We start from the raw sequence: 114,867 nt of genomic DNA, 5'->3' as shown, positions 1-114,867 counted from the left end.
AATTCAGAAATACAGTTGACTCAGCTCTGCCACCTAGTGGGCAGTTTAATATACTGTCAAAATTCTTAGTCCAAGAATTGTCTCAAACAAGTAAAAGCTTTTCTGAGAGCGGAAGCAGCCCAGATCACTCCCCTGAGTGACAAACATGATTCTTGATCATGAGAAGGAACAGATGATGGAAATGTGGTGTTCATGACTGAGGGAAAGAAATTATACATTAAAACAAGTTTCTATTTTTTTATCCAGACTGACAATTAACAATACTTTCTTTTCTAAGAAAAAATTTGTTTTTTTTTTTTTTTGTTTTTTTTTTGAGGCAGAGTCTCGCTCTGTCGCCCAGGCTGGAGTGCAGTGACGCAATCTCGGCTCACTGCAAGCTCCGCCTCCCGGTTCACGCCATTCTCCTGCCTCAGCCTCCCGAGTAGCTGGGACTACAGGCGCCCGCCACCTCGCCCGGCTAGTTTTTTTGTATTTTTTTAGTAGAGATGGGGTTTCACAGTGTTCGCCAGGATGGTCTCGATCTCCTGACCTCGTGATCCGCCCGTCTCGGCCTCCCAAAGTGCTGGGATTACAGGCTTGAGCCACCGCGCCCGGCCTATTATTTCTTATTACTGTTAGACTTGACACCTCAACTTCAATTTCTTATGCTAAACTGTATCATATTTGTCCCTCCTCAAAGCCTATGGCACAAGTATGTATCAGAGCAGGGACGGTAAGGAGGCGAGAGGTGATGGTTTGTTTTTCTGTGAGAAGAAAATTGGACTGCGTTGGTGTTTATAAGTATGAGGGAGACGGGACATTGTGTGCTCAACCCAACTTCCCCTTTTCTGAGAAATTATTTCTTACACAATTCAGAAATACAGTTGACTCAGCTCTGCCACCTAGTGGGCAGTTTAATATACTGTCAAAATTCTTAGTCCAAGAATTGTCTCAAACAAGTAAAAGCTTTTCTGAGAGCGGAAGCAGCCCAGATCACTCCCCTGAGTGACAAACATGATTCTTGATCATGAGAAGGAACAGATGATGGAAATGTGGTGTTCATGACTGAGGGAAAGAAATTATACATTAAAACAAGTTTCTATTTTTTTATCCAGACTGACAATTAACAATACTTTCTTTTCTAAGAAAAAATTTGTTTTTTTTTTTTTTTGTTTTTTTTTTGAGGCAGAGTCTCGCTCTGTCGCCCAGGCTGGAGTGCAGTGACGCAATCTCGGCTCACTGCAAGCTCCGCCTCCCGGGTTCACGCCATTCTCCTGCCTCAGCCTCCTGAGTAGCTGGGACTACAGGCGCCCGCCACCTCGCCCGGCTAATTTTTTGTATTTTTAATAGAGATGGGGTTTCACCGTGGTCTCGATCTCCTGACCTTGTGATTCGCCCGCCTCGGCCTCCCAAAGTGCTGGGATTACAGGCGTGAGCCACTGCGCCCGGCCAAGAAAAAATTTTAAAACATTTATTTATTTTTCTAGATCCATCAATGCCTTTTGAAAAAATAAATTAATTTTTTTAAGAGATGGGCCTCTCTCTGTTACACAGGCTGGAGTGCTGTCGTGCTATCAGCTCACTGTAGTCTCCGACTCTTGGGCTCAAGCAACCCCTGGCCTCAGCCTCCTGAGGAACTGGGACTAGCACCATGCCTAGTTAATTGTAAGTTTTTTGTAGAGATAGGGGTCTTGCTATGTTGCCCAGTCTGGTCTCCAACTCTTGGGCTCTAGTGATCCTCCCACCTCGACCTTCCAAAATGTTGGGATTATGGGCATGAGCCACTGTGCCAGGTCAGTACTTTTTTTTTTTTTGAGACAGAGTTTCACTCTTGTCACCCAGGCTGGAGTGCAATGGGGCGATCTCGGCTCACCGCAACCTCCACCTCCCAGGTTCAAGCGATTCTTCTGCCTCAGCCTCCCTAGTAGCTGGGATTACAGACATGTGCCACCATGCCTGGCTTATTTTGTATTTTTAGTAGAGATAGGATTTCTCTATGTTGGTCAGTCTGGTCTTGAACTCCTGACCTCAGGTGATCCACCCGCTTTGGCCTCTCAAAATGCTTCGATTACAAGCGTGAGCCACTGTGCCCGGTCAGTACTTTCTTTGTTAATTATATTTTGTCATCTATAGATCTATATCTATATCTATGCATTATAACACAGTTGCACAAACTTTTTTTTTTTTTTTTTTTTTTTGAGATGGAGTCTCGCTCTGTTGCCCGGGCTGGAGTGCAGTGGCTGGATCTCAGCTCACTGCAAGCTCCGCCTCCCGGGTTCACGCCATTCTCCTGCCTCAGCCTCCCGAGTAGCTGGGACTACAGGCGCCCGCTACCTCGCCCAGCTAGTTTTTTGTATTTTTTTTTAGTAGAGACGGGGTTTCACCGTGTTAGCCAGGATGGTCTTGATCTCCTGACCTCGTGATCCGCCCGTCTCGGCCTCTCACTAGGTAAGCAGAAAGACATTTTGCAGAAGAGAATATTGTGATTCAGAGAACTCAAATGACTCCTGTGATCACACAGCAAGGACAAAATTCCTGGTGAGTCCCTGAGCCTTAGAAAAAAATCATCTTGGCCAGGTGTGGTGGCTCACAGCACTTTGGGAGGCCGAGGCGGGCAGATAACCTGAGGTCAGGAGTTCAAGACCAACCTGGCCAACATGGTGAAACCTCATCTCAACTGAAAATACAAAAATTAGCCAGGCATGATGGTGGGCGCCTGTGATCCCAGCTACCTGGGAGGCTGAGGCAGGAGAATCACTTGAACCTGGGAGGTAGAGGTTGCAATGACCCAAGATTGCGCTACTGCACTCCAGCCTGGGTGACAGAGGAGACTCTGTCTCAAAAAAAAAAAAAAAGTTATCTCCTTTGTAAAGCTTTCTCTTGATTTCTACATTTATTTTTCATTTTTAATTAATTTGTTTTTAAATTTTTATCTATTTATTTTTTGAGACAAGATTTCACTCTGTCACCCAGGCTGGAGTGCAGTAGTGCAATCTCAGCTCACTGCAGCCTCGACCTCCTGGGTTCAAGCAGTCCTTCCAACTTAGCCTCCTGAGTAGCTGGGACCACAAGCACACACCACCACTCCCAGCTAATTTTTTTGTATTTTTTGTGGAGAAGGGGTTTTGCTATATTGCCCAGGCTGGTCTTGAACTCTTGAGCTGAAGCAATCCGCCCACCTCAGCCTCCCAAAGTACTGGGATTATACGTATGGGCCACGGCACCTGGCCTTTAATTTATTTTTAATTCTTTTATTGAGACAGGGTCTTGCTCTGTCACCCAGGCTGGAGTGCAGTAGTGGGATCATAGCTCACTGCAGCCCCAACCTCCTGGGCTCAAGTGATCCTCCCACCTCAGCCTCCCAAGTAGCTGGGACTACAGGCATGTGCCACCACAACCAGCTAATTTTTAATTTTTTTGTAGAGACGGGGGTCTCACCATGTTGCCCAGGCTGGTGTCAAACTCCCGGGCTCAAGCAGTCCTCCTACCTTGGCCTCCCAAAGTGCTGGGATTACAGGCATGAGACACTGCTCCCAGCCAGCCTACTTTTTTGAAAATTTGACTTAGTTTCTCAAAGGTAGAAGTGTTGTATCAAAGACTGACTATGTGAAACCCTTAATACTAAAAATATTGGTTCTGTGCCAGGTGTGGTGGCTCACACCTGTAATCCCTGCATTTTGGGAGGCCAAGGTAGGTGAATTGCTTGAGCCTAGGAGTTCGAGACTGGCCTGGGCAGCATGGCGAAACCCCATCTATACAAAAAATACAAAAACCAAAAAATTAGATGGGAGTGGTGGCTAGCACAGTAGTCTCAGCTACTTAGGGGGCTGAGGCAGGAGGATTGCTTGACCCTAGGAGGTCAAGGCTGCAGTGAGCTAAGATTGAGCCACTGTACTCCAGCCTGGGTGACAAAGTGAGAACCTGTCTCAAAAAAAAAAAAAAAAAAATGGTTCTTTGAACCAATAGCAAAGAATGATTCCAAAATAGCCCTGTATTGGAGGTAGAATATAGTTATCCTTCCTGGTGTTTCTTTTTCAGTTTCTCAAAGCCCACCCTCCATTTATATAACTTTTATCTCAGGAAACGTATATAACTTATTTCTTCTGTTAATTGTTGGAAAAATGATTAGTAATTTGGTTTGGGAGTATACAGAAAAATTAAGGAAGGCCTTTTATTTCCTAGTTTTATGTCTTCTTTCCTTTCCTTAGTGCTGTTATGGTTTCCTGGCACTGATTTTGAGAACTATAATTACTGGGCCATGGCTATTATCTCTGTTTCCTTGAGAAGAAATGTAGGAAGGAACTTGCCATGAAGTACATAGGGTGGAGTATAGTAGGGAGGGAGGTGTTTGGTTGATCTGAGAAGTGGTTGAGAAGGCCACAAAGTTAAGGGGAAAAAGCTCAGGCCAAGGTGGAAATGCTCCTTTTTTTCTTTTTTTTTGAGGGTGGGAGATGAAGTCTCACTGTTGTCCAGGCTGGAGTGCAGTGGCACGATCTTGGCTCACTACAACCTCCGCTTCCCCAGTTCAAGTGCTTCTCCTGCTTTAGTCTCTCAAGTAGCTGGGATTATAGGCGCCAGCCACCACGCCTGGCTAATTTTTGTGTTTTTAGTAGAGTCAGGGTTTCGCCATGTCCATGGCTGGTCTCAAACTCCAGACCTCAAGTGACCCACCCGCCTTGGCCTCCCAAAATGCTGGGATTACAGGCGTGAGCCACTGCACCTGCCCAGAAATACTCCTTTTTTTGGTTTTTGGGTTTTCTTTTGAGAGGGAGTCTCACTCTGTTGCCAGACTGGACTGCAGTGGCACAATCTCAGCTCATTGCAACCTCGGACTCCTGGGTTCAAGCAATTCTCCTGCCTCAGTCTCCCAAGTAGCTAGGATTACAGGCATGCACCACCATGATAATTTTTGTATTTTTTTTTTTTCTTTTTTTTGAGACAGAGTATTGCTCTCTTGCCCAGGCTGGAGTGCAGTGGCACGATGTCGGCTCACTGCAAGCTCTGCCTCCCAGGTTCACGCCATTCTCCTGCCTCAGCCTCCCGAGTAGCTGGGACTGCAGGCACCCGCCATCATGACCGGCTAATTTTTTATATTTTTAGTAGAGACGGGGTTTCACCATGTTAGCCAGGATGATCTCAATCTCCTGACCTCATGATCCACCCGCCTCGGCCTCCCAAAGTGCTGGGATTACAGGCGTGAGCCACTGCACCCAGACCCAATTTTTGTATTTTTAGTAGAGATAGAGTTTTACCATGTTGGCTGGGCAGATCTTAAACTCCTGACCTCAGGTGATCCTCCCACCTCAGCCTCCCAAAGTGCTAGGATTACAGGCATGAGCCACTGCGCTTAGCCAAATGCTCCTCTTTTTAATCAATGTAATGTAACATCATGTAGTTAGAAATCACATGATATTAAATGATTTTACAAAAAACAGCAGTCCTCAAGCCCAAGCCCCCTTTTCTTTTTCTTTCTTTTTTTTTTTTTTGAGACAGAATCTCACTCTGTCACCCAGGCTGGAGTGCAGTGGGGCAATCTCGGCCCCAGGCTGGAGAGCAGTGGTATGATCTTGGCTCACTGCAACCTCCACCTCCTAGCTTCAAGCAATTCTCCTACCTCAGCCACCTGAATAGCTGGGATTACAGGCCCACACCACCACGTCTGGCTGATTTTTGTATTTTTAGTACAGATGAGGTTTCACCATGTTGGCCAGCTGATCTTGAACTCCTGGCCCAAGTGATCTGCCCCCACTTGGCCTCTCAAAGTGCTGGGATTATAAGAATGAACCACCGCACCTGGCCCTCGCCCCTGCCTTTTTTTTTTTTTAAACAGGATCTCACTCTGTCACCCAGACCAGAGTGCAGTGGCATGATCATGGCTCACTGCAGCCTTGACTCTCTGAGCTCAGGTGATCCTCCTGCCTTAGCCTCCCAAGTATCTGGGACTGCAGGCACACACCACCATGCCCAGCTAATTTTTTTTTTTTTTTTTTTTGAGACGGAGTCTTGCTCTGTCACCCAGGCTGGAGTGCAGTGGCCGGATCTCAGCTCACTGCAAGCTCCGCCTCCCGGGTTCACGCCATTCTCCTGTCTCAGCCTCCCGAGTAGCTGGGACTACAGGCGCCAGCCTCATCGCCCGGGTAGTTTTTTGTATTTTTTAGTAGAGACGGGGTTTCACCGTGTTAGCCAGGATGGTCTCGATCTCCTGACCTCGTGATCCGCCCATCTCGGCCTCCCAAAGTGCTGGGATTACAGGCTTGGGCCACCGCGCCCGGCCGCCCAGCTAATTTTTATATATTTTGTAGAGACAGGGTTTTGCTATGTTGCCCAGGCTGGTCTCAAACTCCTGGGCTCAAGGGATCCACCTACCTAGGCCTCTTAAATCCATGCCTAGGATTACAGGCAGAAGCCACCGCACCCTGCCCCTCTTTCAGCTTTTTCGTCTAGTATGCACTTCATATTTCTTTTTCTTTTTTTTCTTTCCTTTTTTTTTTTTTTTTTTTTTTTTTTTTGAGAGAGAGTCTCGCTCTGTTACCCAGGCTGGAGTGGCAGTGGCGAAATCTCAGCTCACTGCAACCTCCACCTCCTGGGTTCAAGTGATTCTCCTGCCTCAGCCTCCCAAATAGCTGGGACTACAGGCCACACCACCATGCTGGGCTAATTTTTGTATTTTTAGTGGAGATGGGGTTTCCCACGTTGGCCAGGCTGGTCTCGAACTCCTGGCCTCAGGTGATCCGCCAGCCTTGGCCTCCCAAAGTGCTGGGATTATGGGCGTAAACCACTTACCTGGCCTAGCCTATTTTCCTTTTTAAAAACATTAACAAATCATGTGCCAGACTGGGTGTTGAAAATATAAAAATACACGTAGGCTTGGTGTGGTGGCTCATGCCTGTAGTCCCAACTACTTGGGAGGCTGAGGCATGAGAATTGCTTGAACCTGAAAGGTGGAGGATAGGGTGAACCGAGATTGGGCCACTGCACTCCAGTCTGGCGACAGAGTAAGAACAACAGAGCCTACTTCATGCCCCTTTGTAAGCCATTCCTCCTTCTCTCTGCCCATCCCTTAAGCAACCATTGATCTCCTTTTCTCACTATATATTTGCTAACATTATATATATATTTTGAGAGGCTGAGGTGGGTGGATCTCTTGAGGTCAGGAGTTTGAGACCAGCCTGACCAACATGGTGAAACCCATCTCTATCAAAAATATAAAAAGTAGACGGGTCTGGTGGTGCATGCCTGTAGTCACAGCTACTCGGGAGGCTGAGGCAGGAGAATTGCTTGAACCCGGAATGTGGAGGTTGCAGTGAGCTGAGATTGTGCCACTGCACTGCAGCCTGGGTAACAGTGAGAGACTCCGTCTCAAAAAAAAAAAAAAAAAGAAACAAAATAAATATTAGACATATCTACTCTCTTATGGTTATAGTAATTGAAATTTTAACTCTTACATCATGCTATATTCCCACCTTTCCTTTCCCCTTACCTCATCCTCCCAATAGAAAGTTATAGCATAATTCTGGTTGAATCAGTAGTCAGTGTTTACATTAGTATTACTATGTAAATGATACCCATCAAGGAGCCAAGTAGTATATATTGATGCATGTCTTGAACAACCCTTTGTTTATTGTTCAATTATAATTTATTTAAAATTTTACTTCGTTTACTATGTTCCTGTCTTCAATTTATTTCCTAAATGTCAATTCTGGCAAATGCCTATTAATATTTTCTCTCAAATGGTCAACATATCAGATAATCTTAGACGGTAATTTTTCTTTCCCTGGAAACTTGCCTCTTGTCTGTCAAGTCACTTTTTAGTCACTAGCACCACCTGCTGACTCTTGGTGAAGTGGAAAGACAGAATTATGATTCACAGGGTTGATTTTCTTAAATTGGAAAACCTCCTTTCTGTGGTCTCTGACTTTGAGAATGACATTCTGAAGGAAGGAATGTGGTCCCTGTCATAGGAGTAGCGGAGAATATAAAATCACTAAATATGCTCTTTCCTTTGTTCTGGCACCCTCTTCTTTTGTATGTTTCCTAGAAGAAGGAAAGTCTCTGTTGTAATCTTCCTTGTCATGCTATGGTCATTCTAAGCCTTTTTTTTTTTTTTTTGAGACGGAGTTTTGCTCTGTCACCCAAGCTGGAGTGCAGTGGCCGGATCTCAGCTCACTGCAAGCTCCTCCTCCCAGGTTTACGCCATTCTCCTGCCTCAGCCTCCCGAGTAGCTGGGACTACAGGCGCCCGCCACCTCACCCGGCTAGTTTTTTTGTATTTTTTAGTAGAGACGGGGTTTCACCGTGTTAGCCAGGATGGTCTCGATCTCCTGACCTCGTGATCCACCCGTCTCGGCCTCCCAAAGTGCTGGGATTACAGGCTTGAGCCACCGCGCCCGGCCTCATTCTAAGCCTTTTGTCTGATCCACCAAGAAAAGAGAGAAAGATGTGCTACCCATTAAAAAAGAAATCTACAGCTTTATTGAAGTATACTTGATGTATGATAAATTGTATATATTTAAGGTGTATCATTTCATCGGTTTTGACATATATACATATATATACATATGTATATATACACACACACACATATATATATCTCCATGAAACCGCTGCCACAAACAAAACAATGAACATGTCTATCATCCCCATGAGTTTCCTCATGCCCCTTTGGGTTGTTTTGAGACAGAGTCTTGCTCTGTTGCGTAGGCTGGAGCGCAATGGCGTGATCTCGGCTTTCTGCAACCTCCAGCTCCTGGGTTCAAGTGATTCTCGCTCCTCAGCCTCCTGAGTAACTGGGATTTCAGGCTTGTGCTACCACACTCAGTAGAGACAGGGCATTTTAGTGGAGACAGGGTTTTTGGTAGAGACAGGGCTTTTTATTAGAGACAGAGTTCTGCCATGTTGGCCAGGCTGGTCTCAAACCTCTGGCTTCAAGTTATTCACCCTCCTAAGCCTCCCAAAATGCTGGGATTACAAGTGTGAGCCACCATTCATGCCCCTTTGTAAGCCATCCCTCCTTCACTCTGCCCATTCCTTAAGCAACCATTGATCACCTTTTCTCACTATATGTTTGCTAACATTTTATATATATTTTTTTACAGTCTATGATCTGCTGAAAATTTTTAATAATTTGATATGAATGGAAGCAGATGGTATGTACTCTTTTTTTTGCAGGGCAACAGCTTTTTTCACTTGCATTATTACTTTGAGATTTATCCATGTTGTGTGTATCAGGAATTGATTTCATTTTATTGCTGTGTAGTATTCAATTCTGTGAATTTACTACAATTGGTGTATCGATTCACCATTTCAACACTGAGTTGTTTCCAGCTTTTGCTTATTGCAGATAAAACTGTTAGAAGCATTTGCATATACGTTTTTGTGCAGCACATGTTATCATTTCTCTTGGGTCAGTACCTAAGTTTGGAATGTCTAGTTTGTATGGTAAGTGTACACTTACCTTTTTTTTTTTTTGAGGCGGAGTCTTGCTCTGTGGCCCAGGCTGGAGTGCAGTGGCACGATCTTGGCTCACTGCAAGCTCCACCTCCCGGGTTCATGCCAGTCTCCTGCCTCAGCCTCCCAAGTAGCTGGGACTACAGGCGCCCGCCACTGCGCCCGGCTAATTTTTTGTATTTTTAGTAGAGACGGGGTTTCACCGTGTTAGCCAGGCTGGTCTCGATCTCCTGACCTCGTGATCCACCCATCTCTGCCTCCCAAAGTGCTGGGATTACAGGCGTGAGCCACCACACCCGGCCACACTTTTAACGAACTGCCAAACTGTTTTACAAAGTAGTTGTACCATTTTACATTCCCACCAACAGCACATGAAAGCTCCACATTTTCCCAACATTTTGTATTTCATTTAACAATCTTTTTCATTTTAACCATTCTAGTGGGTATGTAGTATTTTTTTCACTGTTGCTTTGATTTGATTTGTATTTCCTCAATGACTAATGATGTTGAGCATCTTTTCATATGCTTATTTTGAGCTACCTATTTAAAAATACTCCATTAATAATAGGGCTAGTTGGGCTGGGCGTGGTGGCTCATGCCTACAATCCTAGCACTTTGGGAGGCTGAGGCAGGCAGATCACTTGAGGCCAGGAGTTTGAGACCAGCCTGGCCAACATGGTGAAACCCCATCTCTACTGAAAATACAAAAATTAGCCAGGCATGGTGGCGGGCATCTGTAACCCCAGCTACTCGGGAAGCTGAGGCAGGAGAATCACTTGAATCCGGGAGGTAGAGACTGCAGTGAGCCGAGATCACGCCTCTGCACTCTAGCCTGGGTGAGAGAGTGAGACTTGCCTCAAAAAAAAAAAAAAGAAAAAACAGTAATAAGGCTAGCTCTAAGCCTGGGCGAAGGAAAGTATTACATGACAGTTGTCATCAAAGAATTTCACTTACCAGTTGGCTGTGAAATTCTTCTCAATTTACTTGGAATTCCCACACCTGAGGGATAAAGTTACTCTTTTAAGAGAACCAATACAAACAGTAGTTCTTCAAAAGGATGTTTTGAGTTAAAATACCTGTATTTTCTGTGACGTGAAGAGAGATCCCTGGATATGTCTCTTCCCCCAATTTTTTTTTTCATTATAACACATTATTTTCTCCATTAGCTAAAGGTTATTTTGGAAAGCATAGAGACAGTGCTTTGAGGGAATGGCATAATGGCTGTGGCCCTTAGAAGAGGTGGAGAGGAGGGACTAGAGGATAAAGAATTGCAGGAGAAATTTGAAATGGCAGACCAGATAGAACACCTTGTCTGGTAAGTACTGGCCAAAGTTGTCCCTTGATATACAAAGGGGATTGGTTCTAGGACCACCCAAACCCTGCAGAAACCAAAATCTGAGGATGCTTAAGTCCCTTCTATAAGATGGCATATAGTATTTGCGTATAACCTATGCACATTCTCCTGTATACTGGTTTTTTTTTTTTTTGGAGACAGAGTCTCACTCTGTCGCCCATGCTGAAATGGACTGGCTGACTCTCGGCTCACTGCAACCTCTGCCTCCTGGGTTCAAGTGATTCTCCTGCCTCAGCCTCCCAAGCAACTGGGACTACAGGCAAGCGCCACCACACCCAGATAACTTTTGTACTTTCAGTAGAGACAGGGTTTCCCCATGTTGGCTAGGCTGATCTCGAACTCCTGGCCTCAAGCGATCTGCCCACCTAGGCCTCCCAAAGTGCTGGGATTACAGGCATGAGACACTGCACCCAGCCCGGTATACTTTAAATATTCTCTAGATTGCTTGTAATGCCTAATACAATGTAAATACAATATAAAAAGTTGTTGGCGGGCACGGTGGCTCACGCCTGTAATCCCAGCACTTTGGGAGGCTGAGGCCGGTGGAGCACCTGAGGTCAGGAGTTCAAGACCAGCCTGGCTAACATGGTGAAATCCCGTTTCTACTAAAAATACAAAAAATTAGCCCAGCATGGTGGTGTGTGCCTGTAATCCCAGCTACTTGGGAGGCTGAGGCAGGAGAATCACTTGAACCTGGGAGGTGGAGACTGCAGTGAGCTGAGATCATGCCAATGCACTCCAGCTTGGGCAGCAAGAGCGAAACTCCATCTCAAAAAAAAAAAAAATTGTTACACTGTATTTTTATTTGTATTTTTTAATTATTGTGTTGTTATTTATTTTTTCCCCCAAACATTTTCTTTTCTTTTCTTTTCTTTTTTTTTTTGAGATGGAGTCTTCCTTTGTAGCCTAGGCTGGAGTGCAATGGCGTGATTTCGGCTCACTGCAACGTCCGCCTTCCAGTTTCAAGTGATTCTCCTGCCTCAGCCTCCCAAGTAGCTGGGATTACAGGTGCCTGCCACCATGCCCGACTAATTTTTGTATTTTTAGTAGAGACAGGGTGTCACCATGTTGGTCAGGCTGGTCTCAAACTCCTGACCTTGTGATCCGCCTGCCTCGGCCTCCCAAAGTGCTGGGATTACAAGTGTGAGCCACCGCGCCTGGCCACTTCCCAAGTATTTTCAGTGTGTGGTTGGTTGAATCTTTGGATGCAGAATTAGTAGATACAAAGGGCCCTACTATAATATTTGTTCAGGGGAGTATTGTCAGGTGTCAGGGACTGAGAGGAGAGGTGGAAGATAATGGTGAGTACTTGATTAGGGCAGGGAGGACAGGCCCTTGGCTATGGAGTACCTGAGTGGGGAGGATGAGACCAGAAACGGGGAAGATATTAAATGTAAAAGTTACTTCCTTCGTAATTTTGTTGAGAGCAGCATTGTTACTTTAGAGCACCCTCACCTAGAACAGCATCTCTTCTTAGTCTTTTTTCTACAAACTAGATTCCTTCAACTTTGGGCTTTCCCTCCTTTTCCAACTCTCTCTTTTTGGCTTTATGTGAGAAGAGAGTAGAAGAGAGTCGTCTTTTTTTTGTTGTTGTTTGTTTTTGACAGTCTCACTCTGTTGCCCAGGCTGGAGTGTAGTGGCGTGGTCTCAGCTCACTGTAACCTCCACCTCCTGGCCCCGGTTCAAGCAATTCTTGATTCTCATGCCTCTGCCTCTCGAGTAGCTGGGATTATAGGATTACAGACTTGGACTATCATGCCTGGCTAATTTCTTGTATTTTTAGTAGAGATGGGGTTTTGCGGTGTTGCCCAGGCTGGTCTCAAACTCCTGGCCCCAAAGTGCTGGGATTACAGGTGTCAGCCACTGCGCCCAGCCTCAGAGTCACTTTTGTGGTGACATCGACCACCATAGCTCACCTTTTAGAATCTTTACCAGCTCCACAACTAGAATGTTTAATGGCTCTCTGCTTCCTTGACAATATAGTATAGTGATTAAAAATTAAGTTTCTGGATCCAAACGGAATAGGTTCAGTTTCTGGCTCTGCCTTTGTTAACTGTGTGACTGGAGGCAAGTTCCATAATTTATTAGCTGTGTGACTGGAGACAAGTTTCCTTATATAAAAATAGAGATAAGAATACCACCTTCCTTAGAGAGCTATGAGAATTAAGTCGATATTTTAAAAGTGTTTAAAACATTGCCTGGCAGATTTTAAGCTTCAATAAGTGTAAACTCTTAATCAAATTTAAACCCCTTACCCCCTTTTTAAGGTGCTTCATAATCTGGCCTCTGCCTGTCTAACCTCCTGTCCCATTACTCCTTGTCTACTGCATTTGAGTTTTGTTCATTTCCTCACTGAATCATGAATCTATGCATAACTCCAGATGGTTTTCGTTGCCTGGAAGATCGTTAACAATTTGAATCTTACCCAGTCTTCAAAGCTCACTTCAAATCCTATCTTCTCTGTTACCTTTTATTATTCTTATTACTTTAGTTCAAATCTACCATCTTCCCATCTGAACGCACCGTACTGTAGGATTTAGTGAATAATTACACACTCATCACTCTTTCATGTGAATGGTGTTGTCTCGCCACAATAGCCTGTAAACTCCCTGAGATGGAAACAGTATCTGATACTTCCCAGCCCTCTTTCAGTGGAGTGAACACATTGCATTTATTCCATTTCAAGCATCTGTAAAGAGATTCAACATAGGCAACAGAGGATGGTGTGAAGAATTTGTAGCTTTAATAACAGATTAGTTAGGGGGTAGGGATGATACTTCTGTCCTACCTGTGCCGTTCTTCCAAAGCAGAGACTCCCTTCACCTAAGAGCTAGACAACGCCCGCTTCATTTTTGAACCAAGAAAGCAGAACATACCTTACACACACATATTCATCAAATAGACTTCTTTCCCTAATTATTTCTTCTTCCTTTGAGTTTCTTATGGCTAATGATCCTGTCTTCTGCTTTCAGCTCTTGCCTCTTAAAAATCTCAACCCTTAAATCTTTACTGATTGTTAAAATCTTCGTGACCTCTAAGCTTGTAGGCTGAAATCTGCAGTAAATGGATTAGAACAATTTTTTTACTGTAAATGGGGCCGGAAAATTTGGTGAAGAGGTCTGGAATGCAGAAACCTTGCCCAGAACCCTTACTCTGTGATAATTTCAACCCTGGACTGCAGCCTCATCTGACTCTGGATAATGTCATTGTTTCATGTGTCTTCTGGGCCCTGCTTCCTTTAATGATTCTTTATATTCTCCTATGCCAATCTCTATCCCCAAATCATTTCCAAACTAGTAATAGGACTAATGGCTTCCTTACTGAATGCAAAGCCACAGGACAAAGAGCCCAGGAAGGAGTGGGGCTAGGAGGGTTGCTGAGGAAAGAGAAACCCCAGCATCTGAGGGGAAGAGATGCAGCTTCTCTAAGTCTGGCAGGAAGGCTCGGGCATCCTCCAGTGCTGCCTGAGCTGCCACAGTAAAGTTGGGATCACCAGAAATTAAAACATCAAAGACACAGGAATGGAAGTAAGCATCTTCCACTGGAAGCCCTTCCTTGCACAGCCGTCTGGCAGTATCAATGGTTATAGCTCCCCGACGACTGCGCTCTGATCGAGAGAGTCGCTGACTTGGAGGGCACCCCCCAACACAGAGCTGCAGGTCCTGTTCAGCTGAGAAGGCCATGGCCACATCCTCTGCTACCTTGATGGAGAAGGAGAGCTGCCCAGCTGTCTGCCGAATGATTATAGTTGTGCCAATGTAGGCAGCTTGGATCTCCACATGGTTCCCAGGGTTAGCAGTTTGAATCGACAAACTGGATCCCCCAGGTCGGTCACCTCCATTGATAGAACCATCTTCAAAGGCTGCAGGAAGATTATCCACCTCAGCCTGATAGACCTTCTGATCAATGCATTCCTGCATGTTCTTAAATATGATGGTGAGCTGTGAGGGCAAGAGGGAAAACAGTTCATTTTGGGTTCAGTGCATCTTCCCCCCAATCAGACCTCATACATAGTTAGGGATCTGATCCAAGTAGAGATGCAGGACTATTATGGCCCTCAGTCCTTGATCGCTTCTCCTATTTACGTTCCAGTATCACCTCATCCCTACTTAACCCCTCTCTCTACTTAATCTTGGCAACTTCCTAGGAGAGGGAAAAGTTTCCCTTCTGAAACTCCTCAGGTCTGCTCTCTTCAATGTTTTCTGCATTTGAGTGAAATTCCCATTAAGGGGAAGTGGTTTACAGCTCCAAGTGTTTGGTAGAAGGGAGTGATTCAAGATGGGGGAGAGGTTGAGGAAGAAAAGGGAATTAGGGAGCACTGCTGTTGACTAGTGGGGATGGGGGGGAATGGTGCCCGTGGAAGAATCTGATGAGGTAGATCGGAAGGAAGATTGAGTGCCTGACCTTCCGGGTGGCCGTAGCGTTGGCCCCCAACGCCATGGGGGAGCTGGTGGCTTGGACAAAGAGGAAGTCATTATCCAGTAGAGGCCAAGCTCCTTGGACACGGCATGTGTGAAAATGGTGGTGGAAGCTGCGCACATGGGGGTCCCCGAAGGAAGCGCAATGCAAGAACCCCGGGGGACGACCATGCAGCCGGGAAAACCGGCCTTCATAGTCACAAGGGTCCGGGGCAGGGAGGCCGGAGCCGGCGCCTGGAAGGGCGGGGCCCCGGGGCGGGGGAGGGGCTGTAGGGCCCTGGCGCGAGCAGTTGTGCTGGATCATCAGGTCTTCGATGCCATGTACCGCCGAATGGAAGGCGAGGTCCCCACGGCAGGTGCGGGCGGTGCGCCGAGTGCAGAGCGCATAGGAGCGGAGGGCTCGACAGAGGCCGCCAGAGCCCACCCCTCCACCCCGGCCTCCTCCTCCTCCTCGAAGTGCTCCTGATGAACCGCCACCTCTAAGGTTCAGAGTGGATGATACATACTCAGCATTGCAGCGGAGGATCTTGCATTGAGAATGAGCTAAAGACAGAAGGGAGAGGATTGTGAGACGGTCGTCAGACCTCTGCTCTATCAGAGTGTAGTTTGCTCATAACTCTTCCAAATCTCATCAGGGGATTCCAGTCTTCCTAAAACCTAACTAAGGGCTTTCCCCAGCCCCCAACCCCCTTGTCCCTACTTCTCTCGGCTGTCTTACTAAAATGTGTAAGCCCGCCACATCACTTCTGCCTGTCGACCAAGGGCTTCCCCAGTGGCCTTCCCTAAACTGAACGGGCAATAAAATATTCCTATTTGAGAGCAGGGCGAGTGACCGGGACTCTCAGCGCACATCTCTCCTCACTCATTCAGGCTCACATGCCCACCCTTACATAGCAGCCTACCCTCTAGATTTCCCCAAACCCTTCCCTGGCCCTTCCTTACCATGTCCACAGAGGAGCAGCAGGAGAGTGAGAGTGCTTAGAGTTGGGGGACTGCCATGGGAGGACCTGGGACTAGGGGACTGGCCTGGCTCCCCCATACCTATCCAGCCAGGTTCCCCAGGCGCCGGTTCTTCCCAGCTGATGACCCTCCTACCTAGTGAATTTTGACCGGAAGCCCTGTAAGTGACTGAAAAAAGAAATTTGGCTGCACATGGAGAGAGAGAGAAGAGTTGAAGACTGGTCAGGATAATGTGAAGCAAATCTGGGGAGATCAAGAAAAGGATGAGCAGATTGGAATTTGGGGAGATTGGGGCTCCTCAAACTATAAGTGTGGCAGTGAAGCCTCTTTGCCCTGTTCCTGTGGCCACTTTTAGGGCCCTTGTGCAATACCCCTAGGTGGGGGTGGAGGGAAGGTTGAATGAACTCAAGGGGCCAGAGTCCACTGTATTGCTCCATCCTAAGCTACCAAACAGCAGATATGTCAAAGATGGAGGAATCATGGGGATAGATCAGATACCATTAATCCTAGTGAGTACCCTAATAAAATTAGGACCTGAAAATATTTCAGAAACATACTTCTTACTTGTTCCTCTCCATTAGGAGGAGATGCCTTCTAGGAGTCATACATTTCTTTGCCTTCTTTGTGTCAGAAGAACACAAGAAGGAGTAAGGGTGGCATACCCATCCTCTCTAGAACATCAGTATTCAAACGAAAAGGGAACCGATCTCTTTTCATCAGCTCTAGCGAGCTGCAATTTTAATCTCCCTCTCTCATGGAATAATGGGATGCAAACCAAACATGCAAATCAATATTTGTTTTTTCTAAGTCAACAGTTCTTGTATTTTCCCAAATTTCACTGAAGAACCACTCTTGCCATTAATCTCTCCTTTTCAAATTCTGAAGTTCTCAGTTTTTTTTATGAAGACAGGAGTTGGGGAGGGGCTAAATCCCTCCTGACTAACTCCCCTGTCTTATGGGTAAGGATATGATTGGGGAAGCATCCTGCAAGAGGGAGAATAGAATGGAGGGACTAGAGTTGTGGGGAGAAATAATTTAAAGGAGCAGCCCCCACCCTTGGAATCTCAATGTGAAGGGCATTGCTAAGTGGGGGCAGGATAGGAGGGTGTCAGTGAGGTCTGAGAGGTCATATTTGGCCTTGGTAAGAAAACTATGGAATAGAGGATGTAGGGAACTCTTTGTAAAACTTCATCAGAAGTCTTGAGGTAATAAGGTAAAGAGAGGGCTAAGACTGCCAGAGGAGAGACAGAGAATTAAACTTCAAATAACTAGAGGCCAGAGGCCAGAAAGAAGACAGAAAGAGAAATGGAGATTGGGGCACCTTGGTAGGGAGAGATCCCAGCATTTGGATGAGAGACATCCAAGTAGGTGTTTGTAATTTTATAAAAGTCTAACTTCAATATAAAAGCTTGTTAAAGGAATTGCAATTTCATTTTGACTTACTGTTTCCAGAGGTCAAACATTACTCTGCTATCCAATTCTCCAGCCATGATTCCCTACTCTGTGGGTCAGCTCCAGCCAGGGGGTCCTCCGTCTCTTTCTCCATGTCTCCCCCAGGTCCCCAGGCCGGCTGCTGTCTCACTGAGGTCAGGGAGCCAGAGAAGGTTTGGTGTAGGGGGAAGGGGGAATATATGGCTGGCCAGAGTACCGGACAGCTGAGCAGGGAGGGAGGTGGCTACTGAGTTGACGGTTTTAAAAATAGCTGAGTCCAAAATTCCAGGAACGTTGGTGGGGGTAGGGTGTGGGAGTTGGGGGAGTGGGGAGGGTTGGAGGATTAGAAAGAATATGGAGTATTGGGTGCCAAGACCCGGAGGGAGGAGAGAAATATGACAGACAAGTCGAATATCCAATTCCAGCTTGTGTGACTCTGTGGTCACTGCCTACTCCAGGCAGCCCTCCAGCATTTTTAGTAACGATGAGCTCCTGGCCTTTAAAAATTACAGTGGGCAGTTGGGCAGTTGGATACCTTTCATTTATCATCTTCATCCCTGCTATGCTGAATATTACATTTAGGTTCTACAGATAGTATCTAGGAGGTAGCTGACTTTAAATAAGATCCATAGCAGAAGTAGTTCACAGCCCCTCCCCTATCTTTGCAGAGTATTCCAGAAGGACGAAAAAAGCCAGCTGTCCAGAGAAGAAATCTGAGCTGTGAGTTGCTTAGGATGAGGGTTTGTTCAGTCTATCCAGCTCAGATCCTTGCAGCTGTCTATCCTCCTACCTACTCCATTTTCATTGCTTTATTTTGTACAGCAATTCCTCTTCCTCTCCCTCATCAATACACAAAAAATAAAGGCTCCTGAGTTGCTTGGAGAGAAGGTTAACAAAGGCAAAGAGGTGAAGAAAGAATGGAAATAGAATTTTTCGAAAGAAAGAAAGACTTGGAGAAATAGAAAAAGATTCAAAAAGATACTTTTTTTCTTCCTTCCTTCCTTCCTTCCTTCCTTCCTTCCTTCCTTTATCCATCCCTCCCCCCCTTCCTTCCCTCCCTCCCTCCCTCCTTCCCTCCCTCTTTCTTTTCTTTTCTCTTTCTTTCGATGAGGTCTTACTGTGTTGACCAGGCTGGTCTTGAATTCCTGGCCTCAATCAGTCCTTCCATCTCAGCCTGTCAGAGTACTGGGATTACAAGTATGAACCACCATGCCTAGCCTCAGACAGATACTTTTGTGGAATAACATAATATTGTGACCTTAAAATATTGCAAAATCTCAGCACTTTGGGAGCTGAGGCAGGAGGGTCACTTGAGCCCTGGAGTTTGAGGCTGAAGTGAGCTATGATAGCGCCATTGCATTCCAACCTGGGCAACAGAGTGAGACCCGCCCCCCACCCCCCTTAAAAAAGAAAAGAGATAGGCTGGGCGCGGTGGCTCATGCCTGTACTCCCAGCACTTTGGGAGGCCGAGACGGGCGGATCATGAGGTCAGGAGATCGAGACCATCCTGGCTAACATGGTGAAACCCCATCTCTACCAAAAATACAAAAAATTAGCTGGGCATGGTGGCGGATGCCTGTAGTCCCAGCTACTCAGGAGACTGAGGCAGGAGAATGGCATGAACCCTGGAGGTGGAGCTTGCAGTGAGCCGAGGTCGCGCCACTGCACTCCAGCCTGGGCGACGAGCGAGACTCCGTCTCAAAAAAAAAAAAAGAGATATTGCAACCAAGGGATTTAGCCATGTCATGTTTTTGCAGCCATAGGCCTATCTGAGATCATCATCTTTTAGTACTTGCCAAGTGAAATTAACACAAGGACCAATTCCAAATAGGGTCACTGTATTAGGGTTCTCTAGAGGGACAGAACTAATAGGATATATATCTATATCTATATCTATCTATATAGAGATCTGTATCTATATCCATATCTATCTAGCCATCTAGACTGGTCATCACCAGTCTCCTTTCTGTCTCTCTAGATTTATTAATATCTATATAGACATGGATATCTACATAGGTAGACATATATAAAGGGAAATTTATTAAGTATTAACTTACACGATCACAGGGTCCCACAATGGGCTGTCTGCAAGCTTGAGGAGCAAGGAGAGCCAGTCTCAGTCTCAAATTGAAGAACTTGGAGTCTGATGTTCGAGGGCAGGAAGCATCCAGCCTAGGAGAAAGATGTAGGCTGGAAGGCTAGGCCAGTCTCTCATATTTTTCTGCCTGCTTTTTATTCTAGCTGTGCTGGCAGTAGATTGTGCTCACCCAGATTAAGGGTAGATCTGCGTTTCCTAGCCCACTGACTCAAATGTTAATTTCTTTTGGCAACACCCTCACAGACACACCCAGGATCAATACTTTGTATCCTTCAATCCAATGAAATTAACACTCAGTATTAACCATCATAGTCACTAAGCCATCTTTACCAGTTGGCTCTATTTTAATACAGAATCTAGAGGCCCACATAGCACTCTTCTCAGAATGCTTCTAACCAAACTATTCAAGTGACTTTAAAACATAATAATTTGACTATGACAGCCCAAGTGAAATATACTATAATGCTGAAAAAGAAATGCAAAAATATTTTTCAATAGTCATATTATGGTGATAGTGTTGGTATTGTTATTCTGAGATTATTTTAGGTATATCATGAGATAAAACAAATGGTTAATAATGTTGGTGTCTCTGAGAACCAGAATTTTTGGTGTGGAATAAAGAGATACATATTTATGATTGATGAAGTTAAGAGAAAACTCTGTAATTCTGAATTTAAATTGCAAATATAACTCTGAGCTCATGGTGTATTTTATCCTTAAAATTTTCCCAGCTTTATCCTGAAAAGGCCTGGAAACAATGATCCAGTAAAAATAAACACCTCTAGTATTCAAATTGTGCTATGTAAATACCATTTCCTGTTAAAAGGAACCAACAAACAACTCCTTGGGTAAGTGGCTGATTTCAGGTTTGGGGCAGGTATTGTCCAAGATAGGCAAGGAAGCTTTCAAAGAGTGTTAGGATTGTAACAAAAGAACTTAGGAGCCAACTAGAGTAGTTCCCACTGGCCAAAGATGGGACAATTTAAGTATCAAAATGGATACTATCTGCAATGGATTGAAATTCATAAAATATGCTTAAATCCATGAATTCACAATGATACTTAAAAACACAATGATATGGCCGGGCGCGGTGGCTCAAGCCTGTAATCCCACCATTTTGGGAGGCCCAGACGGGCGGATCACGAGGTCAGGAGATCGAGACCATCCTGGCTAACACGGTGAAACTCCGTCTCTACTAAAAAATACAAAAAACTACCCGGGCGAGGGGGCGGGCGCCTGTAGTCCCAGCTACTCGGGAGGCTGAGGCAGGAGAATGGCGTGAACCCGGGAGACGGAGCTTGCAGTGAGCTGAGATCCGGCCACTGCACCCCAGCCTGGGCGACAGAACGAGACTCCATCTCAAAAAAACAAAACAAAACAAAACAAAACAAAAACACAATGATACTTAAAAATCATTGGTCGTTGTTGGAGAATGCTGGCAGATCAACTCATTATTTTAAAAACTGCTAGTAATTGGAAAGAATCAAGTGTTTATCCTGGTTTTCTTATGGGAACTGTATCTTAAGATGAGGGGGATATTTCTCTTTATAGAAGCATTCCAGTAAATAAATTAAGAAGGGATAGTATAATTAGAATATCAGCATCTTGTAACTCCAAGTGAATTAATATATCTAGGCAATGGTCAACAATGACTGTGGCAGGACACAGTGGTTCATACCTGTAATCCCAGCATTTTGGGAGGCTGAGGTGGGAGGATTGCTTAAGCCCAGGAGTCCAAAACCAGTCTGGACAACATAGTAAGAGCCCATCTCTATATAAACAAAAAAAACAATGGCTGTTATTCATCATAAAAACAGAGATAAACATGTTTTCCTGATCATAGAGTATATAACTCCACCTTGCATGAAGTAGCCATACCAAAAACAAACGAGCAAACTTCAGTCTGAATCTGATTAGAGCTAACTACTAATTTACAGGAAATATAGGAGACATTAAATGGTACCTCAAAGGTGCAAATTCAGACTTTGCGAATACCCTACAGGACAAATGACCTGGGTTCGTTCGTTCTTTTCTTTTTCTTTTTGTTTTTCTTTTGAGACAGGGTCTCCCTCTGTCACCCAGGCTGGAGTGCAGTGGTACAATCTCGGCTCACTGCAACCTCTGCCACCTGGGTTCAAGTGATTCTCATGCCTCAGCCACCTGGGTAGCTGGGATTACAGGCATGCGCCACCATGCTCAGCTAATTTTGTGTTTTTAGTAGGGATGGGGGTTTTGCCATGTTGGCCAGACTGGTCTCGAACTCATGACCTCAAGTGATCTGCCGCCTCAGACTTCCAAACTCTTGAGATCATAGGTGTGAGCCACTGCACTTGGCTGATGTCGTCAACTACTTTTTAGTCATTCTGATAGGTGTGTAATGATATCTAATTTTGGTTTTAATTTGTATTTCCCTCATGGCTAATGATGTAGAAAATATTTTTATGAGCTTACTTGCCATCTGTATATCGTCTTTGAGGAGATGTCCCTTCATGAATTTTTGCTTGTTTTAGCGTTTTCTCATTGGATTTTTTTGTTTTAACTGTTGACTTTTGAGAGTTCTTTTTTTTTTTTTTTTTTTTTTTTTTTTTTTTTGAGACGGAGTCTCGCTCTGTCGCCCGGGCTGGAGTGCAGTGGCCGGATCTCAGCTCACTGCACGCTCCGCCTCCCGGGTTTACGCCATTCTCCTGCCTCAGCCTCCCGAGTAGCTGGGACTACAGACGCCCGCCACCTCGCCCGGCTAGCTTTTTGTATTTTTTTTAGTAGAGACGGGGTTTCACCATGTTAGCCAGGATGGTCTCGATCTCCTGACCTCGTGATCCGCCCGTCTCGGCCTCCCAAAGTGCTGGGATTACAGGCTTGAGCCACCGCGCCCGGCCGAGAGTTCTTTATACATTCTAGATAATAGTCCTTTGTTGGGTATGTGGTTTGCAGATATTTTTCTTTTAGTTGGTAGCTTGTCTTTGTTTTTTTGTTTGTTTGTTTTGTTTGAGACGGAGTCTTGCTCTGTCGACCAGGCTGGAGTGCAGTGGCCGGATCTCAGCTCACTGCAAGCTCCGCCTGCCGGGTTCACGCCATTCTCCTGCCTCAGCCTCCCGAGTAGCTGGGACTACAGGCGCCCGCCACCTCGCCCGGCTAGTTTTTTTGTATTTTTCAGTAGAGACGGGGTTTCACCGTGTTAGCCAGGATGGTCTCGATCTCCTGACCTCGTGATCCGCCCGTCTCGGCCTCCCAAAGTGCTGGGATTACAGGCTTGAGCCACCGCGCCCGGCCGGTAGCTTGTCTTTTCATCCTTTTAACAGGGTCTTTTGCAGAGCTTAATTTTAATGAAATCTAAAATTTCAGTTTTTCCTTTTATAGAGTATGCTTTTGGTGTTAGGTCTTTGTATACCCTAGATCATGAAGATTTTCTCCTATGTTTTCTTCTAAAGATTTTACATTTCGCATTTAAGTTGGTGATCCATTTTGAGTTAGTTTTGGTATAAGATATTAAGGTATGAAACTTAGGTTGAGGTTTTGTTTTGTGTTTTTTTGGTTGGTTTTTTTCCCCATGGATGTCCAGTTTATTCAACAATATATGTTGGAAAAGCTCTTTCTGCCTTTGAATGCTTTTGTACCTTAAAAAAAAAAAAAAAGCAGTTGGAGGCCAGGTATAGTGGCTCATGTTTACAGTTCTAGCACTTTGTGAGGCCAAAGCGGGAGGATCAATTGAGGCAGGGAGACCAGACTGGGCAATATAGTGAGACCCCTGTCTCTATAAAATATTTAAAAATTTGCTGGGCTCAGTGGCTCACACCTGTAATCCCAGCACTTTGGGAGGCTGAGACGGTCGGATCATCTGAGATCAGGAGTTCGAGACCAGCCTGGCCAACATGGTGCAACCCAGTCCCTACTGAAAATACAACAATTAGCTGGGCCTGATGGCATGCGCCTGTAATCCCAGCTACTCAGGAGGTTGAGTCAGGAGAATTGCTTGAACCTGGGAGGCAGAGGTTACCATGAGCTGAGATCGCGCCATTGCACTCCAGCCTGGGCGACAAGAGCGAAACTCCGTTTCAGGAAAATAAATAAATAAATAAATTAGCCTGCTATGCTGAGACAGGAGGACTGCTTGATCCCAGGAGTTCGAGGCTGCGGTGAACTATGATTCCATGATTCCACCATTGCACTCCAGCAGAGTGAGCCCCTGTCTCAAAAAAAAAAAAGAAAAAAGAAAAGAAAAAAGAAAAATCAGTTGGGTATATTTGTGTGGGTCTACTACTGGGTTTTCTATATTGTTTCATTGATCTGTATATTTAGCCCTCTGCCAATACCACACAGTCTTTTAATTCATGTAATTCTTTTTCTCTTCTTTTTCTTTTCTTTTCTTTTCTTTTTTTTTTTGAGACAGTCTCGCTCTGTTGCCCAGGCTGGAGTGCAGTGGCATGAATGATCTCAACTCACTGCAACCTCTGTGCCTCCGGCTCAGGTGATTCTTCTGCCTCAGCCTGCCTAGTAGCTGGGATTACAGGCACACACCACCACGCCTGGCTAATTTTTGTATTTTTAGTAGAAACGAGGTTTCGCCATGTTGGCCAGGCTGGTCTCGAATTCCTGACCTCAACTGATCTGCCTGCCTCGGCCTCCCAAAGTGCTGGGATTATAGGTGTGAGCCACCACGCCCGGCCTCATTTAATTCTTTTTAAAAATTGTTTTAGCTATGTCCGCTTCTTTGCCTTTGATATAACTTTTAGAATAATCTGTTCTTTTTTTTTTTTTTTTTTTGAGACAGAGTCTTGCTCTGTTGCCCAGGCTGGAGTGCAGTGGTGCCATCTCGGCTCACTGCAAGCTCCACCTCCCGGGTTCACGCCATTCTCCTGCCACAGCCTCCCGAGTAGCTGGGACTATAGGCGCCCGCCACCATGCCCAGCTCATTTTTAGTATTTTTAGTAGAGACAGGGTTTCACAGTGTTAGCCAGGATGGTCTCGATTTCCTGACCTCATGATCCTCCCGCCTCCACCTCCCAAAGTGCTGGGATTACAGGCATGAGCCACTGCCCCCCGTCTCTTGTCTTAAAGTTACAGATTTTTAAAACAAGATGGTGGCTCATGCTGTAATCCCAGCACTTTGGGAGGCCAAGGTGGGTGGATCGCCTGAGCTCCGGAGTTCAAGACCAGCCTAGGCAACATGGTGAAATCTTGTCTCTACCAAAAATACAAAAAAATTAGCTGGGTGTGATGGCATGCACCTGTGGTCCCAGCTACTCTGGAGACTGAGGGGGGAGGATCGCTTGAGCCTGGGCGGTGGAGACTGTGGTGAGCTGAGATTTCGCCACTGCACTCCACCTGGGTGACAGAGTGAAACCTCGTCTCAAAGGAAATAATAATAATAATAATAATAATAATAATCTTGTCTGTATCTATAGAAAATCCTGCTAGGATTTTCCCTTCTTTTTTGTTTTGTGTAGACAGAGTTTAATTCACTCAGTGTTGCCCAGGCTAGAGCGCAGTAGCATGATCTCAGCTCACTGCAACCTCCACCTCCCAGCCGCCGGCCTCGGCCTCCCAAAGTGCTAGGATTACAGATATGAGCCACCGCACCTGGCCCCCTTCATTATTTTTTTATTGTGGTAAAATACACACAACATAAAGTTCACAATTTTAAGTATTTTAATGTGTACAATTCAGTGGCGCTTAGTACATTGAAAATTTTGTCTGCTGGGCGTGGTGGCTCATGGCTGTAATCCGAGCACGTTGGGAGGCTGAGGCAGTTGGATCCCCTGAGATCAGGAGTTCAAGACCAGCCTGGCCAACATAGCAAAACCTCATCTCTACTAAGAATATGAAAAATTAGCCGGGTGTGGTGGTGTGTGCCTGTAATTCCAGCTATTTGGGAGGCTGAGGCAGGAGAATCACTTGAACCCAGGAGGCCGAGGTTGCAGGAGGCAGAGTTTGCAGTGAGCCGAGATTGTGCCACTGCACTCCAGGCTGGGTGACAAGAGCGAGACTCTGTCTCAAAAAAAAAAAAAAAGAAAAAGAAAAGACAGAAAGAAACGAAAATGTTGTGCAACCCTCAAACCATCACCTCTCTCTAGTTCCATAACATTTTCATCACCCCGAAAGGAAATCCTGTACCCATTAGCCAGTCAGTCCTCAGCCTCTGGCCATCACCAGTCTGCTTTCTGTCTCTCTAGATTTATTAATACCTGTTCTGGACCTTCATATAAATGGAATTACACACTATATATTTTGTGTATAACTTTGACCTTTTGTGTCTGGCTTTTTTTTTTTTTTTGAGACGGAGTCTTGCTCTGTGGCCAGGCTGGAATGCAGTGGCACAATCTCGGCTCACTGCAACCTCTGCTTCCCGAGTTCAAGCGATTCTCCTGCCTCAGCCTCTAGAGTAGCTGGGACTACAGGCACGCGCCACTATGCCCAGCTAATTTTTTTTTTTTCGTATTTCTAGTAGAGATGGGGTTTCACCATGTTGGCCAGGATGGGCTTGATCTCCTGACCTCGTGATCCGCCTGCATCAGCCTCCCAAAGAGCTGGCATTACAGGTGTGAGCCACCACGCCCGGCGTGTCTGCCTTCTTGAGCATAATGTTTTGAGGCTTATACAAGTTGTAGAATGTATCAATACTTCCTTCCTTCTTATGTCTGAATAATATGCCATTGTATTTATATACCACAGTTTATTTAGCCATTCATCTATTAATGGAATTTGGATTGTTTCCACTTTTTGACTGTTATAAATAGTGCTGCTACCAACGTGCATGTACAAGTATTTTTTTAAGTGCTTGTTTTCAGTTCTTTGGGGTACATACCTAGGAGTGAAATTACTGAGTCATATTCTATATTTAGTTATGTTTAGCTTATTGAGGAACAGCCAAACTGTTTTTCACAGCAGGTATGTCATTTTACATTCCCACCAGCAATACAAGAGGATTTGAAGTTCTCCTTATCCTAACATTTGTTATTTTCCATTTTAAAAAATTATAGCCATCCTGGTGGTGAAGCGGTATCTTATTGTGATTTTATTTGCATTTCTCTAATGACTCTTTTTTTTTCTTTTTTCTTTTTTTTTTTTTTTTTTCTTTTTTTTTTTGAGGCTGAGTCTTACTCTGTCCCCCAAGCTGGAGTGCAGTGGCACAATTTCGGCTCATTGCAACTTCCGCCTCCCGCGTTCAAACAATTATCCTGCCTCAGTGTCCTGAGTAACTGGGACTACAGGTGTGTGCCACTACACCGGCTAATTTTTGTATTTTTATTATAGTTTCACCATGTTGGCCAGGCTGGTCTTGAACTCCTGACCTCAGGTGATCTGCCCATCTTGGCCTCCCCAAGTGCTGGGATTACAGCCGTGAGCCACTGCACCCAGCTGACATTGAGCATTTTTTCACATATTTATTTTTTCATTGGGTTATTTGTCTTTTTTTGTTGAATCATACCCCCTTCATTTTTAAAGGATGTTTTCACTGGATATAGCAATCTGAGTTGACAGTCTTTTCCCACAGCACTTGAACAATTTTGTGCCACTTCCCTCTGGCCTCCATGGCTTCTGATGAGAAACTGGCTTTCTAACTTGGTTGAACATGGGAGAAAACCCAACAAAACAACAAAATTAAAAAAGAAAAAGAGAAAGAAATCTGCTTTTATTCAAACTGCTTTCCCCTCACTGCATTCATATTTTTTTTTTTTTTTTTTTTTTTTGAGACGGAGTCTCGCGCTGTCACCCAGGCTGGAGTGCTGTGGCCGGATCTCAGCTCACTGCAAGCTCCGCCTCCCGGTTCACGCCATTCTCCTGTCTCAGCCTCCCGAGTAGCTGGGACTACAGGCGCCGCCACCTCGCCCGGCTAGTTTTTTGTAGTTTTTAGTAGAGACGGGGTTTCACCGTGTTAGTCAGGATGGTTTCGATCTCCTGACCTCGTGATCCGCCCGTCTCGGCCTCCCAAAGTGCTAGGATTACAGGCTTGAGCCACCGCGCCCGGCCGCATTCAATATTTTTTATTTGTCTTTAGCTTTCAGCAGTTTGACTATGATGTGTGTCTTAGTTCATTTAGTGTTACTATAAAGGGATACCTGAGGCTGGGTAATTTATAAAGAAAAATGGTTTATTTGGGTCATGATTCTGATGGCTGGAAAGTTCAAGATTGGGCACTATATTTGGTGAGGGCCTCAGATTTCTCCCAACCATAGTGGAAGGTGAAGAGAAGCTGGTTTGGGCAGAGATCAATGGCAAGAGAAGAGGAAAGAGAAGAGGTAGGTGACATGCTCTTTTTAACAACCAGTCCTTGGAGGAACTAAAAGTGAGAACTCATTTGTCCGTGAGGGAGGGCATTAATCTATTCATGAGGGATCCACCCTGATGACCCAAATACCTCCCATTTGGCCCCACCTCCAATATTGGGGATCAAATATCAACATAAGTTTTGGAGGGGACAAACATCCAAGCTATTGCAATGTGCCTTGGCCTGAAGTAGTTTGGATTTATCCCGTTAGGAGTTCATTCAGCTTCTTGAATTTGTAGATTTATCCCTGTACCAAATCCTTTGATACTTTTTTTTGTCATGTTCTCTTCCTCTTCTCCTTCCAGGAATTTGCTGATGCAAATGTTAAATCTTTTTTTTTTTTTTTTTTTGAGACTGAGTCTCGCTCTTTCACCAGGCTGGAGTGCAGTGGCACGATCTTGGCTCACTGCAACATCCGCCTCCCAGGTTCAAGTGATTCTCCTGCCTCAGCCTCCCCAGAAGCTGGGACTACGGGCACGTGCCACCATGCCCAGCTATTTTTTGTATTTTTAGTAGAGATGGGGTTTCACCATGTTGGCCAGGATTGTCTTGATCTCTTGACCTCGTGATCCCCCCCCCACCTTGGCCTCCCAAAGTGCTAGGATTACAGGCATGAGTTACCGTGCCCAACCTAAATCTTTTGTTATAATTTACAGGTCCCTGAGGCTCTCGGCTCATTTTTTCCCCCAGTCTATTTTGTTTGTTTTTCAGATTGAGTTTTGTTTTGTTTTGTTTTTGAAACAGGGTCTCACTGTGTTGCCCAGGCTGGGGTGCAATGGCACGATCTTCACTCACTACAACCTATGCCTCCCAGGTTCAAGCCTCAGCCTCCCAAGTAGCTGGGATTATACGTGTGTGCCACCATGCCCGGCTAATTTTTTTTGGATTTTTAGTAGAGATGGGGTTTTGCCATGTTGGCTAGCCTGGTCTTGAACTCCTGGCCTCAAGTGATCTGCCTGCTTCAGTGTCCCAAAGTGGTGGGATTACAGGCATGAGCTATTGTTCCTGGTCCAGATTGAGTAATTTCTACTGTTCTTTCAGCTCACTTATTCTTTCCTTGGGGGTAGCCTCATTACCACTCGCTGAGTTTGGGTGAAAATCCTGACTCTCTATTAAGTTTCTTCTGCTACCACCCCAACAGGAAAGGGAAGGGATGACTCCTAATATACTTGCTGGTGGTAGAAGTCTAGGCACCCCATTCAGTCTTTGCCGGAATAGGAGAGGACAAGCCACAGTTTGTTTTTGCATTTGACTGGAATAGAGCAATTATTCTGCATTTGGCTGGAATAGAGCAATTATTGTCTAAAAGTTTTCTGTTTTGCTAGACTGCCTCATTCCTAATCCTTTGGCTAGAGATAACAGACTTTTGTTAGGGATTTTTTAGGCTGCTCCTATTGAGATTTCCAGGTTGCTGATTCCTTCAGCTCCAAGTATGGGGTATATGAGGCAAAAAGAAAGTCCACAGAAATCAGCATTGTGTCCTGCCTTTGTTTCTGGGGCTCCTAACTGGTCTACCTCCTTCTCTCCACATTTCAGTCTTCTTAGGGTTGTTTTATATATAATGTCCAGGGAGGAGGACTAGGGAAGTTCACATCTACTCAATCCTCCCTGATCCATTCTCTTTTATTCACTTGTTCATATGTCCATCACCACGCCCAGCCTAGGTGTATTTTTATATTTTCAATACCTAGTCTGGCACATGATCTGTAAATGTTTTTAAAAAGGAAAACAGGCCAGGGACGGTGGCTCATGCCTGTAATCCCAGCACTTTGGGAGGCTGAGGCTGGCAGATCACCTGAGGTCAAGAGTTTGAGACCAGCCTGGCCAATATGGTGGAACCCCGTCTCTACTAAAAATACAAAAATTAGCTGGGCGTGGTGATGGGCATCTGTAGTCCCAGCTACTTGGGAGGCCGAGGCAGGAGAATCGCTTTAACCCAGGGGTGGAGGTTGCAGTGAGCCGAGATCACGCCACTGCACTTCAGCCTGGGCGACAGAGCAAGACTCTGTCTAAAAAAAAAAAAAAAAAAAAAAAGGAAAATAGAACTCAGAGTGAAGTGAATGAGTCACACTCCTTCCTCATCCACCATTAAGTATGCATTGCTGGCAAGAGGAGGATGCTTAATCCTGTCTTGGTGCTTTGACGAGATTCTTTCTGGTGCTTTCATATTTAGACAAGTGGTTAGCTCCCATAGCTCATAGTTTTCTTCCTCCGTCCTTTCTTAACAAAAAATTACCAGCAGGTGGCAGAATAATTGATGAAAAAGTACTGTTGACCAAAACAGGAGGCTGATTTCCTCTGCAACATAGAAAAATAAATTCTGCTACATTGTCCCCACCCTAGGTGAGATCCCAAGATGTTGTTTTGAAGGTTAGATGCTTTTTGTTTTTCAGCCTTTGTCCAGTGAAAACAGCTAGGGTAAAAGGAAGTGGGCTCTATTAGGCTCCTTGGTGACATGACAACAGTATTCTTGTTGTCTTTGTGAAAATAAATGTCTAGCATTTAGTTACTTGTCTTCCTAATTTATGGCATTTAAACCCATAGAAAGGTAGAGACTGGATGAGTGGAAGATTTAAACAATGTTTCTTATGGAGACTGGATGAGTGGAAGATTTAAACAATGTTTCTTAAACAACTTTTTTTTTTTTTTTTTTTTTTTTTTGAGGCGGAGTCTCGCTCTGTCGCCCAGGCTGGAGTGCAGTGGCCAGATCTCAGCTCACTGCAAGCTCCGCCTCCCAGGTTTACGCCATTCTCCTGCCTCAGCCTCCCGAGTAGCTGGGACTACAGGCGCCCGCCACGTCGCCCGGCTAGTTTTTGTATTTTTAGTAGAGACGGGGTTTCACCGTGTTAGCCAGGATGGTCTCGATCTCCTGACCTCGTGATCCGCCCGTCTCGGCCTCCCAAAGTGCTGGGATTACAGGCTTGAGCCACCGCGCCCGGCCTTAAACAACGTTTTAACATTGATATTTCAAAAGCAAAACAAGACCAGGCTTGGTGGTTTATGCCTGTAATCCCAGCACTTTGGGAGGCCGAGGTGGGAGGATCGCGTAAGCCTAGGAGTTCGAGACCAGCCTGGGCAATATGGTGAGGCCTAGTATCTCTGCTACCACACACACAAAATTAGCTGGGTGTGGTGGCCGGAACCTGTATGTAGTCCCAGCTACTCAGGAGGCGGAGGTAAGGAGCTCACCACTGCACTACAGTCTGGGCAACAAAGTGGGACCATGTCTCAAAACAACAACTACCAGAATCCCCCCAAACTCCATATCTCACCATCCATTTTTTTCTGTCGGGCCCTGCTGATATACACACGTCAGTGATGATTCAATCTTTCAATTTTTAAATTCATTATCAAAAGTATTTTCTGATGTAAGAGTGTGTTTGGGGAGTGGGGTGGCTTTTAAAAATTTCTGCTTGAATTCATGGGCACAGAATTCATCACTTGGGGTCATCTGACCAAAAAAGACCTGAAGGGGAGGCTTTTGATTGTTTCATTTTTTCCTTAACCTTTTATTTTTTAAAACTTCAAGCTTACAGAAAAGCTGAAAGTACAATATAGTGAACACAATTCACTAAGATTTTTTTCTTTCTTTTTTATTTATTATTATTATTATTGTATTTTTGGTACAGACAGGATTTCACCCTGTTTCCCAGACTGGTTTCAAACTCCTGAGCTCAAAGCAATCCACCCGCCTCAGCCTCCCAAAGTGCTGGGATTACAAGCTTGAGCCACCATATCCAGCCTGCGTTTGCTTTCTTTTCTCGCTCGTGAAGTTAATTTGCAACACATTAATGCATGCACCCCAGTTTTCTTTCTCTTCACTCCCTCTTTTTCTTCCTCGCAATTTTTGTGTTGCTCTTGTCGTCCAGGCTGGGTGCAATGGCGCCATCTCGGCTCACTGCAACCTCTGCCTCCCGGGTTAAAGCGATGCTCCTGCCTTAGCCTCCCGAGTAGCTGGGATTACAGGTGGGCACTACCATGCCTGGCTAATTTTGTATTTTTAGTGGAGACAGGATTTCACCTTGTTGGCCAGGTTGGTCTCGAACTTCTGACCTCAGGTGATCCGCCCGCCTCAGCCTCCCAAAGTTCTGGGATTACAGGTGTCTGAGCCACCGCGCCCGGCTTCCTCATAGTTTTTTTTTTTTTTTTTTTTTTTTTTTTTTTTTTGAGACGGAGTCTCGCGCTGTCACCCAGGCTGGAGTGCTGTGGCCGGATCTCAGCTCACTACAAGCTCCGCCTCCCGGGTTCACGCCATTCTCCTGCCTCAGCCTCCCGAGTAGCTGGGACTACAGGCGCCGCCACCTCGCCCGGCTAGTTTTTTGTAGTTTTTAGTAGAGACGGGGTTTCACCGTGTTAGTCAGGATGGTCTCGATCTCCTGACCTCGTGATCCGCCCGTCTCGGCCTCCCAAAGTGCTAGGATTACAGGCTTGAGCCACCGCGCCCGGCCCCTCATAGTTTTGTTTTGTTTTGTTTTTGAAACGAAGTTTCTTATTGCCCAGGCTGGAGTGCAATGGCACAATCTCTGCTCACTGCAACCTCCACCTCCCGGGTTCAAGTGATTCTCCTGCCTCAGCCTCCTGAGTAGCTGGGACTATAGGTGCCCGCCACCACGCCTGGCCACTTTTTGTATTTTTAGTAGAGACGGGGTTTCACCATGTTGGCCAGAATGATCTTGATCTCTTGACCTCGTGATCTGCTCGCCTCGGCCTCCCAAAGTGCTGGGATTATAGGCGTGAGCCACCGCGCCCGTGACCTCGTGAGTTTTAAAGGTTCAAGACCCTGAGCTTCTCTTAGTCTCCCACTAGTGAGTTGAGCTCAGATCCTGCTCAACCAAGTACCTGTTGGCCTAGTGATTTTCACTTGTCAGTAATATTTGTTTTAACAGTTTGGCCTACAATTAACACGACATGAAAAAAAGGTACAGTGAGCCCAGGATCTCCTAGTGTTACTCTCATGACGTCTTTTATATTCCTTAAGTAAAAGTTCCTGGTTGTTTCTGGCAAAGACGTAGCTGGGTCTCTACTTTTCTAATGATCACAATTCAGGAAATCACTGCAACTACAAGGAGGTGAGTTTCCTCTCTGTCTCATCCTCTTCTCTTCGGACGTTCATCTCTGGTCTTGGGGACTGTAATCACGCGTACGCGATGCTACATAGGCTCTGAGAGCCGGGCTGGAGAATTCTTTCACAATGTTTTCTACTCCAGGAAAGAAGTACCGGGAAGAAGCCCCAACATAGGAAAGGCCCAGTATGGAAGTATCTCAGAATCTAGGCAGCGAAAAATAATATGTAAAAGAATAAGTGTAAATAAACGTTTAGTTAGAATCATATAATTTTTTTTTTTTTTTTTTTTTTTAGGAAGGATCTAGCCCTGTCATCAAGCAGCAGTGCAGTGGCGCGATCATGGCTCACTGCAACCTCTGCCTACCGGACTCAAGCGATCGGGCCTCCCAAGTAGATGGGACTACAAGCAAGCGCCACCAAGCCCGGCTAATATTTTTGTGCTTTTGATAGAGCCCGGGTTTGCCAGTTTGCCCAGGCTGGTCTCGAACTCGTGAACTGAAGCAATCTGGCCACTTTGGCCTCAATATTTTAGGACTTAGGGGCATGAACCACAGCACTTAATAGAATCATATATTTGTAACAGTGATGCCTTAATAACTTCCCTGGTGGTCTAGTGGTTAGGATTCGGCGCTCTCACCGCCGCGGCCCGGGTTCGATTCCCGGTCAGGGAAGGAACGATTACCTTTTTCTTCCCCTCTGCTTTTCCCTCAGGATCTTTTAAATAAACGTTATCTGCTAGTCAATCTCCCCCATCCCACTAAAATCTGAAATACAGAAAATGTAAAAAAATACAAATAAATCGCTCACAATTCTATCTCCCAAAGACCACTTTTAATATCTAGATTTTGAAACAACGTGGATGTATGCTATACATACTATTTTATCGCCAGCTGTTTTTGTTGTTGTTGAGACGGAGTTTCGCTGTCTTTGCCCCAGGCTAGAGTGCAGTGGCGCGATCTCGGCTCACTGCAAGCTCCGCCTCCCGGATTCAAGCGATTCTCCGGCCTTAGCCTCCCAAGTAGGTGGGATTACAGGCCTGCGCTACCACGCCCGTCTAATTTTGTATTTGTGGTAGAGACGGGGTTCACCATATTGGTCAGGCCGGTCTCGCACTCCTGACCTCAGGTGATCCACCCTCCTCTGCTTTCCAAAGTGACGGGATTATAGGCATGAGCTACCATACTCGGCCAACATCAGCTATTTTTAAGGTTAACAATATATTTCTAACACTTTGCAGTGAAAATAAATATCCTTCAGTAACGTATTTTCTTTCAATTTAATTACTGAATTTTCGAAAAGGTCATATATTTACATGATTTAGGATTCAAATATGCAAAAGGACAGAACTGATAAACCTGACTTTAACCTCTACCATTTATTTTCTCTCTAATGATGTAACCGCTAAGTTTCTTTTTCTTTTTTTTTTTTTTTTGAGACGGAGTCTCGCTCTGTCAGCCAGGCTGGAGTGCAGTGGCGGGATCTCAGCTCACTGCAAGCTCCGCCTCCCGGGTTCACGCTATTCTCCTGCCTCAGCCTCCGGAGTAGCTGGGACTACAGGCGCCCGCCACCTCGCCCGGCTAGTTTTTTTGTATTTTTTAGTAGAGACGGGGTTTCACCGTGTTAGCCAGGATGGTCTCGATCTCCTGACCTCGTGATCCGCCCGTCTCGGCCTCCCAAAGTGCTGGGATTACAGGCTTGAGCCACCGCGCCCGGCTAAGTTTCTTAATTATAATGTTAGAGATGTTTTATGCAAATGCAAGTACATGCATATATACATACGTATATATATTTAAACATTCTCTCCCCCTTGTACAAATGGAAGTAATCGATACATACTTTCTGCACTTTGCCTTTTCCATTTAATAGTATATTTTAGAAGTACTTACAGATTAGACATGAAGAACTTCCTCATTCTTTCTTCTGGCATATAGCATTCTGTTGTATGGATTTTCCGTAATTAGTTTAGCCAGCTTCCTACTATAGACACTTAGGTTATTTCTAGCCCTTTGCTATTTGGGAAAAAAAAATGCTGTCATATATGGTCTTGTACATATGTAATTTTGCGAATGTGTGGAATAAATGCCCAGGAAACTAGAATTGACTTTTCTTAAAGCTGTGAAACAAGATACTACCACAGAATTTTCAATGGGAGAAATTCTAGAGAGCTTCCTTTTAATTTTCCTCTTGTAGGTTTTTCCTGCAGTCTAAATTTCTTAGTCTAGAAATAAACGGGAAACCCAAACCTGGTTATTTAGTTCTCATAAATAAAGGAAGCAGTCTCGTTTCACATGCGTTGGTGGTATAGTGGTGAGCATAGCTGCCTTCCAAGCAGTTGACCCGGGTTCGATTCCCGGCCAACGCAGCGTTGGTTCTTTTCCTCTCAGCTTTTTAGACTGAGTAGACCTGGAAACCGAGCAAAGCAGGGAACAGAGAAAAAGAGCTTTTGACAACTTTTGTGTCCTGCGTCTGCACCAGTATGGTCTGTCCCTCCCACAGCAAACATCTGCATTTTGGTAACTGCACGTGCGAGCCAAGCCCTTCTGATGGGTTCGGCCGCCGGCGTCGCCTGAGTTAACAATAACTCTCCTTCTAGGGGTCTAGGGAAGTGTCTGAAATAGAGGCTGGTTAGATTTGTTTTTCTGAATCTGCAGAGGTGGCTCTGATATACTGATGAGTCAAGATGAGGAAGTCAGCACAAGCTCCCACAATGCCAGTGAGAGAGTACGCAGCGGTTCTTGTGCCTGTGACGGAAGCAAGAAATAATTAAGACGGGGCTCTCATCCCCTCCCCAGCTCACTTAGCTCCGTTTTTCTTCCGCTTCCACCATTCTGGGAAGAGAAACCTCAATTCCATGGTACAGGCTGCAGATGTAATTTGTAAAATCCTTCGAGGCTGCCCCTCGCATCCCTGGGCTTGACTGATTCTTTGGAGGGGGAAGAGGGGAATGGAGGCAGAGAGGCGAGAGGCGACGTGGTCCCGGGTTGCAGCTGACGCTTTCTGCCTTCTAGTCAGGACCTGAGCCCGCCGCCGCCCGGCAGAGCGGGTGGTGCTACAGCTATCATCAAGGGATTTAGCGTCTAAGAAACTGATTCGGGTGTCGGGAGCTTCAAGGTTGCAGAATGGAAAAGTTTGGAATTGATTGATGTGGACCTCACGCACCTGCCAAATAAAAAGTAGCACGAAACAGCCATTCCTATTCCAAGAGGCATTGAATACAGCTGCTGTGCGCCGCCTTGCTGGTGGCTCGCCGTGATCGTATAGTGGTTAGTACTCTGCGTTGTGGCCGCAGCAACCTCGGTTCGAATCCGAGTCACGGCATGTTGGTCCTAACTTGCTCTGGTGGCTCTTCTTTTTCTTTTTTTTAAATTAGCACTTTTAAAAGAGTTACATGCTTGTAATTCTGCCTTTGCTTAAGGCATCCCCGCGGAACTGCAGTCCACAAATTCGGTGAATAACAATAGCTCCAGGCCGACGTGGTGGCTCCCTCCATTACGTAATCCCAGCAGCTTTGTGAAGTCTCGGAGGCGGGAGAATCCCTGGAGCCCAGAAGTTCGCGACCAGCTTGAGACGCCTCCACACACACTTAGAAAAAAAATTTTTTTAAGATGGTGGCGGGCGCTTTTGGTCCCAGCTACTTAGGGAGAGTGAGGTGGGAGCATCGCTTGAGCCCGGGAAGTAGAGGCTGCAATGAACTATGATCGCGCCACTGCACTCCAGCCTGGGCAACAGAGCGGGACTCTGTCTCAAACGGCAATAGTTCCAGTTGGCTCACACTGCGGCTCGCCCACCAAGGCGCTAGGCAGCCCAGGCGGGAAGCTTTAGAGCAGTATGGAGGCCCACGGAGCTGGGACCACGGTTGTTCTTTTGGCCTTCACTTGAGCAGAGGAGAGAACTCTTCCCTGGTGACTCTGGAACTCATTGCCTCTTCCAGGATGGAGAACTAAAATGCTTTGCAGAGAGGTCTTTGCACCTCTCATCTGAGTTTCCTCGGGCTCTTTCGCACCCTCCTCTGAAGTCGGTGAGGAGGTTCCATCAGTGGAAGGACAGGACTCGTGATTCCCGAGTCCTCCGCGAGGCTTCCTGGCTCTCTGCAGCCCCCATCGCTCTCTAAACCTCGGATTCCTCCGTGGCAAAAAGCTATTATGAAAAGGCTATTGCCGTGTCCACCAGTCCTAGGTCCTGAAACTTCTTTCACAGGAAATAATATACAATTAGATCATACAACCGCTACATCAGTGGAAAATGATTTCATATAGGAAGCACAAAGCAACGGCTGCCCGGCTAGCTCAGTCGGTAGAGCATGAGACTCTTAATCTCAGGGTCGTGGGTTCGAGCCCCACGTTGGGCGCTGTGATTTTATTTAACCCTCTTGGTTTGCTACCATAGAAACATTAACTTCTAAATCGCCAAAGCGGCTACTGTCCTTATATGGTAACTGACTCCAGAAATCGTCTCCATTCACCCCAAATTCATCAAGAAAAGAGGAATCTGGGACAGGCGCGGTGGCTCACGCCTGTAATCCCAGTACTTTGGGAAGCCAAGGCGGGCGGATAACCTGAGGTCAGGAGTTCGAGACCAGCCTCAACATGGAGAAACCTCGTCTCTACTAAAAACACAAAATTAGCCGGGCGTGGTGGTGCATTCCTGTAATCCCAGCTACTCCGGAGGCAGAGGCAGGAGAATTGCTTGAACCTGGGAGGCGGAGATTGCGGTAAGCCGAGATTGGGCCATTGCACTCTGTCTCAAAAAAAAAAAAAAAAAAAAAAAGAGAAAAGAAAAGAGGAATCTGGGGATTCTAGTGTCTGTAGTGACCACGTGCTTCCAATCCACGATGGGCTTCTCAACTGGGCAAAGGCAGACAAGCTGAGCAGCTCTGAGGAGAGTCCGAAACCACTCCGACAGTGCTCCACGGAGAACAGCCTTAGGACGGCTCCAGAGGGAAAAATACTGGTTCTCTTCTTGTTGGTGGGAAATTTGAATGGGGTTTTGAAAGGCCTTTGTAGTGAGTTAAAATATTCTCAGCTAGGTGCTGGGGAGCATCTGTTTGCTTTTTAGGTTTTCAAGCCTTGATCAGCCGCAAAGGGCTGTAAAATACAACCAGTTTAGGAAGGTCAGGAAAGAGAGGAGAGGGCTCTAGAAAGAAGTTGAGGAGGCGGAGGAGAGAAGCGGAAGAGCAAAGAAAAGGAGGAGCGAAGACAAACGGGTAGGGCAGCGAGTAGGGAGTTTACAGTTGCAGTCTTACTTGATGAGTATAGGCTGCCACTCCAGAGTGCTGGGCCCACTACTTTGAATTAGTTATTGATCCATTGGAGAACTTTTTTCTATTCCCGAAATCCTGGAGGTGTTTGCCTTGGAGTTGTTTGCCTTACATTTGTTCCTGCTAAATTATCTTTAACTGTTGCTTTGGCTGGAGTAGGTTAAGTTGGTTTGCCAGGTGGGTGGAAGCCAAGATTGGCACCATTCAAGAGACACTCCAATTTTTTTTTTTTTTCTTGGGACAAAGTCTCGTTCTGTCGCCCAGGCTGGAGTGCAGTGGTCGGATCTCAGCTCACTGCAACCTCCGCCTCCAGGGTTCAAGCAATTCTCCTGCCTCAGCCTCCTGAGTAGCTGGGATTACAGGCGCCCGCCATCACGCTCAGCTAATTTTTGTACTTTTAGTAGAGACAAGGGTTCACAATGTTGGCCAGGCTGGCCTCGAACTCCTGACCTCGGGTGATCTGCCTGCCTCAGCCTCCTAAAGTGCTGGGATTACTGGCATGACGCACCGCTCCCGGCCTGAACATTCATTTCTAACTCCTCCTACAGATCTTCCACCTCCTTTCCCTCAGGATCATTTACCAGTACTTTTTATTTTTTAAGAGTATAAATATGCTTTAGTCTCACTTACATATAGTCCACCAACCATCTCCAAAATGACGAGTTATTCTCCAAGTGTGGTCCCAGGACAAGCATCTTCAGTATCACCTGGAAACTTGAGACAAATGCAAACTGTTGAGTGCCACCTTAGACCTATTGAATCCGAAACCTATTGGAGGGTGGCTCCAATAATCTACGACTTAACAAGCTCTCTAGGTAATTTGGAATGTTCAAGTTTGGGAACCACTGCATTAGGGCAGCCTCCTTCCCTATTAACCGAGGTATATCATGTTCTTGGATAGGAGACTTGACATCGTAAAGACAGAGCCTCTCCTTTACTTGGTGTCTGAATTTAACATGGTTTTCATAAACTGTCCAAAGAAGAATTTTTTATTTTTTATTCAAACTATACAAATATGATTATAAAGTTCAAAAGTAAAATATCAAGCAGAAATATCCAAGGAATTCTATTTTTTTTGTTTGTTTGTTTTTGAGACAGCATCTCTCTCTGTTACTCAAGCTGGAATGCAGTGGCATGATCTTGGCTCACTACAACCTCCACCTCCCTCAGGCTCAGCCGATCCTCCCACCTTAGCCTCCCAAGTAGCTGGGACTACAGGCGCTTGCCATCATGCTTGGCTGATTTTTAAACTTTTTTTTTGTTTGTCTGTTTTTTGAGACGGAGTCTCGCTCTGTCGCCCAGGCTGGAGTGCAGTGGCGCGATCTCGGCTCACTGCAAGCTCCGCCTCCCGGGTTCACGCCATTCTCCTGCCTCAGCCTCCTGAGTAGCTGGGACTACAGGCGCCCGCCACCGCGCCCGGCTAATTTTTTTTTTTTTTGTATTTTTAGTAGAGACAGGGTTTCACTGTGGTCTCGATCTCCTGACCTTGTGATCCGCCCGCCTCGGCCTCCCAAAGTGGTGGGATTGCAGGCGTGAGCCACCGCGCCCGGCCTGATTTTTTTTAACTTTTTGTAGAGATGAGGACTCACTGTATTGCCTAGGGTGGTCTCGAACTCCTGAACTCGATATGCCCACTTCAGCCTCCCAAAGTGTTGGGATTACAGGCCTGAGCCACTGTGTCCCACCTAATAGTAAATTTTTCTAAAGTTTATGTTGGGGAGGTTTTTTTTTTTTTTTTTTTTTTTTTTTTGAGACAGAGTCTTGCACTTTCGCCCAGGCTGGAATGTAGTGGCTAGATCTTGGCTCACTGCAAGCAGCTCCGCCTCCAGAATTCACGCCATTCTCCTGCCTCAGCCTTCCGAGTAGCTGAGATTACAGGTGCTCGCCACCACACCCGGCTAATTTTTGTATTTTTAGTAGAGATGGGGTTTCACCGTGTTAGCCAGGATGGTCTCGATCTCCTGACCTCGTGATCCGCTCGCCTCAGCTTCCCAAAGTGCTGGGATTACAGGCGCGAGCCACCGTGCCCCGCGGAGAGGTTATTATACGTTGTGAATGACAGGATAAATTGGTACAAGTTCTACAGGGTGCCTTATGACTATAGCTATAAAATTAAAAAACATTTTTTCTTGGAGACTGAATCTCACTGTGTCGCCCAGACTGGAATGCAGTGGCACAATCTAGGCTGCCTACAACCTTCGCCTCCCGAGTTCAAGTGATTCTCCCACCTCAGTCTCCCGAGTAGTTGGGATCACATGTGCGCACCACCACCCCTGGCTATTTTTTTTTGTATTTTTAGTAGAGATGGGGTTTTACCATATTGGCCAGGCTGGTCTCAAACTCCTAATCTCAGGTGATCCACCCACTTTGGCCTCCCAAAATCCTGGGATTACAGGTGTGAACCACCACGCCTGACTAAAAAAAGATGTTTAAAAGTTATTCTTTTAAACTTGTGTCATGGCCGGGCGCGGTGGCTCCCGCCTGTAATCCCAACACTTTGTGAGGCCCAGGCGGGCGGATCAACTGAGGTCGGGAGTTTGAGACCAGCCTGATCAACGTGGAGAAACCCTGTCTCTACTAAAAATGCAAACTTAGCCGGGCGTTGTGGCACATGCCTTTTACCCCAGCTACTAGGGAGGCTGAGGCAGAATAGCTTGAACCTGGGAGGCAGAGGTTGCGGTGAACTGATATCACACCATTGCACTCCAGACTGGGCAATAAGAGCGAAACTCCGTCTCAAAAAAAAAACGAAAAACAAACACACAAACAAAAAACCCACCTTGTGTCATGTTTCCCACAAGCAGATTTTTTTTCTTTTTGACACCTTTGGTATAAATAAGCAATTTTTCTTCTTCTTCTTCTTTTTTTTTTTTTACCTCAGCAACCCACATTTAGAAATTTTTCCTACAGATCTACCTTACGTGTGCAAGGTTATTCATGGAGCATTTTTTTTTTTTTTTTTTTTTTGAGACGGAGTCTCGCTTAGTTGCCCAGGCTGGAGTGCTGTGGCACGATTTCGGCTCACTGCAAGCTCCGCCTCCCGGGTTCACGCCATTCTCCTGCCTCAGCCTCCCGAGTAGCTGGGACTACAGGCGCCCGCCGCCATGCCCGGCTAATTTTTTGCATTTTTAGTAGAGACGGGGTTTCACCGTGTTAGCCAGGATGGTCTCGATCTCCTGACCTCATGATCCACCCGCCTCGGCCTCCCAAAGTGCTAGGATTACAGGCGTGAGCCACCGCGCCCGGCCTTTTTTTTTTTTTTTTTTTATCATAGAAAAACATTGGAAACTCTAAATGTCCGTCAGTTTGGAGGTAATTAAATTAGTGACAGCAAAACCGTACAATTACATGCAGTTCAGCTAGCTGTAAAGAAAAATAAGAGGTCGGGCGCGGTGCCTCACGCCTGTAATCCCAGCACTTTGCGAGGCCGAGGCAAGCGGATCACCTGAGGTCGGGAGTTTGAGACCAGCCTGACCAACATGGAGAAACCCCGTCTCTACTAAAAATAAAAAAATTTTCTGTGTGTGGTGGGGCATGCCTGTAATCCCAGCTACTAGGGAGGCTGAGGCAGGAGAATAGCTGGAAATTGGGAGGCAGAGGTTGCGGTGAGCTGAGATCGCGCCATTGCACTCCAGACTGGGCAATAAGAGCGAAACTCCGTCTTAAAAAAAAAAAAAAAAGAAAGAAAGAAAAACGAGAGAGCTACTGATAGTCCAGAATGGTACACTGTGATAGATTGAAAAAAATGGCTGGGCGCGGTGGCTAATGCCTGTAATCCCAGCTCTTTGGGAGACCGGGGCGGGCAGATCACGAGGTCAGGATATCCAGACCATCCTGGCTAACACAGTGAAACACCGTCTCTACTAAAATACAAAAAAATTAGCCGGGCGTGGTGGCGGGTGCCTGAGGCTGAGGTAGGAGAATGTCGTGAACCTGCAGTGAGCCGAGATCGCGCCACTGCACTCCAAACTGGGGTACAGAGCGAGACTCCGTCTCAAACAAACAAATAAACAAAAAAAAAAAAAAAAGAAAGAAAGAAAGAAAAGAAAAAAAGATGGTGGTTATATTTTGCAGCTTCTCTCAAGAGAGTCTATTTCTCCTCTGTTTGAATCTGGGATTGGCTATGTGACTTGCTTTGGGCAAATGTTGGTGCCTTCGCAAACCTGGCAGAAGAGGCTTGCACATGGGGGGATTACCTGCTTTTTCCTTCACTTGAAATCCTGAGACCATGATCTGAAGATCCCCCCCCAAGGAAGCCTGCTGGAGAGATCACATGAATAAAAAGATCCATGCATCCCACTTGTTCCAACCTATCCAGCTATACCCCAGATGTGTGAGTGAGGCCATCCTAGACCATCCAGCCCCAAATGAATCAGCTTGGACGAGAAGAATTTCCAAGCCAACTCACAGAATCACTAAAAGTAATAAATTATTGTTATTCTAAGTCAATAAGCTTGGAAGGGTTTATTATGCAGCAAAAGTGTATCAAAAGGGTGATGGTGGCCGGGCGCGGTGGCTCAAGCCTGTAATCCCAGCACTTTGGGAGGCCGAGACGGGCGGATCACGAGGTCAGGAGATCAAGACCATCCTGGCTAACACAGTGAAACCCCGTCTCTACTAAAAATACAAAAACTAGCCAGGCGAGGTGGCGGGCGCCTGTAGTCCCAGCTACTCGGGAGGCTGAGGCAGGAGAATGGCGTAAACCCGGGAGGCGGAGCTTGCAGTGAGCTGAGATCCGGCCACTGCACTCCAGTCTGGGTGACAGAGCGAGACTCCCCCTCAAAAAAAAAAAGGGTGATGGTAGTTGCAGGAAATATATACCTTTAATTATATATGCATAAACATCTTTGGAATGATACCTCCAAAATATAAATTCCTATATTGAAACAGCACACTGAGTACCCAGCATAGTGGATGAAAATAGATCAGGAAGTTTCAAAATAGTAGGAACAGGTAGAAGATCCTATAAGCTTTTGGGAGGAGAGATGGGAGAACAGTTTAAGGCAAATAACAAAGAATCAGAATGGGCTGGGCGTGGTGGCTCATGCCTGTTATCCTAGCACTTTGGGAGGCCGAGATGGGTGGATTACCTGACGTCAGGAGTTCGAGACCAGCCTGGCCAATATGATGAAACCCCATCTCTACTAAACACACACACACACACACACCACACACACACACACACACATTAGCTGAGTGTGGTGGCGGGCGCCTGTAATCCCCGCTACTCGGGAGGCTGAGGCAGGAGAATCACTTGAACTCGGGAGGCAGAGGTTGCAGTGAGCCCAGACCGCCCCATTGCACTCCAGCCTGGGCAACAAGAACAAAATTCTGGGCCGGGCGCGCTGGCTCAAGCCTGTAATCCCAGCACTTTGGGAGGCCGAGACGGGTGGATCACGAGGTCAGGAGATCGAGACCATCCTGGCTAACACCATGAAACCCCGTCTCTACTAAAAATACAAAAACTAGCCAGGCGAGGTGGCGGGCGCCTGTAGTCCCAGCTACTCGGGAGGCTGAGGCAGGAGAATGGCGTAAACCCGGGAGGCGGAGCTTGCAGTGAGCTGAGATCCGGCCACTGCACTCCAGTCTGGGTGACAGAGCGAGACTCCCCCTCAAAAAAAAAAAGGGTGATGGTAGTTGCAGGAAATATATACCTTTAATTATATATGCATAAACATCTTTGGAATGATACCTCCAAAATATAAATTCCTATATTGAAACAGCACACTGAGTACCCAGCATAGTGGATGAAAATAGATCAGGAAGTTTCAAAATAGTAGGAACAGGTAGAAGATCCTATAAGCTTTTGGGAGGAGAGATGGGAGAACAGTTTAAGGCAAATAACAAAGAATCAGAATGGGCTGGGCGTGGTGGCTCATGCCTGTTATCCTAGCACTTTGGGAGGCCGAGATGGGTGGATTACCTGACGTCAGGAGTTCGAGACCAGCCTGGCCAATATGATGAAACCCCATCTCTACTAAACACACACACACACACACACACACACACACACACACACACACATTAGCTGAGTGTGGTGGCGGGCGCCTGTAATCCCCGCTACTCGGGAGGCTGAGGCAGGAGAATCACTTGAACTCGGGAGGCAGAGGTTGCAGTGAGCCCAGACCGCCCCATTGCACTCCAGCCTGGGCAACAAGAACAAAATTCTGGGCCGGGCGCGCTGGCTCAAGCCTGTAATCCCAGCACTTTGGGAGGCCGAGACGGGTGGATCACGAGGTCAGGAGATCGAGACCATCCTGGCTAACACCATGAAACCCCGTCTCTACTAAAAAATACAAAAAAAACTAGCCGGGCGAGGTGGCGGGCGCCTGTAGTCCCAGCTACTCAGGAGGCTGAGGCAGGAGAATGGCCTAAATCCGGGAGGCGGAGCTTGCAGTGAGCTGAGATCCGGCCACTGCACTCCAGCCTGGGCGGTAGAGCGAGACTCCATCTCAAAAAAAAAAAAAAAAAAAAAAAAATTTCTGTCTCAAAAAGAAAAAAAAAATCAGAATGGCATCCGTCTTCTCTACGATGTTGAGGCGCTCTAGTCTATAACCATCAGGAACAAACCTATAGTCAAACCTGAGTATATTGGCTCATTGCAACAGAGGAGACAGCAAACACTATGGGGAAACTGTGGGACAATTCTTCCTTTGGGAATCTCGATATTTTTATCTAGAAAGTGGGAGGAATGGTTGCAGGACTAAACACGTAATTGGTAAAGAATCAACAGTCAATACAAAAGTTAGCCGAGCATGGTTGGGCATGCCTGTAATCCCAGCTACTTAAGATGCTGAGGGAGGAGAATCGCTTGAACCCAGGAGGCGGAGGTTGCAGTGAGCTGTGATGACGCCCCTGCACTCCAGACTGGGCGACTGGGACTGTGTCTCAAAAAAAAAAAAAAAAAAAAGGCCGGGCGCAGTGGTTCACGCCTGTAATCCCAACACTTTGGGAGACCGAGGCGGGCGGTTCACAAGGTCAGGAGTTCGAGACCAGCCTGGCCAATATGGTGAAACCCCGTCTCTACTAAAAATACAAAAATTAGCTGGGTGTAGTGGTGGGTGCCTGTAGTCCCAGCTACTCGGGAGGTTGAGGCAGGAGAATCGCTTGAATCCAGGAGGTAGAGGTTGCAATGAGCCAAGATCACACCACTGCATTCCAGCCTGGCGACAGAGCAAGATTCCGTCTCAAAAAAATAAAAAATAAAGAATTAACAGTCACTATTAGTAGCTGGGAAAGTGGGATGTTTGATCATATTATGGTTTGAACAGTGCTCTGTTTGTGCTCAAATATGATTGTGAAATAGTCTTTCTTTCATCTTGGTGAGAGGGTAACTTTGATATTGGTGTTATGAAATTTTTAGTTTTAACCGGAGAACATCATGGCCTAGGTGTTTGTCAGACCAGCTTTAGCTGAGAGCAGGAAAGGGTTACTTTTTTCTTTCTCAGAAACGACTATGGAAAACAGTAAACAACAAGGGCCAGGCCGGGTGGCTCACGCCTGTAATCCCGGCACTTTGCAAAGCCAAGGGAGGCGGATCACTTGAGGTCAGGAGTTTGAAACTGTAGCAGGAGGAGCCCTAGACAAAATCCCTCGGACACCCATTGTGGAAGATAAGAGCTTTATTCAGCTGGGAGCGTCGGCCGACTCACGTCCTAGAAATCACGCCCTAGAAACCGAGCTCCCCGAATAAGTAATTCCTGTCCCTCTTAAGGGCTCACAATTCTAAAGGGGCTGTGTGTGTGTGTGTGTGTGTGTGCGCGGGGGAGGGGGTGGGTCATGATCGATTGAGCAAGCGAGGGGTACGTGACTGGGGGCTGCATGCACCGATAATCAGAACGAAACAGAACAGAAAAGGGAGTTTCATAATGCTTTTTTAATACAATGCCTGGAGTTTATAGATAGCGCAAGTGGTGAGGTCAGGGATTGAATTTTAGCAACCAGGACCGAAATGTGGCGCCCGGTTGTCTGACCATGATTTTCACTTCTACCCATTGTTTCAACCTCCACTTTTTCAGCAAACAAGAAATTAAGTATAAGACAATATGAGGAATGGTCTCCTCTCTCAAAACCAGCTTGGCCAACATGGCGAAACCCCATCTCTACTAACATTTAAAAAATTAGCCGGGCATGGTGGCGGGTGCCTGTAATTTCAGCTACTCTGGAGGCTGAGGCGGGAGAATCACTTGAACTCGGGAGGTAGAGGTTGCAAGGAGCCGAGATTCCGTGGCCACACTCCAGCCTGGGCAACACAGCGAGGCGAGACTCTGTCTCAAAAAAAAAAAAAAAAAAAAAAAAGCAGTGCCTTTAAAAATCTGGGAGAAAAATTATTTCAACCTATCTCTTTGTATCTCTATTTAGTAAAATATCAATTAAGTATATGGGTATAACAGACATTTTCAGACATGCAGTGTCTCAAAAAGTTTATTTCTAAGGTAACCCCTTTATAGGAGGTTTTGGAGGATATGCATCATCAAAAGGAAGAAGATAGTGAGGAACGAACCGCCTTGAGATCCATGAAGCAGGGGATCTAACAAAAGAGAGAGGCAATGGAAATCCCAAGATGGTGCAGTAAAGAGAGATATTATAATAACAGCTGTGAGATAAGCCTGAAGAGCAAGTCATCCAGAATGGAGCAGGTGGAAATGTGTCAGGAAAAATTTATTTCTCTTTCTTTCTTTCCTTCTTTCCTTTCCTTTTCTTTTCTTCTTTCTTTCTTTCCTTTCTTTCTTTTGCCCAGGCTGGAGTGCAATGGCGCGATCTCCGCTCACTGCAACCTCCGCCTCCCGGGTTCAAGCGATTCTCCCGCCTCAATTTCCCGAGTAGCCAGGATTACAGGCACCTGCCAGCCTCAGCTTCCCTAGTAGCTGGGAGTAGAGGCACCCGCCACCATGTCCGACTAATTTTTGTATTTTTAGTAAAGACAGGGTTTCACCACGCTGGCCAGGTTGGTCTCGAACTCCTGACTTCAGGTGATCCACCTTCCTGGGCCTCCCAAAGTGCTGGGATTACAGGCATGAGCCACCACGCCTGGCCAGGAAAAATTTCTTGAACAAACATACAAGCAAGCAAACCAACCAAAATGATTGTGTGTTTCTATGTATTGATGGGAGATTTACAGAAACGGGGAGAAATTGGCTAGTATTAAGTAATAAATACATGGAAAACTTACCAAATGGAAAAATAAGATGACTATTGCCAGGGTAAATACTGTACCAAAAACAAAAAAACAAAAAAAACACTATCTAGAAGCTAGGAAGAGGACTCTCACCAAGAACCAAACTTGCTGGCACCTTGATCTTGGACATCTCAGCCTCCAGAACTGTGAAAAATAAATGTTTAAGTCACCCAGTAGATGGTATTTTGTTACAGCAGCCTGAGATAACTAAGACATCCAAACCTCTGAAAGAATCAAAATAAGACTTGACTTTAGTGTAGCAGGACCAGCCCAGACAAAACTCCTCAGACACCGAGTAAAGGAAGAAGGGGTTTATTTGGCCGGGGGCATCGACAAGACTCCTGTCTCAGGAGCCGAGCTCCCAGAGTGAGCAATTCCTGTCCCTCTCAAGGGCTCACAACTCTAAGGGGGTGTGTGTGAGACGGTCGTGATTGACTGAGCATGCAGGGAGTACATGACTAGGGGCTGCATGCACCAGTAATTAGATCGGAGCAAAACAGGATAGGGATTTTCACAGTGCATTTCTATACAATGTCTGTAATCTATGGATACGTCAGGGGTTAATCTTCAACTACTGGGCCCAGGGTGCAGCACCCGGCTGCCTGCCTGTGGATTTCATTTCTGCCTTTCAGTTTTTACTTCTTCTTTCTTTGGAGGCAGAAATTGGGCATAAGATGATGAGGGGTGGTCTCCTCCCTTACTTGGTATATCTACTTGAGAATCCATCTTCTATTTCTATTTTCTTAGCTTTAAAGAAAACTTGAGGGGTGCTATGGCAATAGGTGTAGGGACCACTGCAACAGAATCTTGCAGTGCAGGAGAGAGATTGGACTCAACTCCTATTTCTGTTTGTTATGATGTTTTCTTTCTTTTTTTTTTTTTTTTTGAGACGGAGTCTCGCTCTGCCGCCCAGGCTGGAGTGCAGTGGCCGGATCTCAGCTCACTGCAAGCTCGGCCTCCTGGGTTTACGCCATTCTCCTGCCTCAGCCTCCCGAGTAGCTGGGACTACAGGCGCCCGCCACCTCGCCCGGCTAGTTTTTTGTATTTTTTAGTAGAGACGGGGTTTCACCATGTTAGCCAGGATGGTCTTGATCTCCTGACCTCGTGATCCGCCCGTCTCGGCCTCCCAAAGTGCTGGGATTACAGGCTTGAGCCACCGCGCCCGGCCTATGATGTTTTCTTTAGCTACTTGCCTATCCAGTTCACCAGACAGTGTTTCATAGCAAGTACCATGTACCAGCATAGACCAAACAACTCCATAAGAGCAGTAGAATAGCCAGTATTATTACATTCCAACAATAAAAACTCAAGAATGCAATCTCTCCTCTTGTTGCCACAATAAAATAAGAAAAAGATCTATTATATAAAGTCTCAATTAGATGAACATTTAAAATCTCCCCTTTTCAATTTTTATTTAGCTAAGGACCAACTCTGTGCCAAAGTAAAGGTCCCGCTCTGGAGGGTTAGGTCTGAGTTCTTCTTCAGCAGCTGAAGTCCGGGCTCTCTGTCACAGGAACAGTGGGAACACCCATTGTCAGCACTTTTACAGTCAGGTGAATCCAACCTCAAGTCTCTTGTGAACCACTTCCCCAGAATTCCCAGGGGTCAGGAGAACAAAGGAGAACAGCGTAGCACCAGCTCCTTACCTGTAAGATTCAGGGCTATGTGTGAGACCAGCAAGCAATAACATTCCCCAAACAAAAGTGAAGAGTTTGTGCTGCTATTAAATGTCAGATAGTGTGGCCAAGGAAGCAGCATTCTCTTAGGGTGTGGGAATATGACTAGGCCCAATTTCATTAGAGGTCAATTAACCATCAGTTAGAAAAATTGGAAAGGCACAAATACTCTGACCAAGCAAGTCCATTTCTAGAAGTGTGTTTTTTTTTTTTTTTTTTTTTTTGAGACGGAGTCTTGCTCTGCCACCCAGGCTGGAGTGCAGTGGCCGGATCTCAGCTCACTGCAAGCTCCGCCTCCCGGGTTTACGCCATTCTCCTGCCTCAGCCTCCCGAGTAGCTGGGACTACAGGCGCCCGCCTCGTCGCCCGGCTAGTTTTTTGTATTTTTAAGTAGAGACAGGGTTTCACCGTATTAGCCAGGATGGTCTCGATCTCCTGACCTCGTGATCCGCCCGTCTCGGCCTCCCAAAGTGCTGGGATTACAGGCTTGAGCCACCGCGCCCGGCCCCTCTAGAAGTGTGTTTTAAGAAATCCTTACCCAAATGATGAAATATATTTGTATAAGGATGTTCTCTGAATAATTTTTTATAAGAATAAGCATTAGACACAATTTTGTGTCCATTAACCAAGGGCCATTTAAATATATACTGATTCATCCATACCATAAAAAGATAAGCAGTTGTTTAAAAGGCTGAGGTAAAATATGAAAGTGGTGATGATGATGCCACTGAAAATAATTACAGCAACTAACACTTAATGAACATTTATTAGGTGCTTATATGCTTTATGTGTATTTCTCATCAAATGTGTAAACCAAAAGTAAAATTCTAAGGCCCCCCAGTCATCTGAATGGGCCCCTCCTCTAGGTCAAGGGCATTCCAAGGTTAACCTGAAAAACTAGTTCAGGCCATGATGGGAAGGAGAGGTTGGACATGCCTCTGTATACCCTCCTTCCTTTTGGAACTCAGGAAAAGCCAACCAGCATTAACATCAACACAGACCTTAAGTCTAATAAGAAACATTTACAATCTGTTCTCTCTGAAGACTGCTACCTGGAGGCTTCATCTGTATGATAAAACCTTGGTCTCCACAACCTCCCTATCTAACCCAGAAATTCCCTTCTGGAATAATGATAACTCTTTCAACCAATGGCTAATCAGAAAAATTTTAAATCTGCCTATGACCTGGAAGCCCACCACTGCTTGAGTTGTCCCGCCCTTCCAGATTGAAGCAGTGTAAATCTTACATGTATTAATCAATGTATTCTGTCTCCCTAAAATGTATAAAAGCAAGCTGTACCCAACCACCTTGGGCACATGTTGCCAGGACCTCCTGAAGCTGTCACTGGTGTCTCCTTAACCTTGCAAAGTAAACTTCCTAAATTTATTGAGACCTGTCTCACATACTTTTGGATTCACAAATGTTAGATTAATCCATGAGGGAAGCTTTATTTATTTATTAATTTATTATTTGAGATGGAGTCTGCTCTGTCTCCAGGCTGGAGTGCAGTGGTGCAATCTTGGCTCACTGCAACCTCTGCCTCCCGGGTTCTAGTGATTCTCCTGCCTCAGCCTCCCGAGTAGCTGGGATTACAGGCACCCGCCATCATCCCGGGCTCATTGTTGTAGTTTCAGTAAAGATGGGGTTTCACCATGTTGGTCAGGCTGGTCTCAAACCTCAGGTGATCTGCACACCTCATCCTCCCAAAGTGCTGCGTTTACAGGCGTGAGCCACCACGCCGGCCAAGGGAAGCACTTTTTTTTTTTTTTTTTGGTGCTGTTTTTTATAGACAAAGAAATTGAGGTGCAGAAAATTCAGTAATGTTTTAAAAGTCACGTCGTGAACGAACCAAGATTTCAACTCAGAAATTGAGGCTTCACCACAAGTGAAGACTGGGGTTTTCTTGAAAGTTTTCAATTATTGGGAGTTTTGGATTTCCAGGAATGTGCAATTGTAAAAACCCAGCTTCAGGAAGTGATGAAATAGGTGCAGTGGCTATGGGGTAAACTCTGAAGCCCCAGGCTCAGGCTCTATTGAAAAATTACTTTTGCTGAAATATTCCTGTTTTTAGGAGCTTCCATGGAACTTCAGCCTTCGCGCAGCATATTTTGGCATCCGATTTAAAGCTAGTAGAGGTCCGGAGGATTCCCAGGATTAAAGTCTTTTTTTTTTTTTTTTTTTTTTTTTTTTTTTTTTGAGACGGAGTCTCGCTCTGTCACCCAGGCTGGAGTGCTGTGGCCGGATCTCAGCTCACTGCAAGCTCCGCCTCCCGGGTTTAGGCCATTCTCCTGCCTCAGCCTCCCGAGTAGCTGGGACTACAGGCGCCCGCCACCTCACCCGGCTAATTTTTTGTATTTTTAGTAGAGGCGGGTTTCACCGTGTTAGCCAGGATGGTCTCAATCTCCTGACCTCGTGATCCGCCCGTCTCGGCCTCCCAAAGTGCTGGGATTACAGGCTTGAGCCACCGCGCCCGGCCAGAATTAAAGTCTTTAAACAGAAAGCGTGAATCTTGCTTAAGTAAAAGGAACCGTCCCTGGGTGGGCTTAGAACCATCAACCTTTATGATTAACAGCGGAACACGCTAACCGATTGCGCCACAGAGACTCTAATGGCTTGGGTTTGAAACTCATTTGCTGATACCAGAAATGGCTTTGTAACCTCTGGCTGCAGATAATCTCATGTTTGTGGCCTGTCCAATCCCGCGCACTCCAGAAACCCAGAACGCGGGAGACAATGAAGCCAAGAGTCGAGTCTTTGGGCACGTTTGGACATTCTACCCGGCCAGAGTCAGCTGGGGGACTCCAACGGCCAAACGGCGGCCTGCTCCTCACCGTCTGCTCCTCACTGGTTCCCCCGCCTGCTCTTCACCGTCTCAAAAGTCGCCGGCTCCTCCACAGGTGACAATTGCAGCCTCTCCGGCGGAAGTCACTCCCTTTCCCACTCTTAGTCCCGCTTCACACCTTGAGCTCACAGTCATTTCCTCCCGGCCTGGGCCAGCGGACGCGCGCGTGGAAAGAACCAGAACCCGTGGTGTCCTCACCGCGCAGCCCTCGGGCCTTCAGAGGTGGAATCCACCACACAGGGACCTGGAGTTTACACAGGCTGCAGCCCAGAGCCCAGAGCCAGCCTAGCACCTAGTAGGCGCCCAGTAAATGCTCGGTGAAGGAAGGCATTCCACAGCAGGGTTTTAGGAGAACCATGAATTCCTGTGTGAACATTAAGCGTTTAGTGCTACTAGGAAGTCTGGAATATGGAGACCTGAACTGTTTCTCAAAGGCAGCTGTTCTTGTATTCCGACAGCTAGTTCAGAATTCAGCAAAGGTCCCCGCCCGGTGCATCCCACCTCTGGAGACCAGAGGATGGTGCGGTGCGGGGCACCGCGGGTTCTGGTCTTTCCCACGCTCACGTCCACCGGCCCAGGCCCAAAGGAAATGGCTGTGAGGGCAAGATGTGAAGATAGTTACAAATACCAGTTAGGGCCAGCGACAGTTGCAGACATGAGGACTTGTAATAGTTATGAGTATTCCTTCATTATTTTGAGATGAATACATTTGGGTACATATTAACCAATACTTTTCTTGAGAATTGTCCTCTTCCATCACTCTAGCTAGCATATTCATTAATAATTAACTTTTAGGCCGGGTGCGGTGGCTCAAGCCTGTAATCCCAGCACTTTGGGAGGCCGAGACGGGCGGATCACGAGGTCAGGAGATCCAGACCATCCTGGCTAACACAGTGAAACCCCGTCTCTACTAAAAAATACAAAAAACTAGCCGGGCGAGGTGGCGGGCGCCTGTAGTCCCAGCTACACGGGAGGCTGAGGCAGGAGAATGGCGTAAACCTGGGAGGCGGAGCTTGCAGTGAGCTGAGATCCGGCCACTGCACTCCAGCCTGGGCGACAGAGCCAGACTCCGTCTCAAAAAAAAAAAAAAAAATAATAATAATAATAAACTTTTAGAAATCTCAATATTTAGGTTACAGGATAGCAAATATGGAATGTGATCTAGCTTAAAAAGGAGTGAACATCATTAAAAGACAAAAGACTTTATCCTGTTGGGGAAAGGGTTGGCACATTTTCACCGAAAGAGAAAAATTATGATTTTCATATTGTCTTTATTTGAACCTTAAGTATGGTTTTACAAGGAGGAAAAAGGAGGAGGAAGAAGAGAAAGGAAGAAGAGGAGGAAAAGAGGAGGAGGAGGAAGGTGTACATTGATGCTACCTTGAGAAGAAGTGGACTATGGTGGATTTGTAATGTGTCACTTTTGCTAAGCTGAATGCACATTCCCCAGATTTGCCTCTTTAGATAGCTCTGGGTTAGCCTGGGCCACAGGAGACATTTGGAAGATAGAATTCAAGTGCCTGTTATACACTTTTGTATACTGGGAAGGGCGTTGTTACAACTCAGGCATGATCTTCAGCTTCCCTGACCCTTGGACTGGTGGCTGTTTTGCTTCTTGATCTAACATTAAGGTTAGAAATTGCAGGATTCCAGTTGGGTTTTGTTACATCCAATCTGGCTTAAGTTCCCATATTATTAGGAAAGCTTTAGGGTGCTTCAGGAAAACGCTTTTTAAAAAATCAAATTTGAGGCCAGGCGCAGTGGCTCAAGCCTGTAATCCCAGCACTTTGGGAGGCTGAGACGGGCGGATCACGAGGTCAGGAGATCGAGACCATGCTGGCTAACACCGTGAAACCCCGTCTCTACTAAAAAATACAAAAAAACTAGCCGGGCGAGGTGGCCGGCGTCTATAGTCCCAGCTACTCGGGAGGCTGAGGCAGGAGAATGGCGTAAACCCAGGAGGCAGAACTTGCAGTGAGCTAAGATCTGGCCACTGCACTCCAGCCTGGGCGACAGAGCGAGACTCCGTCTCAAAAAAATAAAAAATCAAATTTGGAAAATATCAAATGGAATTATAGGCAATAAGCATAACCCAGTGGAACCATGAATCAAACTATCTAAAGCAGGGTTGTCTAAGTTTTGGCTTCCTTGGGCTACACTGGGAGAAACAAAAACAAACAAAAAAAAGAAATGAACACTAACTGCAATTGAACTGTGCCTGTAAAGCTTGTAAACAAAATGTGTCTGTAAAGCCTGCAAACAGGCCGGGCGCGGTGGCTCAGGCCTGTAATCCTAACATTTGGGTAGGCCCAGGCAGGAGGATAACTTGAGGTCAGGAGTTCAAGACCAGCCTGGCCAACATGGCAAAACTGTCTCTTTTTTTTTTTTTGAGACGGACTCTCGCTCTGTCGCCCAGGCTGGAGTGCAGTGGCGCGATCTCAGCTTACTGCAACCTCTGCCTCCCGGGTTCAAGCGATTTTCTTGCCTCAGTCTCCTGAGTAGCTGGGATTACAGGCACTCCCGGTTAATATATATATTATATTATTATTATATATCATTTATATATATATATTTTGTATTTTTAGTAGAGATGGGGTTTCACTGTGTTAGCCAGGATGGTCTTGATATCCTGAACTCATGGTCCACCCGCCTTGGCTTCCCAAAGTGCTTGGATTACAGGCGTGAGCCACTGCGCCCGGCCCAGCAAAACCCTGTCTCTACTAAAAATTTAAAAAATTAGCCGGGCCTAATTTTTTGGTGGCCTGCGCCTGTAATCCCAGTTACTCCGGAGGCTGAGTATTCTTTGGCTGAGGCAGGAGAATAGCTTGAACGCAGGAGGCAGAGGCTGCAGTAAGCCGAGATCCCCTCCATGCACTCCAGCGGACTGTTTGCTGTTAATAAATGTCCACAATTGGCTCCCAGAGGGGAAAGAAAAACTTAGTTTTATTTTATTTTATTTTTTGAGACGGAGTCTCGCTGTGTCGCCCAGGCTGGAGTGCAGTGGCGCGATCTCGGCTCACTGCAAGCTCCGCCTCCCGGGTTCCCGCCATTCTCCCGCCTCAGCCTCCGAGTAGCTGGGACTACAGGCGCCCGCCACCGCGCCCGGCTAGTTTTTTGTATTTTTAATAGAGACGGGGTTTCACCGTGTTAGCCAGGAGGGTCTCGATCTCCTGACCTCGTGATCCGCCCGCCTCGACCTCCCAAAGTGCTGGGATTACAGGCTTGAGCCACCGTGGCCGGCCAGGAACCGGTTTTCTTTGTAATCCTAAATGTTCTCTTCTGTGCATTAAAATACATTATCTGAAGAAGGGTGCACAAGCTTCCAGTTGGCTGCCAGAAGGGTTCTCTGCAGGACACAGTCAAGTATCACCCTCTTTGGGGAAGGCCAGATGCGGGGTCTCTGCGCACCTCCCCGAAGAACAATGGCAGGAGGAAAAGGAGGGAGAAGCAGACTGTCACTTCCCCCGCCAGTTCCGGCAGCGGGTTGATAGGCTGAGTTGGCAGAGGGTGGAGCGGAAGAGCAGACGGGGACTGGGAAAGGCGTTGTCGGTGACATCACGGAGAGGGCGACTTCTATGTAGATAAGGCAGCGCAGGGGCTGCCACTTCGCCGCCTGCTGCTTCGCCACGAAGGAATTCCCATGCTGTGGGAGGGGGTCTGGGACCGCTGGTCGGAACTGAGAGTCCCAGCTGTGTGTCAGGGCTAGGAGACCTCGGGAGTGCGCGGGACAAGTGACCGTGCGTGTAAAGGGTGAGGCATGTGAGGCTGTGGCGGGGCGGAGGGCAGTGTACTCATACTTACCTGGCAGGGGAGATACTATGATCACGAAGGTGGTTTTCCTAGGGCTGAGGCTTATCCATTGCACTCCGGATGTGCTGACCCCTGCGATTTCCCCAAATGTGGGAAACTCGACTGCATAGTTTGTGGTAGTCGGGGACTGCGTTCGCGCTTTCCCCTGATGTCATTGTGATTTAAACAACAGATAAATGTTAACGTCTTTTGGTTCGTCTGCAACCTTTATATTTCATGGTTGTGTCCTGTATAGTTAGTTGTTTCTTTTCGCGTGACTTGGGCTTCATTTTTATGATTTCGTATTCGGGGCCAAATGCAGGTACTAAACTACTACTCGCTTTCTTAGAAGGTGAGTTTTCGGCACTGTTTAGGAGGTCTCCCAGGTTAGATGCTGCTGTATGTGATAGGCGGATTTCAGGTATCTAGGCCGGGTAGTTTTCTAGTTTGTTCTGCGGTCCCAGGGCTTCTAATATCTCTTAAAAACTTTAGTGTTTTCTCGCCGGGCGCGGTGGCTCACGCCTGTAATACCTAGCACTTTGGGAGGCCGAGGTGGGCGGATTCACGAGGTCAGGAGATCGAGACGATCCTGGCTAAAATACAAAAAATTAACCGGGCGTGGTGGCGGGCGCCTGTAGTCCCAGCTACCCCGGAGGCTGAGGCAGGAGGATGGCGTGAATCCGGGAGGCGGAGCTTGCAGTGAGCCGAGATCGCACCACCGCACTCTAGCCTGGGTGACAGAGCGAGACTCCGTCTCAAAAAAACCACAAAAAACAAAAAAATTTTGGTGTTTTCCTCTGTCCTCAGAGTTACCTCTTAGCCTCTGCTTTTTTTTTTTCTCCCCGCCTGAGACAAGAGTCACCGAGAGGTGTACCGCCCAGGCTAGAGAAGTGGCCCAATCTTCCCATCTCAGGCTCCCGAGTAGGACAACCACACGCCACCACGCACGCCTAGTTTTTTCTTTTTCTTGTATTTATTTTCTTTCTTTTCTTTTCTTTCTCTCGCTTTCCTTTCTTTTTCTTTCTCTTTTTCTTTTCCCCTTTCTTTTTTTTTCTTTTTTCATAGAGGTTTCACCATTCTGCTCAGGCTGGGCTCCAACTCCTGGGCTCAAGTGATCCGCCCAGCTTTCTGAAGCGCTGGGATTACAGGTGTGATCCATCTTGCCCGTGCAGCTCCTGCTTTTCACCACAGCATTCAAGGGAGTTTGTAGGATTTCTGTGCTGGGGAAACGTGTACTCAGCTAATAGAGCCAGGTAGAAGTTGTACTCAGAACTGGTGGTTTTCTTTGGAATGAAAACTGCGTTTTAGGGGCTCTTAGTGGCCCCTTTCGGTTGTAGACATAACACGCTTGCTTTGTGTAGGGGAAGGGCTTTGCCCGTGCCCTGGTGCCCCTGCGCAGGTCATCGACGCCTGCAGATCAGAACCGCAGTCTAATCCATGTCTTGGCAGAATACCCTGCTATTCTCCCTGGAATGTAAGATGGGAGGTCTTGTGAGGAGGTTTCTACAAGTAAGTTTTTATTGACTCAGTTTTTATTGACAAAATTGAAAATTATAATAACTGAGTCCAGCCTCTCAGATGACAAATGTCTTTTGCACTGAGAGCTGAGAACTACCGCTTGCCTCAGTTCCCTCGTGCAAGTGCAGCCCTCGCTTCCCTTCACACTTTCTCCAGCGGGGGTCACTTCCGCCACAAGAGGGAGACAGCCTTCTGGGGGACCACAGCGCTCAAGGCCTTCCAGAGCCAAAAATCTCGGAGCCAGCTGCCCTGTCCTGGCTATAACTCACAACTGACCTAGAAATGGCCTTTGCTAGGAGTAAAGGGTGGGGGGAAGATGGTCGTCGAAGCTGGGGCCTGTGCTCTGGACCAGGTTGACCCACGGGAGGGGAGGTACCCAGAGTTAGAAGGGGACCAAGCACTGAGACCTCACCATCCTGTCTCCAGAAGGACTCAGAGAGATGCAGAAACTGAGACAGAGTTCCTTTTTCAAGGAAAGAGAAAACTGAGGAAAGGCCCCAGGGGCTCTGAACCAAAATCCAGATTTTTTTCCACTTGCCGCTTTTTTTAAAATTTTTGTTTGAGAAGGTGTCTGGGTCTGTTGCCCAGGCTGGAATGCAGCGGCACAATTTCGGCTCATTAAAACCTCCATCTCCCGGGTTCAAGCAATTCTTCTGCCTCAGCCTCCCTAGAAGCTGGGATTACAGGTGCCCGCCATGACATCTGGTTAATTTTTGTATTTTTATTAGAGACGAGGTTTCACCATGTCGGTCAGGCTGTTCTCAAACTCCTGATCTCAATTGATCCACCCACCTTAGCCTCCCTGAGAGCTGGGATTACAGGTGTGAGCCACCTCGCCTAGCCAGCACCTGCAGCTTAATCCCATTTCGTTGGTGCAACTTCATCCTTCCCTATGCTCAGGCCAATAAACAGTACTGTAGGCTGGTCGTTCTTTGACCTTACACATCCTATTGGTCGGAAAATTATGTTTTCTCTTTGGTGAACTGCAGACTTTGATATGAGCACTCTTTCTCTTTCTTGGTCTGAAACCCACCCAATAGTCCCATACGTAGATTTTTGGATAAACATAGAAATGGACCCTTCTGATCTTAAAGCTTGAAACTTAGTGTTTGTTTTATTTGAGTTCATTCCTTCAGGCCTCTCAAAAAAGATATCAAAGAACTGAAAGTCACCCAGACAATGAGATGCTGGACCCCTCATTCATCATGATTGCTTCCTTGTCCCTCCCTAGTTCCTGTTTTTTCTTCTTCTTCTTCCTCTTCTTCTTCCTCTTCTTCTTCCTCTCCTTCTCCTTCTTCTTTTTTGAGACTGGTATCTGGCACTGTCTCCCAGGCTGGAGTGCAGTGGCGTGATCTCGGCTCACTGCAAGCTCCGCCTCCCGGGTTCAAGCAATTCTGCCTCAGCCTCATGGAGTAGCTGGGACTACAGGCACCCGCCACCACTCTCGGCTACTTTCTTTTTGTATTTTTAGTAGAGACGGGGTTTCACCATGTTAGCCTGGATGGTCTTGATCTCCTGACCTCGTGATCTGCCCGTCTTGGCCTCCCAAAGTGTTGGGATTATAGGCATGAGCCACTGCACCTGGCCAAGTGCTGGGATTACAGGCGTGAGCCACGGCGCCTGGCCAAGTTCCTGTTTTCTTTTTTTTTTTTTTTTTTTCATAGAGGTTTCACCATTCTGCTCAGGCTGGGCTCCAACTCCTGGGCTCAAGTGATCCGCCCAGCTTTCTGAAGCGCTGGGATTACAGGTGTGATCCATCTTGCCCGTGCAGCTCCTGCTTTTCACCACAGCATTCAAGGAGTTTGTAGGATTTCTGTGCTGGGGAAACGTGTACTCAGCTAATAGAGCCAGGTAGAAGTTGTACTCAGAACTGGTGGTTTTCTTTGGAATGAAAACTGCGTTTTAGGGGCTCTTAGTGGCCCCTTTCGGTTGTAGACATAACACGCTTGCTTTGTGTAGGGGAAGGGCTTTGCCCGTGCCCTGGTGCCCCTGCGCAGGTCATCGACGCCTGCAGATCAGAACCGCAGTCTAATCCATGTCTTGGCAGAATACCCTGCTATTCTCCCTGGAATGTAAGATGGGAGGTCTTGTGAGGAGGTTTCTACAAGTAAGTTTTTATTGACTCAGTTTTTATTGACAAAATTGAAAATTATAATAACTGAGTCCAGCCTCTCAGATGACAAATGTCTTTTGCACTGAGAGCTGAGAACTACCGCTTGCCTCAGTTCCCTCGTGCAAGTGCAGCCCTCGCTTCCCTTCACACTTTCTCCAGCGGGGGTCACTTCCGCCACAAGAGGGAGACAGCCTTCTGGGGGACCACAGCGCTCAAGGCCTTCCAGAGCCAAAAATCTCGGAGCCAGCTGCCCTGTCCTGGCTATAACTCACAACTGACCTAGAATGGCCTTTGCTAGGAGTAAAGGGTGGGGGGAAGATGGTCGTCGAAGCTGGGGCCTGTGCTCTGGACCAGGTTGACCCACGGAGGGGAGGTACCCAGAGTTAGAAGGGGACCAAGCACTGAGACCTCACCATCCTGTCTCCAGAAGGACTCAGAGAGATGCAGAAACTGAGACAGAGTTCCTTTTTCAAGGAAAGAGAAAACTGAGGAAAGGCCCCAGGGGCTCTGAACCAAAATCCAGATTTTTTTCCACTTGCCGCTTTTTTTAAAATTTTTGTTTGAGAAGGTGTCTGGGTCTGTTGCCCAGGCTGGAATGCAGCGGCACAATTTCGGCTCATTAAAACCTCCATCTCCCGGGTTCAAGCAATTCTTCTGCCTCAGCCTCCCTAGAAGCTGGGATTACAGGTGCCCGCCATGACATCTGGTTAATTTTTGTATTTTTATTAGAGACGAGGTTTCACCATGTCGGTCAGGCTGTTCTCAAACTCCTGATCTCAATTGATCCACCCACCTTAGCCTCCCTGAGAGCTGGGATTACAGGTGTGAGCCACCTCGCCTAGCCAGCACCTGCAGCTTAATCCCATTTCGTTGGTGCAACTTCATCCTTCCCTATGCTCAGGCCAATAAACAGTACTGTAGGCTGGTCGTTCTTTGACCTTACACATCCTATTGGTCGGAAAATTATGTTTTCTCTTTGGTGAACTGCAGACTTTGATATGAGCACTCTTTCTCTTTCTTGGTCTGAAACCCACCCAATAGTCCCATACGTAGAGTTTTGGATAAACATAGAAATGGACCCTTCTGATCTTAAAGCTTGAAACTTAGTGTTTGTTTTATTTGAGTTCATTCCTTCAGGCCTCTCAAAAAAGATATCAAAGAACTGAAAGTCACCCAGACAATGAGATGCTGGACCCCTCATTCATCATGATTGCTTCCTTGTCCCTCCCTAGTTCCTGTTTTTTCTTCTTCTTCTTCCTCTTCTTCTTCCTCTCCTTCTCCTTCTTCTTTTTTGAGACTGGTATCTGGCACTGTCTCCCAGGCTGGAGTGCAGTGGCGTGATCTCGGCTCACTGCAAGCTCCGCCTCCCGGGTTCAAGCAATTCTGCCTCAGCCTCATGGAGTAGCTGGGACTACAGGCACCCGCCACCACTCTCGGCTACTTTCTTTTTGTATTTTTAGTAGAGACGGGGTTTCACCATGTTAGCCTGGATGGTCTTGATCTCCTGACCTCGTGATCTGCCCGTCTTGGCCTCCCAAAGTGTTGGGATTATAGGCATGAGCCACTGCACCTGGCCAAGTGCTGGGATTACAGGCGTGAGCCACGGCGCCTGGCCAAGTTCCTGTTTTCTTTTTTTTTTTTTGAGACGGAGTCTCGCTCTGTCACCCAGGCTGGAGTGCAGTGGCCGGATCTCAGCTCACTGCGAGCTCCGCCTCCCGGGTTCAGGCCATTCTCCTGCCTCAACCTCCCGAGTAGCTGGGACTACAGGCGCCGCCACCTCGCCCGGCTAGTTTTTTGTATTTTTAGTAGAGACGGGGTTTCACCGTGTTAGCCAGCATGGTCTCGATCTCCTGACCTCGTGATCCGCCCGTCTCGGCCTCCCAAAGTGCTGGGATTACAGGCTTGAGCCACCGCGCCCGGCCCAAGTTCCTGTTTTCTTACACATTGTTACATTTCTTCCCGGCCATCTAAGCCTCTTGTATTGGTTGGTCAGGGAGATGGATTTGAGACTGAGTTCTCATCTCCTCGGCTGCAGCACCCTACTAAAGCCTCCTCCTTGGCAATAATCATCTCAGTGATTGGCTTTCTGTGCGGCAAGCAGCAGGAACCCCAGGTCTCCAAATTTTGGCAAAGGAATCTCCTGATGAAGGTGGACTCGACTCTACTGACCAACCTGAAAACGATCAGACGTTTGAAAGCCCTTAATCTTGGGGTCAGAGGTTGGGCTGCCCTTGGGTCTTTTCTTTGGGCCTACCCATCAAAATCAGCCTGGCCAAACCTGCCTTCAAGGACCAGGGGCAGGGCCAGCTTCTCTCCATGCGGCTTCTCCCGCTGGGTCGGCAGCCACCTTCCTCTTCCCTGTGACTTGAAGAGAAGCTTCAGGGGGCGTTTATTCAAGTTGCTAGAAGCCCGTGAGGCGCCGGTCCGCGGTGACTGTGGTTCCCACCGCACCCGCCGCCCTCTTTGGTTCTCTCGCTGTCATGGGCGGGCAGTAAAGTTCCAGGTGAGCTAGGGCTCCGAAGACACCAGGCAGGGAGGGACCAGTAGGGAAGGGCACCACCACCTTAGGTTCTGCGCAGGAGGGATCCCAAAAAGGTCTTGAAGAAATAGAAAGGAAGGGCCAGGCGCGGTGGCTCATGCCTGCAATCCCAGCACTTTGGGAGGCGGAGGTGGGTGGATCACTAGATCACTAGGTCACTAGGTTTGAGACCAGCCTGGCCAAGATAGTGAAACCCAGCTCTGCTAAAAATACAAGTAGCCAGGCGCGGTGAGGAGCGCCTATAATCCCAGCTACTCAGGAGGCTGAGGCAGGAGAATCCCTAGAACCCAGGAGGTGGAGGTTGTGGTGAGCTGAGATTGCCCCACTATGCTCTAGCCTGGAAAACACAGCAAGACTTCCTCTCAAATAAATAAATACAAAGGGAGAGTTGGAAGTAGGCAAAGAGAAGAAAAGAAATCCTGGAAGATTTTGTATCTGAAGGCACCATTAAGATGAAGTTGATCCCTTCTGGGCCGGGTCCTCCCGTTGCAGGTGAACCAAGTTCTGGCCTCCATTGGGACTGAAGGAGGTGACTTTGGCCTGGCTCCTAGTGAGGAAGCCATGCCTGGTCCTGTTCTGTTTGGGCTTGATCCTGCAGCACTTGATGGGCTCTCCTGGACTTCCCATGGATTCCAGGGATGCAACTGAGAAGTATATTGCTAATGCACTTACTTGAATGAAGGGGCCTGCCCATTCACACCTGTGGGTGTTTCTCATCAGGTGGAATGAGAGACTTGAGAAAATAAATGAGACACAAAGTATAGAGAAAGAAAAGTGGGCCCAGCAGACAGGCGCTCAGCATAGAGGACTGGCGCTGGCACCAGTCTCTGAGTTCCCTCAGTATTTATTGATCATTATCTTTACCATCTCGGAAAAGAGTAAGTAGCAGGACAATAGGGTCATAGTAGGGAAGTCAGCAGAAAGACATATGAATAAGTTTAAGAAGTGCTGTGCTTTGATGTGCATGGCACATCAAAGGCACTTGTTTAACAAAGCACATCCTGCACAGCCCTAAATCCATTAAACTTTGAGTAAACACAGCACATGTCTCTGCAAGGACAGGGTTGGGGGTAGGGTTACAGATTAACAGCATCTCAAGGCAGTTTGGAGTCTCATGTCTACTTCTTTCTTTCTTTCTTTTTTTTTTTTTTGAGACGGAGTCTCTCTCTGTCGCCCGGGCTGGAGTGCAGTGGCCAGATCTCAGCTCACTGCAAGCTCCGCCTCCCGGGTTTACGCCATTCTCCTGCCTCAGCCTCCGAGTAGCTGGGACTACAGGCACCAGCCACCTCGCCCGGCTAGCTTTTTGTATTTTTTAGTAGAGACGGGGTTTCACCGTGTTAGCCAGGATGGTCTCGAACTCCTCACCTCGTGATCCGCCCGTCTCGGCCTCCCAAAGTGCTGGGATTACAGGCTTGAGCCACTGCGCCCGGCCTCATGTCTACTTCTTTCTACATAGACACAGTAACAGTCTGATCTCTCTTTCTTTTCCCCACATTTCCCCCTTTTCTTTTCAACAAAACCGCCATTGTCATCATGACACCGAGATCACATACTTCACAAAGTAATACAATATCACAAATCAAGTGGAGGCAGGATGAAATCACAGGATGGTGTTAAAATTAAAATTGCTAATGAAATTTTGGGCACGCATTGTCGTTGATAACATCTTATCAGGAAGTAGGGTTTGAGAGCAGACAACCTGTCTGACCAAAATTTATTAGGTGGGAATTTCCTCATCCTAATAAGCCTGGGAGCGCTACAGGAGGCCGGGGCTTATTTCATCCCTTCGGCTTCAACCATAAAAGGCGGCACGCCTCCAAGGGGGTCGTTTATAGGCCTACCCTCAGAGCGCATTCTCTTTCTCAGGGATATTCCTTGCTGAGAAAAAGAATTCAGCGATATTTCTCCTATTTGCATTCAAAAAGAGAAGAAATATGGCTCTGTTCCGTCCGGCTCACCGGCGGCCAGTTCAAGGTTACCTCCCTTGTTCCCTGAACATCACTGTTATCCTGTTATTTTTTCAAGATGCCCAGATTTCATATTGTTCAAACACACATGCTCTACAAACAATTTGTGCAGTTAACTCAATCATCACAGGGTCCTGAGGTGACATATATCCTCCTCAGCTTACAAAGAAGATGATGGGACTAAGAGATTAAAGTAAAGGCATAGGAAATTACAAAAGTATTAAAGTAAAGACAGACATAAGAAATTACAAAAGTATTAATTTTGGAGAATAAAATGTCCATGAAATCTTCATATTTTATGTTTTTCTGCCATGGCTTCAGCCAGTCCCTCCGTTCAAGGTCCCTGACTTCCCGCAACATTTTTCCTTCCTTTTCCTCTATATAAATGTGCCATGAGGCCGGGCGCGGTGGTTCAAGCCTGTAATCCCAGCGCTTTGGGAGGCCAAGACGGGTGGATCACAAGGTCAGGAGATCGAGACCATCCTTGGCTAACACGGTGAAACCCCATCTCTACTAAAAATACAAAAAATTAGCCAGGTGAGGTGGCGGGCGCCTGTAGTCCCAGCTACTCAGGAGGCTGAGGCAGGAGAATGGCGGGAACCCGGGAGGTGGAGCTTGCAGTGAGCTGAGATCTGGCCACTGCACTCCAGCCTGGGCGGCAGAGGGAGACTCCGTCTCAAACAAAAAAAAAAATGTGCCATGGCGATGAAGGCTTGTTCGTCCTCTGGATTTTGACGCAACTGGTCCGGCACACTAAAAACAAACCGATTAAACAGAGACACATAATTCCAAAATTTACTGCAGTAGAGTTCCCAATAGAGTTAATCCAAGCCGTGGGGTTTAATCCATAAAGATTTTTTGCCACTTGATCTAACGCCTCAGCTCCAGGCACAATATTTAAGTGACTTTGAGAGGCTTCAAAAGTTTGTTCTTTTAATTTAGAAATGTCTAAAGTGAGATTATCTTCTCTTCCCTGTAGATGGAGTCTTACCATGTCCCAGTGATGTTTAGACTCATTATAAACTTGGGGTGTAATACAAAAATCTGACGTATTCCAGTCACACTGTAACTGGAAACGATGTTCCAAGCTCATGAGTCTATCTCCCATCCAAATGACACTTTGTCTAAGATCATTAATTTGATTAATTTGATTTACCAATTTTTGATCGATACCAGATTGTGAATTCCACAACCTTGTGGAATTCTTTTGCCAATTGTCAACAAAGCTTACTGTCTGAACAGAAGAGTGCAATGCAACTCCTGCCACAGCGGCTGTAGCTGTGACTGCAATTAATCCCATAATCATTGCAATTAAACTAAAAATGAATCTTTTGGATCTATTTAAAATGCCTTTTAATACTTCAGTCAAAATATGGATGGATGGCGAGGCCTCCCATGGTCGGTCCATGGACACAGGGATCCACATGCCTTCTCTCACTAGCAGAATACGGTGTTGCCAATCAAAAGTCAAATCAATGCAAGTAAACAATTTGCAATTTTCACAAGTTATAGTTTGGGAGTCTGGTTTAATAACTATATTTCCTATGACTAACATATAAGGGGGCTTTACACAAGTTTGTAAAGGAACTGTTAGACTGGGATTTAGGTTGATAGAGTAAAATGGCTTATAATCTCGTTTCTACAATTTGGTTTCCAGACCAAATTCTACTAAGGTGGTATGAAGCCACAGTAAGTCTCCATAATTCTGGATGTTCAGGACCAAAAACAGGACTTATTATTTTTGGTCTTGGAGTAGCGATTCCCTTTTCTCCCCATATCCAAGGGTAGAAAGACTGTAATTTTTTGTGCTTATGTTTGTCTAAATTTTCTGTTAAGTCACTATCAACAGTTGGGCTCACTAGTGCACTGGGACAGAATTGAGTTTGTCCTGTGCAATCATGGTAGAATTGTCCTTGAGGTGCCCAATCTATAACAGTTCCAAATGTATTGTTTTGTAGTATCACCGCACTATCGGCCACAAATACAGAACCAAATGGAGTCTCTTATGTCTACTTCTTTCTATATAGACACAGTAACAGGCTGATCTCTCTTTCTTTTCCCCACAGGATTGCAGGCATTAAACATCCTGGTGCTCTCCCTAGGCAAAGAGGAGGATATAAAAATACCCAGTGGAAATATTTATCATCATTCCTTCTTCCTGCGGTTTGGCAGGGCAACAATCATCTGTGGGACCAGGTACCCATACACTATTATTAACAGATACTTCAATAGGATTCTCCATCCATGTGACTGTTTGAATTAAGGGTGGGAAAGGCACATAGGCCCAGTAAGTATAATTAGCTGCAGCTGCTCCTGTAGGCATGGGGAGACTTACCACCGTTGATAAAATCATTAAGGCTGCAAGCAGCATATTCTCTGGGGTTTGTGTCACCTTTGTGTTTTCTAGGCTTTTTTCAGCTAACTGTGTCAGCTTCTTTAATTGTGCCCAAGTTGGTGGCTCCGCCTTCTTGGTGGATGGTGACTTCATCTGTTCTTCCGATATCACCACTTTGTTTATCTTGCGAGTCAATGGTGCTTGATTTTGGTGTTTCCGTCTCCATGGAGGTGCAGAACTTCGAATGTTTAGCGGGTATCCAAACAGGAAGCTGATTTTCTCCTGGTGAAACACAAGCAAAATCTCTTCCCCAGGTTACCACCTTCCCTATTTCCCACGTCTTATTTTTGTTGTCTTTCCACCCAATCAGTTTCCCTTCATGTGGGCTGTTCTTTTTACCAGTAAGATGTTCTGCAGAAGTAGTAGTCTGATTTCTATAAATGCTTAAAAAATTTAGGCCGGGCGCGGTGGCTCAAGCCTGTAATCCCAGCACTTTGGGAGGCCGAGACAGGCGGATCACAAGGTCAGGAGATCGAGACCATCCTGGCTAACACGGTGAAACACCGTCTCTACTAAAAAATACAAAAAACTAGCCGGGCGAGGTGGCGGGCGCCTGTAGTCCCAGCTACTCGGGAGGCTGAGGCAGGAGAATGGCGTGAACCCGGGAGGCGGAGCTTGCAGTGAGCTGAGATCCAGTCACTGCACTCCAGCCTGGGCGGCAGAGCGAGACTCCGTCTCAAAAAAAAAAAAAAAAAAGGATACCCTATTCCTTTTCTTTCTTGATTTCCCTCAGTCTCAATTGGGACTTTAACGTCATTTTCATTTTTTCCTAGTCCTTTTCCTGGTATATATCCCATCTTAGTCATGATTTTTTGACTCATGGGACTTTTCACCCCCTTTGTTGTAACAAATCTTGACCCCATAGATTAACAGGAATTAATCATTGGCTGAACAGTACTTTCTTGATTATCTGGCCCTAAACAATGTAAAATCATAGTACTTTGATACACTTCTGAAGCTGTGCCTATGCTGACAATTCCTGTAACAGCCTTTTGTTTAGGCCAAGTTTTTGGCCACTGATTTAAAGCAATGACAGAGACATCTGCTCCAGTGTCTATCAACCCTTCAAACTGTTTTCCTTGAATAATGGCCTTACACTCAGGTCTGCTCTCAAAGACCTGACTTGCCTAATATGCAACCTTTCCTGCCAGATCAGTGGTTCCAAACCCTCCTGTTTTTTTTATCTCACTGTTTCCAACTTCAGTATAAGGCAGGAGTAATAATTGAGCAATCCTGTCTCCTGGACTGGCACTCCAAGGAATTAAGGAGCTAATAACCAATTGATTTTCACCTTTATAGTCTGAATCAATCACACCAGTATGAATTTGAACTCCCTTTAGATTTAAACTTGATCTTCCTGAGATTAGTCCTACAGTCCCCTCAGGCAGTGGGCCATATACCCCTGTGGGGATTTTTTGTGGGGGCTCCCCTGGAAGCAGAGAGATACATGAATCTACTGCTGCACTGCCGCTTGTGACGGGGGACAACTGCTGTATTGTGGTAAATGGCTTATTCCCTGAGGCACTTGTGACAGTGGGGGTTGTTGTCCCTGAAAACCCAGAGGAAAAAAAGGCTGAACTGGGAATGCCCCAGTTTGTTGCGGGGCCTGAGGCTGGCCCCTCCTCTTGTTTCCCAACAGTGGTTGCCCATTTTTGTCAAATTTAGAATGACATTGATTAGCCCAATGTTTTCCCTTTTTACATCTTGGACATAGGCCAGGTGGCTGTTTATCTGTGGTAGTAGCTTTAGTAGTTATATTTTGTTTATTTGAGACTGGGCAATTCTTTTTTAGATGAGCAATTTGACCACAATTATAACATTTTCCCCAAAATGTTCTAACTTGTCCTCCTAAAGCAACTCCTGTGATTGCTTGAGCCATAAGCATAGCTTTATGCATAGCTCCTCCAATTCCATCACAGGCTTTTATGTACTCTGAGATTACACCTGATCCTGCCAGGACTCTTCCTTTTAATGGCTCAATGGCTGATTGACACTCAGGATTGGCGTTTTCATATGCCATCAACTCCACTATAACCTTACGGGCATTCTCATCAGTAATTGACTTTTGAGCAGCATCTTGAAGCCTTGCCACAAAATCAGGGTAGGGCTCTTTAGAGCCTTGTCTTATTGTATTGAATGAAGGGCAGGCGGTTCCTGGGTCTTGGATTTTCTCCCAGGCCCTAAGGCAGATAGTCCTAATTTGCTCAATGGCCTCATTTTGCATTATTACTTGTTGACTAACAGTGCTCCAATTTTGACCTGTTCCTAATAGTTGATCTATGTCTATGTAACTGGAGGACTGGCAGTCCTATTTCTTCGGACCTGTTCTTGCGCCCCATCAATCCACCAAGTCTTAAATTGTACAAATTGAGAGGGTGAGAGTGATAATTTTGCCAGAATCTCCCAATCATAAGGAACGAGTCTACGTCCATGAGCAATGGAATCTAATAATGTTCTCACGTAAGGAGAGTGGGTCCGTACTGTTTTACTCCCTCTTTGATATCTTTTAGCATTTTTATAGAAAAGGACTCGTATCTGGCCTCAGCTGTGGGAGACTCTCCCTGTTGGGCCCCTTCTCCAGGTGGTCTTGATTCTATTACTGGGACTGGCCACGTCTGAGTATCTCCTTGTTTTCTTGCCTTATCAATTTTATGTAATGCACCACCCTGTCCAATAGGTGGTGCTGTAGGATTAAGTCCCATAGTGGGCAGCTGAGGATACAGCGCCCTGCCCTGTGGCGCTGGAAACATTTCTGGCTGTCCATACTGACTTTCTGGAGGCCACGGATACTGAAGTCCGGCTGGCGGCCAGTATTGATAGGCTACTGGCGGCTGGGTCTTATTTTCTATCGGCTGATATCGTGTCTTAGACTCTGATGGCTCTGCTAATTCTGGACTTTTTTCTTCTAATTTTAATGTTCCTGGATATATCACCTCCTGTAATTGATTATCGTTAATGTTTTGTGTTGACCGAGCCATTACCGGCTCTGCTACATATTTACAATGTGAACTTTCCGTTCCTTTCCGGGATTCTATCCCTGCCTCTTTTTCACAATCTATTACACAGCTTTCAGGGACATCAGAAACTGAAACGCTATCTTCTTCTGTTTGAAATGGTTCTAAAGCTACTTTAATAATGGCCCAATCGTTCCATACTGTAAGTGGGATGATTTTACCTTCCCTATTTGCTTGTTTTAATTCTCTGCCAATTTTTTCCCAGTCTTTTAGATTTAAAGTTCCCTGTTCTGGAAACCATGAGCAAAATTGTTCTATTGTTTGAAACAGTATAATTAGATTTTTTGTAGAGACTCTAACTCCCCCTCTTTTTAAAATAATTTTAATAAAGCTGCGATAAGAGGCATATTTACTTTTAGTTTGCCCCATTGTGACCCTGGGTTCTTCCGAGCGCACAAGCTTACCGCAAGGCTGATTGTAGAGGTACTCGGGAATCTCTACTGACTTGTCCTCAATGACCACGCTGGAGCATACCTTCACCCTAGAGAAAAGCACCCACGTTGGGCACCAGATGAAGGGGTGGCCTGCCCCTCCACACCTGCGGACGTTTCTCGTCAGGTGGAACGAGAGACTTGAGAAAAGAAATGAGACACAGAGACAAAATATAGAGAAAGAAAAAGTGGGCCCAGCGGACACACGTTGAGCATACAGAGGGCCGGCGCCGGTCTCTGAGTTCCTTCAGTATTTATTGATCATTATCTTTTCCATCTGGAAAAGGGGAAGTGGCAGGACAATAAAGTCATAGCAGGGAGGTGGTCAGCAGAAAGGCATATGAATAAAGATCTCTGTGACACGAATACGTTTAAGGAAAAGTGCTGTGCTTTGACATGCATATATGCAAACATCTCCATAAACATTTTCAGTGCATAAAGAGCACTGATTGCTGCTAGCACGTCCTACCTTCAGTGCTACGGCGGTTTTCTCCTATCTCAGTAAATAGAACATACAACTGGGTTTACACCGGGACATTCCATTGCCCAGGGGCAGGCAGGAGACAGATGCCTTCCTCTATCTCAACTGCCAAGAGGCCTTCTTTCCTCTTTTACTAATCCTCCTCAGCACAGACCCTTTACAGGTGTCGGGCTGGGGAACCATCAGGTCTTTCCTTTCCCACAAGGCCATATTTCATACTATCACCTGGGGAGAAACCTTGGACAATACCTAGCTTCCCTAGGCAGAGGTCCCTGCGGCTTTCCACAGTGTTTGTGTCCCTGGGTACTTGAGATTAAGAGAATGGTGATGACCTTTAACCAGCAAGCTGCCTTCAGGCACTTGTGTAACAAAGCACTTCCTGCATAGCTGCAAATCCATAAAACCTTGAGTAAACACAGCACAGTCCTTGTCTCTGCAAGAACAGGGTTGGGGGTACAGTTACAGATTAGCAGCATCTCAAGACAGAAGAATTTTTCTTAGTACACAACAAAATGGGGTCTCTTATGGCTACTTCTTTCTGCATAGACACAGTAACAGTCTGATCTCTTTCTTTTCCCCACACTTGAAGTAAGAGTATTTTAAAATTTTTTAGCAAAGGAAATGAATTCTGACTGGTTTTGCACTAAAGACATTTACATGTGAGGAAAACAGGAAAAACACTATGCTGTGAAAAGCAAATGCTGTTGAGATTGTCTCACAAACACAAATTGCGCTTCAGCATGTAGGTTTGGGCCTCAGGTTGGGCACATTTTACTTTTTTTTTTTTTTTTGAGATGGTGTCTCACTCTGTCGCGGCCCAGGCTGGAGCACAGTGGCCGGATCTCAGCTCTCTGCAAGCTCCGCCTCCCAGGTTTAGGCCATTCTCCTGCTTCAGCCTCCCGAGTAGGTGGGACCACAGACGCCCGCCACCTCGCCCGGCTAGTTTTTTGTATTTTTTAGTAGAGACGGGGTTTCACCGTGTTAGCCAAGATGGTCTTGATCTCTTGACCTCGTGATCCGCCCGCCTCGGCCTCCCAAAGTGCTGGGATTACAGGCTTGGGCCACCGCGCCCAGCCAGGCACATTTTACTTTAAGCGCACTGTTGGTGGAACTTAAGGTGAATTTAGGACTTATATACATACATACATATAATACACACGCACACACACACACATACACGCTGTCTTCCTATCTTGTCTAAGGTGGTCTCCAACTCTGGGTCTCAAGCGATCCTCTGCCTCCCCTTCCCAAAGTGCTGGGATTACAGGCGTGAACCACCTCGCCCAGGCCATTTTAGTTTAATATTTTTAATCAAAGTGGCAAAATCCTAAAGTACTGAGAGAAAAAAAGTTATTCTAGAATTCGATGCCAAATTGAAATATCTTTCAAAATTGTGACTGAAATCAGAACATTTAAAGACATACATGGCCGGGTGCGGTGGCTCAAGCCTGTAATCCCAGCACTTTGGGAGGCCGAGACGGGCGGATCACGAGGTCAGGAGATCGAGACCATCCTGGCTAACACGGTGAAACCCCGTCTCTACTACAAAATACAAAAAAAATTAGCCGGGCGAGGTGGCGGGCGCCTGTGGTCCCAGCTACTCAGGAGGCTGAGGCAGGAGAATGGCGTAAACCCGGGAGGCGGAGCTTGCAGTGAGCTGAGATCTGGCCACTGCACTCCAGCCTGGGGGACAGAGCAAGACTCTGTCTCAAAAAAAAAAAAAAAGACATAACAAAAAATGACAGAATTCACCGAACCACACTACAAGAAATGTTAAATGTTAAAGGAGTCCTCCAGGCATAAGGATAAGGATACCAGACAGAAATCTGAACCTACACAAAGAAATGGAGACAACTGAAAATTGCTGTGTACGTACTTGAATGTTGGGGTTTATAACAAGTCCAAAATCAAATTACATGACAACACTAGCATGAAGGCCAGAAGGGGAGGTATAATGTCACTTGATGGCAGACGGATAAAGATGTATTCTAGAAACCCTAAAGCCATCACTGACATAACAAAAGAAAGAGTTATGGCTAATAAGCCAAATAAGGAAAGAAAATAGAATGATATTAAAAAAAACCCATGCAATCGCTGGGTGCGGTGGCTCACACTTGCAATCCCAGCACTTTGAGAGGCCAAGGCAGGCAAATCACTTGAGGTCAGGAGTTTGAGACCAGCCTGGCCAAAATGGTGAAACCCCCGTCTCTACTAAAAATACAAAAATTAGCCCAGTTTGGTGGCTTGCACAGGCCTGTAATCCCAGTTACTTGGGAGGCTGAAGCAGGAGATTCGCTTGAACCCGGGAGGCGGAGGTTGCAGTAAGGTGAGATTGTGCTACAGCACTACAGCCTGGGTGACAGAGCGAGACTGTCTCAAAAATAAATAAATAAACAAAAACTGTAATCACTATGCTGGAAAAACTGCTCTCCAGGCCTCTCTCCTATAGAAATACACAAATGGCCAATGAGAAGTGTACAAGAATGATCACTGCAGCATTATTTGTAATCATAAAATAATAGAGCCAAAATAATTTCAAAGACACATGAAAATAGTTTTATCTATCTAACAAACACCAACAATTGAACAAACAATGGAAGCAAGTCCTTTGCCAAAAGGAACACAGAGGGTCATGATGATGATACTCCTCCAAGGATTTTAGGGTTCCCAGGAGCCTAGTTTTCGGTCTAGTTCTGCGACATCTTATGCTTGGGGAGCTACAGGTTCTCGTGTTCGGGGATCTTTCAGGTTCTATCTCCATTTCCCCTCAATTCCTCCCCATTCTGCTACAATAAAAAAACAATTCTCACCTCCGGAAGATCCCGCCTGTGCCTCCGCGCCAGCCTTTCCGGGGGTCTGGATGTCTGGTCCATTGAAGGGGTGGCTTACCCCTCCACACCTGTGGGCGTTTCTCGTTAGGTGGAATGAGAGACTTTAGAAAAGAAATGAGACACAAAGTATGGAGAAAGAAAAAGAGTGCCCAGGGGACCGGGGCTCAGCAAAGAGAGGACCCACGCCGGCACCGGTCTCTGAGTTCCCTTAGTATTTATTGATAATTATCTTTACCATCCTGAAGATAAGGGAGTGGCAGGACAATAGGATCACTGTAGGGAGAAAATTAGCAGTAAGAGGTATGGGTAAAGATCTCTGTGACATGAATAAGTTCAAAGGAAAATGCTGTGCCTTGATATGCATATGCAAACATCTCCATAAACCTTTTAGCAGCATTGCTCCAGCAAGTCCCACCTTTTGCCCTAAGGCGGTTTTCTCCTTTCTCAGTAAACAAAGCATACAATCGGGTCTCACACTGACATGTCCCATTGCCCAGGGACGGGCAGGAGACAGATGCTTTTCTCTATCTTAACCGCCAACATCCGCCAAAAGGCCTTCTTTCCTCTTGTACTAGTCCTCCTCAGCACAGACCCTTCAGGGGTGTAGGGCTGGGGGACGATCAGGTCCTTCTCTTCCCGCGAGGCCCTATTTCACACTATCACATGGGGAGAAACCTTTGACAATACCCAGCTTTCCTAGGCAGAGGTCCCTGCGACCTTTGGCCGTGTACGTGTCCCTGGGTACTTGAGATTAAGAGAAAGGTGATGACCTTTAACCAGCAAGCTGCCTTCAGGCACTTGTTTAACAAAGCACATCCTGCATAGCCCAAAATCCATTAAGCCTTGAGTCACCACAGCACATATCTCTTGCAAGGGCAAGGTTGGGGGTAGGGTCACAGATTAACAGCATCCCAAATACAGAACAAAATGGAGTCTCTTATGTCTACTTCTTTCTATATGGACACAGTAACAGTCCGATCTTTCTTTGTTTTCCCCACAGTCCACCGCTCCCTGGCTTCTTTCCCTGCTTTTGCTTTTCCCTTCCCCGGCTCCCGCCCTCAGGCCTCTAGACCCTACCACCGCCCAGCTGAGTCCCCCGCGGCTCCACTGCCCAGAAAGTGCACTGGAGGCCCTGCTGCTTGCCGCCCTGCGGGTGCTGAGAAGTCAACTAAACAAATGCTTTGTAAAAAGAACTTTTCCATGGAAAAATCTCTCATGATTTCCATTCTCAAGGCTCTTCAAAGGACTAAAAACTAAAGGCGACGATGGATTCATTCGACAAGTCCTAGTCGGGCAGCCTGGAGAGTGCCAGACCCTGCTCCCCGCTAGGGGACCCATGAGCGACCCTCACCGCCATCCCTGCCCTGGTGGAGCGCCAGTGCTTGGGACACAGGATCCGAAGATGGTAGCGGCAGCTCCGCGGGGGCCCGAAAGCGACCTGGCAGGGTGGGCACACGCTCCCTCACTGGGTGAAGGTGGCACAAAGAACGGGAAGAGCCATCCCGGGAGCCACCGGGCATTCAGCTTCCCTTGGGCTCCCAGGAGGCTCGGGCAGGGGTCGCAACGGGGGCGTTTCTGATGGTTTCTGAAGCAGGCGAGGGGCACGGCGGCGAAGGCCATTCGGCTGTCCTTCTGGCTCCAGAATCTCCCAACGCGCAGGTGTCCAACGTGACCAGCGCGACTCACCGCTACAATCTTTTCGATTTTCCCAGGCCTTGCTCAGTGGTCCTGCCTGGCGGGCCCTGAGGAAGGGAGGGAGGAAGTTTAGTGAGTGCGCCCTTCCTATAGCGCCCAGTAGAGCCCACAGTACCTGTCTCTGTGGAGCAATCGGTTAGCGCGTTCGCCTGTTAACCGAAAGGTTGGTGGTTCGAACCCACCCAGGGACGTTTGTTGAATGCTTTTAAAGCATTCACGCATTGTCAATCACTACATGAATGGGCAAAAATGAATTATCTTCATTACTATCTTCATCACTACATGAATTATCTTCCCGGAGTCCTAGGCCACAATTTGTGACTTATCCATGTCAAGGGCCAAGGCACCTCCCCGACCAGATTCTTAACCGGGTATCTCCTGAAATCCTGGGTTTATACCTGTGTAACTCAGGAATCCTGAAACAGAGACCTAGGAACCCACTTTTAGTGTGATAAAATTCTAATTCAGTCAGTTATACGCTTTAACGAGTAATTTACATGCCTCCATTTTTTCATATTTTAGTAATAGGAGTCCAGTAGTATCCCCAGGATGTGACTGAATTTACTGATTGTTCTATCAATAATGTGACCAATGGGCCGGGCGCTGTGGCTCAAGCCTGTAATCCCAGCACTTTGGGAGGCCGAGACGGGCGGATCACGAGGTCAGGAGATCGAGACCATCCTGGCTAACACGGTGAAACCCCGTCTCTACTAAAAATACAAAAACTAGCCGGGCGAGGTGGCAGGTGCCTGTAGTCCCAGCTACTCGGAGGCTGAGGCAGGAGAATGGCGTAAACCCGGGAGGCGGAGCTTGCAGTGAGCTGAGATCTGGCCACTGCACTCCAGTCCCGCGACAAAGCAAGACTCCGTCTCAAAAAAAAAAAAAAAAAAAAAGTGACCAATGGAATCATTCATCATCATAGTGATCCTCTCCATCATTTTTGAAAACAGTATTTTTCCCCACTTTGTGCATGATTTATTTAACCCTTTTCAAACATGTGCCTGTAATCCCAGCTACTTGGGATGCTGAGGCAGGAGAATCGTTTGAGCCTGGGAGGTAGGTGGAGGCTGCAGTGAGCCCAGATCGCACCACCACACTCCAACCTGGGCAACAGAATGAGACTCCATCTCAAAAAAAAAAAAAAAACAAAATGTTTTTGGGATGAGGTTGGTTTCATGGTTTTAGGATTACAAAGAATGCTGCAGTCAACATTCTTGTACACATGTCTTTGGTCATTGTGGAAATGTCTACACCACAGATATTTCTATAGTGTAGAGAACTGGATGCGCCATTGCTACATTATAGTGTTTACATAATGCTTCTAATTTGAGTACATTCTGCAAATGTATCTTTCACGGGAGCAGTACCTAATAATATTCCAATATGAACATTTATAAGAGGAAAAATGTGCAGATGTGCAATTGAGCTTTGTGCCTCTCCATGGGGCCCATGTTCATAAAATGGTGGCATTAGCAATCTGAGAGTTGAGTTTGTGGCCCTCTGACATCAAAAGCTGAAGCAGAGGACATGAAAACCCTCACTGCACATCCTCTGTAGTCTGGCCAGAATCATTCCTAGGTGGGTGGTCTCTTATCAGGAGGGAATGCTGCTTGCTTGCTTTGTCAAAACCACAAAAGGGAGGGAAAGTATCAGGCTGTTGGTTGATAACAGTGGTGAAGCAAGTCTTTCCAAAGGGCTGGTTTGTTAACCCTTAGGGAAAAAAAGCCTAATTCTTTTTTTTTTTTTTTTTGAGACGGAGTCTCCCTCTGTCGCCCAGGCTGGAGTGCAGTGGCATGATTTTGGCTCACTGCAAACTTTGCCTCCCAGGTTCAGGCCATTCTCCTGCCTCAGCCTGTGGGGAAAATAGAGGTCAGCCTGTTACTGTGTCTATATAGAAAGAAGTAGATTTAAGAGACTCCATTTGGTTCTGTATTTGAGATGCTGTTAATCTGTGACCCTACCCCCAACTTTGTCCTTGCAAGAGACATGTGCTGTGGTGACTTAAGGTTTAAAAGATTTTGGGCTGTACAGAATGTGCTTTGTTAAACAAATGCCTAAAGGCTGCTTGTGGTTAAAGGTCATCACCATTCTCTTAATCTCAAGTAAGAGAAAAACATTTGTCTCCTGCCCGTCCCTGGGCAATGGAACATCTCCGTGTAAAACCCATTGTGTGCTTTGTTTACTGAGCAAAGAGAAAACCGCTTTTAGGAATAAGGTGGGATTTGCTGGAGCAATACTGCTAAAAGGTTTATGGAGATGTTTGCATATGCATCTCAAGGCACAGCATTTTCCTTGAACTTCTTCAGGTCACAGAGATCTTTATTTATATGTCTTACTGCTGATTTTCTCCCTTATCTTTTTGATGGTAAAGATAATTATCAACAAATACTAAGGGAACTCAGAGACCGGGGCGGTGTGGGTCCTTTGTAAGCTGCGCACCGGTCCCCTGGGCCCCGCTTTTCTTTCTCTATACTTTGTCTCCGTGTCTTATTTCTTTTCTCAAGTCTCTCGTTCCACCTAACGATAAACACCCACAAGTGTGGAGGGGCAGGCCACCCGTTCATCAGACTACCGAGTAGCTGGGACTACAGGCACCCGCCACAACGCCCGGCTAATTTTTTTGTGTTTTTAGTAGAGACGGGGTTTCATCTTGTTAGCCAGAATGGTCTGGATCTCCTGACCTTGTGATCCACCCACCTTGGCCTCCCAAAGAGCTGGGATTACAGGCGTGAGCCTGTAATCCCAAAGATGTCTAATCTTTAGCCAGTGTTTGCCTTTTGATTGATAGGTGGGTTGCTTGGTTACTTTGGCCCTTGTGTGCTTGAAGGTTGCCTCCATCCCATAATTTTAAGTACATGCTTGATATGCAGTCCATATGTATGAGCTTTAATGAGCCAATTATCATATGAAGTCATTTTAAGGATACTTTTTCTCTCTAATCCACATGCCTCTCTTTGAGGAGCTGCCCCTTTACTGGTTTGGATCTTGCTGGCCATGGGGTCCTTGCTTGTTTTTTTTTTTTTAAGACAGGTTCTTGCTCTGTTGCCCAGTCTGGAGTGCAGTGGCACTATCTTGGCTCACTGCAACCTCTTCCCTCCGGGTTCAAGCAACTCTCCTGTCTCAGCCTCCTGAGTAGCTGGGAGTACAGGAGTGCACAACCATGCCCAGCTAATTTTTTGTATTTTTAGTAGAGAAGAGTGTTTCACGTGTGTCCGTGTGAAGAGATCACCAAACAGGCTTTGTGTGAGCAACATGGCTGTTTATTTCACCTGGGTGCAGGAGGGCTGAGTCCGAAAAGGAGTCAGCAAAGGGTGATGGGATTATCATTTGTTCTTATAGGTTTTGGGATAGGCGGTGAGGTTAAGAGCAATGTTTTGGGGGCATGGGATGAAGCTCACCAAATACATTCTGTAGGGTGGGGAGAATTACAAAGAAACTTCTTACGGGTTTGCGGGATTATAAAGAACCTACTTAAGGGTGGGGGAGATTACAAAGTACATCGATCTGTTAGGGCGGGGCAGAAACAAATCACAATGGTGGAATGTCATCAGTTAAGCTATTTTCACTTCTGTGGATCTTCAGTTGCTTCAGGCCAATTGGATGTACACGTGCAGGTCACTGGGAATACGATGGCTTAGCTTGGGCTCAGAGGCCTGACAAAGGGGTTTCACCATGTCGGTCAGGCTGGTCCTCAAACTCCTGACTTCAGGTGATCTGCCTCCCTTGGCCTCCCAAACTGCTGGGATTACAGGTGTGAGAGGCTGTGCCCGGCCTTGCTTGCTTTCTTTAATCTTACTGTTTGTTTTGGCTGCTCAACTTCTGCCTTTTATCTTGCTTCTTGCTCTCCCACCCCATCACCTTGCTTCTCTTTCTGCTTTTACTCATTCTGCCTTTTATCCAACTTCCAATTCCCTCTGCTGTTCTCCTGCCTCATAATGGCGGTTAGTGAGGGAGGGGTTTTAAGGGGGCATGTCCGACATCCTATCCTGTCACAGTCAGAAAGATTTTTCAAGGTTTCTCTGCAGTCCTGTCAGCCAAGAGGAAGTCCGGTAAGTTGGTTGTAAGGCCTAGGGCTTATTTTTATTTCTCAGTCCTGACAAGGAAAGGCTGGATTAATGCAGATTCTCTGCAGGTGTAAATTTCCTCTATAAAAGACAGTTTTGCAGAGTTACTTCTGTTTGCTGGCTCTCTGACAGCGTTCTTAAAATATGCCAAAGATACATATTCTGGGGAAAAATATTTTGATTTTCTTCATCTATCTACAACTTCACCATGCTGACAGCCTCCAATCCAAACATACCTGAAGCCTTTTTTTTTTTTTTTTTGAAACAGAGGCTCACTCTGTCACCCAGGCTGGAGCACAGTGGTGAGATCTCTGCTCACTGCAAGCTCCACCTCCTGGGTTCATGCCATTCCCCTGCCTCAGCCTCCCGAGTAGCTGGGACTACGGACGCCTGCTACCACTCCTGGCTGATTTTTTTGTATTTTTAGTAGAGACGGGGTTTCACCTTGTCAGCCAGGATGGTCTTGATCATCTGACCTTGTGATCCGCCCGTCTCAGCCTCCCAAAGTGCTGGGATTACAGGCATGAGCCACCGCGCCCGGCCTGAAGTCTTTCTTTTTAAAAAGCTTTCTCACCCTTCTGACTGCCTTCAGGTCTCGGCCAAAACACAAGTAACAGTGGCTGACTCCCTGCTATGGCAAGCTCAGAATAAATAGCCTTTGCTTTCTTTTGTTTGGTTGGTCTTCATTTATTTGCAGAAGCTTCAATATAGAGTTGACAAGGACTCCATCTTTGACCAAACCTTAGTTGCCGCTGAGCCCTTTTCTCTATTAGTTCTTGGCCTGCCAAGTCCAGTTTTAGAAAAGAATACTGTTGAACCTAGTTTAGCAAGAGTCCTCCCAACCACCTTTGATAGCTAATCAAATTCCTCTTAGTAACATTCCATCCACTGACTTTCTTATCTTGCCGATTGGCTATACATGTTCAACTCTTCTTGCTGTATTTGGAGTTGAGCTTAGTTCTCTGCTGGTCTCTCTTGCCTACTGTAGTACATACAATAAAATCCATCTCAGGTTTTTAACAAGTGTCCAGGGTAGTCCCTCTGAAACTACTTTTGCAAAATTCTGACAATAAGAGAAAGCTGACATGGCTGACTCCATCTTGGTTCTAGCCTCACAGACTAGCTGTCTTTGCTCATTCCTGCGCAATTTCTCCCAAGCGATCTTTGGGAAAAATTGAGTTTATAGTTTAAATCAGGGGTCCTCAATCCCCAGGGCCACAAGACAGGTACTGGTCCATGGACTGTTAGGAACCCAGCCGAACAGCAGGAGGTGAGCTGCAGACTTTCAAGCATTACCATCTTGTCAGATCAGCATCGGCATTAGATTCTCATCGGAGCTCAGACCCTATTGGGAACTGCGCATGTGAGGGATTCCAGATTGCGCACTCCTTATGAGACTCTAACTAATGCCTGATGGCCAGAGGTGGAACAGTTTCATCAGGAAACCATCCACTACCTCCTTCCATGGAAAAATTATCTTCCATGAAACCAGTCCCTGGTGCCAAAAACATTGGTGACAGCCAAAAAGGTTGGTTTAAATGATAACCTTCCCCAAAACTAAATTACTCCTGTAAAACTAATGAAAGGACACCAAGTTAGGAGGATGAAAGGGGCGTGAATTCTGCTAAGATGTATACCTCATTAAATAATTACCAGCCATTATTCCAGACATCACAAGATTTGCAGCTTCCCCAATTACTCCTGTGAAGAACATCACTACTGTAGAACCTAAGATTGGCCTCTTGAGATGTCTTTTCAGGCTTTTGCATGTCTGACTACTGGATGGCACCATTTGGCCCGAAAATCAACCAGTCCCTTAGCCCCCACCCAGAAGTTTGCTCAGTGCAGGAGGGCCAGTTTCCACACCCCTGTGATTTCATTCCCAACAATCCGCACTGCCCAAACCCTAGCCCCCTCCCCACCAAACTGTCTTTGAAAAACCCCTTACCTCCAAGCCTTCAGTGAGATTGATTTGAGTAATAACTCTGTCTCCCACAGGTTGTGGCTGGCCTGTGTCAATTAAACTCTTTACTGCAATGCCATGGTCTCCACGAATTGATTTTGTATGTACAGTGGGCAGGAAGAACCCATCAGGCGGTTACATCTGCAGGATGGTGCCAGTTCTTTCCACAAAGGCTGGTCAGATACCCAGAAAGTATTTCTCCACTACTACCTGGACAATGTGTCTCCCTGTCAGTATCCAGGGAATGGGGCCTGGATCAAGTATTTAGTATTTAGCAGTTGCTACATTGTCACCTAATCCCTCATTTTCAATATTTTGCCATGCCTTCTGGTGGCCTAACTGGCCACTATGCCACAGAATCTTTATGGTCTCTAGGGGGAACTCTCTACTTGATGTTTTGTGATTTGAACAATGGAATAGAATCTGATACTGGTGGGCTGGGGGAGGTCCCCAGATGCTGGTGGGATCTCGACCCCAGCCGTGGTGTCCAGGCTCTTGACACCATCTGGAGAATGAAGTCAAGGATGAGTCAGCAAACAGTGAAAGAAGAAATTTATTGCAAAGCATAAAGTACACACTCAAGAAAGGGGAGTTCGGGCATACCCGAGAGAGAACAATGGTTCTGAGGTTTCGTCTTGATGGATTACTTTAACCAAGGAGTGGAATATTCATGACAATTCCTGGGTGAAGGTGGAGATTTCTCAGAACTGTGGTGCCATCCATTTTTACATCAAATACTGGTCTCAGAACTGTCATGGCACTGGTGGGTGTGTGATTTAGTATGTTAATGAGCATATAATGAGGGCCTAGGTAAAACCTACATCAAATCAAGCACCACATTGGATCCAGTCAGTCTTAGACAGCTTGGTCCACACCATGATTTTTCAGCGTCTTATCAGCCCATAGCCTCAAGTCAGGTAAATCTGCTGCCTAGAATTTATTATCCTGTGACCACCCTGTATTATTCCTGTCTCAAATCTACTCGTAAATATTCAAATGGTCTTTGACTTGGGCATTCCAACTTTGCTTACTTCAGTGTTTCCTGCATTATAATCCAATATAAGAAAAGATGATCCAGACATTTGTTAAACATATCAAGTAAGATGGATCCCAGGTATTTGTGTCAAATTTGGATTATTTTGGTTTTGTTTTGCAGAATATAAAAAACTAACATGAGGTTAGCACTAAGGTGACAAAATCCAACACCACACTTGAGAGTGTCCAGTCATCTCTTCTGGGGCAGGATATTTTTCTATAATACTGAATTTGGGGGAAAAAAAAGGAAAAACCAACTACAAGATTCATGAAACTTGACAACTGTCTTTATAACAGTACCAGTGATAAAACCAGTAAGGAAGGCTGGTTTGCAGTCATCTGAGCAGCCTCTTTACTTTCATAAATAGGGTTTCTCTCTGATATTAAACGGCTTTCAATTTCAAGGGGAATGCTACATCCCAAGGATAAGGATGTGAAGAGAAACGGTTTCTTTTGTAATCCCAAACGTTCTAGTCTGCGAATTAAAAGCCATTATTTGGCCGGGCGCGGTGGCTCAAGCCTGTAATCCCAGCACTTTGGGAGGCCGAGACGGGCGGATCACGAGGTCAGGAGATCGAGACCATCCTGGCTAACATGGTGAAACCCCGTCTCTACTAAAAAAATACAAAAAATTAGCCGGGCGAGGTGGCGGGCGCCTGTAGTCCCAGCTACTCGGGAGGCTGAGGCGAGAGAATGGCGTAAACCCGGGAGGCGGAGCTTGCAGTGAGCTGAGATCTGGCCACTGCACTCCAGCCTGGGCGACAGAGCAAGACTCCGTCTCAAAAAAAAAAAAAAAAAAAAAAAAAAAAAAAAAAGCCATTATTTGAAAAAGGATGTCCAGGCTTCATCTGACCGCCGAAAGGTTGCTCCACAACACAGGTTAAGTGTCAGCTTCTTTGGGAGAGAATAGAGGGCGGGAGGGAAAAAGGAGAGGCAGACGTCACTTCCTCTTGCCGGCTCCGGCAGCGGGTCGGTCGGCTGAGTGGCAGAAAAGCAGACGGGGACTGGGAAAGGCACTGTCAGTGACATCACGGAGAGGGCGACTTCTATGTAGATGAGGCAGCGCAGGGGCTGCCGCTTCGCCACCGGCTGCTTCGCCACGAAGGACTTCCCGTGTTGTGGGAGCGAGCCCAGGACCGCCGGTCGGACCTGAGAGTCCCAGCTGTGTGTCAGGGCTAGGAGGGCTCGGGGGTGCGCGGGGCAAGTGACCGTGCGTGTAAAGGGTTAGGCGTGTGGAGCTGTGGCAGGGCGGAGGTGCCAAAGCTCATACTTACCTGGCAGGGGAGATACCATGATCACGAAGGTGGTTTTCCCAGGGCGAGGCTTATCCATTGCACTCCGGATGTGCTGACCCCTGCGATTTCCCCAAATGTGGGAAACTCGACTGCATAATTTGTGGTAGTGGGGGACTGCGTTCGCGCTTTCCCCTGTCTTTTTCGAAGTTTAACAAGAGTAGACTTTATGCCAGCCAAGAGTTACGTTTCTTTTTTTAGGTGGTTTGTTCCTTGGTTATAAGTGTTATTGTTATTCTGGAGGAAATAACATGTCACCTCACCGCAGAGATTGGTTCATGGTCTCTAGGGTCTTTGGGTTCTCGCGCTCTGTGAAAATCTTTGTTTTTCCCCAGCCCCCAGTCACGTTTTTACACAGCCTCCGATTCTAACCGCAGTCTCCTCAGGAGTTTGTAGGATTTTTGTGCTAGCGGGGAATGTGTTCTCACCTCATAGAGCCAGGTGCAAACTACGCAGACGGGCGCTGTTATTTGGGAAGAAAGCACGGTCACGGTCTTTGAGGACTCTTAGTGTCCCCGTTTGGTTGTAGACATAACACTCTTACTTTGCGTAGGGGAACGGCTCTCCTGGCGCCCAGGTGCCCTAACGCACATTCATCGAGGTCCGCAAGCCTCACCTCATCTGTCTTAGCCGAAATGTGCCGCGATCCTCCCTGAAATATAAGGCGGAAAGTTTTATGAGGAGCTGGGTCCAGTTTCCCTGCTGTCTCCTGCCGTTTACATATCTAGTCTTTCTTCAGACGTTATTTAAGCGACAGCTTCTTGTTTGATGTCTCGCGTCCACATCCTACATCCATTGCCAGACAACTTTCTAGGTAGCACCCCCACTCATCCTTCCTACCCCCAAGCAGCCCTTTCCTATTTCTGGCGCAGCGTCCTCCCCCGTCCCTCTTTCTTCAGGCCCTCGCGGATCACCTTCCTGGAGAGAAAATACTTAGCTCTCTCTCAATCTGCGGTTTGCACCTGACACGCGTCAGTACCCTGGCAAATTCCTTAATACCCCTTCTCAAATGTAAATTCTGTAAATTCATTTCTTTTTAACTCCCAGAAGTATCTAATTGGTTTTGTCCCTGCACTACGTGAATACTAGTATCCACTACAGAAGAAAACCCCAGGCCTAGCAACGGCGGTTCTGGGCATTGTGCCAGCCTCTCCCAGGGTATGTTTTCTGACCTCACCTACTTCTGATCAACTGGGGTCAGGAGTTCCAGACCAGACTGACCAACATGGTGAAACTCCGTCACTACTAAAAAAAAAAAAAAAAATAGCCGGGCGAGGTGGTGTGTGTCCGTACTCCCAGCTACTCGGGAGGCTGCCAGGAGAATCGCTTGAACACAGGAGGCGGAGGTTGCAGTGAGCCGAGATTGTGCCATTGCACCCCAGCCTGGGCAACAGAGCGAGACTCTGCTTCAAAAACAGAAAAACAAAAGCAAAAACAAAACAAAACAAACAAAATAGAACAAAAAGCTAGTCCATCTGAGACATATTATTGGAGACAGTAGAATCCTGCATCCAACAGGCACTTAGTGCAGATCTGGACCCACTGAGCAATTGGCTCATGTTCCCTCTGTTCTATTAAGTATCAGGAGCAGAAATTGAGCTCTTTGGCTTTTACCCACTAAGTATGGCTATAGGACAGGTCTCTCTCTCTCTCTCATTATTGTATCATTATTTTTTGCCATCAGTGTGGGTTTTTGATTTTGATGTTATGGAGTGAATTTCTGGGGACAATCTCTGATGGGTGGTGTTGACAAGGATCCAGTCCCTGTTTGGTGATACATGACAGCTAATCTGCTCTGTGAGTCTCTTTTATTGTCTATTTATTGTCCTGAGAATAATGGTATCTCCTGATATTTGAGACTGCAGCAATGGTAAGCTGTTCATATCTTGTCTTTCGAATGTCTGGTAAAAAAATTTTTTTTTTTTTTTGAGACGGAGTCTTGCTGTGTCGCACGGGCTGGAGTGCAGTGGCCGGATCTCAGCTCACTGCAAGCTCCGCCTCCCGGGTTTACGCCATTCTCCTGCGTCAGCCTCCTGAGTAGCTGGGACTACAGGCGCCAGCCACCTCGCCCGGCTAGCTTTTTGTATTTTTTTAGTAGAGACGGGGTTTCACCGTGTTAACCAGGGTGGTGTCAAACTCCTGACCTCGTGATCCGCCCGTCTCGGCCTCCCAAAGTGCTGGGATTACAGGCTTGAGCCACCGCGCCCGGCCCGTAAAAATTTTATGGGCCCAGTAGTTGTCAATATCTGCAAGAGTGGCATCATTGTTACAAGAGTGATCTTACTACTCAGTGTCCCCCCTCCCACCCAACTTTGTTCCATAGGAGCTCTTGGCTTTAACAAATTTACTGTATCTAAAAGACATCTTAGTCCAGGAAGAAAACTAAATCTGTAGCATGTAAGGAGCAGTTTTCTTTGATTGGTATATTCAGGTTTCTAACCAGCTGAAAAATTCAAATACATGTCCTTTAAGGATTAAGTTTGGGCCGGGCGCGGTGGCTCAAGCCTATAATCCCAGCACTTTGGGAGGCCGAGACGGGCGGATCACGAGGTCAGGAGATCGAGACCATCCTGGCTAACACGGTGAAACCCCGTCTCTACTAAAAAAAAAAACTACAAAAAAACTAGCCGGGCGAGGTGGCGGCGCCTGTAGTCCCAGCTACCTGGGAGGCTGAGGCAGGAGAATGGCGTGAACCCGGAGGCGGAGCTTGCAGTGAGCTGAGATCCGGCCACAGCACTCCAGCCTGGGTGACAGAGCAAGACTCCGTCTCAAAAAAAAAAAAAAAAAAAAAAAAAAAAAGGATTAAGTTTGAACCACACTACAGAAAGGAGAGAAAATATTTATATGATCACATATAAGCAATGGAATCAGCAATATGAGCATTTTTCACAACTATACAAATCAAATGTAATAATCTCCAGAACATTAAGGAAGTTCATCCCTTAATGAAAATGAATGAAAAGAAACTATTCACCCACTGTTATATGCCCTGGAAAGAGAATGTCCTGCCGGACTCAAAAGGGTATCACAATATTACTCAGATTTTCAGCAATGAAGGCCCTGCAAGGATCTAATGTTTCCTTCACTGATAAACATTGTTAATAGATACCATTCATTGCCTCTGTTTTCACCTTAAGTGATGTTACTTAGCGCAATTCATTTCTTTAGAATGCCCCCTAGTTTGGTGGAAGGAATTTTCTTTCTTTATAAATATAGGATATTTTCTCATGAAACAAATTGTCATATTCTTTCAGTGAAGTGAATAGACAAATTAGGTCTCTAAAATTTTAAAGGAGTCACTGCCCCAATTATCTTAGGAACAATAATAATCACTTATATAAAATTAAAATAAGAAAATTGAGCCAGGTATGGTGACTCGTATCTGCAATCCCAGCACTTTAGGAGGCTGAGGAGGGAGGATCGGTTGAGGTTAGGAGTTGGAGACCAGCCTGGGCAAAATAGTGAAACCCCTGTCTCTCCAATTTTTTTTTTTTTTTGAGATGGAGTCTCGCTCTGTTGCCCAGGCTAGAGTGCAGTGGCGCGATTTTGGCTCACTGCAACCTCTGCCTCCCAGGTTCAAGCGATTCTCCTGCCTCAGCCTCCCAAGTAGCTGGGACTACAGGCATGTGCCACCACGTCTGGCTAATTTTTGTATTTTTAGTAGAGGCGGGGTTTCACCGTGTTAGCCAGGATGGTCTCAATCTCCTGACCTCATGATCTGCCCACCTCAGCCTCCCAAAGTTCTGGGATTATAGGCATGAGCCACCGTGCCCGGCTTCTACAAATTTTTAAGTATTAGCTAATATTTTTAAGTTGGCCGGGCATGATAATGCATGACTGTAATCTCAGCTACTAGAGAGACTGAGGCAGGCTGCAGTGAACTATGATTGCACCACTGCCCTCCAGCCTGGGTGACAGACTGAGACTCCCAACTCAAAAAAAAAAAAAAAAAGAAAGAAAATTAAGAATTTGTTGAAAATTGTTTTACTACAATGCTAGGCTGCATGTCTTGCGCCTGTACTCCCAGCACTCATCGGGCTGAGGTGGAAGGATTGCTTTAGGCCAGCAGTTGGAGACCAACCTGGGCAACAGGGCAAGACCTCATCTCTAAAAATATACAAGGCAAGCTGAGCCGGGAGGATTGCCTGAGTCCGGAAGTTCCAAGTTGGTCAGCTATGATAGCCCCGCTGCACTCTAGCCTGGATAACAGAGCAAGACACTGTGCCTTATTTTTTATTTTATTTTTTACTATTTATGTTTATTTATTTATTTATTTATTTAGTTTTGAGATAGTCTTGCTATGTAGCCCAGGCTAGAGTGCAGTGGTGCGATCTCAGCTGACTGCAAGCTCTGCTTCCCAGGTTGAAGCTATTTTCCTGCCTCAGCCTCCAGAGTAGCTGGGATTACAGGCACACGCAACCACACCCAGCTAATTTTTGTATTTTTAGTAGAGATGAGGTTTCGCCATGTTTGCCACGTTGGTCCCAAACTCCTGACCTCAAGTGATGCACCTGTCTCGGCCTCTCAAAGTGCTGGGATTACAGGTGTGAGCCACCTCGCCCAGCCTACTTATGCTTGAAATGTGAGGTTTCATTAGGGAAAAATTTTCTTGTTGAATTTCTAACATGAAAAAATAATAGATGTAACTGTAGATTAAATGAATGGTCTTAATAATTTGGTACAATAAAATAAATGAAATGAAGTTGATAGCAGAGAGGAATCTTTGATGCTTTTGAACAATTTAAATAATGTAAATATTTAATATATAAATGATGAAAATGTTCATTATGTTATTATTTATTTATTTATTTATTTTGAGATGGAGTCTCACTCTGTCGCCTAGGCTGGAGTGCAGTGGTGCAATCTCAGCTCACTGCAACCTCTGCCTCCCGTGTTCAAGCAATTCTGCTGCCTCAGTCTCCCGAGTAGCTGAGATTACAGGCGCATACCACCATGCCCAGCTGATTTTTGTATTTTTAGTAGACACGGGGTTTCACCATGTTGGTCAGGCTGGTCTGGAACCCCTGACCTTGTGATCCTCCTGCTATGGCTTCCCAAAGTGCTGGGATTACAGGCATGAGCCACCGCACCCAGCCCATTACATTATTTTTAAAAAATCAGTGTGACTCTTTTGACAAATTAGAATAGCTTAATAATCTTGGTTGGGCTGAGTGCAGTGGCTCATGCCTGTAATTCCACCACTTTGGGAGCCCGAGGTCAGGAGTTCGAGACCAGCCTGGCCAACGTGGTGATAGTGTTTTACCCTGTAGCACTTGATTGTCTCTCCCAGGCTTTCTATGGATTCCAGGGATGCAACTGAGAAGTTTGTTTTTAATGCACTTTTACTTGAAGTAAGAGTATTTTAGGCCAGGCGTGGTGGCTCATGCTTGTAATCCCAACACTTCGGGAGGCTGAGGTGGGCAGATTACTTAAGATCGGGACTTTGAGACCAGCCTGGCCAACATGGTGAAACTCCGTCTCTACTAAAAATACAAAAATTAGCCGGGTGCGTTGTCGCAGGCCTGTAGTCCCAGCTACTCGTGAGGCTGAGGCAGAAGAATCCTGTGAACATGGGAAGTGGAAGTTGCAGTGAACTGATCTCAAAAAAAAAAAAAAAGTATTTTAGAAATTTTTGGCAAAGAAAATGAATTCTGACAAGTTTTGCACTTAAGACATTCAAGTGTGATGAAAACTTGAAAACCACTATGCTAGGGAAAGCAAATGCTGTTGAGAATGTCTCACAAATACAAATTACATGTCAGTAGGTAGGTTTGACCCTCAGGTTGGGCACATTTTACTTTAAGTGCTCTGTTGGTGGAACTTAAGATGAATCTAGGACATTCATGATATATATATGTGTGTGTATATATATACACACACATACATATATGAGAGAGAGAGACAGGGTCTTGCTATCTTGCCCACACTGGTCTCCAACTGTGGGCCTCAAGCAATCCTCCTGTCTCCCCTTTCCAAAGTGCTGGGACTACAGGCGTGCACCACCTCATCCAATCCATTTTAATGTTTTTAATTTAAATACACATTCCAAAAATTATATAACAAGTACAGGAAGCCCACTTTATGCCAGTTTTACAAAAACAAAGTGCCAACATCCTAAAGTACTGAAAGAAATAAAGTTTTCCTAGAATTCTATGCCAAAATGAAAAATTTTTCAAGAATGTGACAGAAATAAGGACATTTAAAGACATACAAAAAAATGAAAGAATTCAGCAACCCACGCTACAAGAAATGCAAAAGGAGTCCTCCCGGCCTAAGGATAAGGATAAATGGATCTACACAAAGAAATGGAGACTACTGGAAATCGGTATGCACATAGTTAAATATATATGTTCTTATTTAAATATTTTAAAACAATTTGACCAATTAAACAAAAGCAATAATAATGAATTCTGGGGTTTATAACATGTGTAAAATCAAATTACATGACAACACTAGCATAATGGCCAGAAGGGGAGGTAGAATGTCAGTAGATGGCACGGATGAAGATGTATTCTGGAAACCCTAAAGCCATCACTGAAAAGCAAAAGCAGCAAAAGAAGTCGGAGAGCGGTGGACCAGAAGAAAGAGAGTTATAGCTAATAAGCCAACAAAGGAAAGAAAATGGAATGATATAAAAACCATGTAACCACTATGCTGGAGCAACAGCTCTCCAGGCCTCTACCCTATAGAAATACACCAGTGGCCAATGAGAAGTGTACAAGAATGACGACTGCCGCATTATTTGTAATCATAAAATAATAGAGCCAATGTACTTTCAAAGATAAATGAAAAGGTTTTTATTTATTTAACAAACACAAACAATTGTACAAACAAAGGAAGCAAGTCCTTTGCCAAAAGGAACACAGAGGGTCATGATGATGCTACCCCTCCGGGGATTTCAGGGTTCCCAGACTCGTAGTTTTCTGTCTAGTTCTTCTGGAAGATGTTATTCTTGGGGAGTTATAGGTCTTCGCGTTTGGAGCTCTTTCATGTTCTCTCTCATTTTTCCCCTCAGTTCCTCCCCATTCTGCTTCAACAACAAGAAGGCCGGGCGCGGTGGCTCAAGCCTGTAATCCCAGCACTTTGGGAGGCCGAGACGTGCGGATCACGTCAGGAGACCATCCTGGCTAACATGGTGAAACACCGTCTCTACTAAAAAAAATACAAAAAACTAGCCGGGCGAGGTGGCGGGCGCCTGTAGTCCCAGCTATTCGGGAGACTGAGGCAGGAGAATGGCGTAAACCTGGGAGGCGGAGCTTGCAGTGAGCTGAGATCCGGCCACTGCACTCCAGCCCAGGCGACAGAGCGAGACTCCGTCTCAAACAACAACAACAACAACAACAACAACAGCAAAAAACAATTCTCACCTCCAGAAGATCCAGCCTGTGCTGCACGAGCCTTTCAGGAGGTCTGGATGTCTGTTCCACCGCTCCCCGGCTTCTTTCCCTGCTTTTGCTTTTCCCTTCCCCCGCTCTTATCCTCCTGCCCCACGACCCGACCACTGCCCAGCTGAGCCCCTGCGGCTCCACGGCCGCAGAAGGTGCACTGGAGGCCCTGCCCGTTGCCCTCTCCGGGGGATGCCGAGAAATCAATGTGAATAAACGCTTTGTAAAAAGAACTTCCCTGGCTGGGCGCGGTGGCTCACGCCTGTAATCCCAGCACTTTGGGAGGCCGAGGCGGACGGATCACGAGGTCAGGACATCGAGACCATCCTGGCTAACACGGTGAAACCCCGTTTCTACTAAAAATACAAAAAATGAGCCAAGCTTGGTGGCGGGCGCCTGTAATGCCAGCCACTCGGGAGGTTGAGGCAGGAGAATGGCGTGAGCCCTGGAGGCAGAGCTTGCAGTGAGCCGAGATCGCGCCACTGCACTGCAGCCTGGGGGACACAGCGAGACTCAGTCTCAAAAAAAAAAAAAAAAAAGATCTTCCCCATGGAAAAATCTCATGATTTCTATTCTTGGGGTTCTTCAAGGGACTAAAAGCTAAAGGCGACTATGGCCTCGGGATGTCGAGGCTGCAGTGAGCCGTGTTTGTACCACTGCACTCCAGCCTGGGCGACCAAGCGAGACCCTGTCTCAAAAAACAACAAAACAAAACAAAAAACAAATCAAAACTTCCCCAAGGTAAAATATTTCATGATTTCCATTTTTCAGGGCTCTTCAAAGGACTAAAAGCTAAAGGCAACGATAGATTAATTCAACAAGTCCTAGTCGTGCGCCCTGGTGAGTGCCAGACCCTGCTCCCCGCGAGGGGCCCCATGAGCGACCCTCACCATGATCCCTGCCCCGGTGGAGCCCCCGTGCTGGACACAGGATCCGAAGATGACAGCGGAAGTTCCGCAGCGGCCTCAAAGGTGACTGGGCAGGGTGGGCACAGGCTCCCTCACTGGGTGAAGGCGGCACAAAGAACCATCCTGGGAGCCCACAGGGCGTTCAGCTTCTCTTGGGCCCCCAGGCGGCTCAGGTCCGAGTCGCGGGCCGGGGCTTTTCCAGGGGCTTTTGAAGCAGGGGAGGGGCAAGGTCGTCCTGGTTCCAGAATCTCCCAACCTGCGGGTCTCCGACGAGACCAACACGATTCACTGCTCTGATCTCTCCAGTTTTCCAAGGCCTTGCACAGTTGTACTCTCTGACGGGCTCTGAGGATGGGAGGGTTGGGGAGTGTTTGGTGAGTGCACCCTTTCTATAGCGCCCAGAAGAAGGTAAACTACGTGTCTCTGTGGCACAATCGGTTAGCGCATTCTGCTGTTAGTCTAAAGGTTGGTGGTTAGAGCCCACTGAGGGAAGCCTGCTCCAGGTTGTTTTTTTTCTTTTCTTTTTTTTTTTCTTTTGAGACGGAGTCTCGCTCTGCCGCCCAGGCTGGAGTGCTGTGGCCGGATCTCAGCTCACTGCAAGCTCCGCCTCCCGGGTTCACGCCATTCTCCTGCCTCCGCCTCCCGAGTAGCTGGGACTATAGGCGCCCGCCACCACGCCCGGCTAATTTTTTGTATTTTTAGTAGAGACGGGGTTTCACCGTGTTAGCCAGGATGGTCTCGATCTCCTGACCTCGTGATCCGCCCGTCTCGGCCTCCCAAAGTGCTGGGATTACAGGCTTGAGCCATCGAGCCCGGCCTCCTGCTCCAGCTTTTAAAGCGTTCATGCATTATCGATCCCTAGATAACCGGGAGATTATACCTTCCCAGAGTCCTAAGCCACTAGGGTCGTTTCTCTGCGGCACAATCAGTTGTCGCATCCGAAGGGCCTAGATAATTTTTGTATTTTTTGTAGAGAAAGGGTTTCCTTATGTTGCCCAGTCTGGTCCCCAACTCGTGGGCTCAGGCACATCCAAGGTCTTCCCAAAGTGCTAGGATTATGTCGGGCCTTATATAATGCTTCTAATTTCAGCACGTTAGCAAACTTATCTTCTGTGGGAAAGGTACCAAATCATATTCTAATTTATTTCTCAACTCTAATAATGTCCCTTTCTTAATTTCTTTGCTGACACAATGCATTTTCTCCCCTCTCCTACTTTTTGTTTTGAGACTAGGTGCCACTCTGTCACCCAGGATGGAGTGCAGTGTTGTCATCTCAGCTCACTGCAAACTCACTGCACCTGCCACCCTGGCTTTAGTGAGCCTCCAGAATAGCTGGAACTACAGGTGTGCACCATCAAATCTAACTTTTTTTTTTTTTTTTTTAGAGATAGGATCTTGCTGTGTTGCCCAGATTGGCTCCAGGAGCTCTAACTTCTTGGCTCAAGAGATTCACCTGCCTTGGCCTCCCAAAGTGCTGGGATTTCAGGTGTTAACCACTGCACCCGGTCTAACAAACTTTCTATACATGTGCCCATGATATTCTTTTCTTTGCTTTTATTTTATTTTATTTTATTTTTTGAGACACAGTCTTGCTCTGTCACCCAGGCTGGAGTTCAGTGGCGTGATCTCAGCTTACAAGACTGCACCACCATGCCTGGCTAATTTTTGTATTTTTAGTAGAGACAAGGTTTCATCATGTTGGCCAGGCTCATCTCAAACTCCTGACCAGCCTCCCAACATGCTGGTATTACAGTCATGAGCCCCCATGCCCGACCATTTGCCAGTGATATTCTAGTAAGTGGACAAATGCCTTCCTGGCTTAAGTAAGGGGGAGGTACAACAGGAGGACATGGTGGACATTACACAGAGATATTCAGTTTCATAGGATGGACAGCTAAACTTTTAAGACATTTTATTTTATTTTTTGAGATAGGGTCTTGCTCTGTTGCCCAGGTTGCAGTGCAGTAGCACGATCATAGTTCGCTGTAGCCTCAGTCTCCTGGGCTCAAGTGATCCTCCTGTCTCAGTCTCCCAAAGTGCTGGGATTACCAGCCTGAACACTGCACCTGGCTATTTTAAAGTCCTCCAACATCTGTAATTGTTTCTTTTTTATTTTATTATAATTATATAACAAATATATACAGTTATATATTATGTATAATAAAATATAGTATATATTTTTTATATATATTTATTAAAATATATATATGTATTTTTTAGAGATGAGGTCTCACTATGTTGCCCAGGCTGGTCTCGAACTCCTGAGCTCAAGTGATACTCCCATCTTGGCCTCCCAGAGTGCTGGGATTACATGTGTGAGTCACCATGCCTGGCCCTGTTTCTTTTTTGTTTATTTATTTATTTTATTTTATTTTATTATTTATTTGTATTATTATACTTTAAATTCTATGGTACATGTGCACAACGTGCAGGTTTGTTACATATGTATACATGTGCCATGTTAGTGTGCTGCACCCATTAACTCATCATTTACATTAGGTATATCTCCTAATGCTATCCCTCCCTGCCCCTGCTCCCCACAATAGGACCTGGTGTGTGATGATTCCCCTTCCTGTGTCCAAGTGATCTCATTGTTCAATTCCCACCTATGAGTGAGAACATGCGGTATTTAGTTTTCTGTTCTTGGGATAGTTTGCTGAGAATGATGGTTTCTAGCTGCATCCATGTCTCTACAAAGGACACAAACTCATCCTTTTTTATGGCTGCATAGTATTCCATGTTGTATATATGCCACATTTTCTTAATCCAGTCTGTCACTGATGGACATTTGGGTTGATTCCAAGTCTTTGCTATTGTGAATAGTGGCCTGGCCTTGTTTCTTTTACAAATTTAATTCATTTATTTAGAGACATGGTCTTACTCTGTCACTCAGGCTGGAGTGCAGGGGTGTAATCATGGTTCACTGCAGCCTCAACCTTCCCGGGCTCACGTGATCCTCCCACCTAAGCCTCCTGAGTAGCCGGGAGTACTAGCATACACCTCCATGCCTGGCTAAATTTTGTACTTTTTGTACCGACAGAGTTTCATCATGTTGCCTAGGCTGCTCTCCAACTCGTGAGCTCAAGTGATCCACCCGCCTCTGCCTCCCAAAGTGTTGATATTACAGGCATGAGCCACTGTGCCCAGCCTGTAATTGTTTCCTGTGGTGACCAAGTCACATTCGTCCAGAGAAGACAGGTCACAGTGACCTCTTTGATAGCTTTCTGCCAAGTTGCTTATCCAAAGGGAGCAAAATCACAATGGTCTCAGTCATTTTTTTCTCCTCCCCTTTCCTCTTTTCTTTATAAATCTTGATGTTACTTTTATTTGATTAAAACAATCTAATGCCAGTTTCCCTTCTATAGTAATGGAGAATGAGCATGCAGATAAGTGTCTCTATGTTATTCCTCGACTGATTTCTTTCAGAGGCTATGTCCATAAAAATTAGTCCATCTGAGACCCATCATTGGAGCCAACAGAATCCTGCACCTAACAGGCCCCTGGTGCAGACCTGGATCCTTAGAGATATTGGCTCTTGTTCCCTCGGTTCTTGCTTTCATGAGCAGAAGTTGAGCTCTTTTGCTTTTATGTGCTAAGTATGGTCATTGGGCAAGTCCCCTCTATCTCCCTCTCTCCCTTTCTTGCATCATTGTTTTCTGCCATCAGTGGCATCAGTGTGGGTTTCTGGTTTTGATGTTATGAAGTGAATTTCTGAGGACAATCTCTGTTGGGTGTTGTTGACAAGGATCCAGTCCCTGTTTGGTGATACATGACAGCGGATCGAGTCTGTGAGTCTCTTTCGATGGTCTGTTCATTGTCCTGAGGATAATGGTATTTCCTGATATTTGAGACTGCAGCAATGAGAAGTTGCTCGTATCTTGTCTTTCCAATGTTTGGTAACAATTTTTGGGTCCAATAGCTGTCAATACCTGCAAGAGTGGCATCTCTATATAAAGATGATCTTACTACTCAATGCCCCCCTCCCACCTAACTTCATTCCATAGGAGCTCTTGGCTTTAACGAATTACTATACCTAAAAGAAATCTTACTACAGAAAGAAAGCTAAGTCTGTGGCACGTAAGGAGCACTTTTCTTTGATTCGTATACTCAGGTTTCTACTAGCTAAACAACTCTAACCAGCTGAAATACATGTCCTTTAAGGATTAAATTTAAATCACACTACAGAAAGGAGAAAAGAGATTTATATGATCACAAATAAGCAATGGAGTCAGCAATATAAGCACTTCTCACAACCACACAAATCAAAATTTTTTTTTGCTTAAGACAGAGGCGCACTCTGTCACCAAGGCTGGAGTGCAGTGACATGATCTTGGCTCACTGCAGCCTTGGCCTCCCGGATTCAAGCGATTCTTGTGTATCAGCCTCCTGAGTAGCTGGGATTACAGGCATGTGACACCATGCCTGGCTAATTTTTGTATTTTTAGTAGAGATGTCAGCCAGTCTGGCCTTGAACTCCTGAACTCAAGTGATCTGCCCACCTTGGCCTCCCAAAGTGCTAGGATTGTAGGCGTAAGCCGCTGCACCTGGCCACAAATCAAATGTAAAAATCTCCAGAACATCAAGGAAGTTCAGCTCTTAATGAAAATGGATGAAAAGAAATGATTTACTCTTACATGCTCCGGAAAGAGAACGTCCTGCAAGACTCAAAAGGGTATCACAGAATCACTCAGATTTTCAGCAGTGAGGGTTTTCCAAGGATGTAACAATGTTCATTTTTTCAGTTTGTTTCCCTCACTGATAAGCATCATTAGTAGATACCATTGCATCTGTTTTCACCCTAAATGATGTTACTTAATGCAATTACTTGCTTTCGAATGCCCCCTAGATTGATGGAAATACATTTTCTGATTTATAAATATATTCTTATGAAACCAATTGGTATACTCTTCCAGTGGAGTGAATAGATAAATTAAGTCTCTAAAACTTTAAAGAGATTACTGCCCCAATTATCTTAAGGATGGTAATAATTATGTATATAAAATTAAAATATGAAATTAAGCAGGGTGTGGTGACTCACACCTGTAATCTTAGCACTTTAGGCAGCTGAGGAGAGAAGAAGGATTGAAGCCAGGAGTTCGATACCAGCCTGGGCAACATGGTGAGACCCCTGTCCTCTACAAATTTTAAAAAATGAGCTAATTTAAAAAAACTAGCCAGCACAGTGGCTCATGTCTGTAGTCCCAGCTGCTTGGGAGTAGTTGTAAATTATTACAACTACTAGTAGTAATAATTTCATTTTCTTGATCACATATTACCATTATACTCACAGGACTAAACATACTAATTACTGCCCTTTATTCCCTACACATATTCATTACAACACAACTCAAAATAAAATAAAATAAAGAATAATTTCTTTTTATTTATTTATTTATTTTTGAGACGGAGTCTCGCTCTATCGCCCAGGCTGGAGTGCAGTGGCGCCATCTCGGTCCACTGCAAGCTCCGCCTCCTGGGTTTACGCCATTCTCCTGCCTCAGCCTCGCCAGTAGCTGGGACTACAGACGCCGGCCACCACCCCCGGCTAATTTTTTTGTATTTTTTACTAGAGACGGGGTTGCACCGTGTTAGCCAGGACAGTCTCGATCTCCTGACCCCACCTCGGCCTCCCAAAGTGCTGGGATTACAGGCGTGAGCCATCGCGCCTGGCCAAGAATAATTTCTTGACTTTTTTTTTTTTTTTTTTAAATTCCTGCAATGCCAGGCTGGTTGACTCATACCTGTAATACCAGAAAATCAGGAGGCTGAGGTGGGAGGATTGCTTTAGGCAAGGAGTTGGAGACCTGCCTGGGCAACAGGGCAGGATGCCATCTCTAAAAATTTAAAAGGCAGGCTGAGCTGGGAGGACTGCCTGAGCCCAGAGTGGCAGGTTGGTCAGCTGTGGTTGCACCAATGTACTCTCACCTGGATGACAGAGCAAGACACTCTCTATTACAATTTTTTTCTACTTATGCTTTCAATGTGATGTTTCATTAGGGAAAACTTTTCTTATTGAATTTGTAACATGAAAAAATAACAGATTTAGCTGTAGATTAAATTAATGGTCTTGGCTGGGCACGGTGGCTCACGCCTGTAATCCCAGCACTTTGGGAGGCCAAGGCGGGTGGATCATCTGAGGTCAGGAGTTCGAGACCAGCCCGGCCAACATGGTGAAACCCCGTCTCTACTAAAATACAAAAATTAGCCAGGCATGGTGTCTGGCGCCTGTAATCCCAGGTACTCGGGAGGCTGAGGCACGAGAATCACTTGATCCCTGGAGGTGGAGGTTGCAGTGAGCAGAGATCATGCCACTTCACTACTTTAGCATGGGTGGCACAGTAAGTGAGAGTGTGTCTCCAAAACAACAACAAAAAAAAAAAATAAAAGAAAGAAAATAACTTTTTCATATGAGGAAAACGAGTGCTTTCAAATTAGTATGCCCACAGCTAGGCATTAAAATGAGACAGCAACCACATCCTACTTCCTGCTTTCTAAAATTGTTTAAGTTAAAAAAAATTTTTTTTTATTGTATTGAGATGGAGTTTCACTCTGTTGTCCAGGCTGGAGTGCAGTGGAGGATCTTGGCCCACTGCAACCTCCTCCAGTCAGGTTCAAGCCATTCTTCTGCCACAGCCTCCCAAATCGCTGGGACTAAAGGCGCGAACCACCATGCCAGCCTTTTTTTGTGTGTGTGTGTATGTATTTTCAGTAGAGACAGGGTTTCATCATGTTGGCCAGGCTGGTCTCAACCTCCTAACCTCAGGTGATCCGCCCACCTTGGCCTCCCAAAGTGTTGGAATTATAGGCATGAACCACCACCACTGGCCACTTGCCCTCTTTTGAGCTATGTATTCATCCACTGAAACTGCTTGCTATTGCCACAGTTAGCTATAAAGTAACCTAATCATGTGCACTGGACACCATATCTCACTACCTGTAGCTGAACAATGCATAGCTAATCCCTAATCAATGTTATTTCTGTAAACCACTGGGAGTTCCTGACAAACAATTTTCTACCAGCCAACTCCCTGTCTCCCTTTTGGTCTTTACAAACCTGCCTGTGACAAAGCCAAACAGAACCCATATCCAAGATTGCTTGGGTCTGAGCCATCCGGGCATCTACCCTCACATTGGCTCAAACAAACTCTTTAAATCATACTTTGTGCTTAAGCCCCTTCCTTCTAGGTCGACATTTTGGCCCTGGGAGCAGGATTCAGAGCAACTCATCTCTGACCAACTGACTGTCCTCTCAAAGGCCTCCAGGGTGGCTAAATAGTAGTAAGAATTTTATTGGTGAGATCAGTTTGCAGTCCAGGAAGAGACAATCTCCAGTGCGTGTCTTTGAAGAGGTGGTTTCTTGAGAGAGAGAGAGAGAGGGCAGGTTGGTTTTTGTGCCTCACAGGGTGTGTATCACACAATGGAGTTATACATATTCAGCAGGTTTGGAGAAAGTCCATTTCTGAGGAGTACTGAGCTCATGTGCAATGGGTAAACATATATGTAACATGTACCCCATCTTCACATTGGGAAGGGATTTTAGCATTAAAATGAGGTGGAAATTGGCTCTTTATGTCAAAAGGTGAACTATTGGACACGAAGTCGGTCTGTGTGCAGTCCCTGTAACATGGCTGAAACTGGCTTGATATCTGCAGTTGCTTATCAGGAGAGAATGAAAGGCCACTCCTCTGTCCCATCGGAGGTCTAGTGATCTGGGTTGTAAATCCAGTTGAGAAGGGCTGGGAACATTTTGACAATTTGCCTGGTAGCTCCTATTGTTAAGGAGTTTAGCAAGAGTGTGGTTTTTCCTGTAGCCATAGGAATTCAGGAAGTTGTCATGGTAGCTGAGCCCTGAACCCTTGACCTGTAGCTAACGTTTGTTTCCTTAACCTTAGAGTCTGTCTTAGTCTCTAAAGGGGCATGTATTTTCATCTCTCAGATCACACCACATTCCTCCCGGACTGGGTGCCTGGCCAGCTCTGAAGCCCTTGAGTTCTGACTCAGAGAGAAACAGATGGGCAGTAGTAAAGGGTGAATCCTCCTGAAATCTGGACCTTCCCACTCTTCGGTTGAAGGCCTGGAGTTTGCTTGAGTTTCCTTTCCAGCTCTCCCTTTCTAGAACGGAGGTTTTCTGTCTTTACCCTGTGGGTAAGAGCTTTGAGTTTCAGGGGAAATAACTGCCGTTTCCACCTCTGTGTCAGGACAGAAGGTTTGGGTCATAGTCAGGCAAAGAGCTCTCCAGAGAGCTTCTGCCTTTTCTGCCTCTGTTCCTCGGCAGGAAGATCTGGGTCAAGGTATTGGCAGGTAGGCACTGGTGGTTTCTTTTTATGTAGCATGTTGTTTTGAACATTCGGACTTAGCTTTTCATTTGTGACTAATTCCTGTTAGTTCTCAACTGGAAAATGCACGGAGGTGTGTTCTGCCCTGAAGAAAAGAAGTGATCTGCTCCCGCTGACCCATTCAGGTGCTCCAAGTGACCAGGGACGCTAAAGAGGTGTCGGGGTCATTACTCACCATGTGAAGGTGGCCTCATAGGGCACTCCCCATCAGAAGTACATCTTTATGAACCCCCTTTCCTGCTCTTCTGGGAGGGTATATGTGGGACGGGTACCCCAGAGCACATGCACTCTGTGGCCACCTGGTGGTTAGAAACAGTGGGAACCACTGAGACAGCGATACACAACTCTGGTATTATCTGTAGGAGTGACTTCATAAGAACCGCACTGTGACCCAAATCACATTGCAGGCCTTGGTCATCTGAAAAGCTCCTGAATTATGGGAAATCAAGCTTCAAAATTTAGCACACTGTGAAGAAACAAACGCCTTTAGAAACACCAGCTGGGTTTATGTATAACACTTACGAGGCATCCTCTTGTAAATGTCCAAGAAACTGGACCCACCTAACCAGTAAAGGTCATAAGCAGAATGAAGGAAATGGGGATTTTTTTTTTTTTTTTTTGAGGCGGAGTCTGACTCTGTCGCTCAGGCTGCAGCGCAGTGGCCGTTTCTCAGCTCACTGCAAGCTCCGCCTCCCAGGTTCACGCCATTCTCCTGCCTCAGCCTCCCGAGTAGCTGGGACTACAGGCACCCGCCACCTCGCCCGGCTAGTTTTTTGTATTTTTAGTAGAGACGGGGTTTCACCGTGTTAGCCAGGATGGTCTTGATCTCCTGACCTCGTGATCCACCCGTCTCGGCCTCCCAAAGTGCTGGGATTACAGGCTTGAGCCACCGCGCCCAGCCAAGGAAATGGGGATCCTTTGAAATGCTTAAAATAATTTATTAGGCCGGGCGCGGTGGCTCAAGCCTGTAATCCCAGCACTTTGAGCCGAGACGGGGGATCACGGGTCAGGAGATCGAGACCATCCTGGAAAAGGGTGAAAACCCGTCTCTACTAAAAACACAAAAACTAGCCGGGTGAGGTAGCGGGCGCCTGTAGTCCCAGTACTCGGGAGGCTGAGGCAGAGATGGCGTAAACACGGAGGCGGAGCTTGCAGTGAGCTGAGATCCGGCCACTGCACTCCAGCCCGGGTGACAGAGCGAGACTCCGTCTCAAAAAAAAAAAAAAAAAAAAAAAAAAAAAAATAATAATAATAATTATTAGTGTGCACAATTGGAAAAATTTGGTTTTAGAACCAAATTAAATGGGAGACTTACTTCAATAATACCTAGAAACTTCTAAAAGAACTGAGAAAGTTGCCTCCAGTGAGGAAGTAAGCTGAAGGAGGTAAACTGACACGTTTTCTGAATTGATAAATATTGGGGAGACTTTGTCTCTTTTGCCTCCAACTGCGCCTTCTCCTCCTGCCCCTGCACCTTCGTAGTCTCCCTTACCCGAGTCCTCCAGTCCTGCCTTGCCTATTCTTACATCACCGTCACCTGAGGAAAGTCCCCAGGGCTCTGGCCCCTTCCCTGAAACTTCTGTTCTGACAGCCCCTTTCAAGGTAAAACCCACAGGAAGAGGGGAGCCTACAGTTCTGTATACCGCTTCACCAAAATGTGAATTAAGAATATTATAAAAGATTTCCCTAGGCCGGACGCGGTGGCTCATGCCTGTAATCCTGGCACTTTAGGAGGGCTAGGCAGGTGGATCATGAGGTCAGGAGTTTGAGACCAGCCTGGACAACGTGGTGAAACCCGGTCTATACTAAAAATACAAAAATTAGCCGGTCATGGTGGCACATGACTGCAATCCCAGCTACTCAGGAGGCTGAGGCAGGAGAATTGCTTGAACTCAGGAAGTGGAGGTTGCAGTGAGCCGAGATTGCAATCCAGCCTGGGTGGCAGAGCAAGACACTGTATCAAAAAAAAAAAAAAAAAAAAAAAAAAAAGACTTCCTTGATCGAAATTTAAATAAAATGTCCCTTTCTAATTCTAAAGCAGCCTCCAAGATCCGATAGGGTTGAGGAGAAAATTTGACTTATTGTCCAAACTTTTGAGCCCAGATAGTCTGATTTTTATCAATTAATTCACATGCTAGTGTAAGAAGGCAGGGCCACTAAATGGTTGAAAAGGGCAAATTGGAATAATCCTTTAGAGGATTTTTAAAAATAGACTGAAGCAGACAATGAAAGGGTCTGCATTTTGGCCAAATACCTCCATGTTGCTATTCCCCAGGTTGTTCTCAAAAATGTAGATTGGAGAATTCAGTAATGCACTTAAAAGGCCAAACAGATGTGTCATTGATATTTTAAATGGTTGAGATTTATTGATTGATTGACTGAGACAGGGTCTCACTCTGTCCCCCAGGCTGGAGTGCAATGGCTCCATCATAGCCCACCACATCCTCAACCTCTCAGCTCTAGCAATCCTCCCACCTCAGCCTCCCAAGTAGCTGGGAACACAGGTACATGCCACAACGCCCAGCTAATTCTTTGATTTTTTTTTTTGTAGAGAGGAGGTCTCGCTGTGTTTTCCAGGCTGGACCTGAATGAACTCCTGGGCTCAATCAATCCTCCCACCTCAGCCTAACATTTACACTGGCAGCAGAGATGCATTTGGAGTAGGTGATGATTTTGGAATGCTTTAGAAGCAACATAGGTATCTGATTTCATCAGGTCAAACCATCAGAAATGACCAATAAATCTCTGACCTCTTAGAAGCATCAGACAGATTCAATAAACAGGTTTTGCTTGTTGTGACCCTGAGTTGCATTGTGAGTGCAATCAAGAGAAATACAGGTGAAATTTAGCACAGGATGTACCAATGGGTCATTATGGTCAAAAGTGGTTGGTGGTTTTGATTGGCAAACCTGGAACCTTGTCAAATGTCCCACAGAATTTGGTGTTGTAGTCTATATATTAAAAGTAATCAGTTAAACACCTGAAATAAAATTTCCCCCAAATATGTTTGCCAAATTTGGATGACTTTGTTTCTGTCTTTGCAGAATATAAAGTGTTAACATGAGGTAAGTGCTAAGGTCTAGAGAAGGCAGTGGAAGAGATGATAAAACGACTCCAGCACCATGCCTGAGTGTCCAGTGTGGTCCGCTGGGGCAGCACATTTTTGTACACTGCTGTATTTGAAAACCGCTACAAGATTCATGAAACTGGACAACCGTCTTTATAACACTCCTAGTGATAAAACAAGCAAGGATGGCTGGTTTGCAGTCATCTGAGCAGCCCCTCTAGTTTCACAGATACGGTTTCTCTCTGATACTGAACGACTTCTAACTTCAAGCAGAAAGCTACATCACAAGGATAACTGTATGTGAAAAGAACCGGTTTTCTCTGTAATCCTAAACTTTCTAGTTGGCGCATTAAAAGCCATTATTTGAAGAAGAGAGCATAGGCTCCAGCTGGCGGCCAAAGGTGTCCTTGGCATCACAGTTTAAGAACTTACTTCTTCGGGAGAGACCGGGGCGGGGAGGGAAAGAAAGGAAGTAAAGGCAGGTGTCACTTCCTCCGCAGGCTCCCGCAGCAGGTTGGTCGGCTGAGTGGCGGAGGGTGGGGCGGAAGAGTAGACGGGGACCGGGAAAGGAGCTGTCGGTGACATCACGGATAGGGCGATTCCTATGTAGATGAGCAGCGCAGGGGCTGCTGCTTCGCCACAAAAGATTCCTCGTGCTGTGGGAGCAAGTCCAGGACCGCCGGTTGGACGTGATCGTCCTGGGTGTGTGTCAGGGACAGGAGGACTCGGGGTGGCGTGGTAGGGGCAGTGCGGGGGGCGGGGGCAGGACATGCGCGTGGTAAGTGACCGTGCGTGTAAAGGGTGAAGCATGTGAGGCTGTGGCGGGGCGGAAGTACCACAACTCATACTTACCTGGCAGGGGAGATACCATGATCACGAAGGTGGTTTTCCCAGGGCGAGGCTTATCCATTGCACTCCGGATGTGCTGACCCCTGCGATTTCCCCAAATGTGGGAAACTCGACTGCATAATTTGTGGTAGTGGGGGACTGCGTTCGCGCTTTCCCCTGTTTTGTAGCGTTTGAAAGTCAGATTGTATGTGAATGTCTGTTTTGTAGTTTTTTGTTGAGTAATGCGAGTGGTGTGGTGTTATTTTTACAGTTGAATGGCGATCAGGAAGAAACGTCAGCCATTATAAACCTGTTTATCGCAACTTAACTATCGCAAATGCTGTATAGCTATTTCCTTTGCACGTAAACCTGTTTTTTTTTTTTTGCGCAAGTTGTTCTGTGGATTCCAGTCTCTTGGGGTTTCATGCTCTGTGAAAATCATCGTGTTTTTTTGTCTGGCTCCCCGAGTCATCTTTCAGCGTCTGCTTCTAACCGCAGTCCTCACAGGAGTTTGTAGGATTTCTGTGCCAGCAGGGAATGTGTTCTCATCTCACAGAGCCAGTTAGAAACTACGCAGGCAGTGTTCTTTGAGAGGATGAAAGCAGCAAGGGCTTTGGGGCTCTTAGTGTCCCCGTTCGCTTGCAGACAGTAACACTCTTACTTTGTGTAGGGGAAGAGGTCTCCTGGCGCCCACGTTCCCTAACGCACATTCATCGAGGCCCGCAGGTCAGAACCGCAGTCTCACCTGTCTTGGCGGAAACGCGCTGCGATCCTCCCTGCACTGCATGAGCACGAGAATTCCACTACAGAAGAAAACCCCAGGCCTAGTGATGGCGGTTCTGGGCATTTTGCCAGTCTCTCCCAGGGTGTTTCTGACCCCACCTGAGCACTTTTGATCTGTAATGTCCTGGTCAATAGAAACAACCTGGCCCAATCGGAAAAGGCAAGGAGGACCACGGCAGAAAGGCCTATGGCGTCCCCTGGTGGCTACCCTGGGGACGGCACGCATAGATCCGCATGTCCGGAGAAGCCTCTGCCATCCCGTCTTGGGTGAGGTGCGGAAACCCCCGGCTCCAAAGAAAACCGGCTAGAACGCACAGGACGCCCAGCGAGTGTTCAGGACACTGCAAGTGGAAGCCGTACGTCCTACGGACTGATCTAGTTTGATGAAGACGAGCCAATTACTCTTTTTTTTTTTTTTTTTTTTTTTTTTTTTTGAGACGGAGTCTCGCTCTGTCGCCCAGGCTGGAGTGCAGTGGCCGGATCTCAGCTCACTGCAAGCTCCGCCTCCCGGGTTCACGCCATTCTCCTGCCTCAGCCTCCCGAGTAGCTGGGACTACAGGCGCCCACCACCTCGCCCGGCTAGTTTTTTGTATTTTTAGTAGAGACGGGGTTTCACCGTGTTAGTCAGGATGGTCTCGATCTCCTGACCTCGTGATCCGCCCGTCTCGGCCTCCCAAAGTGCTGGGATTACAGGCTTGAGCCACCGCGCCCAGCCAATTACTTCTAACCCCAGCAGCGGACATTGCCTTACTCAAATATAAAATATATGAACCAAGACCGAAAGCAACTTTCATTGCGTTACTGATGAGCAAACGGGTTTTTAGAATGTTTAAGAAATGTCCCTTGTTTCGGGACCGGCATCACTAACGTATGCTTGGGATTCCTGATCGGTATTTCTGATGCGCCTGGAAGCCAATATCCAAGCAGTTCTCAGCCACTGGATTGGTGGGCTGCTTTTGCTCAGAAACTCCTCAATCAGGAATACCGAGGTTCTGACAAAGACCTGGGCTTCGGTCAGCCATTGGGAAGACCTTCTTCCGGTCCTGGCGCTGCCACTTGCCTTCTGTTTGACCTTGGGCGAGGTCCTTCAATTTGCTAGGCTTCAAGTTGGAAAGGGTTACAGAAAAATAATAATATGAAGTACTTCTTAGAGTTGTTGCACAAATTACAGAAGACAGTCTAATAGTACACCTAGCATCGTGTGTGGCTTACATTAAGGATTTGCTGACAGGAAACAATATCCCAGATAAAGTTTTTTCCCCCTTAATTATGAAATATAACAAAGGAAATTGTGTAGACTTCTGCTTCAGGCCTCTGCAACATTTGAACGAATTTTGCACTTGTGAAGGTGACATCCTTTTACAAAATAAGTTAATACTGGCCGGGTGCGGTGGCTCACGCCTGTAATCCCAGCACTTTGGGAGGCCGAGGCGGGCAGATCACAAGGTCAGGAGATCGAGACTATCCTGACTAACAGAGTGAAACCCCATCTCTACTAAAAATACAAAAAAGCCGGGCGTGGTGGCGGGCGTCTGTAGTCCCAGCTACTCGGGGGGCTGAGGCAGGAGAATAGCATGAACCCGGAAGGCGGAGCTTGCAGTGAGCCGAGATCGCGCCACTGTACTCCAGCCTGGGCGACACAGCGAGACTCCCTCTCAAAAAATAAAAAAAAAGAAAAAAAAAGAAAAACAAAATAGTTAATACTAAAGAATGACAAATGGAATTTACAAAATATATATTCACAAAAAGAGCCTGTTCTTAGCAGTTTTGTTTACAATAGTCTCCAAACGGGAAACGGTTTATACATATCAAGAGGTGAATGGACCTATTGTGATATATTCATCCAATGGAGTACTACCCTCAGTAAGATGGGACAAATCATGGAAACATGAGTTATCATGGATGAATCTCAAAAACCTCATGCTGAGTGATGAAAAGAGTGCATCCTGTGTGGCACCATCAAGCTGAATTTCTAGAACAGGTGAAACTAACCCGTATAGTGACAGAAACTACATCATTAAATGTTGGGGTCAGGGAGTCGAGGGCACTGACTGCAAAGGGCACAAGAGGACCTTCTGGAGTAGTAGACATGTCATCAAACTTGAAATGGATGCATTGTACCATATTCAACCAATGTCTTAATCAATTTGATTGTAAAAAGTAGTAAGAAAACCACTGCAGGCCGGACGTGGTGGCTCATGCCTGTAATCCTTGCACTTTGGGAGGCTGAGGCAGGTGGATGGGAGGTGGAGGTTGCAGTGAGCGGAGATCGAGCCACTGCACTCCAGCCTGTGCAACAGAGCAAAAACAAACAAACAAACAAACAAAAACAAAAAACACTGCAAATCATAATGCATTCTACTTAATTTAATGTATGTTTAGCTTTAGAGGATTCCTTTAGAAAAGTGTCTCTCTAAATGTGATTGAGAGTTCAGGAATTCCTTCATTTCTGTTTCTGTCTCTTTGTCTTCAGTTAAATTCATGCACTATTAAATGGAGTATTTGTAAAATAAAGAGTCTAAGCTCAGTTTTACAAAAGCATGTATATACGGCCAGGCGCGGTGGCTCAAGCCTGTAATCCCAGCACTTTGGGAGGCCGAGACGGGCGGATCACGAGGTCAGGAGATCGAGACCATCCTGGCTAACATGGTGAAACCCCGTCTCTACTAAAAAATACCAAAAAAAACTAGCCGGGCGAGGTGGCAGGCGCCTGTAGTCCCAGCTACTCGGAGGCTGAGGCAGGAGAATGGCGTGAACCCGGGAGGCAGAGCTTGCAGTGAGCTGAGATCCGGCCACTGCACTCCAGCCTGGGCAACAGAGCGAGACTCCGTCTCAAAAAAAAAAAAAAAAAAAAAAAATACAAAAATTAGCCGGGTGAGATGGCAGGCACCTGTAGTCCCAGCTACTTGGGAGGCTGAGGCGAGAGAATGGCGTAAACCCAGGAGGTGGAGCTTGCAGTGAGCTGAGATCCGGCCACTGCACTCCAGCCTGGGCGACAGAGCGAGACTCCGTCTCAAAAAAAAAAAAAAAAAAAAGCATGTGTATATAATATACATATATATTATGTGTGTGTGTATCTATATATATGTATTTTTATTTATTGTTCTGTTTTTTCTTTTGCGGGGGTGCGGGGGGGGGGCAGTCTAGCTAAAATACACATTCTTTTCTTTGTAGATATATCAGAAGAACATGATCGATCAGTGTTGCCCTAATGTTGACAAAAGTTATTTTGAACTCCAGGTGATCAGAAATTTTACATATCTGTACTTTTTCTGTATTGGTGGTATGGTCTATGCTAAGCATGTATACTTTAAAAAAAATGAGAGTAACTTTAAAATGATTTGGAAGAAAAATATGTACATGTGAACAGTACTTAATTCCAGGTAGTGGGAATATGGATGACTGGTTATCTTCTTTCTGTATCTTTTATATTTTTAAATGGAAAAACTCAATGACCTGGAAGTGAAAGAACAGATTTGGAAGGGGTGTGGGGCAGGTGAGAGGAAAATGCAAGGGAAGGACTATAGGGAGACACCCTGAAACTATTGCTACGGAATAAAAGATGAAATGCTCCTGATTGTTGTAAATACAAAATTGCATGCAGGATGGTGTAAAGACAATGCCAGGTTGGACTGCCAGAATGAGCCAACAGCGTGTGATGTGCTTTCCCCTGCCAGAGAGCCTGTGAACGGACGTGCTGTCAGGGAGATTTCACATCACCAAGATTCCTATCCCAGAAAAGCAGATGTTCATAGCTCTGAGAATGGAATGCGACCCTCGTGGAGAGCCTATAAATGGATGCATGGGGGGCGCCTGTCCATATGGAAAAGATGGGGCTATAAATGCCCTCACCTTGCCACACGGCTCTTCTAGGCCTCTTCAGGGTTCATATTCCCTTCTGAGAATTTCTGGTCTAACTGGTTGTCTAGCTTCACAGCCTGTTTCTATGGATTGTTTGTAACCAGCTTTTGCTGCAACTGTTACTGCTGATTAATATCTTGCTAATCATAGGTTATGGAAAGACTGTGTTTCTGTTTTAAGGCTCTGTTAGAAATTACTGATGCACACACTATATTGTAAATTCTTACCTCTGTATACTGTTCTTCTGCATACAGATGTTATATTAAATAATTACTTCATCCCCATGTGACCATCTCACCTCATAATCAATGACCCTAAATCCCTCACTAACCTACCCCCACCCTCACTAAACTTAGTAATAAATGCTGGTATATCCAGTGCATTGTTGGCACCGCAGGACCAGAAGGCAGTGACACCCCTGGATCCAGCTTTCACTATCTTGTGTGTGTCTATTATTTCTTGACCTGTTGATCCACCTGGAAACAAAGAGAGAGCCCCGTTGCATTGCGGGCTGCTGGCCAGTTCCCTCAATGAAGGACAAACCCAGTTCTGGCAGGACCGTGTTTAAGTTGAAGGTTTCTGGGGAGCAGTTGTTGGGATAAGAAGGATATGGGGGAGGCAGGAGAATCATGAAAATATTAGGACAGTGTATTGCCTGTCATATCATTCCTCCTCCTTTCGTGTTTCTTCAAAAGAAATATACAGACTTACACTTCTTTTCAAGCATATGTGCTATTTGTGTTTCTCTTTTATTGATGTAACTGGTGAGTTTACATTGCTGGTTGCCCAGAAAAGCCAATGGAACTGAGAACAGCAGACTTTCTGCAATAGAGAAAGAATCAAAATGCAGAGACAGCTAAGTGACCGGGACAGAGGTTTATTATTACTCAAATCTCTCTCTTTCTTTCTTTCCTTTTTTTTTATTTTGACTGAGTCTTGCTCAGTTAGACAAACATAGTCGGACTCCGTGTTGCTGTGTCTTCAGACACAACAATGCACATTTCCTCTGGGTACAGAGTGGGTACCTCTCACATGAGAGCCTTATGATTGGCTTCAGGGAAGAAGGGCAGGGGGAGGGTGACAGTGACTTTTCTGCTTCTGTTGTTTTCTTTTCTTTTCTTTTTTTTTTTTGAGATGGAGTCTCGCTCTGTCGCCCAGGCTGGAGTGCAGTGGCCGGATCTCTGCTCACTGCAAGCTTCGCCTCCCGGGTCCACGCCATTCTCCTGCCTCAGCCTCCCGAGTAGCTGGGACCACAGGCGCCCGCCACCTCGTCCGGCTAGTTTTTTGTATTTTTAGTAGAGACAGGGGTTCACCATGTCAGCCAGGATGGTCTCATCTCCTGACCTCGTGATCCGCCCGTCTCGGCCTCCCAAAGTGCTGGGATTACAGGCTTGAGCCACTGTGCCTGGCCGCTTCTGTTGTTTTCTCAAATTCCTTTAGCATAAAATATTCAGTACCCTAAGGTGTTATATTTTGGAGTAGAGTGTCCTGAACCCCACCCTGTACATGCTACAAAACCCAGAATCTTTGAAGAATGATACTTATGACTATAAAATATTTAAATTCAAAATACAAATGATGGCTGGGCATGGAGGCCAGCACAAAATCCCAGCACTTTGGGAGGCCCAGGCAGGCAGATCACTTGAGTCCAGGAGTTCAAGACCAGCCTGGCCAGCATGGCAAAACCCCTGTCTCTACAAAATATACAAAATTAGCTGGACACCGTGTTGTACACCTGTGGTCCCAGCTACTTGAGGAGGGCGGGCTGAGGATCAACTTAAACAATATCATATGTAAAAACAAAAATTTTTTCCTTTAAGTTTAGTCAAGTGAAGCAGTGGGAGTGGAGAAGGAACAAAGAAATCTGTAGCTAGTTGTGATAATTGGTTGTAAACAGGAATGATTTTTTATGCACTATATACTGTTATCAGAGTTACATATGCTGCAAAGCTGGTGGTGAACAGCAACAACAGCAGTGTCCTGGTCCCCCCTACACTTCTCTCCAGGGATAACAATCCATCCTCCCTCCCTCCCTCCCTCCCTCCCTCCCTTCCTTCCTTCCTTCCTTCTTCCTCTCTCTTTCTTTCCTTTTCTTTTTTTTTTTTTTGACTGAGTCTTGCTCTGTGGCCAGGCTGGAGTGCAGTGGTGCTATCTCAGCTCACTGCAACCTCCGCCTCCCGGGTTCAAGCGATTCCCTTCTCTCAGCCTCCCGAGTACCTGGGGTTACAGGAAGGTGCCAAGACACCCGGCTAATTTTTGTATTTTAGTAGAGGCGGGGTTTCACTGTGTTGGCCAAGATGACCTCCATCTCCTGACCTCGTGATGCGCCTGCCTCCGCCTCCCAAATGCTGGGGTTACAGGCCTGAGGGATAACAATTTTCAATGCATGCAGCCAACCTCTACATATCGTTACTCTTTGACTGTCCAATTTTCCATCCCAGGCCCTGCAGTCCAGCCTGCAAGGGGAAATTGATCTTCTGTGTTTTCCTTCCTGCCAGTCCACTCTAAGGAGCCAACAAGGCACCTCTCTCCCCTCCCCCACCCTCACGCCTCTGCACGTCCGCCAAACTGAGCCCCTCAAAGACTGCGGTGTTTTTCAGTCCTTCGTAACCGCTGAAAATTTTCATATTTTCAAAATATGAAAATCAGAGTGATGGTCCTGAGCGCCCGGAGGGACATCTTAGCTTGCTCTCAAGACCCACCATGAGCCGCCCCCACCGACCCGCACTCAACCCTGGGAGCTGCTCAGGCTCCTCTTACCCGTGGCCCTGCGGCAGCTCCTCCCGAGCGACCGAGATCAGAACCCGCGCTCCCAGCCCGGGCGCTTGAAGAGGTCGCCGCGCAGGTTTCTCTTTCCGGCTGAAATCTTGGGACGAAAGAATGAGATTTTCCGGAGTCAGATTCCAAAGCTCAGTGAAGCAGCGACTTTCAGGACCCGCAATAGAGACTTGGGAGCTAGAAATTCGGCATGGAAATTTGAATGTGAAGAACAGAGTAAATTAACATTCGGAATAGGATGGGCCATCTGAATAAAACAGTGTTACTCCTAAATTAGGTCTCAAACCATCGACCCTAAACTGAGACGCAATCACCATTGACTGAGCTAACCCCATCAAAAATTTTCATCCCACCGATTACTTACCAAAAAGACAACATTACGAGATGTCCCGAGTGAAAGGAATCTCGGGGTCTCGGACTGAGGGGCGGCTGCCTTTTTAGTGGAGGAGACCTCTCACCCCGAGGCCCAGGGTCGCCCTGAGAGGGGGTGGGGACTTGTTCGGTTGCTGGGGCGCTGGCTGCGGGGTCCGGGCCTCCGATTGCAGGGGCCAGGAGGCTCGCCCAGGGCTGGGACCAGGATTGGTGACTCCGATTGGACGTTTGGGCAATTTCCCTGTGGACCAGGCCCCTGCGAGAAGCCGGTTTCTGGGACCCGGACCCCTGAGGAGGGGACGGGAGAGGAGGAGGGACATCGCAGGGGACGCATTGCGAGGCTGGAGAAGGAGGGACCTGGGCACTTGCAGCCACGGAGCTTCCTTCCCCAGGACCCAAACCTTTCTCTTCTCTAACCCAGGACTTGGTACAAGGGCAAATGTAAACCACATCCCTTTCACTTTGTCTTTGAGGCGGGAGTTTGCTTCCCAGAGTGGCTTCTGGCCAGAGTAGAAGTCCAGCAAACAACAAGGTCCCACCGAGATTTGAACACGGATAGTTTAATTCAGAGTCCAGAGTGCTCACCATTACCCCGTGGAACCAGCTGTTGAGAATATTGTGTTACTGGCATTTGGCGAGTGAATTCTCAGCCTCCATATTCACCAGAATTTGCAGGTATTTTTTTCTCCTTGGCACACAGGACTTGAGTACCTTTAATCTACAATAGGAGGAGACGCCCCAGACTTACCTCTCTCTGCTCTTCTCTTTAGGTTTCTGTCTCAGAGAATGAGATTAAGCGCCTTTCCGGATTAGGGACAGGGAAGAGCTATATTTAGGTCTCCACTAAAGCCACCAGTTCTGCCTGCGTTGCCAGTTTTCTGCCCTGAAATAAACATTCTGCCAAGACCTCCTACCCGCTGGGGTTTCTTTCTTTTTCTTTGCAACTTTCCTTTTCCCTTTATCCATGGAGCACTGATGACCATTTCCGGAATAAGATTTGGGATATGCTGGAATTTCCCTCTTCTTATTCTGCTTTCTTCTCCTCCTGTTTCTCCTCCTCCTCTCATTCTGTTTCCAATCCCCTGTCTCTCCTGCTCTCTGTCTTCCTCACACTACCCCCACACCCATTTTCCCCAGCTCCCTCCAGCTCTCCACACTTCCTGCCTCCCCCTCCTTCTCTGTTCCTTCTTGGCTACCATTTCTCTTCCTTCTCTAGGCTCCCACCCTACCCACCACCAACCTCCCACACGCAGTCTACACTAACAGAAGAATGGACTACCACGATCTGAGAGGAAGTTGAGGAATATGTTCCTAGTCAGCACACTTTGGGGGATCTTTGCTAGGGAGTGTGAGTGCGGTGACACCAACCGAGATGATGAACGTCAGCCAGTCCTTGAGGCCTGGGGAGGACCGGCAGATCCAAGGCAACACCATACCTGGGGTGACCCAAAAGAGTCATCTTCCCATTCCAAAAGGCTAAATCTGATTGCCAAAGTCCAAGGAAATTGAAAGCAGCAGGAGCCATCGTCTTTGCAAGTCCAGTTCCAAGTGGAAAGATCATGGTGCTTCCTTCCAGCCACCGCAAGGTCAGCACACAGGCATTTGCATTGCCCAGGACTCAGCCAGTACCCTGGATGCCTGGCTAGGGCCTGTCCAGAGAAAAGCTAGGTGTGGGGCCCATTTCCATCTAGGCGGAGGTTCCTGGGGAAGTAGGCACTTGCCAAGAAATTGCCCCTTATAGTCCTCCTAAGGGTGTGTGGAGCCTCAGTGCTGCTACCTCTTGGACTCCACCCTCCAGATGCCACCAGCTCCCGCTGTCCAGGGCTTGCAGTGAAGTCTCCAAGGCTCTGGTTTTTTTTTTTTTTTTTTTTTTTTTTGAGACGGAGTCTTGCTCTGTCGCCCAGGCTGGAGTGCAGTGGCCGGATCTCGGCTCACTGCAAGCTCCGCCTCCCAGGTTCACGCCATTCTCCTGCCTCAGCCTCCTGAGTAGCTGGGATTACAGGTGCCTGCCACCTCGCCCGGCTAGTTTTTTTTTTTATTTTTTAGTAGAGATGGGGTTTCACTGTGTTAGCCAGGATGGTCTCGATCTCCTGACCTCGTGATCCGCCCGTCTCAGCCTCCCAAAGTGCTGGGATTACAGGCTTGAGCCACCGTGCCGGGCCCCGGCTCTGGTTTTTGAATCGTCCTGGTTTGGTGTGCCAAGAGCTGCCTCCCACAAAGTGAGCAGACGTGGAGAGCTGCCAGATCCGAAAGGGAAAATCACAAGGCATTGCCAGCTAGATAGGGACAGAGTCCCCTCTATTATAATTCGGATTCAAAGGGTAGATGTCATGGCCCCTAAACATCACAGCATGACCAGGGCATGCCACCCACGACCTGCAGTGCCCTTGCACCTGGTTAGGTGTAAGTGATTTTACTTTAGCAGACAAGTGTTCTCTTCTCCCCCAAACTAACGCTGCTGCACTGTCCTGCGTGGGGAGATGGGTATGGCTGTAGATGGTGCCCTCCAGAGTGCCCAGGATGGGGGAACATGGTGCAGTGGCCAGTATAATGGTTTAAAAGAATGGCCACTTTCAAAAGCCTTTCACATCTCCTAATCTGGGATCTTTTGGGACTAAAACGTTATGGACCACAGTGGAATTCTTCATCCTCCAGGACCTTGTGGCGGATGCCTTCTTTCACCGAGCTTTCATGGTGTGGCTATTAAGCGCCAGGCCCTGCTCTTGGACAGTGTCATGATTGTGAGGAAGTCTCAAGTCACCACTCATAGAGTGGGTCTGCAGCTCACCTCTGCAGGCATCAACAGGTGTCAGAGAGAAAGGGGCATGACCAGTTTGTGTCTTTCCCACGTGGCCACTCATTGGGTCGTGGGGGAGTGGAAGTCAGTGCAAGGAGGAAGCCCAGTGAGAAAGCAAATGGACAACATCAGACCTGGGGCTGAGGCCCCCACCTGTGGGACAGCCTCTGAGGCAGGCAAGGGGCAGCAGGGAAGGTCGTGGCCTGGTGTAATCTGGAGTCGGGTGCCCCAGCTCGTTCATGTGGATGCCCAAACTTACCCAAAGGCGAGATTCAGTATCTCTGTTCTTCAGAGGAGAATGTGTCTTCAGAGGAGAATGGAGAAGTTAGGGAGCACCTTCTCACCCCATGTTAACTGTATTTGATGTTACAGTATGCTATCTCTGTGCTATAATTCGTTAGCATGTGGCCATTAATGGAAATGATTGATGGTTTAAGCCCACTCCCAGATATTCTAGTCTTCATCTAAGTTCCCTCCCTCCCTCCCTCTTTCCCTCCTTTCCTTCCTTCCTTCTCTTTCTTTGTTTTTTCTTTTTTTGAGACAGAGTCTGGCTCTGTAGCCCTGGCTGGAGTGCAGTGGCGCGATCTCGACCTCAGCTCACTGCAAGCTCTGCCTCCCGGGTTCGCGCCATTTTCCTGCCTCAGTCTCCTGAGTAG

General features: G+C 46.5%; 2 protein-coding genes and 8 non-coding genes across 12 annotated transcripts; 8 read left to right on the top strand and 2 right to left on the bottom strand.

Annotated features, from left to right (window-relative positions):
* Positions 1 to 13,498: 13,498 nt before the first annotated feature.
* HJV (hemojuvelin BMP co-receptor) lies at positions 13,499 to 17,939 on the bottom strand. Of its 3 annotated transcripts, none has more exons than XM_033197911.1 (4): positions 17,601 to 17,862; positions 16,140 to 16,325; positions 15,184 to 15,740; positions 13,499 to 14,720 (listed from the first exon to the last, which is right to left on the bottom strand). In XM_033197911.1, the coding sequence occupies exons 2-4, from the start codon at positions 16,234 to 16,236 to the stop codon at positions 14,097 to 14,099; spliced, it is 1,278 nt and encodes a 425-aa protein (XP_033053802.1). In that variant the 5' UTR covers positions 16,237 to 16,325; positions 17,601 to 17,862; the 3' UTR covers positions 13,499 to 14,096. The 3 variants fall into 3 exon arrangements, with proteins under 3 accessions (XP_033053802.1, XP_033053801.1, XP_033053803.1); XM_033197910.1 differs by having other exon boundaries at positions 16,140 to 16,343; positions 17,601 to 17,843; XM_033197912.1 differs by lacking the exon at positions 16,140 to 16,325 and having other exon boundaries at positions 17,601 to 17,939.
* A 15,677-nt stretch (positions 17,940 to 33,616) lies between these two features.
* Positions 33,617 to 33,688, top strand: TRNAE-CUC. Its single transcript has one exon. It is a non-coding gene; the product is annotated as a tRNA-Glu (tRNA).
* Positions 33,689 to 35,307: 1,619 nt separating this feature from the next.
* TRNAG-UCC lies at positions 35,308 to 35,379 on the top strand. Its single transcript has one exon. It is a non-coding gene; the product is annotated as a tRNA-Gly (tRNA).
* Positions 35,380 to 36,263: 884 nt separating this feature from the next.
* On the top strand, positions 36,264 to 36,335 carry TRNAH-GUG. Its single transcript has one exon. It is a non-coding gene; the product is annotated as a tRNA-His (tRNA).
* A 957-nt stretch (positions 36,336 to 37,292) lies between these two features.
* Positions 37,293 to 37,365, top strand: TRNAK-CUU. Its single transcript has one exon. It is a non-coding gene; the product is annotated as a tRNA-Lys (tRNA).
* Positions 37,366 to 55,762: 18,397 nt separating this feature from the next.
* On the top strand, positions 55,763 to 55,927 carry LOC117076890. Its single transcript, XR_004434520.1, has one exon. It is a non-coding gene; the product is annotated as a U1 spliceosomal RNA (small nuclear RNA).
* Positions 55,928 to 61,639: 5,712 nt separating this feature from the next.
* LOC117074145 (endogenous retrovirus group K member 8 Gag polyprotein-like) lies at positions 61,640 to 69,927 on the bottom strand. The gene is given in 5 exon segments (XM_033195362.1): positions 61,640 to 61,864; positions 67,751 to 67,824; positions 67,827 to 68,579; positions 68,582 to 68,761; positions 68,764 to 69,927. Coding segments are annotated over 5 exon segments (2,142 nt in total). The 5' UTR covers positions 69,674 to 69,927.
* A 4,932-nt stretch (positions 69,928 to 74,859) lies between these two features.
* TRNAN-GUU lies at positions 74,860 to 74,933 on the top strand. The gene has a single exon. It is a non-coding gene; the product is annotated as a tRNA-Asn (tRNA).
* An 8,137-nt stretch (positions 74,934 to 83,070) lies between these two features.
* LOC117076883 lies at positions 83,071 to 83,234 on the top strand. The gene has a single exon (XR_004434515.1). It is a non-coding gene; the product is annotated as a U1 spliceosomal RNA (small nuclear RNA).
* A 20,402-nt stretch (positions 83,235 to 103,636) lies between these two features.
* LOC117076882 lies at positions 103,637 to 103,800 on the top strand. The gene has a single exon (XR_004434514.1). It is a non-coding gene; the product is annotated as a U1 spliceosomal RNA (small nuclear RNA).
* Positions 103,801 to 114,867: the final 11,067 nt, after the last annotated feature.

This window comes from Trachypithecus francoisi, unplaced genomic scaffold (assembly GCF_009764315.1).
Source record: "Trachypithecus francoisi isolate TF-2019V2 unplaced genomic scaffold, Tfra_2.0 Lachesis_group5, whole genome shotgun sequence".
Taxonomy (NCBI): domain Eukaryota; kingdom Metazoa; phylum Chordata; class Mammalia; order Primates; family Cercopithecidae; genus Trachypithecus; species Trachypithecus francoisi.
The sequence above is the reverse complement of the archived record's forward strand: the minus strand, read 5'-3'. Positions and strand labels throughout refer to the sequence as shown.

Coding starts and splice junctions, on each gene's coding strand:
- HJV (XM_033197911.1), bottom strand. CDS start 16,236: ATGGGGGAGCCAGGCCAGTCCCCTAGTCCCAGGTCCTCCCATGGCAGT. Junction 15,741..16,139: donor GCTGCTCCTCTGTGGACATG/GTAAGGAAGGGC, acceptor TTCTGTCTTTAG/CTCATTCTCAATGCAAGATC. Junction 14,721..15,183: donor ACGCTACGGCCACCCGGAAG/GTCAGGCACTCA, acceptor TTGCCCTCACAG/CTCACCATCATATTTAAGAA.